This window comes from Suncus etruscus, chromosome 2 (assembly GCF_024139225.1).
Source record: "Suncus etruscus isolate mSunEtr1 chromosome 2, mSunEtr1.pri.cur, whole genome shotgun sequence".
Classification (NCBI taxonomy): Eukaryota; Metazoa; Chordata; class Mammalia; order Eulipotyphla; family Soricidae; genus Suncus; species Suncus etruscus.
The window spans coordinates 155,006,319-155,150,497 of NC_064849.1; the positions used below are offsets into that span (position 1 = coordinate 155,006,319).

At 39.7% G+C, this 144,179-nt stretch overlaps 1 protein-coding gene, 1 non-coding gene and 1 pseudogene across 2 annotated transcripts; 1 reads left to right on the forward strand and 2 right to left on the reverse strand.

The window, feature by feature from the left end:
* Positions 1 to 14,490: 14,490 nt before the first annotated feature.
* On the reverse strand, positions 14,491 to 107,953 carry CHD1 (chromodomain helicase DNA binding protein 1). The gene is made up of 36 exons (XM_049769108.1): positions 107,766 to 107,953; positions 72,105 to 72,312; positions 70,836 to 70,955; positions 68,230 to 68,294; positions 64,698 to 64,847; positions 64,288 to 64,559; positions 62,153 to 62,378; positions 61,133 to 61,233; positions 60,742 to 60,920; positions 58,918 to 59,045; positions 57,010 to 57,226; positions 56,418 to 56,507; positions 54,713 to 54,903; positions 53,316 to 53,504; positions 50,929 to 51,091; positions 49,003 to 49,155; positions 46,144 to 46,215; positions 45,593 to 45,742; positions 42,732 to 42,880; positions 41,808 to 41,904; positions 41,629 to 41,724; positions 39,171 to 39,347; positions 36,893 to 37,053; positions 35,606 to 35,647; positions 33,165 to 33,295; positions 31,815 to 31,953; positions 31,497 to 31,647; positions 29,219 to 29,341; positions 28,479 to 28,607; positions 27,758 to 28,021; positions 27,279 to 27,419; positions 24,960 to 25,138; positions 18,260 to 18,356; positions 17,257 to 17,308; positions 16,696 to 16,906; positions 14,491 to 15,712 (listed from the first exon to the last, which is right to left on the reverse strand). Exons 1-36 carry the CDS (start codon positions 107,816 to 107,818, stop codon positions 15,367 to 15,369), a joined length of 5,412 nt encoding a protein of 1,803 aa, XP_049625065.1. The 5' UTR covers positions 107,819 to 107,953; the 3' UTR covers positions 14,491 to 15,366.
* Positions 107,954 to 115,337: 7,384 nt separating this feature from the next.
* LOC126002526 (small nucleolar RNA SNORA51) lies at positions 115,338 to 115,470 on the reverse strand. Its single transcript, XR_007493216.1, has one exon. It is a non-coding gene; the product is annotated as a small nucleolar RNA SNORA51 (small nucleolar RNA).
* A 24,006-nt stretch (positions 115,471 to 139,476) lies between these two features.
* LOC126001968 (60S ribosomal protein L21-like) lies at positions 139,477 to 140,061 on the forward strand (annotated as a pseudogene).
* Positions 140,062 to 144,179: the final 4,118 nt, after the last annotated feature.

A 144,179-nucleotide genomic window follows, 5' to 3' on the forward strand; every position in this document is an offset into this window, starting at 1 on the left:
ACTAAACTACAGACTGACATATATTCATCTTCACACATTACTACTGTATATTTTTGGGAAGTCTGCAGAAGGGACTATGTAGTATATTATATTAGAGAAGAAGCAGAATAAATATGGTAAAAATATGTATACAAGGTGCCGGGCGGTGGCGCTAAAGGTAAGGTGCCTGCCTTGCCTGCGCTAGCCTTGGACGGACCGCGGTTCGATCCCCCGGTGTCCCATATGGTCCCCCAAGCCAGGAGCAACTTCTGAGCACATAGCCAGGAGTAACCCCTGAGCATTACCGGGTGTGGCCCAAAAATCAAAAAAAAAATATGTATACAAACATGTCTTATCAGGCATCATAAAATAAAATAGCACTCCAAAATTAGCATGATAATGCCTTTCAGGGGTCCTCAAACTTTTTAAACAGGGGGCCAGTTCACTGTCCCTCAGACCATTGGAGGGTCTGACTATAGTAAAAACAAAATTTATGAATGGGCCCAGAGAGATAGCACAGCGGCGTTTGCCTTGCAAGCAGTCAATCCAGGACCAAAGGTGGTTGGTTCGAATCCCGGTGTCCCATATGGTCCCCCGTGCCTGCCAGGAGCCATTTCTGAGCAGACAGCCAGGAGAGGAGTAACCCCTGAGCACTGCCGGGTGTGACCCAAAAACCAAAAAAAAAAAAAAACCAAAACCAAAAAAAACCTTATGAATGAATTCTTATGCACACTGCATATATCTTATTTTGCAATGAAGAAACAAAACAGATACAAATACAATATGTGGCCCGCGGGCCATAGTTTGAGGACCACTGCCTTAGATAAAGTAAGTTAATTAAACAGATAGAGGCCAGAAGTAGATACATGAAAACTTAATATCTGACAGAATTAATCATGCAAATCAATAGATAAAGAGCAAAGTACTAAATCGCATGTACTTGAACTATTGCTTATTCATATTCAAAAATTAATACTCATATTAACAGTATGAGGCCAAAGAAGATATTACAGCAGTATGGCACTTACATGTGATGACCTGATTTGATCTACGTGATTCTTTGAACACTTCATTCTACATGAAAATAAATTCTAGATGGTTCAAAACCATTAATGTCTAAAAACTCCCTTTTAAATATTCAAAGAAAATATGTATTATTGTACTTATGATCTCAAATTAAAGTAACCATTTCTTAAATATGCCAGACCCACCAGAAGCAAACTAGATGAAACAAACTGTTGCTTTAGAGCTAGAGTAAGAGTCTAACATTTGCCTTGAACCCAGGTTATATCTGTAGGATCCCATATAGTGTCCCAAATCCACCAGGACTGATCCCTGAGTGCAGAGCCAAAGTGAGCCATGAGCACATTTAGGTATGGTAAAAATAAAAAAGAGTGTAAACTACTTTGGGGTGGCTACTGTTGTACCAAAAGAATAAACAGGTTTGGACTGGGATTGAATACATTAATTTAAAAAAAATTCCTAAATCAGTCTCCACAAAGATAAGGAAGTAAAGTTAGGATAAAGAAGGGTCCACTATGACAATGATAGTTAGAACTGATCACTTTGGACATGAACTGGGTGATGAAAGGGGATAAAAGTGATATGCATAGCAACCCCTCATTAACAACAGTGCAGACCAGTGTCCAAATAAACAGGAATAAAAGAAAGAGTGAGAGAGATAAAGAAGAGAGGGGAGGGGGAGGAGGAAGGGAAAGAGGAAAGGGAAGAGTGAGAGAGAGAGAGAGAGAAAGAGAGAGAGGGAGAGAGAGGAGAGAGAGAGAGGAGAGAAATAAAATAGCTGCCCCAGAGGCAGCCAGGGGTAGATGGTGGGAAGGAAACTGGGGGCATCTGTGGCAGGAAATGTGCATTGGTGGTATACATTGTATGAGTGAAATGATTTTGTAACTATAGTGCTTAAATTAAAGAAACAACTTGAGTTTCAACAATATCATCCCCCTTTTTTGATTTTGGGGTAATGCCTGGTGGTGCTCAGAAATGCTCAGAAATTACTCCTGGCAGGCCATATGGTATGCTGGGGATCAAACCTGGGTCAGAAGTTTCTTTTTCCTCACCTTTAAGCTAACCATCTTTTAAAAAATTAAGCAGCTTTCTATTCTTGCCACAAAATAGAAGTCAGTCTACTCATCAACTAATAAATAGATCATTTAAACATTTCTGAAGAATAATCCAGATGTGCTCTTTGTCTTATTAACTTGGAAGGAGCTCCCGACATTTTGATATTGCATGAAATGTCTTACCATTTTCATATACTTGTTAATGTGATCAGGTTTGTCTCAAAGTAGCAGAAAACATGGTTGCTGAACTTGGCTCACTTTAAAATAAGTCCCAGGCTGCAGAGATAACTCAGCTTTCTGAGCACAGGCTTTCATGCAGGAGGCCCACAGCTGTTTCCTGTACTACAGGTCCCTCAAGTCCTTCCAGGAGGGAATTAACAGCAAAGAGGCTAGGAATAACTTCTGGAAAATCCTCAAGTCACTCTCCTCCATCTTATTAATATATATATATATATATATATATATATATATATATATATATATATATATATATATATATATATATATATAAATATAAGGGAGTATACCCAGAAGTGCTCAGTGCTTCCTGCAGACTCTGCACTCAGGAAATACTCCAGGGGGTTGGGGGGTTGTTGGACCATATGGCATGCCAGGGACCAAACATGGGTCAGATGCATGTTAGGAAATGTCCTATGTGCATGGAAAATGCTTTGTTTCTGACCTAGTATCTATATTTTAAATAGTGCTACTTTTTGGGTTTAATCATTATCAACATTGACAAAACAATGTTGCTATTATAATGGGCATATATTAATAATAGCTAATAATATGGTATATGAAGTTTTTGAAAACCACACCTGAGGGGCTGGGAAGGTGGCGCTAGAGGTAAGGTGTCTACCTTGCAAGCGCTAGTGTAGGATGGACCGACCGCGGTTCGATCCCCGGGCGTCCCATATGGTCCCCCCAAGCCAGGGGCGATTTCTGAGTGCATAGCCAGGAGTAACCCCTGAGTGTCAAACGGGTGTGGCCCAAAAACCAAAAAAGAAAAGAAAAGAAAAGAAAACCACACCTGAATTTTACTTTGCTATATTTGTTGCAGGGAAAGTGATCCAAAAGAACCTGTCGGTTGAAAAGTTATGCTAGAAGTGGAAAAATGCTAATTTTCCAGTTGCAAAAGGAAGTGTACCCAGCTTCTCTCTATAGTGTTCTCTCATCCTTCTTGGCCAGCCAATTTCCATGTCCATTCCCTATCCAGACTGGGATTGGGTCTCAAACAGAATATGAGGGCTGAGTCAATAGCACAAGGATTCCAGGTAAGACTTCACATATGCATTCCTTGAGCAGCTCAGCAAGCAACTGAAACTGGTGAAAATCTAAGTGCTGGAGTGTACAGAAGGCAAATCCAAGCTTAGAGGGGTTACTGAACTTACCAACTGCAAACCACCTTGTTATCATGAACCTGTGATCAGCAAGAGTCCTACTTCAGAGACCTCCAGTTTGTTGGGAAGCAGAGACCTAGGATTTTATTCAATAAACTTAGCTCTAACTGCTGAGACACTAAAAAAAAAATTTTTTTTTTTTTTTTTTGGTTTTTGGGCCACACCCAGCAGTGCTCAGGGCTTATTCCTGGCTCTACGCCCAAAAACCATCCCTGGATCTGTGCAGATACTGAGATCCCTAGACACAAAGGTCTGATTGTATCACCCAGGACAGAGCAGAAGTCTTCCAAACACCACAAAAGCACCACCATGGGAGAGTAAATGATCCTGAACAGAGTCTATAGTTGATCCCATGACAATACACTCCAAGGGCGGAGAAACCCCATATCTCTTAGGCCAAGTGAATTCCTTTTCGAATGACCCCAATATTTACTGTGCCAGGGCAGGAGGGAAAAAACAAAAAGCACAAAACATTGTTTATTTTTTATATATTATTTTATCTTCATTTATTATTATTATTTTTATTTACCTACCTATTTTTGGTCAATTTCTCTGTTTGGGTGTGATTATTGAAGTTGTTGTCCCCAGTTATACTTATTCTTTCTCTTCCTTTCTGTTCTTTCTTTATATGCTATGCCATGTTTCTTATATCAAGACCATGGCGTTTTTTTGTTTTGTTTTGTTTTGTGTTTTTTGTTTGTTTGTTTGTTTGTTTGTTTGTTTTGTGTTTTTTTTGGTGCTTATCGTTATTGTTGGAGTCCTCACTGGATATTTAACACTTCTTTATGTACTGGTGGAGTGTTTCACCTTTTTTCTCTCCTTCGTCTCTCAAACAGATGATGAGAGCCTCTAGAAGAATTCTGCTTATTTTCGGCATATTAGACTTTTACCCCAGTTTATTACTTTTCTCTCCTTCAAACAAAACCACATAACTTGAACTAGCTAGTCCTGCCCCCCAGTTAGAGGGGGAAATAGGGAGGCACCAGGACCAAACAGGTGCAAGACTACTAAGTAGTAGGCTAGATACAGAGGGGACCACATAGTCTAGCAACCCTGGGGGTGAGGGAAGAGGATATGGGAGGTAGGACAAAAACAGAGGTGTAAGGAGGACAATTTGGTGATGGGAATCCCCCCTGATTTTATGTAAATATGTACCTAAAATATTATTGTCAACAATATGTAAGCCACTATGATCAAAATAAAAATTATATTAAAAAAAAATCATTCCTAAAAAAAAAAAAGGGCCCGAAGAGATAGCACAGCGGCATTTGCCTTGCAAGCAACCAATCCCGGTGTCCCATATAGTCCCCCATGCCTGCCAGGAGCTATTTCTGAGCAGACAGCCAGGAGTAACCCCTGAATAACCCCTGAGCAACGCCTGGTGTGGCCCAAAAAAAGAAAAAAAAAAAAACAGAAATCACTCCTGGCAGGCATGGGGGACCATGTGGGATGCTGGAATTCGAACCACCATCTTTCTGCGTCTAAGGTAAATGCCCAACTGTAGGGCCATCTCTCGGGCCCCAAGACATTCAAAATTGAGACTCTCTCCAACATGAAGAACTGAAAACAAGTCCAGAAACTTACCACTGGTCCCAGAGGAAAACAAAGGGATGGAGGCAAGTTAAACTGGGTGGCCACCTTACAATGTGTGCAAACAAGAGGTGGAATGGAGATGGGCCAAATCATGAAAACTCTTATAGTGATATTGGAAATGACATTATGGAATCAGTGCTGTCACTAACTGAAACAAAAACAAGAACAAAAACAAACAACAACAACTACAAAAAACGGGGGCTGGCGGGAGTGGCTCAAAATGAAAAGAACAATGAAACTTGGTTTGAAATTTGTGTTGAATCCATCATTAGTCAAGTTGTGGATTCTCATTGTGCATAGGGTGGGGTGTGTTCACATAATTATGGGAGTGAATCAATTCATCATATTTAACAATGGGGCAGGGGTCAAGGAGTGTCTCCTGTGCACAAGCCGATGGGGGTCTCCTCACCCAAGCAGCACTATACATTGTAAATGACTGCTAGAAAGATATTTAATAGCCACGGCATATATTCAATTGGATATGTAAAACAGGTCAGGTATTTTACTTCAAAATGTTAATAATTAAAATAGTTAAAATCACATATAAACATCAGATCCTTACCTTGAAAGTTTTAGATTTCATCTTAAAATGTTTGCAGGTTCAGTTGGAATAGGGCTGGCGGTCCAATGTAAAACAGTGGAATTAGAGCGCCACAAAGTGGTCAAAATGGTTAGAAGCCATGAAGCAGTTAAATCCAGACAGACATGTATTGCTTGGCACTTGAAAAATCTTTTTCTTTTCATTGCGTTGAATAAACAGCAACTTCTTGGAGAAATTATAGTAATGTATACATAGTCTTACAAGTTTTTATTATATATGGATATGGAAACAGATTACAAAAATTAATATTTGACAAATCAAGAAAATAAATCACTGTAACTTAGTTTTGACCAGAAAAAAACAAACAAACTCATTAGTTGAGTGTAAACTTTTCTGTTGACTCATTTCTTTAGTAGTAGTAGGGAGCTTGCCATTATAATTTTCCTTGTAGAGTCCCTTGTACAGAAGATTTAACCGTATAATGAAGGATATGTGAGGACAGATTGTGGAAAACAATTACTTAATACCTAAAAAACACTCTGCAACGAATAAATCCTAGCTATATTCAGCAGCATATGATAAAGATAGAATTTAAATATATATATATATATCAGGCCAAAGCAATAGCAGTGGTGAGGTGTTTGACTTGCAAGCGGTCAACACAGGATGGACCCCGGATTGAATCCTGGCATTCCATATGGTCCCCTCAGGTGCCAGGAGCGACTGAGCGCAGAGCCAGGAGTAACCCCTGAGTGCTGCCAGGTGTGACCCAAAAAACAAAACAAACAAAAATAATTTAAAATATATGTAGTTACTATGGATTTTACCAATAATTAGCCTGTAAATGCACTTAGGCTGATCAATTTACTTCTGCTATTTTCTTCTTTATTAAGTAAAATAAATGAATCAACATTTTATAAATGATTCTATGTAAATATATATAATATAAACATATGTAGATAAAATTTCCTAAGTATAACCATAAATAAATTTTAAAATAGTAAATAATTTAGTTCTAGAATAAAATTTATAAATTAGCTTATAATATACTTTTAGTATAAACTTTAAAATATCAAAATACTTCAACCAACTGTTCTGATACTTGATGAATATATCATAACAGTCATTATTCAAAAAATTTGTGTTTCAAATAAATAGACAATGCATAAACAAAATTGTGGCTGTTTAAGCATTAGCCATTTGTAAATGTCCAATTAGTTTTGGAGAACAAAGAGATTTGCTTGACTCCAGATTAAAATTCTTGTGATGTAATAATGAAGAGTTCAAGGGCCAGAGTGATAGTCCAGTGGGTAAAGCATTTGCCTTGCAAGAGATAGACCTGAATTTAGTCCATGACATCCCATATGCTCCCTGAGCACAGAACCAGAACAAATTCCTGAGGGCTGCTGGGTGTGGCCCAAACGGAAACAAAAGAGAACACAATTAGACTCATGCACACAAAAAAAACTTGTTTTAAGTCAAACACTGCAGTGCAAACCTAAAAATTGCAAGAAAGAGTATTTTTTTAAATAATATGAAAAGATACTCAAGATGTTTATTATTTAGTAATTGCAAACTAAAGTAACAATGAAATGCCATTTCACACCTCTGGTCAAAATTCAAAACATTGATACTCCTCAAACTTGGACAAGATACAGACTAATGAAACAAATTCCAGTTTACTGCTAACTGGAATACAAAAAGGTCCAGTCTTTTGAGAGCAGTTTCTTATAAGGACTAAACATGTGGTTAGCATACAATCTACTCAAATGAGTAGGAAATTTATGTTCACAAAAAGACTATACATATGCATGGTTTTGGATGTGTTTATCAAACTGCCCAAACTCAGAAGTAACCAGGATGTTTTTCAGAAGGACATCTTATCCTATTAATGTATAAATTGACTATTATATCTAGACAAGGATTTACGTTCAGTACTTAGGTGACCATGTATACTGAGGACAAAATCTAGGCATTCCATGTATACCGTATTCACTCAGTCATAGTACCTTATTATAATTTATAACAGGCCAGAATATTAAATATGTAAAGATAACTACAAAGATACATACCAGTTCAATTTACTGACTATGGAGAAAAATTACTGGAAACCAAAAATATAAAATTCATGGGTGAGAAAATTCAATTTAAAAATAGCAACTTCATCTATAGATTTAAAAATTTTCAGTGTAAACCCTTACAAGTTCTTGATGGAAATTTATACTTGATTCTATATGTTCATGCATAGAACCAACGAAATTAGAAAATGTACAAAGTTGGAGCACTCTTACTAGGTGACTTTAAGAATTCCTTGGGATGGGGCCCGGAGAGATAGCACAGCGGCATTTGCCTTGCAAGCAGCCGATCCAGGACCAAAGGTGGTTGGTTCGAATCCCGGCGTCCCATATGGTCCCCCGTGCCTGCCAGGAGCTATTTCTGAGCATTCAATCAGGAGTAACCCCTGAGCACTGCCGGGTGTGGCCCAAAAACAAAACAAAACAAAACAAAAAAGCGGTGGGCAAGCATATAGGGCATTTGCTTTGCATGCACTAATCTAGGATGGACCATGGTGGTTCTATCCCCCAGTGTCCCATATGGTCCCCCAAGCCAGGAGCGATTTCTGAGTTCATAGCCAGGAGTAACCCCTGAGCGTCACTGAGTGTAGCCCAAAAGCAAACACACACACACACACACACACACACACACACACACACACACACACACACACACACACACACACACACACTAAGAATTCCAGGATAGACCCTGTTTCGAATCCTGGCATCCATTATGATTCCCCCAAGTCTGCTAGTAGTGATTTCTGAGTGCAGAGCAAGGAGTAGAACACAGCCTGAGCACCTGCCAAGTGTGACCCAAAAAACCAAAAATGGGGAGGGGGAGGGGGAGGAAGACCTAGGGTTATAGGGCTAGAGTGATAACACAGTGGTCAGAACAATAGCACAACAGTGAAGGCACTTGTCTTGCCTGAGACCATTTCAGGTTAAATCCCAGGCATCCCATATGGTCCCCTGAGCATTGCCAGATATGATCAAAAACCAAACAAACAAGCAAAGAATTCCTTGGTGGGATGTAGATCACAAGCTTCCAGTATACATGGCTATTTTGATCCCCAGAACCACAAGAAAAAAAAACCTACTATAAAGTGGTAGTATTCAAGACCATTTTATTGTGGCAAAGTGATATACCATTAATAAAACAGAATAGAATGCTTAGTAAGAAAAATGCGCTAAATCAGCCTTTATAAAGGGGTCAAATAGTAAGGAAAGATCACGTCCTTATTCTAATATTTGATGATGGAAACTAGACATATACATGGGAAAAATACCCAAGCTTACCTTACATGTTCATGCTGATTGAAAAAAGTGTAATATACTCACTGAATACAGAAAACTTAGTTTGAAGGTAAATAAAACTTAAACAGAAGAGCTAAGGCAAGAACCTTTAGAAAAGAAATAAGACCACAAGATCTTTGTGACTACAGAATAGACAAAGATTTGGAAGGTAGAATACAAAATGTATAAAATGATAAAGAAAAATGAAAAATGAACTTCATGAAAGTGCTATGATTGTTAATTCAAAAAATTAGTATCTGAAGTATATATCAATATGCTTAAACATCAATTCAGAAAAAAATCTCATGCTAATTCAGCAAGAATTTTAAAGATTAAACATTTTTCACATTGAACTTTCAGGTGATAATAGAGATCTTAAAAACAACCCATACTTGATATGATATGAGTCATAGCAAGTAGAAAAAAGAAATGAAAGATATTTAGACTGGAAAAGAAAGTAAAATCTATTTGTAGATGACATGATGATACATAGAAAATCCTACTCAAAAATTTAAGAACAGACAATAAAATCATCACACGGAAACAGTGCACTCTCATATGGAAGCACCAAAAGCTAATTTAAAAGCTCATTTACAATTGTGTTAAAAAAATAAAGTACCTTAGAATCAACAAGGGTAGATAATGTATATTTTCAAAACTGAATTGCTATAAACTAAACAACACAATAAAATGAAAAAATATTCCAGGTCCAAGCCTCAAGAGAATTTAATTCTTGATTAATGTTCCTTATCATATCTAATACCTGACATGGCTAAGACGGTCTTTGTTTATAAAAAAAAAATGTATTTGAGGGCCTGGAGTGGTGGTGCAAGCAGTAAGGTCTTGATTGCACTAGCCTAGGACGGACCACAGTTCGATCCCCAGGCGTCCCATATGGTCCCCCATGTCAGGAGCGATTTCTGAGCACATAGCCAGAAGTAGCCCCTGAGCATCACCTGGTGTGGTTCAAAAATCAAAATAATAATAATAATAAATTAAAAAATGTATTTGACATGTCATCTTTCTCAGTACTGTCTTTGAAATGTTTAAACTTACTACATCTAAATTTTTACATTGGTATCAAAAATGAGTCAAAATTAAAAGTAAAAAGCAATGAATAAAAATGTATTATAAAGAATAAAAATGTATTACAAAGTTTAAAAATTAAAAGTAAAAAGCAAAGAATAAAAAAGACTGTACCACGCAAACACCATAGAGGTACAGAGTTAATTCCTATCAAAATTTCCAGGGAACTCTTCAAGGACACAGAACAGATACTACTAAAATTTATCTGGAATCATAAAAATTTCCCCAAACAGTTGAAAAGGCAACTGAGATAAAAGATGAGAAGCACTGCTTTCTCTAACTCCATCTATAATGTTAGAGTTATCAAGGAAGACTTCCTCATCAATGGTTTGGAATTGAGAGATCAAAAGTAAACTTTTATTTATAGGGACAGTTAATTAATGATAATGGAGCTAGTGCATTAAGTGAAGGAAGGGTTGACTCTTCAACAAATGCTGTTCTTGGGGAAAACGGCTAGCCTATTACCAGACATAAAGTAAGTCAAAACGGATTAATGGAGTCTGGAAAACTAATGTAGCAGGTAGGGTTTATCTTACATATAGTCACCTGGGTTCAATCACCACGCCATGTGGTTCCCTCAGCACCATCAATTGTAGTCCCAGCCTCCAAAGAGAAATGGACTAATGACTTCAATAGTAGACCTGAGTCTATAAAATACATTGAGGAAAGTTTAAGTTCTTCTTAATATTGACTTTAGAGGAGTCTTTAAGGATTCTATACATTGGCAAAGAAATCAAAATCAAAAAAAAAAAACTTAAATTGGGCTATATTAGTTACTGCACTATTAAAAGATGCTTTAAAAAAAAAAGACGCCTGGGGCTAGAGCAACAATAGTATAATCCCTGGCATTCCATATGGTCCCTTGGAAACTGCCATGAGTAATTTCTAAATGAAGAGCCAAAGTAACCCCTGAAATATCACTGGGTATGGTCCCAAAACAAAGTGAAACAAAGACACCTACCATGCACTCACAGTCCCTTGAATACTGTCAGGAGTGATTCCCTACTACAATACCAGGAAGCAGGCCTAAGCATTGCTAGGTGTGACTCCAATACGTAAACCCTTAGTACTCATCAAGAAACAAACCCAGGGGCTGGAGAGAGAGCATGGAATTAGGGCATTTGTCTTGCTTGCAGAAGGACAGTGGTTCAAATCCCAGCATCCCATATGGTCCTCTGAGCCTGTCAGGATCGATTTCTGAGCACAGAGCCAGGAGTAACCTGAGCGCCACCGGGTGTGGCCCAAAACCCAAACAAAAACAAACTCAGTTTAAAAAATGGGGAGAGGAGTCAAACAGATTTATTCTTCAAAGGCATACAGATACTTAAGAATTTTATGAAAGCATTTCTCTTCATTGGTTATCAGAGAAACGCAGACCAAGACATTCACTTAATATCAGGGTAAGAGCCTATCAAAAATATCCACAAACAGACTAAAACTATATTACAGTGGAGAGGGCACTTGCCTTGAATGCAGCTGGCCTGGGTCCCATATGGTTGGTTCCTTGAGCAGAGCCCCCGCACTCAGTGTGGCCCCCAAATCAAAAACAAGTCAAGACACAGCCAGTGCTGTACTGGTGGAAAGGAACTTTATTTATTTATTTTAGGAATGCATGTCCCAGCCTCTACAGACAGTATGGAGACTTCTCAAAAAAAATTAAAAATTCAACTACCAGAACTGGAGAGATATTATGGAGGTATGGCATTTGCTTTGCATGCAGAAGGATGGTAGTTCAAATCCCGGCATCCCATATGGTCCCCGAGTCTGCCAGGAGCGATTTGAGCGTAGAGCCGAGTATCCCGAGCACTGCTGGATGTGACAGACACACACACACACACACACACACACACACACACACACACACACACAAACCTTCACCTACCATGTGACCCAACCATTCAATTTCTTAGCATCTACCCCCAAACACAAATGATTGACAATTTTCAAGAAGGGCAGAAGCAATAGCACAGCAGGCATTAGTCTTGCACATGGCCAACCCAATTTTGATCTCTGGCATCCCATATGTTCCCTTGAGCCTGCCAGGAGTGATTTCTGAATAGAACAGAGCCAGGAGTAACCTCTGAGCACAACTGGGTCTGGCCCCCCACCTGAAAAAACAAACAAAAGATATAGGCACACCTGTCTTCATCACAGCATTCAAGCTCTGTAAGCAAGCTAAATGTCCAGAGCTGGCCAAGAAACTTGTATATATGCATACTACTCTGTTCTAAGATGAAAACTTACCTTTTGCTATGGCTTACATGAAACTAGAGGGTATGACATTTAGCAAATTAAATCAGATAAAAGGACATGCACCAGACAAACTCACTCAGATGTAACAGAGAAAATGAAGCAAGGGGTTAAACTGAAATGAAATCACAATCTTGCATTCTGACTACAGAACAGAGGTTTCCAGACTGGACTGACAAGAAGTGATTTAAGGACAGAAGTGAACAGGTTGGGGCACCACTTTGGTGAAAGTAGTGGTGGAGTAACTTCATATGTGATGAACATAAACACTAACACTATAAGCGATGTTACCTCAATAATAATTTTTAAAAACAAATCCAAAGCTTGTTGCATGTCCAAGTCTTTCCTTTAAAAATAACCAATTAGTTACTATTTATGGCCCAAGATAATTTTGTGGTCAGAAATACGGTCATGTACTGCAAATAAAGTTGTGCTGTATATTTTTGCATAATCTTAAAGGTCTCAAAGAAATAGTCTGCATAAATTAGCACATAAGCTAGACAAAATATCCACTATTTAACTACAAAGACAGCAAAAAAAACAAACCAATCACTTGTAACCTATTTTACACAACTGTGAAGATTCTCATTGTCAAACCATTCTCAAATTTTTGAATAAACCCACTCATACTCATTTCCCAGTTTGCAAATACTCTAAGTATGCTAAACAAAGAATATTTTCTTTATAAGCAAACAGGCCATGGCATTTAGTAAGAAATATTTATTGTATATTATTTGAAGTGGAGCGTTAATTGGTACAGTACTATGCATAATTTTTTATCCTTGGAAAATCAAACAAAATGGATAAAAAGTAGAAAAGCAGAATGAACATGTAAAAGACAAAAATTAAACATTTTATAGTGTTCCCTGTTTAAGTACTAATGTTCTCTCCCTTCCTTGTTTTAGGAAGTATATGGCTTGTTCCTTTTCCAACAAATATTGATGGAATCTATTTTCTATCAATAAATGTCAGTTTACATTTTTTTCCAACTGGTTGGCTCAAATAATCAACAAAATGCCCTACTGTTAAGAGATTATTTCCCCCCTCTTTTAAAAATGTAATACTGTCCTTTTATAAAATTTGTATAACAGCATATAATGCAAACATCTCAGTTACAAAGTCTTGAACGGAAATGTCAACCCTGATGGATTTACTGTATTGGCTATGACCTCTCTAAGTGTAATTTTTCATTAAATGTCATTTTATGACATTTGTACTAAACGTGGAGGAGGTGAATAAAACAAACTATAAAATGTGTAGTGACACTGATAATCACTTTTATTACTATGAATCAGAATTTTAAAAATTTGGGTATTTTTATGTGCTATACCAGAAAATAGGATTGTCATCCTTGGGGTAAATAGCTAAGTGAAGAAGCACTGCTTTAGTTACAAGGCTTTGCTTTATAGAGATGGTATAAATTTTAGACTTAGTTGGTGAAAATTATTTAAAAATAACCTTTAAATAAATTTTTGTCGCTTGCACTCACACTCAATGAACTGGGAGATATTTAAGATAAAAATATTATAGGAATAGCAATGTACTTATATATGTCAAAGTAAGTTCAAAATTTGTTCCATCACAGCACACATTCAAGAATAAATGTGGCTTGATTCAAATACTTCCACTGAATATAACAAAATAAAAATCTGTGAATAAATATGACATTCTAAAATAATTATCTGCAGGAATACAGAGTCCAACCAAAAAAATTTAACCTACATTTTACGTTATAGATTCATATAATCCTCAAAATAGAAATTTAGTTGCAAAGCTTTACATGTGAATAATTCAACTGCTTATCAAAGTGTCTGGCAGCTAAATACTATTACTTAAAAAAACGAATAATATTAAGTGCTTAGGAACTAAGAATGCAGCAGAAAATTACAGGAGCCCACATATCCTTTTTTTCTTAAATTTAATTTGTCATATATAAGGTTTTTATATACAATCAATGTGCATTGTAACAGTTTATATTAAAAGTCCATCAGATTTCTCTAAAATGTTACCTGGCTGCATCGCACATTTGACATTATTGCCCACATGAAAAGGGAAAACAAATAAATTGACGTGACTTTTGGCCTTTTTTGGATTCTGAGTGTTATCACACCTACCCTTTTAAACCAAATGCTTCTGAAAAAACGTTTCCAGAGCACGCAGTTTAGATTTTTACATATTATTTCATTTCTTACTGCATATACAATATTGACTAAAAATAAAAAAGAGAATAAAAGGGGAAGAAATAGCATGTATCTAATAAAATAGTCAATATAAAAAGAGGGACTAATGGAATTAAGTGGCCCCTTTCCCCATTTTTTACATTCTAAACATTGATTCCATCAAGACAAATCATTAAAAAGTGTTATTACACATTATCTTTTAATGATAAGAAGGCCTGAGTTGGTAGGGAAAGAAACAGTCAAAAAAAGCCTGAGAAAAGGGAAAAAGTAAGGAAAGCTTATTTAATCCATTTACAATAATTTACAGCTGTATTTTTTCGTGTGTAAAAAGGCATAATAATAGATCACAAACAGGAAATTCCTGGCTATTTTACAGTTTTAAGTACAGAATTTAAATATTCAAGCTTGTGATGAAAAGCGGCAAGGTGGTCGCAGTGTACAATGTAAACAAGTAGCTTTGGAAAGTGAACAAAGTCCTTGAGTGTTTTTCCTTTATTAAGAAAAGAACTCTCTTTCATTCCTTCCTGAAACATGATCACAGGTCAGAGTAAAAGTTCATATACAAACATAATTTAAATGAAGGTCAGTCTAAAATCTGACTTAAAAAGTTTTATCCAGCCTATACGCAAGGGCAGTGTTGAGGTCCCTGTAATAGTAAACATTTTCATTTCTTAAAAAAAGAAAAAAAAAAGTACCACATTTGTAGTACAGTGCAGCATAATCCTTAAATATAAAAAATATTTTCTCTTTTGTTGGGATAATAGACCTTGCATCCTGGAAGAAGTAACAATACTGCTACTGATAGAAGATCTGTTTCTATCTTTCAAGTCATGTAAGGCAATTACCGTGTTGGTTTATGATATATGGCTAAAAGAAAAGTCCAAAGAGACAACACATCAGTCTTTGTTATGTTTTCCGACTACTCCAGGCATGCTCGGGCGTACTTTTGTGTTCGACTGAATGTTCAAACGGAGATCTGGAGCCATAAGGAGACCTCTGATCAAGCGGAGATCTCGGGCCACTACTCGCAGCTCTGTGGTCCATTTGCCGATCCGAGTGATACCTATAATCCCTGGATGACTTATGGTGCGAGTATTCAGAGCCCGATCTATGATCTGAATGTGAACGATGATCAGAATGAGATCGGTGATCAGAGTGAGATCTATCTTTCAAACTTCCTTCCAAATTCGACCGGTGATCTCTACTTCTATGGTCATCCAGTTTTCTGTGTTTTTCTCTATCACCATAATATCTAAGAACAGAGGAATTAAGATTTCCGTTAATAACAGAAGTAGTATATAATAAACCGTTAAAAAATATCTGGAAAAATTTTCTACATGGCTTTGAATCATAAATATTTATATGAGAGCATCTAATTTGAATTAGTGGCTTTAAACACAATACATGATTCAATTTTCTGGAGTTGAAGGAAGGGCTATACAGAAGCTAGTACACAGAGCAAATTTGGAGCATGCACCCACTCCCTGACGACCACACCACAGGGTTCAAGCAGTAATTTATCTTCACCCTGGCATGGAGCAACAGCCCAAGTAGGCCAAGCATTGCAGGAGAGGTCCTAGACATCCAAGCTCACCTCGAAAGCCACCCACCCCTGCAAAAAAAGGGGTATTAAAATACACCACTACAACTCAAGGCTTTTTATTTTAAGTTTTTTGGTCCATACCAGGCAATTCACGGTTCACTCAGGGGATCACATGGGTTTCCTGAGATTAAACATAATTAGTCTTGTACTGTCTCTCAAGTACCAAATCTCATGATCCTTTAGCCAAAGTAATAGTGGTGTGCGGAAGGCACTTGCCCGCACACAATCGGCCTGGGTTTGATCCCAGTAAACCTTAAGATCCCCAAGCCCAGCCAGGAGTAACCATAGTCAAGAATAAGCCCTCAGCTCAGCTGGGTACAGCCTCCCTAAATCAAACAATAGATACTTCAGTTTATTGCTATTTTTGAAAAATATTAAATCAACATTCTCTAAATCTAATGATACTCCATAACTTTCATATCTTATTGAACATGTTAGTACTGAATCTATGCATTAAAAACACCTTCTAGAGAAAAGCTGTTCTTTTAATGAAAAGTACCATATATTGGGTTTTCATAATTTATAAATAACCTTAGACTAACTAAGTCATTTGACTTGTAGACCAAATTGTCAGAAAGTCAAATTCAGCAAATACAAATAAAATCATAATGCAACATTAAAAAAAAAATCACCTGTTATCTTGCTTATAATGGTCCCAATCACGATGATCTTTCCCGTTACTAAAAGACGAGTAAGGTCGTTTCCTAGAGTCATTCTTTTTGTAAGAATCGCCTGGATGCCGATCTTTATGATAATCATGATACTGGGATAAATGTCGGTCGGATGAGTAACTGTCCCTGCTGCTATCATCATGATTTGTGTTTTCCTTTAATCTTTCCAAATCTGTTAGGTAAAATAGCCAATATTTATTAATAACCCAAAACAAAACAAAAATAAAGAGTAAAAGTATTGTGTCAGACAGGAAGCCTTGTTCATTCAATTCTTGCCAAAAGAAAATCAATTCCTAAATATAACATAGTTAAAGTATTTTAAAAAAGGCTTACAAACACAGTGCATACTAAGGGTTATAACAGGTCACCACCTAGAAATATAAAAAACCACAACTTAAAAATATAAAGTCCATTTTCTTATCAGACTGCAACTTTATAACTGTGTGAGAATATACTATTATTATATTTTCTTAAGTGTCCATTTAAAAAATTCTATAATTTCCATATAATAAAAAGACTTACCTGGGTTTCTAATCACATGAGCATTCAAATTGCTGTTCTGGTCATTATTTTGCTAAAATTAAACACACATATGTAAGCATATATTAAGTGACTCTAAATTCCCTTAGAAAACATGAAAAACATTTAAAAATCCTAATATTAAAAGCAGTAGTTACACATAAATTATTAGGATGAATAAATTTATAATATACCCTATGTCTTTAAGCATAAGGTACTTTATAGTTATTCTTTACATTTGACTTTCAAATAAATTTGGTGTTACAGAAAAGTTGTAAAGGTAAGTTTCCAAATGTCCTTTACCCAGATTTTTCTATGAATATCTTAAATAAACATAGAATGATAATAACGTTATTAATATTACTAATTTAGCTACAGACTGGATTCATATTTCATATTTTCCCACTAAGACCCTGTTTTGTTCCAGGATCCTATCTGTAACTATTACACTGACAGAGTTTTCATGTGTTCTTCGCTTTCTCTTACCCATAAGAGCTCCTTCCTTCTTTAAAAAAAAAAAAGAAAAAAAAGAGTATTTGATAGCTATTTTGGCAGAGTTTATTTCAACTATGGCTTGTCTAGGATCACCTACGGAATGTAGGTTGAGGTTAAGGATTTCTGTCAAGCATTTCACTGACATTTTCTCAGGACTTCTGATGTCAAATTGCCTTTCTACTGATAATGTTCACCTGAACTGTGTATGTGAGATAGTGTCAAGAAAGATTTGCCTCTATAAAGTTATTTATTTTTATAACTAATTAACATCCTGGTGAAGATACCTTTATAGGTAACTTTTGATAGGCAACACTAACATTTTCTTTTCTTCTCTTCTAACTTTAGCTTCCTTCAATAATATATTTCACTTAACCTACAGAAACCTTTTATGTAGTACTAATAAAGAATTTCCCATCCCTTCGCTGATTAACCGCATTCTCTAAAAGAATGATGACTCATAGTTTCAATGGTACAAATTAAAAGTAAAAATACAGTCAGTGCATTTATTTACCTGAGATTCCTGCCGCTTTTTAATAGCATGTTTATATAACTTATGTAGTTTTCTTGCATCAAACTCAGTAAATTTAGAAACAAAGATCCACAGGTTTCTGAAAAAGCAAAACAACTGTAATTACCTAGTTCTTATATGAAATCCTGTAATTCTACAAAACTAGGCTGTGAAAAATGCATAGAGTTTAAAGAGTAGTCACTTACATGTTCAATACTTTCAAAAGTCAATTGCATAATGCCACTCGATTTTTAAAACTGGGCTCCCTAAATTACAGTGTATCATCAATGCACACCAAAGTCTATATAAAGACCAGTAGTAGGCAATTTTAAACTAATAGAACATTATTTTTGTTAATTGTGTACTAACACACAAAACATTCAAATATTACTCAAAGATTTAAAAAATAAAACAATGATCACTCTTATTGCTAAATTTATCACATATTTTTGCTGGTTTGTTTTGGAGATACACCACGCAGTGCTTGTGGCTAATTCCCTGCTTTGCACTCAGGGATCACTCTTCACAGGCTTAGGGCACCCAAGATTGGCTGTATCCAAGACAAATGTCCTACCATTTGTCACATCATTCTGGACTACCATCTATAACTTGATTTATTGATTAAATTCACTGTGCTAGTTTTATCACATATCATTTCTACATGTATCTCATTTTGGTCACATTTTGCTGATGCATTTCAAATAAAAAAATAATAGGTATTTTTAATAAAGAATACAAATACTAGGGCCGGAGAGACAGCACAGTGGTAGGGCATTTGCCTTGTAAGCAGCTGATCCAGAATGGACAGTTGTTCGAATTCTGGCATCCCATGTGGTCCCCCAAGCCTGCCAGGAGTGTTTTCTGAGTGCAGAGCCAGGAGAAGCCCTGAGCGCCACCAGGTGTGACCCCCACCCCAGAAAAATAATACAAATACTTAAAGGATATTAGTTAAAATCTGTATAATTTGTCTTTTTTGTTTGTTTTTGGGTCACACCCAGTGGCACTTGGGTTACTCCTGGCTCTGTGTTCAGAAATTGCTCCTGGCAGGCATGAGGGACCATAATATAAATATGCCAGGATTTGAACCACAGTCTGTCCTGAATAGGCTGCATGCAAGGCAAATGCCCTACCACTGTGCACTCTCTCTCCGGCCCTAATTTGTCTTTTAAAATAAGATGCAGATATAAAGAAACGCAAGAGTTTAAATGTAACAGTGAGTTTTGTAAATTTTTATCATGTAGAAACAGGAAACAAAAAGAAAATTTTATTTGCCTCTTTACAAAAATCTAATTCCTTTACTGTGTACTGAGTTTTGAAAAATGGCTAAGACACCACCAACAGAGGAGCAAAGAATCTCTGGTTATAGAGATTAGTTAGTCTAATTTCACAGTCTGATTATATTGTTTCACATCTGTCAATGAAATTGAAGAAGAAACATAATGCCAGGACATCAGAAAGAATTCATTAAACAAATTACTAAAATTTGCTATTCGACAACAAAAAATTACTCATTCAATTTAGATAATAAAAATATTTAATAAAATCTTTAATGCTGGTATCTCACTTTAAAAGTTAAAATGATGCCTATAAAAAGTTTATAGGGTTCAATTAAGACAAAAATAGTTGAAAATTTATTTGTTTGGGGGCCATATCTAGAGGTGCTCAGGACTTAAACTCTGGTTCTGTGTGCAGGGATCATTCCTAGTGAGCTCAGAAGACCCTAGAGGTGCTGGGGCTGGAATCCAGGTTGGCATCATGCAAGGCTAGTGCCCTCCCTACCCAATGTACATCTCTTCAGCTCCAGTTGAATCATTAAAGAACATTTAGCAAAGATAAATACATGTATTCTAGCTTTTGTTTTGTTGTTATAACAAAGAACTAAAAAGAATCGGCCTTTTTTAAATGTTCAAAACACTGTGTGTTAAGGCACTTTAATACAGACATAAATATGCACCTTGAATTAAATTTTCAAGCAAACTTAATTGAGAAAATAAAGCTGAATACTTGACAACCTACAAATGAATTTACGAACTGCCACATATCTTACTATATTTTACAGTAGAGCTCATGAAAGAAAATTAATAAGCAGGGCCGGGCGGTGGCGCTGGAGGTAAGGTGCCTGCCTTGCCTGCGCTAGCCTAGGACGGACCGCGGTTCGATCCCCCGGCGTCCCATATGGTCCCCCAAGAAGCCAGGAGCAACTTCTGAGCGCATAGCCAGGAGTAACCCCTGAGCGTCACAGGGTGTGGCCCAAAAACCAAAAAAAAAAAAAAAAGAAAAAAGAAAATTAATAAGCTTTCATAATTAAAATACTTTTCCTAGTCTGAAATTATTATTATTTTTTGGGGGAATTATTTTAATCCTAATTTTTTCACCTGCTGATTCGTGTGACTAGGTAAAACATCTGGTCGGGACTAACTCGTCTCAGATTCATCTGCTCACCAAAATCCCTACTTCTTTTTAAGAATGGAACAGGGGTGGAGGGATAGCCCTGAACACTATGGCTCAAGCAACCCCTCCGCATTTCAATTTCCATTTCATTGGAAATAATAATAGCTGCTTTGATGTCCAAATTATAATACCATTTAAAGAATCAGAATGGGGTGCCTGCTAAGACAGACATAGTACAGTGTTTGGTCATCTCTTTATTGAAAGTAGCTGTTTTATTCTTTTGGAGGCTTCCTGAGCAAGTAAGTACTTAAGAGGGTCTGCAATGAATATAGGTGTAAGGAAGGGGTTTTTGTATTGTATTTTTGTGTTCCTAGGGTATATTCCTAGGAGTGGTATAGCTGGATCGTATGGGAGCTCGATTTCCAGTTTTTGGAGGAAACAACCAAGATGCCCTTCAACAGATGAATGGCTAAAGAAACTGTGGTACATATACACAATGGAAATATTATGCAGCTGTCAGAAGAGATGAAGTCATGAAATTTTCCTATACATGGATGTACACAGAATCTATTATGCTGAGTGAAATAAGTCAGAGAGAGAGAGAAAAACGCAGAATTGTCTCACTCATCTATGGGTTTTAAGAAAAATGAAAGACATTCTTGCAATAATAATTTTCAGACACAAAAGAGAAAAGAGCTGGAAGTTCCAGCTCACCTCAGGAAGCTCACCACAAAGAGTGATGAGTTTAGTTAGAGAAATAACTACATTTTGAACTGTCCTAATAATGAGAATGTATGAGGGAAATGGAGAGCCTGTTTAGAGTACTGGCGGGGGTCGGGTGGGGAGGAGGGAGACTTGGGACATTGGTGATGGGAATGCTGCACTGGTGATGGGTGTTCTTTACATGACTGAAACCCAAACACAATCATGTATGTAATCAAGGTGTTTAAATATAAAAAAAAAAAAAAAAAAGAAAAAAAGAAAAAAAAAAGAAATATAATGAAATCACAATTAAAAAAAAAAAAAAAAAAGAGGGTCTGGGTAGTCAATTGAGCAGGGCTGGGGATTCAAAACAGGACCTGACAAGGTGGTGCTACTCAGGCCCATAGGCCATAAACCTGAGGGGGGTGGGTCTTAACCCTGGTGCTAACCTCCCTGGCCCCACAACAGAGTTTTTAAATAAAAACATTTATAAATTCCCACCACCACCACCAGCACCAAAACTCTCCCCATTCCTTTCATTGTTGTCACTGCTGCTCAAGGAACCATATGAGATCATAACTGGGATTCCTTCTATAGGCAAAGACTGTGCTCAGCCTCCAAGCCAGCTCCCTGGCACCTGAGTACTCAGATGCTGAGTACTGAGTCATACTTCTTGTCAACATATCTGTATAGAGACATCTATGAACAAGACATAAAAATGATAATCATGGTTATCAGAAAACGTAATGTCAAATCTTTTAAGTCCCTACTTTTATAGTTACACATAAAGACATTATCTTCTTTCATGTGTGTGCCTTTGCATGCGTGCATGTATATACATATATTTTGTTTGGGCAGCCAGGGTAACTCCTTGCTCTGTGATCAGGACTCATTCCTGGTGAACTTGGGGGAACAGGGATCAACCAGGGTCAGATGCTAGCAAGGCAAATGCAGTCTTCACTCTACTATTGCTCTGGCTCCTTTCATATTTGTTTGTTTGTTTTTGGACCACACCTGGCGGCGCTCAGAAGTTATTCCTGGTTTTGAGCTCAGAAATTGCTCCTGGCTTGGGGGACCATATGGAATGCCAGGGATTGAATCTGTGTCCGTCATGGGTCAGCCACGTGCAAGACAAATGCCCTACCACTGTGCTACTGCTCTGGCCTCCTTTCATATTTTTAAGAACATATTGTCCTTGTGTTATGGTATGACAAGGTCAGCAGTTTAATGACAGGCTTTAAAAAATCATGGACCCTAATTTCCCCCTTATCTTTTCCCAAGGTAGCACTTAGATCAAAGAAAGAGTGAATTTACTTTCTGAAGTTATTTCCCAACTGAGAGTCTTTTTCTCTCTTCTTCTTTCTGTTTTTTGGGTCACACCCGGCAGCGCTCAAAGGTTACTCCTGACTCTAGCTCAGAAATGGCTCCTGGCAGGCTTGGGGAACCATACGAGATGCCAGGATTCAAACCACTGACCTTCTGCATGCAAGGCAAACACTTTACCTCCATGCTATCTCTCCGGCCCCTTTCTCTCCTCTTCTACCCTGCCATCAACCTTTAAAAAAAAAACTGGTTTAACCAGAGGTAAAGTGGTTATAGGAATGAACACTAAGAAAAAAAGTCAAGGGAAAATAAGAACTAAAAAGGTAAAAAAAAAAAAAGGAAAGGTATTCTGACCAGCCAGTAAAGAGACAATCAAGTCTTATTAGGTGAAGACAAACATAAGAAATAAATAACTTAGCTATTGGTATCTCTTCTTTTAGAGATTTCTCTCCTCCTTTCCTAAGAACTAAATCTGAAATTATCACCTACTTGAAGAATTGTACTAAGATATTTATTTTTAAATCAGAAAACCTCAAAATTTTACTCTCAGAGTAAGATTTTAAAAAGAGACATGCACTACAAAAATCTTAGAATTCAAACCCCTTTCACTAAAAAAAAAAAAAAAGAAGAAAAGAAAAAGAATCCTAATATTCTTTAGGTTAACTACATAAACTTAACTTTAAAAATCATTTGCTGCACTACAAATGAGTCTCTTTTAATCTAGCTTTATCACAACAAAGAAACAATCAAGAGTGCCTGGAACCTCTCTGGCCATGAAATTTCATTTTGAATGGAGAATTCAGTTATATTCCAACATAAGCCCAATAATATATCTAACTGTATTTCACTGTAATCCTGATACATGGCTTTACACTTTGACGATAGTCATATATTCTGACTCATAAAAGAATGGAATAATTATTTTATGAAACTTAAGGAAAACAGTAAAGATCCAGTTTATATATCTCAACTATATATGAGGATAAGTTAATGTTATGGATAAAATACTATACTGATTTTTATTTCTCAGTTTTCATATTGAAAAACATAGTACCTCTAGTTTATAAAGGGTTTAAGAACAAGTATTTTATAAATTTATAAAAATTTTACAGAAGGTAGTTCCAGTGAATTCAGGGATAACTTACTCAATGTTACGAAGGCAAATTTAGCCAAAATGAGAAATAATGTTAACTCTTAACCATTCCATGGCATTACAGTAACACAAACTCAAGTTATCATTGCTGTCAACATAGGCATAGATTCTTTAAACATAGTCATCAATTTCGCTTGTTTTTAAAAAGCTCTATGGCCAAAGTGACCTTCCAACCTCCCTTCTCTAGGACGTAGGTCTGGTTGAATCTAAAGGTAAGAGCAAACAAGTGAGAAGATGGTACAGAGGGTGGGCTCAACCGAAGCACAGTTCTCCAGCACTGCTCAGTATGAGAGGGACTACCTTGCATGAATGTGTGTAGGAGGCCCTGTATATGTGTATACATGCATACAAACACTACAAACACACACACTATTTTTAAGGGACAATTGGTAATACTAAGACCTAAAGATGTGATCATGGTCAGGCCAGCAATATTGAGATTGGGAGTCTCAGGGGTCTTCAGAGCTGCACCCAGAAGTGGTCAAGGGGTGAATGTGGTGCCAGGCACGGGATAGGGGTCCCACACATATGTGCCCCTGAACCCTGTGAAATCTCTCTAGCTCCAGATTTGTTTCCAAACTTAAAATATAATCATTACTGTATCTTCAGAAATATGTGGTTACTTTTTTGGATCTTGGGTCACACTTACAGTACTGAAAGAAACATGGACAGAGATGGGAATCTTACATAAAAACATACTGTGTGCAATTACCCTACTGAACTATTGCTGTGGCCCTGCTCTGAATTTTTTTGTTTTCATTTTTGTTTTGGGGCCACACCTGGTGAAGCTCAGGGGTTACTTCTGACTCTGTGCTCAGTAATTATTCCTGGAGTCTCAGGGAACCTGAGGAGATACTGGGGATCGTAACAGCTGTACTATCGCTCCAGCCCCCCCACTTTGATTTTTAACCAATGTTCCAGTGTTTGGAGACAGAATGCCACCTATAATTTATCATGATGAATAATTAATGACGAATAAAAAGCTTTCAAGTTAAAGGAAAAATGATGGAAACAATTTATCTTCCAATTACCTCTTTATTTTGCTACCCAAACTTCAGAAGTTAAAGCACAGGTAATGAAAAGATAATTATGCGAAGAATACATTTGAACACTTCTCAAAAGTACATCACTTACTTTCTCCACTGCTTAATCTGGTCAGGATTTGCATACTCTTTCAGACACTCTGTGATATGGTCACCAATCTTTATCAGGCATTGTCTAGTGTGCTCCAGCTGCTCTCTTTCTGAAAGGCCTTTCTCAGGCCTATCAAGTTGCTTCAAGGCTGCTTTGACAGGTCTCATTCTTTCCTTACACTTTAAAATGGAAACATAGAATTCATGTATTAAAAACACTAACTCATAAGAGATCTAGTGCTTTCAATGACATTTAAATGAGCATGGCATCATGCAAATCTAAACTAGAGATTTTTTACCTCATAACTTCACAAAGTTTACAGAGATTACTACTTATTATGGTGAATTTCTATTATCAGATCAAAAATAGAGATAAGTTAGGGAAATATTTTAATATTATGTACCTTTTATAAAAATGATTTTTATCCTATACATACCACTTTGTAAGCATTTGCTATTCTGTATACACAACATTCTAAAGCAGTCTTAAATATAAAATACTAATTAATGTTAAATTCACTATTAAGGAAAAAAAGTCCTGTGAGTTTCTTTAAATATTATAAATGCAGGGGCCGGGTAGGTGGCGCTGGAGGTAAGGTGTCTGCCTTGCAAGCGCTAGCCAAGGAAGGACCACGGTTCGATCCCCTGGCGTCCCATATGGTCCCCCCAAGCCAGGGGCGATTTCTGAGCACATAGCCAGGAGTAACCCCTGAGCATCAAACGGGTGTGGCCCAAAAAACCAAAAAAAAAAAAAAAAATATTATAAATGCAAACTTGAAAATTTATATAGTACTTTGTATTAGACGTCTATTCTTCTAAACTTTGAGACAAAAAACAAAGTTGATACTGATGGGTTTTGTTAACAACACTATTTCAAGTGATCAGGAAATGAGGGGAGACTAATAGAGATCAACATTTTCCTTGATTTATGCTACCTGTGTCATAAAACTTTCACAATAAAAATATTAGGAGCCAGAATAATAGTATACTGGGTAGGGCAATTGCCTTGCACATGGCTGACATGGATTCAATCTCCGGAAACCCATTTGTCCCTTACACCACGCCATGAGTGATTCCTGAGCTCAGAGTTAGAGCTAGGATTAACCTGAGAACCACCAGGTGTGGCCTCAAAACAAACAAAAAAATTACTCACAAAGCCAGAAAGATAGTTGTAAGTCGTAAGTTGGTAAGACAATTGGACAATTGTCTTGAATGAAGCTAACCCTGGTTTAATCCCAGGTACCAGAAACAGTCCCTGAAGCGAAGGTCACTCCCAAGTATAGTCAAAAATCACCTGACCTGGCCCGGAGAGATAGCACAGCGGTGCTTGCCTTGCAAGCAGCTGATCCAGGACCAAAGGTGGTTGGTTCGAATCCCGGTGTCCCATATGGTCCCCCGTGCCTGCCAGGAGCTATTTCTGAGCAGATAGCCAGGAGTATCCCCTGAGCACTGCCGGGTGTGGCCCAAAAACCAAAAAAAAAAAAAAAAATCACCTGACCATGCTACCCCCAATTACTCCAGCAATCTATAGATTATAATAATATACATATATTAATACGAACTAAACCATAAAGAATAAGTAGTTTTTTGTTGTTGTTGCTTTCTTTTTTGGTTTTTGGGTCACACCTGGAAGCACTCAGGGGCTACTCCTGGCTTTGCACTCAGAAATCGCTCATGGCAGGATTGGGGGATCATATGGGATGCTGGGGTTCAAAATGGGGTCCGTCATGTATTGGCCGTGTGCAAGGCAAATGCCTCACTGCTGTGCTATTTATTGCTCCGAATCCAAGAATAAGTAGTTTTATCTCTATGGGTGGCAAGTTGGTTTATTCCTGAATATTTATTTTCTTTGTTTTTATCTTAGCCAAAATTATTTTTAATTACAACAAAGATGCAGTGCCTGCCCACTGCTCTAGTCCATATTGTTATTCTGTCTCATAGAACTATTTGGCCAAATTAGTTGGGGATTTTTCTGCCTTTAGTTAGGAATAACTTCCCCTCCCTAAAAAAAGCTTATCACTTCCCTTCATTCCTATCCAATATAAAAGAGAAAAAAAAACACAAAATGATCAAGAGGTAGAATTAAAATACAGATTATAAAAAGAAACATTAGCTTTAAAAAAGCAGCTAAGGAATCCATCTCTGATATAAATGTGAAGGAGAGACAGTGAAATCCAAGGCTAAGGAGGAGGAAGGTATGCACTCCGGTGAAGCATGAGCAGGGACCCAAGGAGCAAGCCCTGGTGGCCACAGCTCCAAATGTAAGAATGCAATTTAAATAAAATGCCACATTATTAATAACCAAAGATCTATTACTTACAATGCTGAATGTCTTCTGGTCCAGCTCTTCAGATTCTTCAGATATGGGAACTGGTTCACCACTCGCAGTGATATGAACTGGAGCATCCAACACAGATAATTTCTTAGATTTTTCCTTGCTCTCAGACTTGGATTCACTCAACTGAAGAGGGTAGAGGAGAAGGAAGTAACGAGTGCAATTAACACCTTCAGAAAATAATGACTCTCATTTTATTCTATAATTGTTTACTCACATCATTCGTATCTATTTTCTCCTGATTTTGTTTTGGGTAAATAACAATCAAAAGACTATGTTACCCTTTTCATAAGGCAGTTTATAAAAAATATTCAAGCCTACTTTTCTCCTTCACTGAACACGCAATGTGTATTTTTAAAGAACTGAATTAGGCTAATTTGGGCTGGTAAGCAATTTAATCTCCTAATATGTAAAAAACAAAAACGCTATTTTGCTTTCTAAATTTTACAGGGTGGTTGGCATACCTTTTCTTCCTTTATGTCTTTTTCTTTCTGCATAGCTTCTTTAATTTTGTTTTCTCTTTTTTCTTTAAAATCTTTTTCTTTTAAATCTTTCTTATCCTCTTTTTCTTTTATCTCCCTTTTAAGTTCTCTTTTATTCTCTTTTTCTTTTGCTTCCCTCTTTTCTTCTGGTTCCTTCTTTATACAAACATCTGGCTCAGGTCTTTCTTCACTGTCTCTTTCTGTTTTAATTTTTTTATTTGGATGTTTCACAGAAGTGATCTCATCCTGGAAAGTGCAAGTATGGCCAATGTATTACTAACCAAATCCTGAAAAAGACTAATTTCTTTTCTTTGCATGACTTTGGATTGCATGTATGTGGATTCTGAAAGAAATAACACAGAATCCCATTAATAATGATACATGCTATGTTTACCTTCCTGTAAGAATTAAGGTAAACCAGTCCCCTTCAGAATTCATAATAAAGTCAAGAAGATAGAACCTCACTCAATGGGAAAATGTTTGAAAAGAAAAGACCTTTTAGTCTCATTCCTCTAGTGAAGTATGGTTATTATAATATTCTATTAGATGGGTAGAATTCTGTGCTGTAAACAGTTTTTTTTTAATTAAAAATAAAAGTACCTGAATGTACAATTCTAGGTATAAGTTTAAGTTGCAAATGCGTAATAAATCAATCCATGTTCTATTGTCTGTCTAAAGTTGCTTTCCTAAAACATGTTCTTACTTTATCATCATCTTCATCAGACTTTTCTGAGGGTGGAGGAGAAGAATCACTCTTTATTTCTTCTTTTACTTTTATAGATTTCATCGCTTTATTCTTCTTAGCTCTTGCTTTCCTTCTCTTTGATCCTCCCTAAAAATAAGATTTTTAAAATTCTGTTTAAATAGTAAGTCTGAAATAAAAATGTTAAAACAGTATCCATATCCCTACTCAGTCCTTAGCCTATTGATAAGCTATACTGATCTCAGTCTACTGAAGTGATACAATGTAAAGAGTCAAATATAATATTGATATAAATTTGAAATGACTACAATTATCACTTATAAAAGAATCTCAGAGGGGTTGGAGAGATAGTCCTGTAGTAAAAATGTACACGCCTTACATTCAATTGACCCCACAGTCAATCTCTGGCACAACATGGTGTCATGTTGTCCCAAATCCCTCACCAACAAAATAGTAATGAAGACTTAAACTCTGAGACAAAAATTCTACTCTGTAAGTTACCCTCAACCCTCTTGAATAGAAAGGGAATAGATTCCACTTTAGAAACTGATCAGTCACCACTTTGAGTATGAAAGCTGAATAACTTAAGGCAAAGTATGCTCTCACTCAGATACAGCTACTAAATTAAGAGAAATATATACTGAACAAGCTTTATTAACTAGAGGGTTTGAGGTGATTTGTAATCTAGAATAATTTTACTTATAATTAAATTGCTCTTAAATATGTAAATTTTTACTTACTGCACCAGAAAGTCTCTGAGCTTCTTTTTTTGCAAGATCTTTACTAAGTAATTTGATGAGGTAGTCTGCACGTGTCTGCAATTGCTTTGCTTGTGGCTTTTTATCAGGATCATCTGGAAGAATCTGAAATGCAATTTTTTAGAATGTCTTTAATGAGAAATTTACTGCTAAATATGCATACCTATCACAAATACACACACACACACACACACACAAGAATCAGACACGGGTCAGCTGTGTACCACTGTGACCCATATGAAGTATACCATAAGGTACCCTGAGCCCTGCGCATTGTCAAGTTTAGTCTAAAACCCAAAAATAAATAAATGAAAATGAGCAGGTAGTGTGAGGATATATAATAAGGAGCTCTTTGTTATTTTCTATTCTAAACAAAGAAATGATTCTAGTTGGAATGGTACCTTCTAGTCACTAAAAATCCTAAACACTTGAATATAGTTGACTTCAACTTTTTTAATTGGTCAGTAGTGGTCTAATAGATGCAGTTAAAAGCCACTGGGGTTTGCTATTTTAAAAAAAAATAGTATGTTTAAGACCAGGAAAATAAACAATTAGATATTAAATGGCAAATTTCTCCACATGAAAAGAAACCATGAATATATGGAACCGATGACATAGTACAGGGAGTAAGACATCTCCATGCAAACAAATAATCCTAGTTTCATCTCCAGCAAGGTGAACGGTTTCCCAGGACTGAATCATTGGTTGTAGAGTAGGAACCAATACAAACAAAGAAAAGTCAATTGAATGGGAAAAGATATTACCATTTCATAGTCTACAAAGGGTTAATTTTATTCGAGAAAAAGCTGAGTGGATACTTTTGTAGAGACCAAAAAATCATGACCAATAGTTGGGACTGGGGCGATAGCACAGCAGCAGGGCATTTGCCTTGCAGGAGGCCAACCCAGGATGGATTCCCAGCATCCCATTTGGTCCCCCGTGCCTGCCAGGAGCGATTTCTGAGCGCAGAGCCAAAAGTAACTAACCTCCCTCTGAATGTCGCTGCGTGTGACCCAAAAACAAACAAAACAATAGTTATAAAAATATGCTCATAATTGCTGATGATACAGGCAATGCACATTAAGATATATGTGAGGGGCTTGAGTGGTAATACAACAGATAGGGTGCTTATCCGGCATGACGATTCAATCTCCAGCACCCATATGCTCCCTGAGCCAGAACTGATCCTGAGCACTGCAAAGAGTAACTAAGATTGTGGATTCGGGAGTACAGCTTGGGTGTTGATCATTTGGGTCTTTTCCAAGCTACATTGGCTTGTTTTTCTGAGCAGCATTCTGTAAAGAGCAAAGGGCCTTGAGCTCTGAGGGTCTTCCATATTCAGTCTTCTCAAGGGATCTTACTCCCACTGTGATATCTCCTGAAAGAGGTCCAGCCTTTGGTCCTAGGTTGCATTTAGGCTGGCAAAAGGGTAGGTTAAGTTCTTGTCAGACCATATCCTAGTTTTTTCTGAAATTCATTACCAAAGATTCCCTATCTATGGTGCTTTTTATGCACATATATTATTCTCATTCTATTTATTTCATTTTCTCTTGAGAACATAAAACTCAAGCGGTGGTGGGAGATAGGCCCTGGTAGTGCACCAGAACCAATGTCAAGAGGATGTTCTGGAGAAGAGTCCTTAGGCTCTTCCCTGCAGCCATACTCTAGCAACCAAGCCCAAGTGTGGCAGGCGGAGAAAAGTCATGCCTCAAAAACACCCTTGTAGAGGCAGGTGGACACTTTTCTCTATAATCGACTAGATTTGCCCGTGTTGCCTCTCTCATGCTCTCTCCACCTCATTCATTTAAACAAAATTGTATTTAAAAATGCTTAGATTTGGATGAACACAGAGTATGATACTGATATAAATGAGTCAGAGGGAAAAGGATATATACTGAACAATTGCAAAGGAGAAGGAAAAGGTCTGTCAGAGAGCCAGGCAGGAGATATGACAGTCGTACTGGTGAAGGGATGGGTGCTAGACATTGCACAACTGAAGCCAATCACAAACAACTTGGTACCTCACAATTCAATTTAAAAAAAAAATTTAAATTTTTTAAATATTTAAATATTTAAATTATTCAAACCAGAAAGTCAGCTCAAGTGGTGGAGCACATACTAGTCAAGGTTGCACAGAAAAGTGCCTTGGTTTCCTGACTCCAGTGAGCTTGTTTCCAACATTATTTAAACATTAAAGATAAAAATGAGAAAAAAGTTAATCCAGCATTAATGGTAATAGAACCAAGAAATATGTAGGTACCTTGTGTGTTAAACTGAGATCAGGATCCATTTTAATCATTTCCCAGCTTCCATATCCATATTCATAGATACCAATCAACAAGTTGGAATCATCTTCTTTGCCCCAGTCTATATCAAAATGAGCTGCTTTTGTGTGGCATGGTATAGTATACCTGGCATTTAAAGTTACAATAGATAATGTCAATATTACAATTGTCTTGATACTATACTTTAAATTTTTTCTGATTCAAACTAGTCAACGACAAAAAAATAATGAAACATATTCAATATACACATTTTATAACAACAAATAGGTTATAAGAGAAAAAGTGTAACTCACTGCTTTCTTTCTTCTGGATCTGAAGGAATGGATTTGTGTAGTGGTATTAATTCTTCTTCATGGGAAATGACTAGCTTGGCATTCACCTGAACTCCTGATATTCGAAATGTTGGACCCTTCACTTTTCCAAGTCTACCACCTTAATTTTATTTAAAACAAAATAAAGAGTATAAAACACATAATCTTAAAAAATATAAAGCAATCTATGCTTGTGCTTATATTATTTATATTAATTAAAAGAGTCTAACTAGAAAAACCTAAATTTCAGTAGATACATGGGTCACAGTGTTTAACCAATTACAAAAGAAACCATTTATTAAGTTTTTCCCTCTCTAGATCTCATGACCAGATTTTGCTCGACATGTTTCTTTTTCAATAAAATTATGAATTGCAAAATAAACATAGTTGGGCCAGAGCTACACTAGAACGGGTAGGGCATTCACCTTGCATACAGGCGACCCAGGTTCTATCACTGGCATCCCATATAGGTTCCCTGAGCACCACCATAAATGACTCCTCAGTGCAGACCCAGGAGTAACCTCTGAGCACTTCTGGATGTGGCCAAAAAAAAAAAAATGGGGGGGGGGGGTGGCTGGGCATAGTAAAGTATGAATGCTCAAAGACAGATCATTTATGTATAGTGACAATTTCTTCCTATTATATCTGTATACACATTAAAAATAAAAACAGTACTTGGTTGTTGTTGGGGTTTTTTTTTTTTTTTTTTTTTAGAAAAAGCACAATAGGGGCCGGGAAGGTGGCGCTAGAGGTAAGGTATCTGCCTTACAAGCGCTAGCCAAGGAACGGATCCCCCGGCGTCCCATATGGTCCCCCCAAGCCAGGAGTAACCCCTGAGCGTCAAACGGGTGTGGCCCAAAAACCAAAAAAAAAAAAAAAAAAAAAAAAAAAAAAAGAAAAAGCACAATAACTTCTGATGTTACCATGTTAGCTCCTAGCCAGACTATAAATAGCCAAGATATTGCTTCTTCTGCTTTTTTTTTTTTTTTTAAGGTTTTGGGTCACACCCGGCAGTGCTCAGCGGTTCCTCCTGGCTCTATGCTCAGAAATTGCTCCTGGCAGGCTCAGGGGATCATATGGGATGCCAGGCTTTGAACCACCGACCTTCTGCATGCAAGGCAAACGCTTTACCTCCATGCTATCTCTCCAGCCCCGCTTCTTCTGCTTTAAGTCAGCAAACTCTCCCTCATTTTCTATTAACCTGGAATGATCTTGCGCTATTTTTGTAAAGTATTTTCTAAGACCAATAGGCAATTTATGATATGCTCTCCCAACCCAATAAAAGCATATCATGAAATTTTCATTTACCTAAGTCCCTCATTTGGATGTTACCTGTTCGTTCTGTTCCTGAAGAAGTATCCTTTAAAGCTTTGATGCAACCAGTATGTACTAATTCTCCTAGTCGTCTGAGGTCTGTCTCTGATTTATCAACTAACTCAGCATCTCGAGCAATTGCATCTAATCTGGAATGAAGCAGTACAATTTTCAGGTAAATGTGCAGAATAAAATGGAGCCAGTATAAGACTAAATATCACTTTAAATTTTGACAAATCAGTCTACTGAATGCTTTATGAATACCAACTAAATAACTGGCATGAGATTAAAATAAACAAAAAATTTCATGACAAAACAATTTATTTGATATTCAAGGGCGATACAGTTGACTAATTGATTAGACGATACTCTTAAATTTTAAAATTACATTATCATTATATAAAATATTTTCATAACTGAAAGTTCAAATAGTATTATAATTAAAATAAAAAGATGGCTCCTAGTATCAAAAATAAACAGGCAAAAATGTAGTAAATCTATTTAAAAAAAAACAAACATCTATTTCACAGAAGATCTAGGGAGAGAAAAATCAGTCTATTTTGTGCTTTAAGACTCACCTAAACATAGATGCACATAAATTTTAGATGAGGAAAACAAGAAAAAAAATATATACTGGGGTCGAAGAGATAGCATGGAGATAGGGCATTTGCCTTGCATGCAGAAGGACGGTGGTTCGAATCCCGGCATCCCATATGGTCCCCCCGGCCTGCCAGGAGCGATTTCTGAGCACAGAGCCAGGAGGAACCCTGAGCACTGCCAGGAGTGACTCAACAACAACAACAACAACAACAACAACAACACTAAAGCAAATGGTATACTAAAAATTTTAATAAAGTATAAAAGAATATTTCAACCATTTTAAGTGAGCAACAGTCAATGTGACATTAAGAATCATTATGACTGTTATTAACAATTAGAAAGTTTAAGTTTCGAATACCCTTAATAGTTTTCTGGGAACCTCAAGAACCCCTCAGCTCTAGGCAGCATTTGTTCCCTAAGACACACAGATATTTTCCCTCATCTTTGGGAGGGTGCATCTTATGGTACACAAAATACGGTAAATCAATTTGAATTTTTGTAACTCTATTCAGATTTGGCCAGAATAATAGACAATAAAAACAATAAAGTGAATAATAAAATGGAAATGACCAACAATAAGGTTCAATCATAATATTTTAAAAGATGTTCACAGGAACTAAAGAAATAGTATGGGGGTTAAGGCCTTACATTTGGGTGACCCAGGTTCCTGGCATGGCACATAGTCCCCAGAATACAGCAAAGAGTGATCCCTCATCACTGAACCCAGAGTAAGTTCTGATCATCACTGGGCATGGCCCCAATTATCATTCTCTCTCCCCACAATATAATAAGAGTATATATGAAAAAAAAAAAAAAAAAAGAAAACTTCTGTCCCAATTCTCATTCTCTTTCTCTCCTCTCTCTCCCCCCACATTATAAGAGTCTCTCTTTCCACAATAAGAGTATATATATAAAAAAAAAATTAGAAAACTTCAGTCCAATTCTCTCTCTCTCTCCCCTCTCTCCCTCCCCCTCCCTCCCACTCCCTCCCCTCCCTCTTTTCTCTCTCTCTCTCTCTCTCTCTCTCTCTCTCTCTCTCTCTCTCTGTCTTCCCTCTCTCCCTCCCTCCCTAATAAGAATATATAAAAAACATTAGAAAACTTTTGTGGTAAGAGAAAACACAATTTGTCAAGTTGGATTCTTTTAGCAACTCAGCCTCTTGAACAAATATTATTAAACATATGGTAAAAAATAGATGAATGAAAAATATCTTATCATAAATGTGAAAAGTATTTTATAATATACAAAATACCTCCTCTGTAGATTCTACAAAGAAGTAAATACTACAATGAAAAATCTTTTAAAGGGAGATGGGTGGACTCCCATCTGTAAACCCCATAAATCCATCTGTAAACCCCTGGCTCTTCATTCAAGGATGACCCCTAGCAGGGATTGAGGGACTATACAGGACGCTGAGGATAAAATCAGAGTCAGCAGTATGCAAGGTCTTACTCCTGTACTATCGTTTCAGCTCCATAAAAAAAAAAAAAAAAAAAAAAAAAAAAAACAAATACAAAATAAAAACTACTTGAGGGCCCGGAGAGATAGCACAGCGGCGTTTGCCTTGCAAGCAGCCAATCCAGGACCTAAGGTGGTTGGTTTTAATCCCAGTGTCCCATATGGTCCCCATGCCTGCCAGGAGCTATTCCTGAGCAGACAGCCAGGAGTAACCCCTGAGCAACGCCAGGTGTTAAAAAAAAAAAAAAAAAAAAAAACTTTACTTGAAATGTGCTTTCCATAGATTAATTGTGTAAATACCTGCTAAAATAAATTTAGCAAAGAGGACAACTTGAATATTTGTTCAAGTCAAGAGCATATAATATATTCTCTTACTCTATGAAAATGACAAATGTATTTACCTTTCCAGAGGGCCACCAAATTTCTTGTAACTCTTGATGAACCTAACAGAAAATAATTTTTTGGTTTAAATACAGACTTCAGTTCCCATTAAAATATAGAATAATTTCAAATATATAAAAACAAGGAAATACTTGTTAGTACAAATATTAATTCAAAGCACTGTTACTAATAAAAATGAGCCAAAGATGCTAGAAACAAAAAAATGTTAAAACGTTTAAATGATTAAATAAGAAAGACCACATCTTAAGACCAAAGATGATATTTAGAAACCAAAATAAATAAAACAATAGAAGCTAAATTTTATTTTAGAAATTACTTTATTATTTTTACAAGACAAAAAAAAGGGTTATAGGCTACCACAGGAAGTGTCTTCAGGATTATCAAGCATATTACACCTCCTCACATTCCAAATGTTGATAAAAGTTTACTGAAGATAGCTTCAATTGTATGGTAATATACCAACAATGGAAAATAAAAATCTTACTTAAGAACAAAGCTACCTAATGGTTGATGGATGAGGGAAAATATCCAGGGAAAGCTGAAATGCCTCTTCAACTAAAGACAGAAAATCCAGCAAATTAGATGGTCATAAAAGTACCCTGGACAAAATCTAACAATGTATTTGGTTTTCTGGTAGAAAGAATGAGGAAGAACTTGGTCAAGTCTATGATTTAAAAGAAAACAGTTACAATGTCGTGAAGAAACAACATATTGTCAAAATACAGCAATGAATGACCTTTTTACAAATTTCACGTGCAAAAGTATAACAGACAAAAAGTAAGCAGTCCTCCCCACTGCCCTTAAATGAATTCATATACACAAATATATATATACATATATGTATACATATATATATATATTTTAAAACTACAATGTATTTTTATGGCCAATCTTACTCAAATTTCTAACAATATTAACATGGTTACTTTCAAAAAAGCAAATGACCTCACTAGTTTAAAAAAATAAACTAGAAAAATATGAAGCTAAATTATAAAATGAGTAATTCTGGGATTCAGAAATGCAAGGAGGGTGTTTAATAAATAAACCTAACATTAATAATAAAAGCAAAAAAAAAGAAGCTATCTAATCTAACAATAAATGAACAAAAATTAGAGATTAAACTATTTTTTTTAATTATAGACACAAAAAGCAGACCATAACTCAGTCTATTATTTATTTGCCAAATTTTCTGCTGTAATCTTGAAAAATAATGAGACCTTTTTGTTTTGGTTTCATCTTGTAATAAAAAAATCAAGCTGAACTGAAATGGTCTTATGCCATCTTACCGCCGAATTTCTGCATCACTAAATCCTTTAATGTTTTCCCGAGGAATTGTCCGTGGTCGTCCACGTTTCTTTGGCCTCTTCCTTTCGGAGACAGAATCACTATCAGATCCCGAATATCTCCTGCTTCTGCTCCGCCTTCCTTCACTACCATTAAAACTAATCTAGAATTTGGAAATAAAAATTTACCTGAGTTATCAAGAGGAGAGAATACACGATAGATTGACAGAACAAATTTAAATTTTCCATGTACCAAAAATATTCATTAATTCAATTTTTAAAAAAGCAAATAAGAATACAGCACGTTAAACAGAGCCTTAATATTTTAAACATTCTTTTATTGTTGTTGTTATTGTTTTGGATTTTTGGCCACAACTGATAGCACTCAGGGATTACTCCTGGCTCTGCACTCAGAAATTGCTCCTGCTTGGGGAACCATATGGGATACCGGGGATAGAATCTGGGTCTGTCCTGAGTCAGCCATGTGCAAGGCAAACACCCTACTGCTGTGCTACCACTCTAGCCCCATAACATTCTTAAAAGCCAGAAAGAAAATAACCTATTTTTGCAGAACCGATAAAGAGTATCAAAACGCAATTAATCAAGAGCTATCAATATAACATTACACACTTTTGTCACAGGTAGCGTGGCACAACACTACTGCTGTCTAACATTTTGTTCATTTATCCCATAAAATAAGTATCAATACATTTTTAACATTTGAAATCCCACAAAGCATTTTCTTTGACCATACCAGTGTGTGTGAATAGAAATCAATTATTCAAAACCCTCTATAAAAGCTGAAGCGAGAACACAGTAGGTAGGGCCAGATGGCATGCATGTAGCTTCCCAGGTTTCTATTTCTGGAACTGCCTATTTCTCTGAGTGAACCCTGAGAACCTGGAGTAAGACCAAAGCGTTGCCAGCTCTGGCTCAATAAGCCAAAACAAAACAAAACAAACAACAAAATCCTGGAAGATCAGATGTGCTGCACTATGTGCATGTACATACACTTGCCAAGCAAACAGTAGACAGAGTGTACTAGAGCATGGCCCCAAAACAAACCAAAGAAATTTTGAAAGACATTCCTAAGATTTAGAAGATAGTACAGTAGGTAAGATGGTTTTCTTGCATTAAGTTGATCCAGGTTCAGTCATCTGAGTGATTACTGAGTATAGAGCCAAGAGTAAGCCTGAGTGTATCACCAGGTATTGGGGGGGAGGGGGGAACGGGACAAGAAATCACTGATAATCGGAAAATAGATTTTAACTGAATAATGGAAAAACAACAAAAATTCAGGAGAAACACAGGCAGTGAACTCAGAGGAAAATGTACAGATTAAATATTAATTAAACATTCTAATCAATATCAATCATATAAAAATAAATTACTTACATAATATGTTCATGTTTCATTAATATTCACAATTATATAATGTGTAAAAGTGAATGATACATAATACTAATATGTATCAATGGATATTATATGCTGTAATATATTAGCTAGTTATTATATATTAATAAGTCCATATTTATATGATTATAAAACCAGAGCTTATTTTATAATTATAAAATGTGAGTATTTCATAATTAAAAATAAAATTAATAAAAATAATGTTATTGATTCAGTAGTTGGTTTTCTACCTCCCCCCCAAAACATCAAAAAAATAGCCAGAAAATTAAAAGAGGCAAAAGTCAATGAAATTTAAAACAGAAAGTTCAATCAAATGTAAAGATATTTTTGGAAAACAATTAAATTCTGGCTGAGATGATGGAGAAAATATCAATATTAGGAATGAAAAGGAAAATCATTCTATAATTTAGACACTAATGGTTATGAAGCAATATATAAATAACTTTATACATACAAATTCAACAACTTAGATCAAATGAACAAATTCCTGGAAATTACCAAACTCAAGAAATACTTTGCTGCATGTCAAAGTTAAAAAATCTTCCAACAGAAAAATTACAGGTCGGTATGGTTTCCCTGGCAGATACTATCAACATTTATAGTGAAGAAGTAATGACATTTCTGCAAACTCTTCCATAGAACAGACAAAGGAAGACTCACTTTTGAATTCATTTTGAGGTGACAAGCATTATCCAGACAGATATTTAAAAATTACTATTTTCAACGATACATGCCTAAATGTTATCATTATACAATTTCATAAACATTTTAAAAAGAAAATTATGAATAAACAAATCTCAAACAAAAAAGAGCAATTCAAATGTATTATTGAATTATAGAAATATTTTGAGGTAAGAATAAAAATCACCTGTTTTGCACAGTTCCTCATTCTTGGGAGCATATAAATTTCTTCAAGCTCTTTTTGTCTTTCTTCCTCTTCTAAACGTCTTCTTTGATCTTCTGGAATGATTTCCTCCCAATTCTTTGAATTTCTTTCAGGTTCCAAGTCAATGTCATCCTCATCCATATTTGAAAAGTTGGCAACCTGATATAAATTACAAATTTGAGCAGGTAATTATTTAAAATATCATACTTGATTTGTTTCTCTTTCTTTGAGAAATGAAATGCATACTAGAAAAATAAAAATTAAATAGGGTAATCAGAATGACTATAAGCTAAATCAAGTATGCCAGCTAAACTAAATTTATTTCTTCATTGCGTCAAAACAAAAAACCAAGTAATTTCCAAATTATCTTCCAGAAATGATTCATTTCACCATGCTACTCAAATACTTTGATAGAACTAGAGAAAATGTACAGTAAGTACTTTGTAGTATAACATAATAAATCATCTTCTAAGTCATTACCAAACCAGAACTGTCTTATTTTTTTACCATGTACCTGAAGAAACTATAACTCAGGTTCCTTAACGTCATCTTAAAAAAATTAGTATAGTAGGGCTGTTGAGTTAGGAGTAAGGTGCCTGCCTTGAACATAGCCAGCACCAATTCAATTCCCAGAACAGCATAAGATCCCCCAAAGACCAGCAAGGGTGATGGATCCCTAAGCACTGCCAAGTGTGGCTCGAACCCCCATCTACCACCCGCACAACGTCTTTCATAATAAAGCAATGGTAACAGCACAGTAACTTTTGTGAGGACTAAATAGATGAAAGGCTATACAGGCTGGTATTTCCGTACATTCAAACTTACAAATAAAGAAAATTAAAATAAGAGAACTATGCTTATTTTCTCCTATCAGTAATAGTGAAGTGATGACAAACAAGGCCAACTGTGGATAAGTACTGGTATAAATGTGACTGTGCACTGCCATAAAGATCATCTAACTTGTTCTAGGCATTTTATAAATTTTAAATTTAATTTTAATTTACTGCTCTAATGAAAGCAAATAGTTTAACTTAGTAGCTAGAAGAGGTTAATAAGATCAGCAGCTGAAAATGGAAACTTTTTCTATTTTAGCTGGTCTATGAAAACAGTTCATTCTTGGGGCTGGTTCAGTGGGCAAGGTTCTTGCCTTGCATACAGCCAATCTGAGTTCTATACCTGGCATCCCATACAGTCCTCCAGTCACACCTGAGTAACTCCATGAGTAATGCCATGAGTAACTCCTGGGTACTGTTGGGTATGTCTCCCCTCTCCCCCCCCCCCCCAAAAAAAAGAAGTTAATCACTGACTTTCCCAAGGTGAATGATCACCACACCAGGAAAATTTGGAACAACCCCGGAGCTTCAAGTACACAAGAAGCGCTCTGCTCGTTCACCTACAGAAGAGAGCTGCTAGGACAAAGAGTGGTTACTGTGCCAATTCTTTCTGAAAAGAATGTAAGTAAAGCAGTATGTCTACACATAATCCAAGTGTGCCATGTGTGAAAACTTTTTCATGAAAGGTCAACAACATCTGCGGACAAGAGGTTAAAAACCACTCATCAGATCAACCCATAGTGCGTATCAGCTCTAGATATGTTAGTCTCACCAACATAACTAAACTAGTATTCTAGCTAGTAATACTGCTTTAATTCTTGTCCTGCTTGTTCACCCTCCACAAAGCTGTAGTTACAACTTTTTGTTCACTGTTTTGTCCCTATACAGATGTTCACTGAATATGACAAATTCCATCCACTAAAAAGCCTCTCTTCATGGGGGCTGAAGCAATAGCACAGAGGTAGGGCACTTGCCTTGCCTGTGGCTGACACAGAACAGACCTGAGTTCGATCCCTGGCATCCCAAAAGGTCCTCCTCGCTTGGAGTGATTTCTGAGCACATAGCCAGGAGTAACTCCTGAGCGTCACGGGGTGTGCACAAAAAGGGGGAAAAAAACAAAAAACTCACCTCTCTTCATGTAAAAGAGGATATACAGGAACCTGTTTCTTTCCATTAAATACATGATACATGTTATGATACTAGATGATTCACAGTGCTTTGGGATGCTTACAACATTGGGGTCCTCACCAAAACAGGGATATTTTAACTATCAGTTGATTCTCACTGCTAACTTTGCATTACTCGAGCAGTTCTTTGTAGTGGTAAAGTTTAAGTGTTCCGCAGATTTTAAGGATTTAATTAAGGGGCCATACAAACCTTCCAGAGTTAAGGTGTTTACTATGCTTGCAGCTAACCCTGGTTTGGTTCCTGGCACTGCATTGACTTCCCCTGAACACCACCAAAATTACAGTTAAAACCTAAACAAGAAAATTTGTGATAAAAATTTAGTAATTACTGTGCAGACTGTGTTTTTCAAGAGACTACAACCCTCAGTACCTCTCAGTCACTTTATCTGTTACACCAGGATAAAGGAACACAGAAGCTACCTTGAACTGAGAGAGCAGTTCATCACCCACAGTTAAAGGACCTGGTTCATTTTCATGCGTCTCTGCCCTCTTTAAGATTTCATCTATGTCCATTTCCTAGAATGAGAAAGAAACCTTCTTAAAATCCTTTAAGGTAAATATACTTTGCACTTTAATATAGTCTCAATTATTCTTTTCACCTGGGGCTCCTGTTCTTCTCCTTCAGGTTCCTTAAATAGTTCTTCTGCACCAAACTTCAAAATGGCTGACAATTCTTCTTTATTGAAAGGAGTAGAACTAAAATCAAGAAAATAAAGACACAGACAGTCCATTTACCAATCACTGATACAATCTTCTTTAATGTGACATGGCTGGTAAATGAAGGACTAATTAGTAAACTATTTGCGTAGTACCAGGAGTCAAACCCAAAGTCTTAAACATTTTAAACTGCACAAATTTCAGGCCTTGTTTGTGCTTCAGAATTAAAGAACCTTGTGCCTGACCAAGAGTACAGCATATAGGTGGTTCCCTTGCACTTGGCCACCATAAGTTCAATCTCCAGCCCCATATATAGTTCCCCAAGCCCTATCAAGAGTGATCCCTAAGAGCAGAAGCAGAGTAAAACCTGAGAACTGCTGGGTATGCTTTCCCACATTAAAAGGACTCAAAAAGTAAATAAAGAAAACAAGGAACCAGAAGGTTAGATGCAGTTTAGTGACTGATTACGTGCTTCAAATGTATGAAGTCTGGGTTCAATGCCTGTCACCAACCTCCTTAAATAAAACTAAACCCTTACAAAGGATATCTCTAAGATTTATAAAACAGAAAGGCAAGAAGGAGGAAGTAGCAAACAAGCAGGAAGATAAACTGCCTTGCGTATGTGAGGCCCTGGTCAGTCTCTAGCATCTCAATGTACAAAGCCAGAGCCCAAAGAATTAGACCAGTAGAAACCATATACTAAATGTACACCACTGATTTACCCTAATGTTTTATTTAATGTGTATATTTCTCTCTGTGTTTGTGTGTTTAAAACACGACAGACTTCAATGATGGATGTGTTCACAGCATATGATAGAAACATAGCACAAAAATGATGGGGACATTTTTAATAACGAAGTAACTACCTTGAGGGGGCAGAACCTGTGTGTAGCACTGTCTTCCCCGTTGTGTCCATTCTTTGAATTACAAGATGATCTAAAACCATCTTCTTTTTGGCCCTTTCGAGAATATCCTCTTCAACTGATCCCTTTGTAACCAGACGATAAATATTCACCTGTACATGATAAAATAAAGCACAGTAAAAGGTTTTCGCTGATTGGAAGTCCCCAAATATTAGTACATAGACAAGCTAAGGTTATTTCTGGCCAAGAGCAGTTCACAAGTCAAAGTGATTCACAGGAGCCCATTTTCCTTTTTACAGAAGCAAAAGTCTTACATAGCAGTTTCAGGGAGCATGTGACTAACCTCACAGTCCAGAATACAGACCTAATGCCTGGGCCTCAGTGCAACAATGCCAACAGTACCCCAAAACAATACCCTGCAGTACAGAGAGAGCCATGAGATACCAATGATTAAATTAGACAGGAGCTCTATGACAAGCACTATTTTCCTAGACCTAGCAATAAGTTCCTTTGATTTAATATTTGAGAGTAGATCTTTTTTTTTTTTTAACTTTTTCTTTAGAAAAGTTCATTTGCTAATATATATTTTTAAGGAATGACACGAAATTTTTTCGGGGTGGTAGGGGAGGGAGACAGAACTAGCAGTGCTCAGGTGTTACTCCTACTCTGTGCTCTGAAATCACTCCTGGTGGAGATCTTGGGGGCCATGATGATTCCAGGTTGACCACATTCAAGCCAAGAACCTTACCTGCTTTACTAGAACTCCAGCCAAATAGCAGTAATTTTGTTTGTTTTGGGGCCACACCTGGTGATGCTCAGGTTACTCCTGGATCTGTGCTCAGAAATTACTCCTGGCTAGGGGAAACCATATGGGATGCCGGGAATCAAACCTAGGTCTGTCCTGGGTCAGCCACATGCAAGGCAAATGACCTACCGCTGAGCTAATGCTCCGGCCCCCAATAATAGTAAATTTTAAATTACCTCTCCCTCTGGGGAAAAAGGGTTAACTTTTGTTGTTTTATTGTTATTTTGGGATCACCTCTGGTGATAATCAGGGCTCACTCTTGGCTCTGCATTCAGGAATTACTCCTGATGGTGCTAGGGGACGAAATGGCATACAGAGGACTGAACCTGGGTTGGGAGCATGCAAGGCAGGGACTCACCTGCTGCACTCTGTCCAGCCCCAAAATAGTTAAATTTAAATAGTCCTACACCAGACCCCTTCATTTTAATGTGCTTCATGTAATCTAAAATTGGATGAACTGCTCCTAAGTGAATGATGAAGGACTATGATAGGTGGTTTTCAAAAAGGTAATTTTTCGAGGTCAATGGCACTATATATGTCAGGCCCTCACAGGGCCAATCTGAGAACTGGGGCTCTGTAAGACACCTCACAATGATCAAATGGGCTCATTATAGCTAAGTCAGGAGGTCCCAGAGCAAATAATACAAACACCCCCCCCCCAACTCCCCACACAGAGGGTTTGAAAGCACTTACAGGTCACTTTCTCTTTGATGCTTTCTATAATGTAATTTGCCAGGGCGCTAACTAAGTTTTCTCTGAAGAGTGAACCGTAGGCCAAATAAATTGGGGAACCTCTGGTTTAGAGCAAAGAATAGAGATAGGACTTCTTTTTTGTGAGTTTTGGTGCTTAATCACATGCTTAAACCAGGTGCTTGATCCTCGTTCTGCACTCAGGTTCACGCGTGGTGTGCTCTGGGAACCAAACAGGAGACCAGAGATGGAACTCTGGTTGGCCAAATGCAAGATAAGCACCCACCTGCTATACTAGCTCTCTGGCCCTATAGATGGGAGGGTTCTCATCCTTCTTCACTTGTAACTTCATCTGAGAAACTCTTTAATTGGTTCCAAATATACAGGTATGTAAAATGGGTTTTACATATGAAAATGAAACACTTAAATCAAAAGATTTTATTTTTTATTTATTTATTTATTTATTTATTTTGGTTTTTGGGCCACACTTGGCATTGCTCAGGGGTTACTCCTGGCTGTCTGCTCAGAAATAGCTCCTGGAAGGCACAGGGGACCATATGCGGCACCGGGATTCGAACCAACCACCTTTGGTCCTGGATCGGCTGCTTGCAAGGCAAACACTGCTGTGCTATCTCTCCGGGCCCAAATCAAAAGATTTTAAACCAAAATTTTAAGACCTCTTGCAATCTCCACATCCAATTATTGGACAGTGACCCACACTTTAATAAACTAGAATTTAAAATATAGGAACCTGGGATACTAGCATTCTGCAATAAACTGATGCTGATATATATATATTGGGGGGGCAGAAAACAGCACAGCGGGTAGGGCATTTGCCTTGCACACAGTCAGCCTGGGTTCATCTCTGGCATCTCATTCAGTCCCCAGAGCACTCCAAGGAATGACCCCTAACCACAGGACCCCTGACTCCACACACACAAAAAAAAACTATTAGAATGGTTTTTACAATAAATGTGAAAAACAAAACAAAACAAAAAAAACCTCAAACAAACCACTTGATTAGTCAAAATTTGTTTCAATTATTAAAATAAGCAGATAAAGGTATTTTAAAGGTCACATATTGACTTTAATACATGCTCTACTGCTATAAACAGTGTGAATGATGGAGAGAGAGCATACAACTCGGACACAGTTATCTCATTTCTATTAGACGTCCACGATGACTCTTGTAAACATGAACATGGTAAACATGATTTTGGTAAACATGGGTCCTTATTATCCAATTTGCTTATCAGAAATAAAATATAACTACTCCAATGAGTTTACCAATGGACAAGCCAAAATCACTACCCAACAGTGATCGTTAAAGAGATAATAAAAGTAAAGGGAAAATAATTTAAAGAAAAACCTGTTTCTTTTGTCCAATTCGATGAGCTCGAGCCTGTGCCTGAAGATCATTTTGTGGATTCCAATCAGAATCGAATATAACAACAGTATCAGCAGATGCTAAATTAATCCCTAGACCTCCAGCTCTTGTGGAAAGTAAAAAGCAGAAATCCTGTAACAAAGTATTGATATGCACAATTTAAATCTTTCTGACATGTGACTGTGTGCTGGTATAATTATTTTAAAACTGATGTTCTGACATTAAGAAGTATTAGTAATGAAAGGTATTTAGAAATTAATAAATCCAGCAAACCCAAACCCACCACCACACACATATACAGATACCAACAAAAATTACATATGGGAATAAGATATCAAGTTCTAACTGAATTCAAAACTCTTGTTTTGAAACTAATTATCTTAAGCTGCAGCAGTATTGATATTGATGAAAATGTTCAATCTTTAACATAAAATGACAGAAATCTTTCACAAATTTAAACTCTGACTTTCTTTTAACAAACCCAACCATGATTACTAATGACTAAAAATTTACAATTTTAAAAGCATTCATACCTCTGATCCTTCAGCATTAAAATGATCTAGAGCTTGTTTCCGCAGCTCCCCTTTTATTGATCCATCTAATCTCTAAAATAAGATAGAACAGATGTTACAATTAAATGTTAAAGTCAATTATTAAATCAATCATGAATAAATACCATTTCTACTATATCATATACTATTCTTATTAGTGGCTTGACAATGCCCTAGAAATCTATGCTATAAAATGCTTCCCAAGAACATAAAAACAAAGCTCCAGAGAACCTATGGTAAGAAATATTTTACTTGTATATGATCAATGATAACACAGATGTATGTCCAAAGCAAATTCTATGATTTACTCTCAAATTTTATGAATTTTTCAATTTTGTTTTGTTTACTGTGGGTTGGGAGTCATTCCTAGTAGACAGGGCTTACTCCTGGCAGTGCTCAGGAAATTATGGGGTGCCAGGGAATCTAACCTGGGCCAGCCATGAGAAAGGCAAACATCCTACTTCACTCTACTACATCTATCTTGTAGGCTCTATCATATTCATTTTTAAATACTGGGACACTCATTAAACTGATTCCCAAATTCATTAACAGGTTAAATCTCAGTTTTAAATGCAGTGATTAATCCCAGAATGGTCACGGAAGTAACAGTATCCAAGTTACCTGAGAATTTAAAATTGCAAAGTACTGTGTCCCATCCAAGATGAGCTGAATCAGAAACTCAACTAGTTGGGTGGGGGTGATGATGGCTAAAAGATGGAAAAGAGATTCAGCAGGTGCTGGAGAGGTAGTACAGGAATGGGGGGGTGTTCCCAGCAGAGCATATGGTCCCTGATTACTGCTGGGAGTGATGCCCAAGTACAGTTAGAAATAAGCTCTGAGAACAACCCAGTATAACCCCCAATCAATTATAAATTAATTAAGCCAAGTATTTCTTTTTCACAAGTATTAGCAAAAACTTTTCTAAAGAGTGGCATGACTATAACTGTGACAGAACTAAACACATTATTTAAAATGGTTCTCCCCCTGGGGCTAGATAGATAGCATAGTTGTAGGGCATTTGCCTTGCATGAGGCTGACAGAGGGTTGATTCCTGGCATCCCATATGGTCCCCTGAGCTTTCCAGGAGTGATTTCTGAGTGCAGAGCCAAAAGTCACCAGGTGTGGCTCCAAAACCAAAAACAAAGAAAAAAATGTTCTCCCTAGGTAGTGGTGTAGAAAAATGAGGCTGTGAAGATAATTGGGCTTTATAAGCACTTCTGCATGGTATTTTGAGTGAGTGAGGGCAGCAGTGAACCCCAAGTTAGGGCAGGGGTGGGGAGCTGAGTGAAAGACAAAGGATAATGAGCAGAGAGTACAACTTTTCTTCAAAAAAAAAAAAAAAAAAAAAAAGCACTAAAATTATTCTGGCAATAGCGTACTGAAATTGCATATATCTGTGACTCTATGAAAACCACCAAACATTGTGAAATATGTGGCATGGGAGGTACATCTCAATAAAACTGCATTTTTTTTTTAAGTAAGAAAATATAAATCATAGGGCCAGGAAATGACCACAAGGGGCTTGGTGTGCACATTGTGCAACATCTTGGTTTGATCCCTGGGACTGCATGTTCCCATGGAGGGTCAGAAGTGACACCTTGGCCAATGAAGTCCATGAGCACCACCAGGTATATAATGCTTCCTTCTCTTTTTTTTTTTTTTCCCAACCGCCACGCCCCCAAGATAATGATTCCTTTTCCCTCCAAATGACTCTATAGTACTTACTAGAATCGCAATTCTGTTTGTAATTATAGCTTCATGTCTATGACAAATGTCAGGTTGTAAGGCCCAAAAAGAACAGAAACATATCGAGCTGCACATTAGAAGCCTATGCTTGTATTATTGTCTGCACTACAAACAGTGTATTTTGAGTATGTTCCAGGTACTCCATAATAGTACTTTAAATAGGACTAGATTCAAAGTACTAAGATAAGGGCTACGGTGGAGAGACACTTTTGCCTTGCACACAGCGAACCCAGGACCAACTCAGGCTCAATCCCCAGCATCCCATATGGTCCCCCGAGTCTGCCAGATAAGATTTCTGAGCACAGAGCCAGGAATAACTCCTGAGCATGGCCGGGTGTGGCCCCTCTAAAAAAACCTAAAGTACTGAGATTAGCATCTGATTCCGACATTAAAACATGCTTCAGTATTCTATTTATCATACACGAATTTTAAAATAAATATTGAACAGATGAACATAAGAACTATCCTGTCTTTTGATACCTTCCAGAGTAGTCAAGTTCTACCCAACAAACTATGCATTAGATTATTTACAAGCACCTGGATTCTCAGACCCCACAACAGTAACATTCACAAAAATTGCTCTCTTTTTACCCCTATAGCCTCATCTGTCTCTTTAGCTTTAAGCATAGAAAATACTAAATAAGGAAAACAAAAAAATTAGAGATGTTCTTTATGTCTATATGTGGCGTTAAATTAAGCAAACAAAAAACTTTAAATTCCCTGGAGCCGGAGTGGGGGCGCAAGCAGCAGGGCATTTGCCTTGCACGTGCTAACACAGGACAAACCACGGTTTGGTCCCCCGGTGTCCAAGCCAGGATTTCTGAGGGTCACCAGGTGTGGCCAAAAATCCAAAAACCAAAAAAAAAAAAAAAAAAAAAAAAAGCCAAATGCTCAGGATTAAATAAATTCTATATCCCAACCAAGTCAGGTGCCTGGCATCCCATATGGTCCTGTGAGCAGTCAGAAGTAATTCCTAGGAGCAGTGCCAGGAGTGGCCCTTGAGCATGGAAGTGTTGCCTAAATCTCCCACCCCACCCCCCAAAAAGAAAAAAAAAAAAAACCTACATTAACATAATGGTAAGATAAAATGCTTACCTGAAAGGGGAACTGACGATATTTCAAATATTCTGCAAGAATATCTAACATCCGCACCATTTGAGAAAAAATAAGAACTCGGTTTCCTCGTTCTCTTAGGCGAATTAACAGCTTGTCAAGAAGAATTAATTTTCCACTACTACGGATTAAGTGCTTAAGAAAACAATAAAGTACAACTGTTATAATATGTTAAAGAACCAATAAAATGAAAAAAAAAAGGTCTACTTAAGACTTCAGTAGATTTTTTTATATTTTCATCTTTAAAAAATAGCTTATTTTGTGAACTGTACCAGGACCAAACAGCCAGATGAAAATTGAGTGAAATTAAAAAAATAATCCCACTTAAACATCAAACCTAAAGTCAACAACAGAATCAATACCCCATCTACAACAAGCTATACCCAGAGGGGAACAGCTACACTAGCATTCTGAGGGACAAAGGGGAGATACCGGACACTTGCTAGGAAAGGGGGTGGAGGGAGGAGGACAAGCCTGGTGGTGAAAATGGCCCTGATTCATTGTCACTATATACCTTAAATACTACTGTGAAAGATTTGTTATTCACTCTTTGGCCACAATAAAAATTACTGTATTAAAAATATAGCTTATTTTGGTTTTCAAACTTTTCTGACTTATGGCTTACATCTATAAAACAAAATTTTTCTTGCCCTTCAGCATTTGCTTAAGTTAAAAAATAAACTGAAAGCATTAACAAAGTTAAAAAAAAAAGTAAAATGTATTCTAATTTGGGGCCAAAGATGGCATGGAAGTAGGGGGTTTGCCTTGCATGCAGAAGGACAGTAGTTCAGATCCTGGCATTCCATATGGTCCACTGAGCATGTGCCAGGGGTGATTTCTGAGTGTAGAGCCAGGAGTAACCCCCGAGCACTGCCAGGTGTGACCCAAAAACCAAAACAACAAAAAAACTGTATTCTAATTTACACATAACTAATCTCTGATCCTAGATCCTAGCATTCAAAGCACCAGTATAACAGGATATTAAACAGGCCACTGTCACCATTCAAACGTGTCCCAGAAATGACTGGTAAAAAGCTGAGGTCAAGATAACCTTAGACTGCCACTTGCTGCTAGGGCAAAGACAGGAATTCAGTAAAATCACTACTGGTAGGACCTTTCCCCCTCACAACTATGAATGCACTAAGAAAGCTGAGGAGAGAGATCAAAGAGTTCCAAGTAGATTCAAGAGGCTTAAGTTAAATCTCTGGCACCATGTGGTCCTAAGGACTGCCAGGAATAAACGTTGAGCATTGAGCAAGAAATAACACTAGATACCACTGGAATTGATCCCAAAAGTCAAAAAACGTAATTAAATTAAAAATAGACCAAGAATTTAATTTAATCTGCTGAGTAGATTAAAATGACTCATGGCTAGGTATTTATCTCTTTAAAAATGATGAAAATAATTAGATAAATTGTAGCTCAAAAACCTCTTTAAGAGTTAAACGTGGAGCTGGTGAGGTGGCGCTAGAGGTAAGGTATCTGCCTTGCAAGCGCTAGCCAAGGAAGGACTGCAGTTCGATCCCCCAGTGTCCCATATGGTCCCCCCAAGTCAGGGGCGATTTCTGAGCACTTAACCAGGAGTAACAACCCCTGAACATCAAACAGGTGTGGCCCAAAAAACAAAACAAAAAAAACACACACAAAAAAAGAGTTAAACGTGTAGCTCAGTGGTAGAGCTACCTATGGTTTGTGTATGCGGCCCAGTGTATAATCCCCAAGAAAACAAAACTAAAATAAATTTATATTGCAAAGATTTCCTTAAGACTTTTATTAATGACCATTATTTAATATATCGGTAAGCCAAGTTAATTTTAACCAATATATTAACATATTGTACTTTTTTATTCATAGATAAAATAAAGTTATAGAATTTTGCTTGACCAAGTAATATTTCAAAACTCTTACTTGTAAGGCCTCCTGCTTGTTATAGAATTCATTATTATCCGGTGGTTTAATGAGGTAGCAATGGTTACAACATTTCTTTAGCTCCATCATAATGTTCAAAAAGCCTGAGGTACTGCCCTTGGAGCCTTTGCTGAGGGCTTTGTAATTCCTAGTTAATATCCATCTGTTAAAATAAAATGAAAATAATGTTAAATAGCATACTTGACAGAGTGAATTCTAAAAGCTTAACAAAATAAGATAAAGTATTAAAGCAATAACTGGACCTAAAAAGTTCACGACTGAACAAACATCACTCACAAGAAGTAAGAACCATATTTACAAGACTAACAAGGAGGAACGGCCAGTATCTAAATCATTAAATATAATAAAAAAAGCCTTGATATATAAGAGTTGGTACAAGTGGAATGTGATAACCCTCCCACCTCAAATTCAATTTAAAAGCAGTCCACAGTATTCTATACCTTAACTTCCTGTAGGTTTTATATTAGACAGTTAGATGCCTGACTAGGCACTGTGTACAATAAACATAATTCTAAAATACAAATTAAGAAATTGTAAGGGAGCTGGAGAGATAGCATGGAGGTAAGGTGTTTGCCTTGCATGCAGAAGGATGGTGGTTCAAATCCTGGCATCCCATACAGTCCCCCTGCCTGCCAGGGGCGATTTCTGAGCACAGAGCCAGGAGTAACCCCTAAGTGCTACAAGGTGTGAACCAAAAACCAAAACCAAAACCAAAACCAAAAAAAAAAAAAAAAGAAAGAAATTGTAAGAAAGATGGACTTTCTATTATGCTTTATCAGATTTGGGGAGTATGAGGGTGAGGGGAAGGTAGCTTTGGCCCACACCCAATTGTACTCAGCAATCACTGCTGGCCAGACTCAGGGAAACCTAGGCTGCTCTGGGATCAAACTATCCAGTGTTATCGCCTGTGTACTTTCTCTGGCCCCTTCCTTTTTAGCTTTGAACATTTTTATAACAAGATCCTGTAATTTAGGGCCGGGAAGGTGGCGCTAGAGATAAGGTGTCTGCCTTGTAAGTGCTAGCCAAGGAACGGACCGCGGTTCGATCCCCCGGCGTCCCATATGGTCCCCCCAAGCCAGGGGCAATTTCTGAGCACTTAGCCAGGAGTAACCCCTGAGCATCAAACGGGTGTGGCCCAAAAACCAAAAAAAAAAAAAAAAAAAAAAAAAAGATCCTGTAATTTAAATAGTAAATATATTTGTGTTGGCACTGATGAGTGACTCTGTTCTTACACATGTGAAACGTGCAAATATACCACTAAGGTAGATTCTGGGCCTTAAATGTATTTTTAGAGCACTTACAAATTTCAACATAAAAATACTTGGGAATTCAAATGCCTGTAGCAATAATTTTTTTTTTGTTTTGTTTTTTTGTTTTTGGGCCACACCTGGCGGTGCTCAGGGGTTACTCCTGGCTGTCTGCTCAGAAATAGCGCCTGGCAGGCACGGGGACCATATGGGACGCTGGGATTCGAACCAACCACCTTAGGTCCTGGATCAGCTGCTTGCAAGACAAACACCGGCCCCAGCAATAAATGTTGTGCAAATTAAACGGTTGAACAGATAGCAGGAGATCTTCCCTTTTGTTTCTTGACAATTTACCACACAAACCACTAACAATTTTGGTTTTTTTGTTTTGTTTTGTTTTGTTTTTTGTGAGGTGGGGGATCACACCCAGAGATGCTATAGAATTGCTCTGCACTCAAGATTACTCCTGTCAATGTGCAGGTATGCCAAACCCAGATCAGCACACAGAAGGCAAGTGTACTGACATGTACTGTCTCTCCATTCCCTAGAATAATATAACAAACAAATATATCAAATGTTCTTGAAAAAGAAAATAAGCCCCAATTTTTTTTTATTTTTATTTATTTATTTATTTTTTTTTTTTTGCTTTTTGGGCCACACCAGATGATACTCAGGATTTACTCCTGACTATTCGCTCAAAAATTGCTCCTGGCAAGGGGGACCATATGGGATGCCATGTTTTGAACCAAGGTGTGTCCTGGATCAGCAGTGTGCAAGGCAAACATCCTACTACTGTGCTATTGCTCCAGCCCCTTGTCCAATATTTTTAATTACTTTTAATTTTTAATCTACTTCTAGTAACTTTACAATGATCAGAATTAGATATATAATATCACAGAATACTAAAATTTTCTTTAAAATAGACTTAATGTGCATAGAAATAATTTAGTCTATGTCCCCACCCATATCCTTAAATTTAAATCTCCTTGTCTCACAGTGTCATGAATTCTAAGTTTATAATTTTACTGCACAAAGATGCTTTTTAAGAGGCAAACAAGTTGAGGAGAAAGACTTCAAACAAATTTTAAAGCATGAACATGAGTCCTGTTTATAGCTTACTTGTAATATTGTTTCTGTAAAGCACTCATTTCCATTCTTAAAATCTGTTCCACCTTGGCAGGAAGAGATTTCTCCACATCTTTCTTAACTCTGCGTAACAGAAATGGCTCCAGTTCTTTGTGGAGGCTTGCATAGCCATATTCTCTACCTTTGCCATGCTCTTCCTCAAAATCTTCCCAGGAAGAAAACCTTTAAAAAGCAAAGATAATAGTTAAAACATTGCTGTACATAAGATTTACCAAATTTGTCATATATAAATAAGAATCAAACTGTTTTGAGAAAAAATAGCTAAAATGAGTCAGATCTAAAAAAATCATTCCTAAGAAATCCATGATACTGATATATGAGTTGCTTATAAAAACTATGGTTTTCCTTGATGAAATAAACATTTTAAGTATTTTTTATTTTTTTGTTTGTTTTGTTTGTTTGTTTTTTGGGTCCCATCTGGCAGTGCTCAGGGGTTACTCCTGGCTATTATGCTCAGAAATCACCCGATAGGCTCAGGGGACCCTATGGAATACTGGGATTTGAACCACCGTCCTTGTGCATGCAAGGCAAACGCGCTACCTCCATGCTATCTCTCCGGCCCCCATTTTAAATATTTTTAAGTTCTGGGGATAATTATCAAAAAATATCAATTTAAAGAATTAAATCAACTAGAAGTTGTATGTATGTTAGTGACTTGAAAAAGTTAATTATCTCAGTCAGCACTATAACAATAATACATGGAAATGATCATTGGATGAGAATTGGGTACTGGAAGAAGGTAAAGTGAAATTTCTGATAATCAAAACCATATTGCAAGTGTGTGTGTGGGGGGGAGAGAGAGGGAGGGAGGGAGGGAGGGAGGGAGGGAGGGAGGGAGGGAGGGAGGGAGGGAGGGAGAGAAAGAAGGAGGGACGGAGGGAGGGACGGAGGGAGGGAGGGAGGGAGGGAGGGAGGGAGGGAGGGAGGGAGGGAGAGAAAGAGGGAGGGACGGAGGGAGGGAGGGAGGGAAAGAAATCTACCACAGAGGCAGTCAGTGGGGGACAGGAGGAAAAGTAAAGACATTGGCCAAAGGAAATTGGTGTAGGACATTGTATAACTAAAAATCATAAACAACTTTGTAACTATTTCACAGTAATTTAATTAAAAAGTTATTAAGAATTTAATTATCCCAACTTATTCTTTTCCTCATTTAAAAAATTGGATTTGTTGTAATTACATAGCTTAAACATTCTTATAAAAACTGTAGAAAGTGTTTTTACAAGTTAAAATGGTTTCCTCCGCCTCTAAATATCTACTGCCCAATTATTTTCAGGTAATAAATTATTTTACTGCACATATCCACACTGGTTAATTTACTGCTATCCAGCCTACAAAACTAAAATCAGAACTGTACTGCCCATGCTTCTTACTTTTCTGGCATGATGAAATGGAGCAAAGACCAGAGCTCTTTAAGGGAGTTCTGCAAAGGTGTTCCAGTGATGAGGAGACGGTGATTGGACTTGAAGTCTATTAAGGTTTTATACAGAAGAGAGTCGTCATTCTTTAATCGGTGTGCTTCATCAACACCTATAAATGCCCAGTTGAGACCTCCAAGGAATGCCTTAATGAGACAGAGCATAGTTAATTCTGAGAACAAACATAAAATTTATCGAGTGGGGAAAATTAAGATGAAAAAGAAAATGCATAACTTTAAAGATTACTTGGAATTCTCAAAGTTAACTCGACATGAAAGAAAAAAAATCTTCCATGGTTAATTAGCCATTAACAAAAAGTAAAATATCAAATAAGTTTTTACTAGCTTACATATTTTTTTTTTTTTTTTTTTTTTTTTTTTTTTTTTTTTGGTTTTTGGGCCACACCCTGTGATGCTCAGGGGTTACTCCTGGCTATGCGCTCAGAAGTTGCTCCTGGCTTCTTGGGGGACCATATGGGACGCCGGGGGATCGAACCGCGGTCCGTCCTAGGCTAGCGCAGGCAAGGCAGGCACCTTACCTCCAGCGCCACCGCCCGGCCCCTACTAGCTTACATATTAAAAGTAAAGGAAGATTAAGTTCAAAAAATATTTTTATCCTAAGGCCAATAAAGCCTTCCTTTATATACTCAACAGAGAAAATGTGACACAAATTTAGAATGATGTATTCTGTATAATCTGTATTCCAAATACAGATATAATTAACACAGTGCATAATTTTTATGAACTATATATCAGAAATCACTCCTGGCAGGCTCAGGGGACTATATGGGATGCCAGGATTTGAACCACCATCCTTCTGCATTCAAGGCAAATGCCCTACCTCCATGCTATCTCTCTGGCCACAACGAACTATTTATCTTTTTTGTTTTTTCTTTTTGGTTTTTGGGTTACACCCACAGCGCTCAGGGGTTACTCCTGGCTCTATGCTCAGAAATCGCTCCTGGCAGACTCGCGGGACCACATGGGATGCTGGGATTCGAACCACTGACCTTCTGCATGCAAGGCATGCTTTACCTCCATGCTACCTCTCCGGTCCATAGCTTAAACATTTTTTTTTTTTTGTCTCTGACTTAAAGCAGGTACCAGGTTCTGCACTTTAATAACTGTTATCTTGAACAAGATCATTAATGTCTCTGAGACTTGATCTTTTTTTCCTCAGTAACGTTAGCATTGTAAGTAAACAATTAACAGAGATCAGTAGCTATAAAAAATAATAGCTAGCCATGAAACATATAGCAAATAAAGATATTATTAAAAATAAAAAAGTTAAAACAACATATAGCACAGTATGGCAAGTAGGGTAGGTAAATTCCTCCTCTATTAAATACCCATCAATCAATAACTATAGGTAGCAGGTTTCACAAAATCAGAAGCCAGCAACTTTTTAATTCAAAGTGCCAGATATAAACATTTTACTCTTTGTAGATCAATATTCAGTGGTCTCTTTCAGATACACTTTGTGTTTACAATCCTCTAGAAATATAAAGCCAATTAACTCAATGGTCACTAAAAAAAAAATTAAACCATATTTGACCCATAGGCTGCAATTTCCCTACTCTCTAATTGTCTTTTCATTCTGTCCACAAATTATGATATAAGAACTAAAATGCATCAAAAAGAAAAACATTATTAATACATACCTTATCCTTCAATAAAATTTCATAAGTTGTTAACAAGATATTGAATTTTAACCTTTTGGTCTGGGGATGCATCCATTCATGAGTTCTTATCTGTCAAGAAATTTTAAAGACAATTCAAAACCAAAAATTAAGAAAAGCAATTTTTACTTAAATACTTAAAATCCATAAGCTGCATGCTTTTTGTAAAAAAAAATATTAATTATTACTCATAGTCCAAGATGCTACAAAGATGTTATAAATCAAAGCAGAGAGGATCATAATAAAGAACCTTCATTTAAGATTAAAAATAATTATCTTAGCAGTATTTATGGATAAAATATGGCATCTGGGGTTTGTGCCATAATTGAGAGAATAACGTGCATAGACAAAAGTTAAACAAAACTGACAATGAGTTAAATTTTATGTTGGGGACACTGGGGAGTACAGCTGTAAGGTGCTTGTCTTGCAAGCAGCTGACCCTAGTTTGATCACCCATGGGGGCCACTCCTGAGCCAAGCCACTACCCTAATGTAGATCAGAGCACATCCTACACCAAACCTAACAGAATAACAAGACTTGACTACATCTCTAAATATGTGATCGAATGACTTACCATGTTTCTGCTGTTAATATCACCTAGATAAACAACAGCATTCATTTGAGAAGCCCAGGTCTGAATTTCCCGTTGCCAAGAAGTGAGAGTGGAAAGTGGAACCACTAATAGGAAAGGTCCATATAACTGATGTTCATGAAACAAATAGTTCAGGAATGAGATGGTCTGTATTGTTTTCCCAAGGCCCATTTCATCAGCAAGTATGCAACTATTTCCCCTAAAATGTTAAAAACAAAAATATTAGTTCAAAAATTATACTTCTATGTCTTGGTCACCTCAGCATTCATTATTTACTACAGCCAAGACAATAGTCCATAAACAAATATAATATAAAGACGTAGCACATGTAAGTACAGACAGAAGGCTCATACATACAAATACAATAAAGTCATTAAAAAAAAATGAATAAGGAACCAGAGAAATAGCTCACTAGCTCTGCATTCAGGAGGCCCAATTTTGATTTCAGGTCCAATCCAAGGCACAGCAGGGCCACCTCCCCAAAAAAGGAATAAAATCTTAACCATTTTAACAACATGGATGGATCATAAGGGTATGATGACAACTAAAACAAGTCAGAGGAGAAGACAAACTAATACTGTAACAAGTTGATATTGTAGATTCAGATCAGAGGGACTTAAGAGTATAGTTGAAATTATTAAAGGGGATTAAGACTTTGATTCCCAGTTATAAAATCAGTCACAGAGCACAAATGCACAAAGATCTTAAAGATGTTAAGAGGCTGTCTATAGCATTATAAATTAGAAAGCTGCTAATAGTAGACAAGAAATAAGATGTATGATCGTTCTGCATTATATAAAATGTCACATGATGAGGCAGAGTGGTGGCGTAGGGCATAAGGCATCTGCCTTGCTCGCGTTAACCTAGGATGGACCATGGTTCAATACCCTGGCATCTCATATAGTCCCCCAAGCCAGGGGAAATTTCTGAGCATATAACCAGGAGTAACCACTGTGCATTACCGGATGTGGGCCCAAAAAAAGTCACATCATTATGTCGTGCAACTTAAACTGACAGAATATTGCATATCAATCAATAATAAATGTTAACTAATACACAATAATCAAATTACAAAGATTTTTTATATAACCCATGAACAAGTTTATATGAACCATAGGAAAATTAATCTGACAGAAAACATATACAGTTATTACTTTCTAAGAGTCCTCATATACGGAAGGTGAGAGGATAAAGCCTGGGGCTTGTGCATAAAGCTGTGAGTTGGGTCCCCAGCAACCCACTCATATGGGTGAATGGAGGAGCTCCTGAATTTCTGGGCTTGAGAGCTGAACCATATGCCCATACGCCCAGGAGTAGCCTCAGGCCCACTGACACTCTCAGGAACACCCCTACCAACAATAGGGGAAGAAGTTGATCATCTCAAAAAAAGAGGCTTACTAGCTACTTTTAATCATTAGCCAAGAATACAGTTCATCTACTCACAGGAGAGTAAAGATTAAGTAAAACGTAAAGTAACAAGAGCAGGGAATAAAAGTTGTTTTTTTTTTCTTTCAAGTAGTTACCCATCTTGAGGGAAGGAAAGAGTATGTAAGCAGTAGGAAGTGAAACAGTCCAGGATGAATGTTGGATAAAGCTTATACAAGATCTGTTATTCAAGTTCGATAACCTTTTTATTTTTGATAACCTTTTTTTAAGTAATACAAATAGGTTAAACTCCAAGTCCACTAATTTTCTTAGTATACAATAAGGAATAGTGTGTGTGAATAAGGGTGGGAGGATATAGGGGTATGCAGGCACATAGCATCAGGACATTCAGAGACCAGCATAGCAACAGAAAAGTATGATCTTCTTTATGTTGGTGAATATCTCTCCCAAATCCACTATTTTTACATTTTCCCTCTCAAACTATAAAGTTCCAAAAATACTTACTTGCACCAAGAGTGAGCAAGCCAATTTAAGCCATTTAGCTGATAATCTCTTAATTCTAAACCTTCATGCCCTCCAATATAAGATGGCTGTTTCTTCAGGGCTACAAATCTTGGCCTTTGTTTTAACACCTTTAAATATAATGTTAATATGTAAAATTATTAAATGATATTGTTAAGTTAGCAAATTTTTAATTATAAATATTATATCATTTAAACTTAAAGTGTTTTGTTTGTTTTGGGATCATACCCAGCAGTGCTCAGGGGTTATTCCTTCCTGGCAGGCTTGGAGGACCATATGGGATGTCTGGATTCGAACCGCGGTCCATCCAGTTTTGGCTGAGTGCAAGGCAAATGCCTTACCACTATGCTATCACTCCAGCCCCTTAATCAAAGTTTTATTAAAACTTATCATTAAAAATTTTTTATTAAAAAGTTTATTAAAAAGCAGGAACGACAGCACAATAAGTTGGGCATTTGTCTTGCATGCAGAAGACGTGGCTTCAATCCCCAGCATCCCATATGGTCCCCCAAGCCTGCCAGAAGTTATTTCTGAGTGCAGAGCCAGAAATCTGAGGTTAACATCTGAGCGCCGCTGGGTGTGTCACCCTCCAAATCAATAAAAGTGATAGTTTTAGCTTTACCATAATTTTTCTCCATCTTAATTCACAAAACCCAGAAATTTCATCATGAAAATATCAGAGGAATCAAATACTCTTTGCTTTATAAAAATAATGTACGCTGAAATATTCTGCCCATTTCTCCAAAATATGACAAGAAACAAGCTCTTGTTGAAACACATGTCCCTTATGTATTGCTCAAGAAAAAGCTAAGCTAAATTCTTCCAAAAGGATGGGGTCAGCGAGGTGGCGCTAGAGGTAAGGTGTCTGCCTTGCAAACGCTAGCCAAGGGAGGACCGCGGTTTGATCCCCCGGTATCCCATATGGTCCCCCCAAGCCAGGGGCAATTTCTGAGCGCTTAGCCAGGAGTGACCCCTGAGCATCAAACAGGTGTGGCCCGAAAAACAAAAACAAAAAACAAAAAAAATTTCTTCCAAAAGGGCCAGAGGGCTAAAACAGGGGTTTAAGGCATTTTTGCCTAGTATGTGCTGATCCCAATTCGATCCCCAGCACTGCATATGGTCTGGTCCTCTGAGAGAATTCCCAGGAGAGACCTTACCTAATCAAAGAGTGAGCAGTAAGCCCTGAGCTAATAATACAGGTGTGACGTTCACCTCAAAAAATAGGATAATTTAATAATTTTTATTTTTAAACTTCACTAACTATTCAGCCTCAAAATAAACCATAAAACACTTCTTATTTGATTTCTGATTTCCAATTACCAGTCTGAATTTAGTTCAGCCTTACAATAAGAAATTCTATTAAAAAAATTCCGTTACTACATAAGGCTCCAAATTATAACTACAATATAGAGATCACTTATTAGAAAAGGTAGCCCTGTAATACCCATCTCTTCTAGTTACATACAATCATTCTCATCTGTACATCCTATTCTTTCCTTTCTTCAAAGTAAAAAGCAAGCTAATATTTGAACCATGAGAAGTATGTTTTGTTTCCAAGAAATTTTCCCTATTTGCCCACAACATCCACCAAATTACCTTTCCGACATTTTGACTATCTATGGCTAAAGGATGAGGACACATCTAAGATTACATAGCAATTACAGAAACATAATTTTATGTCGAATTTACCGATGAAGCAGTTCACCTCTCCTCCCTCCTTTAGCCTATTTGAAATCAGGATCCAAATCTACTTCAGTTCAAGCATAGATGTATTTTTAAAAGTAAAAACTGTTTAACTGTACTCACTTTACAATCTTTAAAAGGAGTGGTTTTTGATTGATTCCTGCTAAAATACTCATCGATGCAGGGCTGAAACTTTTTGGAAATGAGAGCTCCATCCTCCCAGCTGCACTCTGAATATGGAAGTCCCTGCCATTTGCAATAATAATCAGGATAACCAGCTGCTGATTTTTGATTGGAATGAGCTGCGAAACAAATTGGGTTATTTTAATTTTGCACTTTATCTTGGTTGAGGCAAAATTCTTATTCAAAGCCATTTAAGTACAAAAGTGTCACTTGGCTTAAAGTACTCTATAAAGCGTATTACTGTACTCAACATAAAAGCAGTATACCCAAGATTTTTCCAATGATTTAAAATGGTGAAAAGATTGCACATTTCACTAGAATCATTACTAACCAATTATCCGCTCCACTATTTGATATTGCTTATGTAGATCATCTGTCAGTTCCTGCTGACAATTATAGTATTCCACATCTTCTGGAGAAGCATTTTTCAACCTGAAAGAATGAATTAAAAGTTAAGCTAAAATCATTTTGCTAACCAATTATTTACTACATTATTTGAACTTGCTTATTCAGATTTTCTGCAAGTTCTTCCCAATTACATACGTTTTCTCATCATCTGAGAAAACATTTTCAATCTGAAGAATTCAAAGCTCTAAACAGAACTCAACCTTCCCTAACACTAACTGTGACAAATGCCCTGCAATTTTGCCACTTATCATATGAGTTATCTTTGAATTAAGAATTAAAACTAAGTATCATTAACTTTTCACTTTAATATCCTTAACTCAAGCCATAGTTGAAGCTTAGTAGCAGAGTGCTGGCTTTGCAGGTCTGAGGCCCTGGGTTTGATCCCCGGTACAACAAATAAATATAATTTATGAATACACTTATGTTCTGGCTAAGAATGTATTAGATGACTGTGAATGTACTAGACATGACTACTTCTAAGTTCTCCTCTACCTTATCATTTGCATTTTTATCAACAAAAATACGAAATAGTGATCTTTAAAACTATTTTAAAAAATAAGTATGGAAGAAGCCTGAGCAGAAGTAGGGAGCACGGAGAGATGGCAGATTCAAGATTAAATTCAGAGCAGTTTAAGGGGCTGCTTAAAAGGTTAGCCTAGAAGCTACCCATGGTGGCTAGGGTGTTTTATTATTAATAAAGCTTCATGTCTCCTGAAAAAAAAAAAAGTAAGTATGAAGCTGGAATTCTACAATGTATACTTTCCTCACATATGTCCAACCAGGGTTCGAAACCTGAAACCCAATATGGTCCCACAACCTCTGCCAGGATTATTCCTAAGTACAGAACCAGGACTAAGCCTTAAGTACTACCAGGTGAGCCCCCCCACCCTAAAAAAAAAAGTGGGAGATAAAAAGAAAAATAAAGGCTGATGCAAACACATACCATCTTTTTGTTTCCTGATCTTTTTTCTTATAATTATCCAGTTTCTTCATTCCTCTGACATTCTGCTGCTTAAGAGTTTCTTCTGTCTCCCAAGTATTATGAATATGGGACCATCCTTTCCACTTAATTAGATACTGAGTCTCTCCTTGTTCTTTATTTTTTTCAAATCCTGCATTTGGGTCACCATCTGCTTCAACTGCATAGATGGTTGTAGTAGCACCAGTAGCTGAAATAAGAAATCACATGAAATGTTACTTACTCCTTTAAACTAAGCAACTTACAGACATAAACAGAATAACATATAATCTGCTAAGTATCAAAGTATAAAAGGTTATGGAAATCTCATTTCCTAACAGTAACATTTTCAACTTTAATCTCCTTTATTTTAAAACCCAGTGATGCACCTGTGCCCTCTAATGCTGACACTGTACAGCACTTGACAACAATCGATGGTTAGGAGGACGGAAGACTTTTATCATTATCTTCACAAACTACATGTCCACAAGAAATTCATACTCCTATGTCCAATGCAGCATCATTACTTATAATAAGGAACTATCCATAAGTAATGAGGGACATATATACATAAAGCCACATATATTCATATACAGAAACTAATCCATCCAATCTCTGAACGCTGGTCCACCTTTTGTCGTCCCCCCCTGCCCAGTTCAAAAAAACCTAGAGCCACTTGTAACAACCCGATAGACTTCTAAGGGTATTATACTAAGTAAATTAAACAAAACCGAAAGTCACTAAAATTGTAGAAATAAAGATCAGTTTTGTAGCTATAGGAATGTGGTAAATTTAAGGAGTTAAAGCTGCTCAGAAGGACAAATTCTGAGTTGAAGTAACTGATATGAAGTACAATGTCATGACTATAGTCAATGCTGCTATGGAGTATATTTCTAAGATGCTAAGAGTAGTTAATTTTCACAAAAAAAAAACATGTTTACTTTGATTGCACGAGGTGAAAGATATTAACTTATTATAGTAATCATTATGTTATATGCTGTAAGTTTACACATTCTGAACATAAATTATTTCCCAATAAAAGAATACTCTTGCACATCAAGATAACTAAAACAGACCTACATATCTCAGATAAGAGAAGTATATATATATAAAAGTTGAAGTACTTCTGGAATTCAAAAGAAAATTATACTACTTGTATGACAACTAATACTTAAACACAGCAATAGAAAGTCTAAAATACATGTTAAAATTTTTCTGATGTTGAAAAAATAAGACAGTGGATTAGGTGCTTGTCTTGCATAGCTTCTTTTATCAGCATCCATTATGGGCCTCAGCCCAGAGACATAAAAATTTTCCTTTGATTATTTTAAATATTTAAAGTGAGCTTATTTGTTTTCAAGGAAGAAAATACACAGACCTAGCAAAGCCTTCCCATTTCTGCAGGTCACTGCACTTGGTGTTGGGGCGGAGTCTGAGGTCACTTTGGTCAAGTGCCATCAGAAATATACCTAATGCTGCTGAGAGCCAAAGTGGGGAATGTAGAATGGGATGTAGAAAGTGAGAAAAGTGGTAGACAGTACCAAGGGCGTATTTAAGCCCTCATACAAGCTAAGCATGTATTTACACTATATTCATCTCCCTTGCCCTAAAGAACACCTTACATTTTTTAAAAATAGGAGAGGGTGGGGCTGAAGACATAGTATGAAGGTAAGGCATTTGCCTTTCATGCAAGAGGTCATCGGTTTGAATCCCGGTGTCCCATATGGTCCCCCGTGCCTGCCAGGAGCAATTTCTGAGCCTGAAGCCAGGAATAACCCCTGAGCACTGCCGGGTGTGACCCAAAAAACCACAAAAAAAAAAAAAAAAAAAAAAATAGGAGAGGGTGTGTGGGGTCATACCAGCAGTACAGAGAGTTGATTCCTGGTTCTGTGGTCATATGAAATCTAGGAATTCCAACCAGGGCTGTAGCCAATATGTGGCCGTTGGTCAGAAGTACCTTACTTTTTGGACTGTTTCTCTGGGCTGGCCAAAGAATACTTATATAAAAGCAACAGAAATTCACCTTTTTGTCTTTTAAAATTAAAAAAAAAATCTTCAAGGAATAAAATTTACCTTAAGTAAATATTAGTCCAACAACTAAACAACGTAATTCTAAATACCTCCTTTCCTTCCAATCCGACAATCCATGAACCTTTCTATGGTCTCAAACTCTTCTTCCTCAGGTTGAGGGACATCCTCGCCACAAACTTCCAGGAGGTCATCAGAATCTGTTTTCATCTCCTCATCTTCCTTATAGCTAACATTGACTGTTGCTTGGCGGCGAGAACTTCTTTTATCATTATCATAATCTTCATCGTCATCCTCTTCCTCAGACGAATCAAGTTGTCTCTTTTTTTGACCAAGAAGTTTTTTCCCATTTTTTGACTTCAATCTAGAAAGGGCAGGGGAGAAATGTGTTACACGAAGATTGACATAAAACAAGTCATCTGTAATAAATTGCAAACACAAAAAGCCAATGCTTCCTGTAATCACTCACTTTGTGATTAAAATGAGAAAACACCTTACTTACCTGTTTTGAGGTTTTCTGCTTTTAACTTTGTTTTTTGGCTCATAATCAGATTCTGTCTCATCACAGCTGCTTTTTTCTCCTTCTTCTTCAGATCCAGAATCTGAGCCAGACTGTGATGGAGACCCAGACCCAGACATCTGCCAGTCTTCACTGTACATAAAAAAAGACCAAATATCTTTATGGTTAAATCATGTCTTTGTAAAAATAAACAGCTAACATAAAACAAGGTTGAGGTTCAAACTTGACCCCTAATACCTCACAGTCCTCTTAAGCACAGAGCTGGAATGGAGGTAGCCTTTGAATGCTGTGCCAAGTGTTACCCTCCTCATTAAAAAAAGATGCTTTTTATGAATACCAAAAATACATAAATGTAGACAGAAGAGAACACTGAAAATATTATTCATTGATTTCTCTCACAATTTGCATTTTGCGATCATTTAGTTATACGTCAATGAATGGCAAGTAAATCCTATTTTGATTCTAATTATGGATAAAAATATATCATGCCATTTTTAAATCATGGACTTTAATTTTGAAAAATTATAAACTGACTAATTTGTTCTCTCAAAAGTTTTTAATCCCTTCCATTCCTAGTTCACAGAGCCTCCTAGGGCAGATGCAGTGGGCAAGTAGGTATGCATATCCACTAATGTTTGGGAGTTCCTCAAGAAGGATCAAGTCAGGGGCTTTCCATGTGTTCCAACCCTTTTAATACCTTCATGGGCCCAGTCTAGAGATGGATTTTAAAAAGCATTTCCTTCAAAACTATTTTTTATGGTTCCTAGAAAGCTTAAAATACAATAACAAAACATATCAAACAAATAAATCCACTCAACCAGCATTAACTTTTACTATTTTGTGGCTAGTGTGTTTAAAGAAAAATTTTTCAGATGCAAGTGTTAGTGTTTTGCTCTATAGTAGACTTCAAATAAAGAGGCTCAAGCCGGGCTGAAGCGCTAGCACAATGGTAGGGCATTTGCCTTGCAAGCAGCCAATCCAGGATAAACCTTGGTTCATCCCTAGCATCCCAAATGGTGTTCCAAGCCCGGAGCAATTTCTGAGTGCATAGCCAGGAGCCATCCCTGAGTGCCACTGGGTGTGAACCAAAATAAACAAAACAAAACAAAACAAAAAGGCTCAAGCACTCACAAACTCAGAAACACATTCCCTATCAGTTTTTTGTTGCACTTCTCTTTCTCATATTAATTATGACTATACTATGAGTTACAAAGACAAGATGTTATATCTGAATATAATAAAAACATATTAGAAAAAAATATATTTTGAGTTCAGGGGCAATGTTCAGGGCTTACTGACTTTGTGCTCAGTGATCACTCCAGGAGGACTTAGGGGAACAATGGTGGTGCCGATGAATCAAACCTAGGTTTGATTCACTTGCAAGGCAATATCCTGCCCACTGTACTATTTTTCCAGCCCAAGTAAACAAATTCTCTTTTGGGGGGGTTTTGAGTGTGTGTGTGGGGGGGGATACTAAAATATGTTTGTTCTGGGAATACACCCTCGATGCTTCGGGATTATTCCTGACTCTACACTCGGGAATTACTCTTGACGGTGCTTGGGAAACCATCTGATATGCCAGGATCAAACTTGTGTCAGCCACCTGCAAGGCTAATGTCCTAACACTATATTATCACTTTGACCCAGGAAAAACAAATTCATTTTGGACAGAGCCACACCCAGCAGCCACACTGGGCCTACTCCTGACACTGTGCTTAGGGGACATTTGAGCAATGATCAGGAAGGTATGTGGTACCAAGGATAAAACCCAAGTATCACCTCAGACCTCTGAGAGCTATTTCCCTGACCCACAATTTAATGTCTTTTTTTGGTTTACGGGCCACATCTGATCATGTTCAGGGTTTATTCTTGGCTCTGTACTCAGGGATCAAGCCAGGCAGGCTCATGGAACCATATCTGGTACCAAGAATCAAATCCAGGTCAGCCAAGTACAAGGTCAATGACCCACTAATTATGTCTCTAAACCAAACTACAAATAGTTTTTAATCTGATCATCTTTGTATAGTATTCCCTTCTACAATATATGAAGTCTCAATTTTAAAATTTATGATAGAAATCAGAAATTTTACAATTTATATCTTATCACCCCCAAATTTCTTATCTAAAAAGCTTACTTTAGCCATTCTAAGTTTAGAAACTGCTAATTCAGTGGAGCTATCAGTGATGAAATGCAACAGGTGAAAACATACTCTGAAAATTTAGCTATAATGCGAAATTATAGCAGCAAAGACATAAAAATCCTGACAGTAATAAAAGGCATCTTGCACGTGGCCAACCCCATTGAAGCCCCTAACAGCACATTATCATTCCCTGAGTACTACCAAATGTGTGAGCCTGCGAGGTGTTGCTATCTACCTCCCCACCCAAAAAAAAAAAAAAAAAAAAAAATCCCAAACCCAAAACATCCCAAACAAAATCCAAAACAAAAAAAAATTATCTAGATTGTATTTGGATAAAGTGCTGAACATCAAAGACAAATAAATGTGCACTGCTATTTTTGAAGAAATGAGAGGGAAAGGCCTAATTGGTTGGACATATAAAGGACTTTGAGCAGGCTAGGTCCAGAATCTTCAGGAATTGACTGGGTTTACTGTGGTAGTATAGAGTACAGTGTCCAAAGGCTCCAGAGCTCCTGTCAAACAGGCAGTGGAATACTCAGTGATCCTCCACGGATAAACATAATGGTGCTGAAAGGGGGCCTGGTGCTAGAAATGGAATTTGGGCTCTGCACATGAGCCAAGTAGCTCCTGGCCCCTATAGTAAGTCTCTTTTCTTTTTCTTTCTTTTTTTTTTCTTTTTGGTTTTTGGGCCACACCCAGTGGCACTCAAGGGATTACTCTTGGCTATGCGCTCAGAAATCACTCCTGGCTTGGGGGACCATATGAGATGCCAGGGGATCGAACCTCGTGCTGTCCTAGGTTAGTGTGTGCAAGGCAAATGCCCTACCTACTGCTTTCGCCACTGCTCCAGTCCCTTTAGTAAGTTTCTAAGTGAGCCCTAAAGAGAAATAAATTTTACACAAATGTATAAAATAGTAGGGATAATTATTACCAAATATTAATGATCAACCTGAGATCAATTGTCTTCTGGTTCTTACATTCTACATTCTTGTTTTTAAAGATTTTTGTCTAAGTTGATCTTTAAAATCTTTGAAATTAAAAATATGAAAAGGGCTGGATCGATAGGAGTAGAAGGGTGCTTGCCTCGCACATGACCAATGATGGTTCCTACCCCAGAAATCACATACAGTCCTTTGAGTTTGCCAGTAGTAAGCCCAAAAAATAAACCAAAAATGGAAAGGAAAAAAGGCATAAAGGAAGAGTGACACAAAAATCCCATGCCTTCTGAGAAAGAGAAATAAGGACTGATGTTAACTTGACCTAACAAAACGTCCGCAACTAATAAGGTACGAAAGTCTACTCTGAGCAACCTTTTATTCCATAAATATAAAACCATTTCCCTGGTAGAAAAGTAATTAAACAAAATGACATACTCTTTATGTTTTTTCCTTTTAACCTCATTTGATGAGTCATCAGAATCTTCACTGCTAGAAGAGTCCTAGAGAAAAAAAAAAAAAGGTAAAAACGTTAATAACACGACAAACTTTTGCCTGTCATGCTATTATTGATCACTTTAATAACAAAAGTCTCTATTCAGGCTTAATAGTCTTTTTTGGGGGAATATAGGGGTCACACCGGCAGCACTCAGGGGTTACTCCTGGCTCTATGCTCAGAAATCACTCCTGGCAAACTCGGGGGACCATGTGGGATGTCGGGATTCAAACCACTGTCCTTCAACTAAGGCAAACGCCCTACCACTATGCTCTCTCTCTCCGGCCCCAGGCTTAATAGTCTTTAATCAGGAAACCAAATCATTCTTCAATGTAAATCCAAATAAATACCACAACGTCAATATTTTGTATAAAATTTTAATATCTACCATTCTCACTGCTTAGTAGGTCTAAAACACTCTTAATTACTGGCATATCAAAATCTAATTTGGTATTTTTCCTTTCCTTACTCCAAGTTTTTTTTTTTAATAAACTTCTTCCTCAATGTTTTGTGCCGTTTGTGTGTGTGTGTGTGTGTGTGTGTGTGTGTGTGTGCTCGCGCGCGCGCAATCCTCTACACAAAATACTGTTATTTGGCAACAAAGGCAATTTTTTTGTTTGTTTGTTTGTTTGTTTTTTGGGCCACAACCAGTGATGCTCACGGGTTACTCCTGGCTATGTGCTCAGAAATCGCTCCTGGCTTGAGGACCATTTGGGATGCCAGGGGATCAAACCGCGGTCCATCTTAGGAAAGTGGCTACAAGGCAGAATTCTTACCACTCCATGCCACCGCTCTGGCTCCAACAAAGACAATATTTCTATCAAGAATTATTATTGGGCCCGAAGAGAAAGCACAGCGGCGTTTGCCTTGCAAGCAGCCGATCCAGGACCAAAGGTGGTTGGTTCAAATCCCGGTGTCCCATATGGTCCCCCGTGCCTGCCAGGAGCTATTTCTGAGCACACAGCCAGGAGTAACGCCTGAGCACCGCTAGGTGTGACCCAGAAAACCAAAAAAAAAAAAAAAAAAAAAAAAAAGAATTATTATTAAGAGGCTGGAGAAATAGTACAGTGGGTAGGATGTTTGCTTTGCATGTAGTCGACCCAGGTTCAATTCCACATCCCATTATGGTCCCCCAAGCCTGCCAGGAGTTATTTTAGAGTGCAGAGCCAGGAGTAATCCCTGAGCATAACCAGGTGTGGACCAATAACCAAAGAGGGAATAAAAAAAAAAGATTGTTATCAATGTTTCAAACAGCTGACAAATGTTATAACTGTTTATAAGTATTTGTGTTTTTAGTAATTACATAACTTATTAGCAAATGCACAAATTTTCATTTTCTTTTATATTACTTCCGAAAATGAAATCATTGGATCAAAGTATATCTGTATTTCAAGATCCTTAATAGCTGTATTAAAATGCAGTTAAGTATCTTGCAGTAGTTGTTTCTAATAATTACCTTTTGGGTGGGGGGTGGGGGTGTTAGGTCACACCTGGCTGCTCTCAGGGGTTACTCCTGGCTCTACGCTCAGAAATCGCTCCTGGCAGGCTCAGGGGACCATAAGGGATGCTGGGATTCAAACCACCATCCTTCTGCATGTAAGGCAAACACCCTAGCTCCACACTATCTCTCTGGTCCATTTATTTTCTTTTTACCTACCTAATTTCTTTTGTTTGTTTTTTTTGGGGGTCACACCCGGCAGCGCTCAGGGGTTACTCCTGGCTCCATGCTCAGAAATCGCTCCTGGCAAGAGGCACGGGGGACCATATTGGATGCTAGGATTCGAACCAATAACCTTCTAAATAAAAGGCAAACGCCTTACCTCCATGCTATCTCTCCGACCCCTACCTACATAATTTTTAAAAACTATATACATACTTTAAATGACCAGACATAACCAATTTTATTTGTTTTATTTTTGGTTTGGGGGGGGTCACACCTGGCGGCGGTCAGGGGTTACTCCTGGCAGGCTCAGGTGACCATTTTGGATGCTGGGATTCAAATTGGGGTCCAACCTATGTTGGCCACGTACAAGGCAAACCCTACCGCTGTGTTATCATCACTCTGGCCCATTTTTATTCTTGAGGAACACACTTTGAGATACTGAAGAACTACTTTTGACTGTTTGCTCAGAAGATCATGTAGCGCTGGGAAAGGGATCATGAAAAGCATGAACTCAATCTAGGATTAAGTATCTCTGACACTATTCTTCAAGCAATAATATTGGGATGGAAGAAGGACTGGGAGATAGTTCAACGATTAGAACAGTGGCACTGATGGTCATGGTCCCGAGTACTGCAAAGTACAGCCCTAGAGGTTGCCAAGCACATCAAGGTCTGAGCAGTACCATGTATCAGGTCCTACCAGGTGACTGAATGAGAAAAGGCAGGAGGTCACCCCCTAAAAAGTAAATTAAATGGGGATAGGGAGACAGTACAGGAGGCAAGACATTGCCTTGCATGTGGCAGACCTCATTCCAATCACTGGTGCTGCAAATGGTCCCTCAAGTGTCACCAGGTACTGGCCAAAACCCAAATGTAGAAAACTTACCTCTTCTGATGCGCTATTTGATGAAGTTTGTTGCTGTTGCTGCTGCTGCTGCTGCTGCTGTTGCTTCTTGAGCATTGCAGATCTCTGAACAGCCAGAATACTGGGGCTAGACTTCCAAAACTAGAACAAATATAAAGTCCAAAGAATAAGGTACAAGACAACCGATGAGGGTTAATTTACTGAAAAAGATCCCAAGATTCTTACTGTCTCCATATTCAAATATTATGTGCAAAGTCACTGCTGCAACCCAAAATAAAATGAACTTTCACTAGACATAAATATTTCATGTTATGCTGTTTCACAAGCAGACAACATTAATATCTTCTTCACTGTTAAGAATAAGTTTTCTCGGGGCCGGGCAGTGGCACCAGAGATAAGGTGCCTGCCTTGCCAGCGCTAGCCTAGGGCGGACCGCGGTTCGATCCCCCCGGCGTCCCATATGGTCCCCCAAGCCAGGAGCGACTTCTGAGTGCATAGCCCGGAGTTACCCCTAAGCAACACTGGGTGTGGCCCAAAAACCAAAAAAAAAAAAAAAATAATAATAATAATAAGTTTCCTCCTAAAAAAATAAAAGAATAATTCAAAAAAATCAAGTTAAAAAATATAACTAGCACTAAGTGAAGTGAGGCTGATTCAACCCAACAACAAAAAAGTGACTCTACTTTTCAATTAGTCTATTCAACATTAGCAAAACAAACCCCCCCAAAAACGAAAAAGCTAACAAAGCTTCCATGAAGAGATTAAAAAAAAAATCATCTACTATAAGTAACCAAAGATCGTACAGTCTTGTTATCCACAAGATAGTATCAAAAAAAAAATTCCTGGGGCCGGGAAGGTGGCGCTAGAGATAAGGTGTCTGCCTTGTAAGCGCTACCAAGGAACGGACCGCGGTTCGATCCCCCGGCGTCCCATATGGTCCCCCCAAGCCAGGGGCGATTTCTGAGCACATAGCCAGGAGTAACCCCTGAGCGTCAAACGGGTGTGGCCCAAAAAAAAACCAAAAAAAAAAAAAAAAAAAAAAAAAAAAAAAAAAAATTCCTTAGAATAAAATTTGATTTCTTTTTATTCTGTACTTTCTAATTTATAATTAAAAACTGCATCTCTACCAATCCAACCAGTTCAAAAATACTTAGCTACAAATTTGAGAAGCACTACACTTCAATTTCCAGGTATAAAGCAGCCCCCTAAAAAGGCCGGAAAGTAGTATTTCAGACTTTTCCCCAGGCAAGGGGAGAAATCTGCCCTCTTGGGGCACTCCCCATTACGGACCTCAGCTCCATCAACTCTGGGGGGCTTGGCTTGGACTTTGTTCTCCCGAGATGTGTCCGACTCCGACTCCGACTCCGAAGGGCTGCCAGACTCCGAGCCTGAGTCAGAGTCGCTGCTCCCGGACCGGCTGCTGCTCCCATCACTGCTGCTTGCAGAACTCGACGCAGACCCAGAGCATGAAGCTGACCCGGAATCATCATCCGACTGGCTGGGATTTGAAAAGAAATAAAATGTGTTACACATTTAGTTTTAAAGTCATTCAGGTCCCAAACCACTGAACCTATTTGTTTCATTCTTCAATCATACAGGGCCAAACAAATTATAAAAGGAGTTCATCAGAAGTCTTGTGCCAAGAACACTAGGGCAGTGATGGCTAACCATTTTGAGCCCGCATGCCCAAACTGCGCACAAAACCAAGTAATTTCCTCAAAAGTGCCAGCATGTCAATTAAACCTTAATACCAAGATTTTAGTATCTAAAAACTATGCGACATGTGCCGCATATCTTAATTGTGAACCTTCCTGGGTGCCAGCTGCAAGGCCTTGGCGTGCCACCGCTGGCACGTATGCCATAGGTTTGCCATCGCGGCACTAGGGTAAGTAGGGTGCTTGCCTCCCATGTAGCCAGCACAGGTTTGATCCCTGGTTTGATCCCTGGCATCCTATATAGTTCCCCAAGCCCACCAAGAGCATTTCCGGAGAGCAGAGCCAGGAGTAACTCCACAGCACCACCAGCTGTGGCCCCAAAACAAACAAACAAAATTGGTAAAATTTATAAGTCAAAGAATCTTGAACTAGAGTCTTGTCAAAGTCTCCTAGAAGCACTGTGAATGGACAGCTGACTAAATAAATGATTGTTTCCTCTACATCATTAGTTATTGGGGTGTCTAAGTTGAAATTAACGACTGGAGCCAGAGAGATGGTACAGCAAGATAGGTGCTTGCTTTCTACACAAGTGACCCTTGTTACATCCCCGTTACCATGCTCAGTCTCCTAAGCACTACATGCAGGAGGAACCAAAACAAATAAATAAAATTATTAAAAACAAAAATTGCTCAGGGGTTACTCCCAGCTCTAAATTCTAAGGTTACTCCCATGTAGTGACCAGAAGTGCTGCGGTGTGGGGGCTGCTACCTAGTAACCATACAATACTACAGATCAAACCCAGGTCTCTGCATGCAAAACATAAGCTCCAGCTTTTTTCCAGCCTTGCCTCTGCCTCCTTTTGGGTTCCAGCGCTATCACTGATCGTCTGCCCTTTGGAGTCGGTCAGGAAAGGAACTTGAATGCTCAAGACTAGACAATTCTTCAGGTGTAAACTCATCTTACAGTGTTCGTTACCATATCAATTAGTTTTCTAGACTTTAAATTATGATTGTGTTTAAGAATGCTCTACACACAATCTAACAAACAAGGCCTTTCTTCAGTAAAGTTTACCCTCCCCAATGATATGCCAATGATAACTGGCATAGAAAATGGAAAGCTTTTACATCTGACTTGTCAGCTTTATATTTTTTAAGCATTCTGACATATTTCACCTACGTCAGCTTTTCAAGTATAACCCAAAAGTCTTAAAAGGAAGCTCCTTTAAGTATTTCTTTAGATGTATTTTCGTAATAGGTATAGCTCTTATTGTTTACCCCATATTTTTTTGGGGGGGGGGACTATTTAGTAGGAAATTCTACTGTTCAGAGTTCATGTTAGAACCAGGTTATCGGGATTGTTTAGCTTGTTATTTTTAACCCCATATGCAGTAATACTATGTGGCATTATTCCTTTTTGCATAGGAACATTAAAATGGGGAGATCGTATGTGTGCAAACAAGTTCTTATCTTATAAAAAACACATAAATTTTATATTATGGGGGGGCCCGGAGAGATAGCACAGCGGCGTTTGCCTTGCAAGCAGCCGATCCAGGACCAAAGGTGGTTGGTTCGAATCCCGGTGTCCCATATGGTCCCCCGTGCCTGCCTGCCAGGAGCTATTTCTGAGCAGACAGCCAGGAGTCACCCCTGAGCAACGCTGGGTGTGGCTCAAAAACAAAAACAAAACAAAAAAAAAATTCATATTATGGGGGGACTTACACTCTGAACACTTGTCATAGTGACTTGGCTTCAGAAGATCAGACACTGGCAATTCACCCCTGACCTCGGATCCCATCTATGGAACAAGCATGGTTTTTGTACACCAGCACCAGGAATCAGGCTTCCATTAGAGATGGCCCTAACGCTGCCCTGGCATCAACTTGCTCCAGAGTGGACTCACATGACACCTTGAGGACCTGCTTTCAGGACAGGGTTCTCTGAATTGCCACGTTATGGTGACATGAAGACGCTGTGTGTCACCCTGGCTTCAACAGAGGATCTGTACCAAAACCAGGCTCTAGAATTACAGAAACCTGACCACATCAACTGTGATTGTGAAGAACTTTTACTGGGACCACAGAGAAAGACTTTGGTGTTAGACAACTTAGTATGCCTGAAGCCTGTAGTTGGTCTTATTGCAGGATGCTTCATGGGTAAGGTCTTCCTGTTCTTAGGCCAAAGGTTTTCCTTCCTATTTTCTCCCATTATTTTACTGTGCCTATGCAAAACTAACAAACAAAAGCCTGTCACATGCACACCTTTTTATTATTTATTGTATTGTTTTATCTCTTATCTTTTAAATCAGGGCCTTTTTTTATATAACCTTGGGACACGAATTACTTTAATCCCACATTTTTCTATAAAACTACAAAGAAAGAAAAGAAGGAAGGAAGGAAGGAAGGAAGGAAGGAAGGAAGGAAGGAAGGAAGGAAGGAAGGAAGGAAGGAAGGAAGGAAGGAAGGAAGGAAGGAAGGAAGGGAGGAAGGAAGGAAGGAAGGAAGGAAGGAAGAAAGAAAGAGAGAGAGAGAGAGAGAGAGAGAGAGAGAGAGAGAGAGAAAGAAAGAAAGAAAGAAAGAAAGAAAGAAAGAAAGAAAGAAAGAAAGAAAGAAAGAAAGAAAGAAAGAAAGAAAGAAAGAAAGAAAGAAAGAAAGAAAGAAAGAAAGAAAGAAAGAAAGAAAGAAAGAAAGGCAGAATGGGAGCCAGGGGTCAAGTGGTCATAGGTCCATTGGTGAGGAAATAAATAAGGCAGAACTAAATATCCAAGCCAAAGTCAATGATAACAGAATCAAGGGACCTAAACTTTTAACAATCTAAATCCAAAGGGGTCTCTTACACTGCCAGGCCATGGGGCAAAAGGCAGTGGTATAGGATGCACTCTGGGTTCATTGGTGGAGGGTGGTTGATACTGGTGGTAGTAAGGCCCTGACTCATTGTAGATCTGAAATTCAACTATGAAGAACTCTGTAGATCACAATTGTTTCAATAACATAAAATTAAAAAGAAAAACATATGCTCCAATTGACTACCTACTCCAGCATTAAACTTTGATCTGTGGCATTAAACTTTAATGCATCAGTTTCTGATGAGAAACACACTGGCTTTATAAGAAACAAACATAAAGGCAAATTCAAGCTTCCTGTCCTCGTCTGTAATTTTAAGAAACACCACCAGGTGGAGGCATTACTCTTTAAAAAAAAAAAAAAAAGACTACACTGTATTAGTTCCAAGATGAAAACAGACATAAAAGTTGTCTGGACCTCTCTTACCATGCATAAAGGTCAAATCAAAATGGATTCAATACCTTAATTATCAGACCAGAAACTATAAGGTATATACAAGAAAACGTAGTCAAAATATTCCATGACATTGAGACTAAAGGCATCTATCTTCAAGGAGGAAACAGCACTGTCCAAACAAGTGGAAGCAGAGATCAACAAAAAGGGACTACATTCAACTGAGTAGCTTCTGCACTTCAAAGGAAACAGTAACTAAGATATAAAGGCCACCCACAGAATGAGAGAAACTATTCACTCAATGCCCATTTCATATGGGGCTAATATTTAAAAATACAAGGTACTGACAACTTCAAAAAGAGAGAAAGAAAAAGAAACATCTAACCCCATCAAAAAATGGGGAGAAGAAATGAACATCTTTTCAAAGAAGAAATACAGATGGCTAAAAGGCACATCACTAATCACCAGGGAAATGCAAATCAAAACAACAATGAGGTATCTATCATCTATCATAGCACACAACAGACTGGCACACATCACAAAGAACAAAAACAAACAATGCTGGTGTGAATGAGGGGAGAAAGAACTCTCTCGTTCACTGCTGATGGAAATGCTGTCTAGTCCAGTCTTCTGGAAAACAATATGGATATTTCTTTAAAAAATTGAAAACTGGGCCCGGAGAGATAGCACAGTGGCGTTTGCCTTGCAAGCAGCCGGTCCAGGACCAAAGGTGGTTGGTTCGAATCCCGGTGTCCCATATGGTCCCCCCTGCCTGCCAGGAGCTATTTCTGAGCAGACAGCCAGGAGTCACCCCTGAGCACTGCCAGGTGTGGCCCAAAAAAACAAAACAAAAAAAATTGAAAACTGAGCTCCCATATGATCCAGCAATACCACTACAAATACACCCTAGGAACACAAGAGCACAATACAAAAATGCCCTCTGCACTCCTATGTTCATAACAGTTTTATTTACAATAGCCAGAATCTGGAAACAACCCAGGTGCCCAACAACAAATGAGTACCTAAATAAGTTGTGGTACATCTAACACAATGGAATACTACACAGCTGATAGGGAAACTGAAGTCATGAAATTTGCCTATACATGGATGGACATGCAGACCATTATGCTGAGTGAAATAAGTCAGAGGGAGAGAGATATGACACAAATAACCTGTCACCTGTGGGATATAAGAAAAATAAAATACAATATGGTGATATTACCTGTAGACAATAGAAATGAGGGCTAAAGGACCAGCTCATGATCTGAAGCTTACCACAAGAGTGGTGAGAACCGTAGAGAAATAATTGCACTGACAACTACCATGACAATGATACTAAGAGAAATAGAAATAGAAAGTCTATCCCAAGAAAAGCAGGGATAGGTGAAGAGGAAAATGAAGGACATTAGTGGCAGTAAAGTCGCACTGACTGAAACCCAACTATGAACATGTTTGCAATGATGGTGCCTAAATAAAGAAATCTTTTTTTTGGAGGGGACTGAGGAGGGTATCACACCCAGCAGCGCTCAGGGGTTACTCCTAGCTCTACACTCAGAAATTGCTCCTGGCAGGTTCGGGGGACCTCATGGGATGCTGGGATTCGAGCCACAGTTCTGCATGCAAGGCAAATGCCCTACCTCCATGCTATCTCTTTGGCCCCAAAGAAATTTTCTTTTAAGGAATTTGATTTACAATTTAGGTAAGTCAAAATATATTGTGCTTTGTTTTAAACCTGAAAGCTACTGAAATAAATATTTTTTATGAAACAGTAAATAAAGTTTGCCTCATAAAGTTATAAAGATCATTTTGGATACAAATTCTATGCTCTTACAACTCAAAAATCCCTTCCTCACAGACCTATATTCATTACAACGCTATTTACAATAGCCAGGCTCTGGAAGCAACCAAGATGCCCTTGAACAAATGAATGGCTAAAGAAACTGTGGTTCATATACACAATGGAATATTATGCAACCGTCAGGAGAGATCAGTCATGTAATTTTCCTACACGTGGATGTACAGGGAATCTATTATACTGAATGAAGTAAGTCAAAGGGAGAGAGATAGACAAAGAATAATCTCTCTCATTTATGGGTTTTAAGAAAAACCCATTAAAAAGGACATTATTGCAATAATGCCTAAAGACAATAGAGGACCAGAAGGACCAATCTGAAACTCAACACAAAGAATAATGAGCACAGTTAGGGAAGTAACTACACTAACAACTATCAAACTATCTTAATGAGTGAGAGAAGTAAAATGCCTGTCTTGAATACAGGCAAGGATTGGGAAGGAGGGAGGTGGGGCATTGGTGGTGGGAATGTTGCACTGGTGAAGGGGGGTGTTCTGTTAATGACTGAAACCGAACTACAACCGTACTTGTAATCATGGTGCTTAAATAACTATTTTATAGAGAAAAAAAATTCTATGCTCAAACAACACAGTATAAATTACCTTTTATTATTTTTGTTGTTGTTACTGTTCTGGGCCACGCCTGGCTATGTTCAGGGGTTATTCTTGGCTCTGTGCTCAGGAATTTCTCTTGGCAGGCTCGGGGGACCATATGAAATGTCAATGCCAATGCCAAGGAGAGAACCAGGATAGGCCACATGCAAGGCAAACACCCTTATAAACTTTGTTGTTGCCTGTTTTGGGGAGGGAGGGAATCACACCTGATGGCACTCAGGAGTTACTCCCAGTTCTATGCTCAGAAATCACTCCTGTCTGGCATAGGGGACCAAATGGGATAGAAATCGAACTACTGTCTGTCCTGGGTCAGTTGTGAGCAAGGCCAATGCCCTACTGTTGTGCTATCTCTCTGGCCCCATGGCCTCTTTTATTTTATTTTCAATGGGGATCTTAAGATAGCACTAAGAGTAGAAAATGTGCTCTGCACCAAAAGACCAGGTTCTTTCATGGTCCCTAACTGGTCCCTCAGCAACGGGGAGTCGATTCCAAGCAATGAACACCCTTCCAAAAATTGGAAATTCACAGATACGACTCAACATAAGGATACCTGGTATGCAAGTGATCTTCTGACAGATTCATTTAAGAAACAAAAATAACCACATTCCAAGAGTGAGTACAATGCTTGCTTTGTGCCTGGTCATTTTGGCTTTGCTCCAACATACAGTCCCCGTCACTGCCAGGAGTGATCCCATTCAATACGATACCTGTGCAGGGCCAGGAGTAAGCCCTGAGCACAAGCTGGGTGTGGGCTTAAAAGTAAAAAATATAAAATGTGTTTTAAACGATCAAAAGAAATTTTAGTAAGCATAAAGAACTAGAGCCAGAAAAGGTCAACAGAAGTGCAGCTTTGCAATGCTGCAGACCTTGTTTTTGGACTCTCCAGGCAGGCTGCCAGGATTGAGCCAGGAGCTGTATCCATATCCCCCTCCAGCAAACTGCATGCAATACTTCGTGCTGGGTCTGTGATCTGAACACAGAATATGAGTCCTAGCTTGGGCAAGCCAAATATCGCCTGGAGCAGTCCTCAGGACTCCGGTGCATTCTGAGGAAAAGGAGTAGTCCCACCCAGAACAAACACATGACCAAAGTTTATGGAAGAAAGCACTAAAGATCATGTTTGGGATGTTTGGGGAACCACTAAAATAATGCAGCTGAGCTAATTCTTTAGGAAAAAATTAAGCATGGGGCCAGAGAGATAGCATGGAGGTAGAGCATTTGCCTTGCATGCAGAAGGACCATGGTTCGGATCCCGGCATCCCATATGGTCCCCCGAGCCTGCCAGGAGTGATTTCTGAGCATAGAGCCAGGAGTAACGCCTGAGCACTGCTGGGTGTGACCCAAAAACCAAAAAAAGAAGAAGAAAAAAAAAGAGAGAAAAGGAAAAGAATTAAGCAGGAAAAACTTTTTCCAAATTTTCATAAACTTATGAAGGGACTTGTTTACTGTTTCCAGAGCCTATGGTGAAGCACTGTATGCAATTAGATTGTTCAGTAAGTATCTGAATAGCAGGAGACAAAGAAAAAGCTCAAAGAGCAGGAGTGTATCTTTTACATGTGAGGGCCCTAGTTTGATTCATGGTCCCCAGAGCTCTACAAAAACAATACAAAAGCACCTAGCTATAAATAGTATCTGAACAGTTCTGGGTATGGAACCCAAACCAAACATAAAATATATGTAAGTAGACGGTGAATGATGGAATTGGGAAGTCCCAAGTCACAAGCCAATACTCTTAAAGAGTTTGGGTTATAGACTGGATTGTTCATTCCAAATATATAACTAGTCAATTTCCTTATCTTGCATCAAATTATTAAACATAGAAATCTTTTATTTTCTTCAGACAGAAGCAACTGTGGCCAGAGGAAAAGACAAACCATATAAATTGTAATTAAAAAAAAAAAAAGCCAAATCCAAATATATCCAATCTCTGATGTTTTAATGAAATGGGTGTTTTGTTAGACTTCATTTACTTAAGGTATTTTAACTATTTATTTAGTTCTTAGTAATATTAAGGTTAGACAAAGGAACATACTTGGTTGTTGATTCACAATCTGTGACATGATAATAGTCTCCTTATATTTTTCTAAATAAAATTATTTTACTTCAGAAATAAAGTGATTAGAGTTTAAAAGTGAAGGAATAGCTTATCTGTACTGCTACAGAACAAACTCCAGGATACAGCTCAGGTTGGAAAAAAGCCAGAGCATTCAATGGGCTAAGCATATGCAAAGCAGGCTCTGCTTGCAGAAGGCCAAAGTCCAATTCCCAACCCACAAGGTCTTCAGATCATCCCCAGAAGTCACCCCAGCTCAGAGGACAGAACATACTAGGGAGTATGCCCTTAAGCACCACAGGGTGTAAGATCCCTCCCTCAAAATGTTCATAGTTACAGTTTGCTTCCTTTGTACAAGAGGAAACATTTGCTTGAATATATTTTAAAAGCAAAGAAATGGGAGGGATAGGTAGTACGGTATATAGCATATAGATCATATTGCCTCTTTAACATATAGTGTATCTATATACATGTGTTTATATACATACATATATATATACCTAGCATATATATAGTATTGCCTATCTAGCATATACATAGTATAGCATGTAGACAGTATTGCCTTACATGCTTCTGGCGCACCATTTAATGTCCAGCACCACACATGCATCACCCCACTCCCAGTGGTCACTCTTGAGTAGAGTCCTAGAGTACTGCTGGGTATGCCCCAACTCCCACCTCCCAAAATGAAAAATAAAACATAGTGTAATTAATTTCAGAGAAAATATAATGCAACTAAATTATATGTTTGCTTCCACTTTCCTCCTCTTGTAAGTAGTCTGCTTCATCTGTGTGTCTGTCCCCTGTGAATCTGGCAGTTTCCTATTTCTCCCTGAAGGAGACAGGTGACTTCAACCTTGCATCTTACTGTAATAATAAACTTCCCTACAGACCTTCCTGCCTCTCATGTTCTACTGATTCCTCCAGCCTATGGTGTTCAACCCATTTTTCTGTCATTTGTATACCCTGTAAACTGCTACTATTTATTTAACAGGTTCCATTTTCTTGGTAAGAACAGTCCAAAGCCAGTGGGTACTTAGTGTCTGCCTCTCTGTGATATTTAGCTTGAAGTTAGGCTTGGGTACTTTCAGCCTGGTTCATTTATTATAGATACCCATAAGTTCTCTAATAAATGTTTCTAGCAGCCATTATTATCTTTGTCTATTATCTCTATAGAGGCAGTACAATTATGGCATTTTATTATTTCATTTCCCTCTTCATAATTTTTCACCGTTAAGTAAAATACTTTTATAAACAGGAACATTATTACTACATCATATTTGCTAACCCTCAAGCACACAGTAAGGGCATTTTTCATTTCATTTCCTTCCTTGTTAGTTTTCAAAACAAGCCTAATTGCTAGTATCCTTCAAACCAAATCACTAAATTTTGTACTGAGTTTTGTTTGGGTTTGGAGGCCACACCCTGTGCTGCACAGAACTATTCCTGGCTCTTTGCTTAAGAATGACCCCTCAAAGTGATCAAAGGACCAGATGATACTGGGGACTGAAAAACTGGGAGTCAACTGCACCTCACCTCCTATACTCTAACAATTCCAGCTCCAAAATTCTTGAGTTTAAAACTATTAAATGTGGGGCCGGAGAGATAGCATGGAGGTAAGGCGTTTACCTTTCATGCAGGAGGTCATCGGTTCGAATCCCGGCATCCCATATGGTCCCCCGTGCCTGCCAGGAGCAATTTCTGAGCACGGAGCCAGGAAAAACCCCTGAGCACTGCCGGGTGTGACCCAAAAACCACAAAAAAAAAAAAAACAAAAAAAAACTATTAAATGAGTTTTCATCATCAATATCATTGCTTTGCCAAAAGTATTCCATCTTTAGACAACTTAAAAACCTTCCTAATTCATTTCTGAAGAAAAGAAGAGACCTCAAGCTTTCTTTAGTAACTATGGCAAGGGACTTCAAGATGCTCTTTGGTAATTGTGTATGTCTTGCTCCAAATTGTAATTTAACCATTTCATTAAAAGCCCAGTTTCCAAGGTCAGGGAGAGTACAGTGAGTAGGGTACTTACTATGCACACAGCTGACCCTGACATCCCACAAGGTCCCCTGACTACTACTGACAGGGGTGCCACTCTCCCAAAATGAAAAAATAAAAGATTCCTTCAACTACAAAGCAAAAGCCTAAGTTCCATCAAAATTGGAATAAATTATAATCCAATTACTGAATGAGTATACTATTACTCTAGACTACTCATTACTGTAAGGTTTTTTTTTGCTTGTTTGTTTGCTTGGTTGTTTGGTTTTGCCTTTTTATTTTTTTTGTTTTTGGTGTTTGAACCACACCCGGTGATGCTTAGGGGTTACTCCTGGCTATGCGCTCAGAAATCGCTCCTGACTTGGGGTCCATATGGGACGCTGGGGGATCAAACCATGGTCCATTCTAGGTTAGTGCAGGCAAAGCAGATGCCTTACTATTTGTGCCACTACTCCAGCCCTGGTTTTGCCCGTTTTTTGGGGGGTGGGGGGTCATACCCAGCAGCGCTCAGGGATTACTCCTGGCTCTATGCTCAGAAATCGCTCCTGGCAGGTTCAGGGAACCATATGGGATGCCGGGATTCAAATCACCATCCTTCTGCATGCAAGGCAAACACCCTACTTCAATGCTATTTCTCTGGCCCCTGGTTTTGCCTTTTTAAGGGCCATACCAAGCAAGCTATGTGCTACATTAACAGAGGACCTCTAAAATGCAAAGAAAGCAAGCACTCAGTTCTTTCAGCCATCTGTTCCGTCCCTAATTAATATAGGTCATCTTAAGACAAAAAGAAATTAATTTAGGAGCCGGAGAGATAGCATGGAGGTGGGGCATTTGCCTTGTATGCAGAAGGACGGTGGTTTGAATCCCCGCATCCCGTATGGACCCCCGAGCCTGCAGGAGCAATTTCTGAGTGTAGAACCAGGAGTAAACCCTGAGCACTGCTGGATGTGACCCAAAAACAAAATAAACAACAACAACAAAAAGAAATTACTTTACCCTAGTAATAATTCAAGTTCTTAATTTTTATCTCTTTGCTTTTATACTTACAGCACCACTTGGGTTGAATTTCTTGGCTCCAAATAACACTGATAGAATTATAAGCTTTATCATAGCAGATAAATATATAATATATAAGATATAATACAGGCTAGATAGTACTGCCAAAAAGACCCCCAAAATACCATAAAATAGTTTTAAAATAATACCATTAGCAAAATGATTGCTAAGTGTATATTTTCCTTGCAATTCTTTTTATCCTTCAATAATAATTATTTCCACCCACCGACCAGTTTTAAAGACAAATGAATAAATTATTTTGGGAGTCAACACTATAGTTGGATAACAATCATCTGCTTTCCCCTTACATTTAGGTACGGTCTATCTTGAAGATGTTTGACTTTGGTTCGCTTCCTAACATGAACTTCATTCTTTATCAGCACTAAGGCCTACCTGTGCACTTGGAATAAAATTACTACAATGTGATTTCTGTCTGCCTCTTGAACTTAAATCTTAAAAATAATTTACCGGGTCTGGAGAGATAGCACAGCGGTGTTTGCCTTGCAAGCAGCCTATCTAGGACCTAAAGTGGTTGGTTCAAATCCCAGTGTCCCATATGGTCCCCCGTGCCTGCCAGAAGCTATTTCTGAGCAGCCAGCCAGGAGTAACTCTTGAGCATCACCGGATGTGGCCCAAAAACCAAAAAAAAAAAAAATTACCTCTGTCCTGCTGCCTAGCCTGCCTTCAGCCCTTGCATTTCCCACTTTCTCACGTCAGAGTCTCAATTATACCAGTTTACCCTGACCAACATAGTTTATTAATATCTTTCCATTGTCTTTTCTGGTATTCATTCTATTCATCCTTCACTTCTCAGATTGAGTTTTTCCTAGATTTCCTTCCCCAATCTACATCTAGCACTGACTTGAAAAAAAGCCAGTATGAGTATAAAGATGTCAGCTATATCTCTACTCTTCTGACTCAAAAAATACACTGTATCTTAATATCAGAAAATATTTCCTGAGAGATTGTTTTTTTGTTTTGTTTTGGTTTGGTTTTTTGTTTTTGTTTTTGTTTTTTGGGTCATACCCGGCAGCACTCAGGGGCTACTCCTGGCTCCACGCTCAGAAGTCACTCGTGGCAGGCATGGGGACCATATGGGATGCCGGGATTCGAACCAATGACCTTCTGCATGAAAGGCAAACGCCTTACCTCCATGCTATCTCTTTGGCCCTGAAAGACATGACTAAAGCATGCTGGAAAAAGATGTAAAGACAGCAGCACTGACAAAAATTTAAAAAATACTATTTAGGGGCCGGGCGGTGGCGCTGGAGGTAAGGTGCCTGCCTTACCTGCGCTAGCCTAGGAGACGGACCGCGGTTCGATCCCCCGGCATCCCATATGGTCCCCCAAGCCAGGAGCGACTTCTGAGCGCATAGCCAGGAGTAACCCCTGAGCGTTACCGGGTGTGGCCCAAAAACCAAAAAAAAAAAAAAAAAAAAAAAAAAATACTATTTAAAGATTAGATGCAGATTCGCCTACCTGTAGCATAGGTTTAAGTTAATTATTCCACTTAAATTTAAATTTTCTGAAATGTATTTACTGTCTCTACTTAGTAAAGATTTTCTTTCCAGTATATCCCATTTCCCCACTCTTCCTTTGTTTTTTTTTAAACAATAGTAATATTTCTGTGGTTCAGAGTCCAGAAAGAGGAAAGGAGGCAGTGTTAAGACTCAAACACATCATTTGCTAAGAAAGGTCCAGGTTCCATCCCCATAACACTACACTAAGGTGTGCTGAAAACCAAGGGGAAAATGAAGCCTTGGTATAGATATATTAATGAGATGCATTTTCACAGAAATGAAGGCTTGAACATAGAGTGGAATAGAGGCTTTTATGTCTGACATAAGCACAAACCAAACAAATAACTACCGTACTTTCTGGCGTATAAGACAATCCCCTAATTTTACAGTTAAAACATAGGTTTAGGCCTATATTTGCTGTATAAGACAAAATGTTCCTGTGCTGCAACTGTATCTTCCACAGTGAGCCAATTACAACAAGCAAAGGTTCAAAGGTTCTACTGTAATAGACGTCCTCTCTGACTCTGGCCAATCTGAGCAGGCTTTTGACAGTGTAGATTCGGTACAGAACATTGTCTAATTTGCATACATCAAAAGCCTGCTTGGCTTGGCTGAGTTAGAGAGGTGGTCCGAGCAGCCTGGCAGTGATTGGTGCAGGATCGAGTTGGAAAATTCATTTTGTGGCAATATTCAGACAATTTTCGTTTAGCGGCATATTGAAACATTTTCGGGATATACTTGGCGTATATGACGACCCCCGATTTTCGGTTGCCTTTTTTTGTTTCAAAAGTCGTCTTATACACTGGAAAATATGGTATCATATACTATTTTGAAGGACAAGCATACTGGACCAAATACTAACATTGTGCCTAGTTCCTTTCCTAATTCACTAATACTTAAGTAACAATGCCACTCAAAAGAATGAGGGATTAGGGGAGCTTTTTAAAAACTATTATAGTGAGGCTAGCTCTAGCTGGCGTGAGGTTTGGGGAGACCCCATGTGGAAGGCCTTCTCCCTAACTTGGGTGCGCTGGGAGCCTTGATAGGCCCCCAGCCTTCCCCTCTTCTGCCCCCGGCCTCCAGGCCTTCTGGGGTGGCAGCCCAGGCGGCCGGACAAGGTGGGTGTCGGGAGGTCCCTCCTGGATGGGGTCCCAAGCTTACCCCGCCCTTCCCCCCAGCTCTAGGGTAGGAAGGACACAAGGTGTAGGGCGGGGGCAGATCCTGGCTTCAGGCTCTCTATCCATCCTCTCTTGAGCTGGAGGCTAGCTCTAGCCAGCATAAGGTTTCGGGAGACCCCATGTGGAAGGCCTTCTCCCTAACGTGGGTGCGCTGAGAGCCTTGATAGGCCCCCAGCCTTCCCCTCTTCTGCCCCCGGCCTCCAGGCCTTTTAGGGTGGCAGCCCAGGAGGCTAGAAATGGTGGGTCCTAACTTGGGGTGTGCTGAGTTTTGCTCGGTTGCACTAAGTTTGTCACAGGCAATTTCTGACCAGTCTACATATGGAAAACCGCGCACTGCATGTATTAAGAGCATTCCTTATGTTAAGTTTTGCGTATCCAGAATGTCCATTTTGTATTTTGACCTTTCCCACACCCCTACAAAGCTCATTTTTACTCCTTAACTCTCTCATCCACCAAACATCACTAACCCACATTACTCTTTTTTTGTTTTGTTTTGTTTTTTTGGGGGGGCCACACCCGGCGGCACTCAGGGGTTACTCCTGGCTGTCTGCTCAGAAATAGCTCCTGGCAGGCACGGGGGACCATATGGGACACCGGGATTTGAACCAACCACCTTAGGTCCTGGATCAGCTGCTTACAAGACAAACGCCGCTGTGCTATCTCTCCAGGCCCACATTACTCTTTTTAACTTCAGTACTGCACAATCCTAATCACAGACCAAAGTTGTGCATTGTGGGCAACAACCCCAAACTGTTTCAAAAGATGTAAAATGGACCAGTAGTTCTTTCGAATATTTTGTATTTTTTCTCTGACAGCTATAAGTCTTACTAAATATTCCCTTATACAGTGATGATTCTAACCACTTTTTATCTTCTCTTTATGAGCTGTTCAACAAGGAATTTTGGTGAAAGAGTCCCCCAGGTTAATGCTTATGATTGAACCATGTCATGGGGATTGTTGGACTTGTTCTTTTGGCCCCCATATGCGCCAATAACACCACTTGGCATTGCTCCTTTTTTGCATAGGCACATTAAAATGGGAAAATACTATACATACAAATAAGATCCTATCTAATAGAGATTGGAACACACAAATCTTGTAGTGCAAAGGGACCTTACACCCTGAACATTGACATAATGACCTGGCACAGGCCTCAGAAGAAAGGGCATTTTCCATTCACCACTGAACCAGGGAAGTCATCCACGAAACATCCAGGTTTGTCTATAACATCACCTGAAAGCAATCCTCTACCACGGAAGACCCTACCACTGCTCAGACATCAACCTGCTCAAGAGACTTCCCTTAACACTGAGAAGACTTAACAACAACAATGACCTGCTTACAGTACAGGGCTCCCTGCATTGCCCTTTAATGGTGAGGTGAAACGAGAGGACGCTCCACATCCTGACTTCAATGTAGGATATGCAGATTCCAGGATCTTTAATACAGAAACATGATACCAACAACAGAGACTATGTGAAAAATAAAAGTGTGTTGGCACTACAGACAATGTCTTGGATTGGATGATCTAGCTTGTCTGGAGCCTAGAGTTGGTCTTATGTCAGGAAACTTCAGGGGTCGGATCTCTTTGTATTTAGGCCAAGGTTATTCCTTTCCATGCCCCTTATATTTTGGTGGGCCTATGCAAACAACAATTGCCACTCTAACACCATTTTTACTGTGCTCCTTTGACTCTAATCCTTAAAAAAAAAAAACAAAACACTGAAATTTGAGGTTAACTTAAGCTAATATGCATGTACATGGAAATGTAAAAAATACTATGCCTCTAATGTTTAAGGAGTTACGTAAGTTTTATGGCGTTAGATTGCCTTGTGTGCTGTTAAGAAATATTATAATGTGTTACAATCTGGGGACTTGAGGGACAAAGTAATTGTACATGGATTCTGTTTTATTTATCTTAATGTTCTTTGGCTGAAAGTTCAAAGTTAAGATATCAACAAGGGGACTTCTTCTGAGAATTATGTTATGGGTGATTGTCCTTCCACTATAATTTTACCTTGTCCTCTTTCTTTACATCTCTGTTCTCATAATTAAAAATAAAAATAAATCAGCATACAAAGATAAAAAAAAACTATTATAGCATAATTGTGAGGGAAATTCAAAACTAAGAGAATAGTGCTTTGAAGTTCAATACTGAATTATCTTCTAGCTTTCCAACTCTTTTCTGTACAATTATATTTGTATTTGTATGATCACTATGTCAACCACACAGAATAACATAGCATTGGATTACTGTGAAAAATAAAACATAAAAACATTGGCATATACTTAACATATCCAAACCTGGGGCTGGAGTGGTGGTGCAGCAGAAAGGCATTTGCTTTGCAAGCAGCTGACCTAGGATGTTACTTGGTTCGACCTTCTGGCATCCCATAAGGTCCCTAAGCCAGGAGCGATTTCTGAACATACAGCCAGGAGTAACCCCTGAGCGAGCGTCACCAGGTGCGCCCCCTCCCTCTCAAAAAAACCCCAAACCCACAAAGATATCCAATCCTAGAGAAATAGATAGTAGAAACAAACTCAGAGGCAGGATATAGTTCAACAGGTTAGGCACATGTTCTGCATGCAAAAAGCTTAGGCTCAATCTCTGACACTAGCATATTAGGCACTGTGAGAAGTGACCCCAAGTAACCTACTTGTTTTCTTTTTATTGGCCACACGTGGTGACATCCTAAGCTAGAGAGGGCAAGGCAGATGTCTTACTGCTTGCACCACCCTCTGGCCCCAGAAAGATTCATTTTTAAAAACTAAAAACATATTGATTTTACTTGATACAAGAGCAGTGCTTGGGGGACCATTTGGGATGCCAGAAATGGGACCTAGATCAGCAATGTGCAAACAAGTACCTTACCCACTGTACTATCTCTTCAGCACATTTCTGATTATGGCAAAACAAAACTCCCTTCTCCGTTCGGTATCTATTTCCTTTGCTTACTATTAGTATAATTTAGATATCCCTCCAGTTTTCACTGGCACAGATCAAATTTCTCAGTCTCGCGATTATTATGAAAAGTTTTGGTCAATGACATATGGCTAGAAGTAATAAGGAATCTTGACATGTAGACTCAAAAATATACTGCCAAGATGGATCAATAGTATAGCACAACAAAGTCAGCCAAGTCCTGCCAGGATTCTGAGCAAAGTAGAGTGTGACCCTCCCACACTTTTTTTTAATGGAGTAGCTTACTTGAATCCTTCCCATTTGAACTTTCTGTGGAGTGAAAAATGGAAACCATTAGAATAGAATAGCAAAACTATTCCACTCTTCATAAGACCTCATTAACCTGGAGTTACCTAACAGTGAAATCAATGTATTAAAACCTATGTTTTCAGTAAGATTAAAGTACTTAATCTGATACCTCTTTAGTATAGCCTTTAAGGGAAAGCGTACGTGCATCATATCCACAGGATTAAAGGAGCTATACCAGGCTCTGTTTTTAGGAGAGACCACACCTATGAGGTCCCAGGCAGTGGGCCTCATTTTGTAGGGAAATAGGTGCCTTACCTTCTGACTATGTCTCTGGCCCTCCAGCATACCTCATAATTGATTCATCACTTAAAGTGCTATAGTAGTGTTCATGCAATAGAATTTTTGAAACAACAGGTCTTATAAACATGAAATTTAAAATTCAGTTCCTTATTAACAGGCACTAAAAAGGGTTTCTACTCAGGCAACATGTTATGGAAAATTGAAAATTTAAAAAAAAAAAAAAAAAAAACAACGGAATCAATTGCTGATTCATGAGAAATGAAAAGAAGCAAGGATTCCAGGATGAGGAAACTATAGAGCTCAATATCGAAGTAGCCGTATACTTTGCCTCCTGGAGAATGTGTCCTCTTTACATCAACTGATAATGATTCTTGATCTTTTTAACATTACTCAAAATCATGTCCTGTGGGTTGGAGCAACAGTACAGCATGTGGGGTGGTTGTCTTATATGTAGCCGATCTGGGTTCAATCCTCAGCATTCAATATGGTTCTCCTAGCACCCCCAGAAGTGATTTGTAAGTGCAGAGCCAGAAGTAATGCTGGGTCCATACAAACTACATATATATTATATATATACATATGTATGTATATACATATATATACACATATATACATATATATTCCCCAATATTATCAGTACATAGTATCTATATATAGCTATATCTATATAGCTATAACTTCAGATTTTTAAATTTAAGGCTGAGCCCTCAGTTACTTGTGGAGGAATAAGAAAATTGGACCTCATTGGTCAGTGTTTAGAGTTTACTCCTGGCTTTGTGTTCAAGGGTAAGTCCTTATGCTAAGAGTGATATCAGGGGTCCAGTCCTAATCAATAAAGTGGAAAGCAAATGCCAGACCCACTGTCTGTCTCTCTGACCCAACTTTTACAGACCATTACCTAGATCAACAAAACAAGAGAAAATGTCTGAAATTTACAATTACTGAGCAAATTACTTAGGCCAAACATCACATTTGTTGAACCGTGACCTATTAGTTTACATCATGTTGAGCAAAAACTCCTGTGCTCACTCACACACGTGTATGTACACACAGTGCAACTAAAGAAATGCAAGACTTTACGATGAACCTCAGCATTCCAGTTTACAATATTCTTTCGTTAAAAAAAGAAAAAAAAAAAAACTCAAACAAACTTGAGTGGGTTAGTTCATGAATGTCTTTCTGTGAGGCCCCTGGTTCCAATTCCCACCACCATCCCAACATCACCAAGGACATTTCCTCATGCTTTTAAAACAAGTACCTCTTCCGGCACCACCACAACAAAATCCTGTTCCCCCAATACAACTAAAAATGCAGTCTGCCCAGAATAAGTTGTTTATAAAACAAGGGCTCAGTTAAATAATAAGACCAATAAAACCCCATTTTGGGGGGAGGGGGTCACACTCGGCAACACTCAGGGGTAACTCCTGGCTCTACATTCAGAAATCGCTCCTGGCAGGCTTCGGGGACCATATGGGATGCTGGGATTTGAACCATTGTCCTTCTGCATGCAAAGCAAACGCTTTACCTCCATGCTATCTCTCCAGCCCAAGACCCACTTTTTAAATTCTATTTTTTGGGGGGTGGAGGAGTGTTTGTGCCACACCTAGCATGTTCTAGGATTACTCCTGGCTCTGGACTCAGGAATAACCCGACAGGCTGACAGGACCATATGGGATACTGGGGATCAAACCCAAGCCTGCAGAACGCAAGGTAAGTGCCTTCTTACCCACTGTACTATCTTCTCTGCCCCTTATTCCTTTTAAGTTTAAAATCACATCATATTAAAAAGTATTATCCAGCAGCTGGTGTGATAGCACTGTGATAGCAACAGCGGGTAGGTGTTTGCCTACCAAGCTTGATCCCCAGCAACTCATAAGGTCCCTGAGCCTGCCAGGAGCAATTTCTGAGTGAAAAGCCACTGGGTGTGGCCCAAAAACCTAAAATAAAATGTCATCCACCTTATCTTCTACAGCAAGGGCAAAATAACTATCAAAAGTTTGAGAAAATCCAGTAAATATTTTTTCACTATGGACTGCTTTTCACATGCTAAATGGCCAGTGCCAACACACATATCTATTATAAAATAAGTTGTTCTTGGGTAGAGGTTAAGGTACACGTAGGCAATCATTAAGGCAAATTAAGGCAAAATGTAAGGCAATTGCCTTGCATGTAGGCAATCCTGTTTCAGTCTGTCATCCCGACACATACACCCAGCACTGAGTGTGGCCCCAAAACAAAAGGTTTAAATGAGTTTTATTAAAATTTACTTTAAAAATAGTTGTTATGGGCCCGGAGAGATAGCACAGCGGTGTTTGCCTTGCAAGCAGCCGATCCAGAACCTAAGGTGGTTGGTTCGATTCCCGGTGTCCCATATGGTCCCCCGTGCCTGCCAGGAGCTATTTCTGAGCAGACAGCCAGGAGTAACCCCTAAGCACCGCTGGGTGTGACCCAAAAACAAAAACAAAAAACAAACAAACAAAAAAAATAGTTGTTATACCACTACTTGTAAAAAGCAGGCAAGCTTGCTAGTACTACCTTTGTTCTATTATTGTTAACTACAAAGCAGATAATAGCAAACATAGAAATTAATTTTCATACTAAACAAAATTTAGCTTGTGCATTTAAATTACTTTAATGAATACGCAAACAATTCACATCACTATATGCTTTACTTGATAACAAAATTTCTTTCATCAGTCTGTAAATATCCATAGAGGTTGTGTTGGTCATCGCACTGAATCATTTAGTTGGAGAGTAAAATAACCAAGATAGCATAATATGGCTACAATAATCTATTGTACACTGATTCAATCCTTTAAAATATAATGCACAATAGCATAATCCTGCATATACAATGGATTGCTAAACCACAGATGTAGTTCAGCTGTAACCTGAGACAAGAGACTAGACTAGTCTGGTCGCTGGCAAGATGGAGGGCTAAAAATTGAATAAAATATTTTTGTCTTAGTAGTCACACATGCAATTCTCACAAAATTTTTGCAGATTAAACTTCTCCCTTCTATTGATATATTTTGGGGCTTAATCATTTAGAACTAGGAAAAAGAAAGGATCAAATAGTAATTATATCTATTTCAGACACAGAGAAACAAGTTGGATGGAAGAATGTAATGGCTTCTCCAACAATGGCTCTAATTCACATTAAAATTCTTCATTATTTATTACCTTTCTAGCCTTTTGCTTAATTTAAAATCAATTTTCTACATAAATGTCACAATATTTCACTCCCTAAAAATACCTCATTAGCAGGGCTTTTTGTTTTGGTTTTTTTTGTTTTGTTTTTTGTTTTTTTTGGGGGGGGGAGGATCCACCCAGCAGTACTCGGGTTACTCCTGCCTCTGCACTTAGAAATCACTCCTGAGAGGCTCAGGCGACCCTATGGGATGCTGAGGATTGAACCCAGGCCTGTCCAGGGTTTGTCGCATGCAAGGCAAACACCCTACCACCGTGCTATTGCTTCAGCCCCAGATAATCAAAATTTTAAATAATCTTTTTCCAGAATACCAAAACTTCACCCCAATATAGGGGCTCATATAGAAAGTAATCAACTAATCATTCTTACAAAACTTTTTATCAAGCTTAGCTCTCTCTCCTACAAGTTATCCCCCCCACCCCGTGTTTACCATATCTACCTCATACCACAAATATTTAGCTTTTATCTCCTCCTTAAAAAAGCTTTGTTTGAGAAGAATCTCAAATTCGGTTTTTCATGCTACCTATCAATTAGCAGTTGCTAAATCATCGAGGACAGAGAAGGCTCTTTCTAAGTACCACCTGGAGAATTCTTAAAGAAAGGAATTCTGGGAACCTTGAAGACAGAATGAGAGAGGGTGATAGGTGGACAGAGAACATCGGTGTAAGCAAGCAGGTTCTCTGAAGGTAGGTGTGAAGTGGAATGACATGTGCATGAAACTATCATTTAAGAATATAAAACAGGGCCCGGAGAGATAGCACAGCGGTGTTTGCCTTGCAAGCAGCTGATCCAGGATCAACGGTGGTTGGTTCAAATCCCAGTGTCCCATATAGTCAGTCCCCCGTGCCTGCCAGGAGCTATTTCTGAGCAGACAGCCAGGAGTAGCCCCTGAGCACCGCCGGGTGTGGCCCAAACACCAAAAAAAAAAAAAAATATATATATATATATATATATATATATATATATATATATATATAAAGCAACTTGATAAAAGGCAAAGATTTAAAAACTAAAACTGCCACCTCTTCACTGGTGAAGGGATGTGTGCTGTACAAGGTATGACTGAAAATCATGAACTTGATAACCATGTGTCTCATGGAATTCATTTAAAATTTTTATTAATTAAAAAAAATAAAAACAACTGCTGACTCTTAAAAGAAAGGGAATGAGGTCTGGAGGGACCAGAGCAATAAATAGTACAGATAGGTACAGAGCCTGCCTTCCACAGGCTTTCCATGGCACCTCATACGGTCTTCCCATGCAGAGCCAGAAGTAAGCCCTGAACACTGCTGGGTGAGGGAAAAATAAATAAATAAAAAATCAAGAAAGAGAAGATAATTCCTGAGACTAGGGATGTAGCTAGTAAGAAATATTTGCCTTGCAAATATGTGACGCCCTGGGTTCAATCCTTGTAATAACAACAACAATAACCAACAACAATAACAAAAACAGCAGTAGTTTTTTCATGCCTTTTGCTTCAACTATCACTGCAGACCAGGAATCTCAGAAGTGTATACTGTCTAGTTTGAACTGCGTATTTGTGTATTTTAATCTGACACGTTAGATCTCATTTGATCAACACTAAAGAAAATCTCATACAGTGTGACTGTTGTTGTTTTTAGCTACAACCACCATGCTCAAGGGTTACTTCAGGCTCTGCACTCAGGAATTACTCCTAGTGGTGTTTGGAAAACTATCTGAGATTCTGAGGAATAAACCCATGCCTGCTGCACACAAGGTTAAGTGTCCTCCAGCTATACAACAGACCAGTCCAGTGATACTGAAGCTAGAGCAATGGTTCAAAGGAAGGGTTCTTGCCTTGTATGTGGCTGATCCAAGCTCAGACACCAGAGTAAATTACCTAGAGTAATTTCTGAGTGTAGAGCCAGAAGAAAACCCTGAGCATTGGCACTGAAGGGCAGAAAAGAGGGGAGAAGGATGGAAAAAGGGTGAGAGGAAGGGAGAGACAGAGGGAAGAGGAAGGGAAGAGGAAGAATGCTAAGCCAGTCACTCAGATCACAACTTTCCTAGTTGCTCATATCAAAAACTAGATTCTGGGTTGAGGAGAGAGCAAAATAACACAAAGGGTGGGGGAGAGAAGGTTTAAGACAATTGTCCTGAATAGGGTCAACCAGTTCAATCCATTTCTGGCACTGTATATGGTCCCCTAAGCACCTCTAGAAGTGATATCCTAAGAAGGTCCTAGGATGGCCCAAATCCCATCTCCCCACCTAAAAAAAAAAAAAAAAAAAAAAAAAGAGAGAGAGAGTCTGATAGGTGCGTTAGATCCTTAAGGTCTCCCCTCAAAACAGTGGCCTGGTTCATTTCTGAGCCCCCATGCATATCAGAAAGGCCACAGGCATCTCCCACATACTGCATTTTTGTTGCCTCCCTCCACCTAGGACTAAATCAAAAAGTAAAGCTTAGCACAATACTAAACAAACCCCATGTTCAGAACTAAAGAACAAGGAAGGGGCTGGGAAGGTGGCGCTAGAGGTAAGGTGTCTGCCTTACAAGCGCTAGCATAGGATGGACCACGGTTCGATCCCCCGGCGTCCCATATGGTCTCCCCAAGCCAGGGGCGATTTCTGAGCTCATAGCTAGGAGTAACCCCTGAGCGTCAAACGGGTGTGGCCCAAAAAAAAAAAAAAAAAAAAAGAACAAGGAAACTCAACAGATACTTCATTAAGGGATCTGTAGATCTATGCTTCTTTATATATTCTCATACTTGGAAGTTTTGGATCACGCCCAGGCAATGCTCTAGGGATCTCTCCTGGCTCTGCAATAAGGAATTAGTACAGAATCTGGTGGTGCTTGGGAAGACAAAATGGAATGCCAGGGATTGAACTCAAGTCAAGTGCATACAAGAAAAATGCCTTACCTGTTTTATTATATCTCTCCTGCCTCTCATTTTCCTACAAATAGAACTATTTTACTTTCTCTCCCCCATTCACACTCTTGAATGCATACCATTTGCCATTCCTTTCTTCCAAACATCATTGATCATCAAGATTTTTATAAAAGTCAAAAAAGTGCCCTAACTCCCTCATTAGCCCATTATATTACCCACCAATCTGCTCTATTTCATTTTCTTTCACCTGACTTCACATTCAGTATACAAGACTTTGTGAATGAGTATATTTATTTCTACAACTGCATGTGTAAACTTGCCTATTCCTTTATCAATTTTAGATTATTCATGTTTATTTTTATTTATTTACTTATTTTTGTGGTTTTTGGGTCACACCCGGCAGTGCTCAGGAGTTACTCCTGGCTCCATGCTCAGAAATTGCTCCTGGCAGGCATGGGGGACCATATGGGATGCTGGGATTCGAACCGATGACCTCCTGCATGAAAGGCAAATGCCTTACCTCCATGCTATCTCTCCAGCCCCTCATGTTTATTTATAATTCTAAAACCTGGCATGATACTCAATCACTCCAGGAGACTAGCTTCACATAAGTGTACACAAGTCTCCTGAGATCTTTATGTTAAAATGTAAAATGAACATTCTATTTATTCACTAGATCTGAAAAACACAGGGGAGCTTTTAGGATATAGGTTTTTTCATAATATCAGGTTTGTGAATAAATGTTATGTGCACTTTACTATGTCAAAATAATGTACACAGAAGTCAAATGTATTATAGAGAAATTTTCTTAAATGACCTAGTGTCACTGATGACCCCAAATGAAATGCAACTTAACTAACAGATCTTACTTTATTATAAATTTATAGCATAACCACACTAAATGAACTTTGGAAAGTAATATTGACTATTAACCATAAAGCTAAATATGTACAACTGTAGTAAAAATGTATTTCACTAGTAAACTGGACTCTTACAAAAAGCATGATCTAAAAAATCTGAAATTATATTTTATGCATAAGTTCATGAAATGTAATGATGAAGTCAGTTTTCTCACTGCTAAAAAAATTGAATGTATAAAGAAAAAGAGATATAGATAAGTTTGTATGTAGTTAGGGACTCAGTTGGGACACCAATATGAACTCCTATTTGCCTAAAACATCACTAGATGGATACAGAGATTAGGAGATAGTCATGGCTTAGTAAACATGTCAACTGCCTCTGTCTGCCAAGGAACTGGCAGCAGTAACACCTGAGAATCAATAAGCATGGCCAAGGGGCCAGAGAGATGGCACAGCAGTAGGGCATTTGCCTTGCAGGCAGCAGACCCAGGAGGGACCTGTTTAGATTCCTGGCATCCCATATAGTCCCCAGCCTGCCAGGGGCGAATTCTGAGTGCAGAGCCAGGAGTAACCGAAGTGCTGCTGGGTGTGGCCCCAAAACCAATCAATAAACAAATAAAGTTATTAAAAAAAAAAAAAGCATAGCCAGAACCCAAATCTTTGTCTGTAATATCCTTCCTATAACAAAATATACCAAGGACCATTAAAGAACTGGCTGATAAATATAGGGCAAAATATAGAAGTATGTAAGAGACAACAAAATTAACTTAAAAGCACATTCCCAATAGGCAAAGCAGAATATGATGAGCCAAAGTATAAATCATTTACTGGATTTAATCATTTACTTATGTAGAAACTACACATACATAAATCCACGTTTACACACAAACAAGTGAAGGGACAGGAAAGAGATAAGTCAATTGTAGTCGAATGTAGAGATGCAGCAGCAGACAATTCCCAGCTCTGGCCTTTCCAAAGACTTGCTTATAGATTGAAAAGAGAAAAACTGGGGGCCGGAGAGATAGCATGGAGGTAAGGCGTTTGCCTTTCATGCAGGAGGTCATCAGTTCAAATCCCGGCGCCCCATATGGTCCTCTGTGCCTGCCAGGAGCAATTTCTGAGCGTGGAGCCAGAAATAACCCCTGAGCACTGCCGGGTGTGACCCAAAAACCACAAAAAAAAAAAAAAAAAAAAAGAAAAGAGAAAAACTTGGAAGTGAGAGAACCTGGCAAATGCTACCAAGTGATGGAGGTTATTTACCATCATCAGCCAGGCCCTGTGGACATTGGCTCCCCACTACACGAACAGATGAGATCCTCCCCTTTGGAATAAAAACACCCCTCATTTAGCCTTAAAAAACGAGGAAGACACTTCATAGGATACCTGGCCTTCTTGATTATGTTCTTCTCAATTATAGTTAAAAAAATGTAAGGATGCAGACGGGTCAGTCAGTCAAATGGGTGTGGGTGTGGGACATGGGGAGAGTGGAGAGAAGTGAAGGGATAGATGTTGAAGCACTGGATGCCTGAATCCCAATCATGAATAACTTTGTAAATTCACAGTGACTCAGTTTAAAAAAAAGAAAGACAGACATAGAAACTCCCAGACCACAGAAGAGGAGCAAGAAAACTTAATAAAGGAATGTAATGGCACATGGGCACCTTGAAACAGAAAGACAATAATGCAAAAAAATAACATCTAATCAAAATCTAGAATGTGATCATTTACAAAATGCTTTATAGAATGGCTATTGCTCTAACTTCTTCTGGAAAGAAGGGCTCCATATGCTGCACATATATGCAGTAATCGGTGAGGATAAGTTCTGACAATTCAGGCAAACCCCATGTGCACAAGGAGCACCTCACAGATGTTAGTGAAAGTGCTATAATTACTGGGGGGTTGCCATTAGAACTCTAACTAGAAAAACAAAATATACCAAAGCTCTCCCCGGCATGGTGTGGTCAATGACTACTCTAACAAGTTCTCAGATGTGCTGGTCCTAGACTCAAAAATGGAACTACAGGCCGGATAGATAGCACAGCGGTGGGGCATTTGCCTTGCATGCAGAAGGATGGTCGTTAGAATCCCGGCATACCATATGGTTCCCCGAGCCTGCTGGGGGCGATTTCTGAGCGAAGGGGCAGGAGTAATCCCTAAGGGCTGCTGGGTGTGACCCAAAAATAAAACCAAAACAAAAAAATGGAACTACAACTTTTCTATATCTGTATGTTTTACATTGTATCTTTTTTAAAACATTATATATATATATAAATTAAATATATATTAAATATATTAAATTAAAAGCTTGCCATGTTTTAAATGACACAATGTGTTATTTAAAATATAAAATTATACCAGATATAACCCAGCAGGCATCAAATCTTAAAGAAGCTAATATTTAACAATATAAAAAAAAATGAACTTTAGGTGCCTGGGATATAGCACAGTGAGTAGTGCGTTTGCCTTGATGTGACTGGACCCAATCCCCAAGCATCTTTCGTGGTCCCCAAAGCCTGCCAGAAGTGATTTCTTAGGGTACAGCCAGGAGTAATACCTGAACACTGGTGGCCCAAATGCCTCTCTTCTGCAAAAAAAAAAAAAAAAAAGAACTTTATAGGGCTACACAGAGATAGTATAGTAATTAAAGTGTTTACTTGTACATGCTAGCTAACCTGCACTCAATCCCTCACTCAGGCACATGACCTTGCAGCACTGCCATTAAGAATGCCAAGGGAGGAATAAGCCTTATGGACTACTGGGTGTGGACCAAAACCTAACCCAAACAAAAAAAAAATGTTTAGATGAACTTCAGAGTAATGTTTGTCCACAGTTATACTTATCCTATGCATACCAAAGTAAACACTTCAGAAGTGTTTACCTACCACAATCTTAAAATACTGCAAAAATTTTAATTTGGTAAACTGATTTGAAGAATTTTGACTTACAATGCACTAAGTTTCTAAAAAGAATTTGGTATTTTCTTTGGATTTAATAGCACATTCGGGATATTTGAAGAGGAATCAGTAGGAAAAGATAAAGAGTGCATATACAGAACTGAGAAATAGGGATGAACAAAATGAAAGAGTCAAACTTTTCTACAGTTAATGACACCACAGGAAATTTAAAATTTTAAACTTCAGTGTTTCCTTAACTTAAATTTTATCAGCCAATCTGGTTTTGTGCTTTCCATTTTCCTCCCTTGAAATGTTTCTTAGCAGAAATTTTTAAATCATAATAGTAAACAGACATTAAAAATTGGGAAAGGGGTGCTCGGAGAGATAGCACAGCGGTGCTTGCCTTGCAAGCAGCTGATCCAGAACCTAAGGTGGTTGGTTCGAATCCCGGTGTCCCATATGGTCCCCCATGCCTGCCAGGAGCTATTTCTGAGCAGACAGCCAGGAGTAACCCCTGAGCACCGCTGGGTGTGACCCAAAACCCATAAGAAAAAAATAAATAATTGGGAAAGGAAGAGATTAAAAGGCTGAGTGGTGCATGCTTTGATTCAGGAGGCCCAGGTTAGAGACCACTGCACGGTCTTCCAACTCCACAGAAATGACACACACACCCCCCAGAAAAGAGTTAGGAGTTGCCCAAAACACTACAGGATGTGGTGGTTTAATATGTGTTTTGTTTACAAATACAAAATAAAACCTGACTTGAGGACCAAGGAGGAGACTACGTGGTGATGACTGCCTTGAATAAGTCCAAAAAACCTAGATTCAATTCCTTACAGCTTACACCATTAACAAAACAAGAACACCTGAATAAAGAAGTGGAGTCAGCAAGGAAAGCCTCTTCAAAACAGTGTCTCTAAACAAGTCACATACATACATACATACATACATACATACATACATACATACATACATACATACATAAATAAATAAATTGGGGCCGTCGAGATAGCATGGAGGTAAGGCATTTGGCCTTACATGCAGAAGGTCGGTGGTTCAAATCCCGGCATCCCATATGGTGGTCCCTTAAACCTGCCATGAGTGACCCCTGAATGCTACTAGGTGTGACCCAAAAACCAACAATAAATTAAATCAGAGGTCTCAAATTCAATTTACCTGGGGGTCGCAGGAGACAAAGTCGGGGTGATCCTTGAGTGCAAAGTCAGTAGTAAGCCTTGAACATTGGGGGGTGTGACCCAAACAACTAAAACAAAACAAAACAAAAAGATTCCTCTAGGGCAGGGCCACAAAATGTTGTACGGAGGGCCGCGAGTTTGAGACCCTTGAAATAAATAAATAAATAAATAAATAAATAAATAAATAAATAAATAAATAAATAAAAAGAGCAACTAGAATTTATCTCACACCATGCACAAAAGTCAATTTAAAGTGGAGCAAAGACCTCAGGTTAGACCAAATCCATCAGATAAACTGAGGAAAACTCTGAGGACATGACCTCAGTCAGAGAGGGGGGCTTGATAGAGGGGTCCCCAGTGGTTCTACTCTACAAGCGAGGCTAAAAAGCAAACAAGCAAAAACAAAAAACTGTTTTGCAACCTATGTGTTGCCCCAAGTACATGGTGTGTGAGCACATGTCTACCACAGCCCCCTCTTGAGATGTGTACCTTCATTCTTTCATGATGGGCTGTGCACCAGGGCTGTCTAGGTCTTTGAAGAATTCACCTTCTCTATACCTTCTTTTTCTCATCCTCACCCTTCCTTTTCTCAGTACCTCCAAATAAAATCTGTTTTATACTTCAAAAAAAGTATTTGCAGAGCAAAAACCATGCAAGAGGTAAAACAGACACTCTACTCAATGGAAGGAAATATTTACACACCAAACATATTGAATAAGGGCTAATATAATCCAAATTATATAAAACTCAACAACAAAAATCCCATAAAAAATGAAAAACAAAAAAGAAATAGGGGCCCAAGCAACAGCACAGTGGTAGAGCGTTTGCCTTGCATGGGGCAGACTTGGAGCAGACCTGGGTTGGATTCCCGGCATCCCATATAGTTCCTGGAGCCTGCCAGGAGTGATTTCTGAATGCAGAGCCATGAATGATCCCTGAGCACCATAGGGTGTGGCTCAAAAACAAACAAAAAAAGAAAGTAAACTAGACATTTCCCAACAATTAAAGAAACACACACACACACACACACACTTCATGAAAGAAAAAAAGGGATATAAACAGGACATAAAAAAGGCATATGAATGGCTAATAAACATATTAAAAGCTGCTCACTGTCCCTTGTTTCTCAGGTGACAAAACAATGAGGTATCATCTTGCACCAGTAAGAAAAGCATCCATACAGCTACACATAATCACTGTTGGTAAGGATGCAGAGAATAAGGTACATTCATTTTGCTGTTTCTAGAAATGTCCTCTGATGTAGCCGCTATAAAATATGGTTTTCAAACTTCTTAAAAACTAAGAATAAACAGACCAGAAATGCAGTATAAGAGCTAAGTACTTGCCTTGCATACATTCAATCTGATGTAATCCCTGCAACGATATGATTTCCAAACCTCCTGCTCCCCCCAATCACTGCAAAGGAGTGATCCTTGCAAGGGGGTTACTGGAAAAAGTATTCATAGCACAGAGCTAAGAGTCAGCCCCAAAATACAGAGCTTAGGAGCATACTACATAGGGTTCTGAGCCCTCTATCAGTGGGGGCTAACGTATTATCTGTTCACAACCCCCCCAAAAAATTAGAACAGAGTTGTGGCTTAATCTTGAAATCACAGTTCTAGGTATCAATGCCCAAAATACAAGACAACGCAAGAAGACGTTTGCATACTTATATCACTGTAGCACTGGGTATCACAGACTATGTTCAGAGTATGACAAGTAACTGGGTTAAGAGTTTGGACAGACATGGGGCCGGGAAGGTGGCGCTAGAGATAAGGTGTCTGCCTTGTAAGCTCTACCAAAGAACGGACCTTGGTTCGATCCCCCGGCGTCCCATATGGTCCCCCCAAGCCAGGGGCGATTTCTGAGCACATAGCCAGGAGTAACCCCTGAGCGTCAAACAGGTGTGGCCCAAAAAAAAAAAAAAAGAGTTTGGACAGAAGAACAATGGAACACAAAGTTACAAGGAAAGATGAGCATCATGGCTAAGGGAGATCGGAGGGGGACAAATAAATACCTACAGACCTCACTCATCTGTAATAGAAAGAAAACGCATTATATCTAGTGAGATATTATAATGATATATAACCAGTGATATATAATATACATTATGATATGCTGGGGCCGGAAAGATAGCACATTTGCCTTGCACGCAGCCAACCCGAGACAGACTTGGGTTCAATACCGGGCATCCCATATGGTCCCCTGAGCCTGCCAGGAGTGATTTCTGAGTGTAGAGCCAGGAGTAACCCCTGAGTGTTTCCAGGTGTAGCCCAAAAACCAATATATATGTATGTATGTATGCATGCATATATATAGTGATATTATATGATATAATGATATATATCTAGTGAGATAACCCTGAGCCTTTGGTTGAAAATCTGAGATTTGCAAAAGAAGGGAGGGGTGGTAGGTCTGCGTTAGGAAGCATTAAACTAAAGATAGCATAACAAAATAATAAAGGTAACACATCAACAGTGATAGTCTTCAGGTGAAGGTGTAGTAACTTTGTTCAGCAAAATCATAATGATGAACATTTTGTGAGCATGTTACCTAACTACTGATGAACCAGCTTTAACCCCTTCCCCTTACAGGTCCCCTGAGGCCAGCCTGGAGTGATCTCTGAGAATTAGAGCAGGATTAAGCCCAGAGCACAGCTGGGTGAGACACATGCGGGGGTGTGGCCCAAGCTCTAACATCAGGAGGGTCCTAGGTTCAGTAACCAGTTTGGGCTACAGTTCCCTAATCACAGCTGGGAACAGCCTTATCTTAACCCCTAACCCCATACCCTAGCAACAAGCCAGAATTGGCCCTGAGTGCACCATGGCCCAAATAAAATAAAATAAGATAAAATAAGATAAAATAAAATAAAATAAAATAAATAAAAAATAGGGGTCAAAGAGACAGCATGGAGGTAAGGCGCTTGCCTTGCCTGCAGAAGGACGTTGGTTTGAATCCCATATGGTCCCCCCAAGCTGCCAGGTGCGATTTCTGAGCATAGAGCCAGGAGGAACCCGTGAGCGCTGCCAGATATGATCCAAAAACCAAAAATAAATTAAAAAAAAATTTTTTTAATTAAAAAATAAAAAAGACTGCATACTGCTCACACCAAAAATGCATCTGTAACACGACATTACTAAGAAAACATGGCCTGTGTCCAAGTACCTGAAATGACGTTCCTGACATTTAACAGATACCCTAGACCAGTGTTTTCGATTGTTGGTGCTCAGAAAGGCATCAGCCTCGGGTTTTACAGAAAAGCTGTAAACTGGGGCCAGAGAGGCAGCACATCGATGATGGGACGTGGCTCGCATAGCGTATGGTCATCTAGACTAGAGCACAGTCAAGCAGTGATTCCCTCAGCATACATTAAGAAAGCCCCAAGTACCAGATGGGATTCCAAACTACATTAAAAACTAAAAATGCTTTAAAAAAAAAAAAAAAACCACTAAATTTAGACTACAGACCTCAAAAGTCTTTCAAGTTTCTACATTTCCTAACAGGAAATTTTAAATTAAAATATTCTCAGTGTAATAACTTCTCAATGCTGACCCTCCCCCCCACTGCCTTCACCTAATACCTTGAGACCCAAGGACTATCATGGCAGAAAACTAACTAATGCTAGATAAGCCAATTAAAAGAACTTATAGTCTAGATCCCCTCCATAGGTGCTCAGGGGAGCCAGGGTCAGTCTCAGTTATTGTGGGTCAAATGGGCCTGCTGAGGTCTTGAAAGGCCAACAGGTCCAACTGGAATTGCTCAGGGCCTGCAAAGCTCTGCAAAGCTGAACTACATCCAAGAATCACATGGAGGGACCCCAGGGAATTAACGCAGGTCGGCTGCATGCAAGGCAAATGCCTTACCCCACAGCGCTATCGCTCCAGCCCGGAAAAATCTTTTTTAATTAGAAAACAGAGTTCTAAGTAAATATAGTGAGAATATACAAATGCATTAGAAACATGTTAATATATCCATGCAGTTATGACTTAAAAGATATAATAAAATAGGAGCTGTAGCGATAGCACAATGGTAAGGCGTTTGCCTTGCACACAGCTGACGTGGGACGGATCCAGGTTTGATCCCCGGCATCCCAAATGGTCCCCTGAACCAGCCAGGAGCAATTTCTGAGAGCAGAGCCACGAGTAATCCCTGAGGGCCCCAAAACAAAAAGATAGAATAAAATAATTCTAAGAATCATGGAAACAAAGTTCAATAGCCAGTTCAATATTAATTCTATAATATTTCAATAGTACTGAATTTATTATTATTCAATATTATTTAATAAAATCCAATAATAATCCTAATAATGAATTTTGATCTAGAGTATTGTATGATCACCAATACCAAATGGTCTTCCTACTACTACTGAGAACAGACTCTCAACACTACTGTATATGCCCCCAAAAACAAAAATGGGGAGCATGTGAAAATAATAAGTATATAAAAAGTATGAAAACGGCCTCAAATTCATATATGCTGCCATTACTGAATACTGCCTACAAGGGGTTGGAAAAACTCTTCGTATATCAATAAAATATACAAAAATGACCATTTCTAGCTCTTCACTTGCCTTATAAGCAACTGACCTAGCTCCAATTCCACCAGGAGTGCTACCCGAGTCCCTTAGAGAGGCAAAACTCTGAGCACTGCCAGGTGTGGCCAAAACAAACAAACAAACAACAAGAATCTGGGACTAAAGCAGGTAAGCCTGTCTGTTTTGTACACAAACAACCCAGGATCAATCATCAGCACCCCATAAGGTCCCCAAGAGCACTGCCAGGAGTGATCTCTAAGTGTAGAGCTGAAAGTAAACCAGAACAACCAGGTGTGGCCCAGAAACAACAACGTCTACCCAGGACTGAAAAACTTGCTTACAATAGATGAACGTAAATCCATGCAGCTGGGGACTGAAACTTTAAAATCTTCCAAGAGAAACTTCAGAGAGCTACAAATTCTGTTACAGAATCAACTTTCTACTGAACTGAAACTGTGTTACAGGTGCTTCCTGACCCACATTTGCCAGTAACTAAGTTTCAAGCACTAGCGCACTGTTGGTTACGTGACTGGACATTTTCTTGTGTATTCCTCTGTATCTTTTAAAAAAAAATGTAAGAAAAGTTAATGGCATAAAAAACTTGGAATGTGGGGCCGGAGTGGTGGTGCAGGATAGGGAGTTTGCCTTGCACGCGGCTGATCTAGGACAGACTGGGGTTCGATCCCCTGGCGTCCAGATAGTCCCCCAAGCCAGGAGCGATATCTGAGCTCACAGCCAGGAGTAACCCCTGAGCGTCACTGGATGTGGCTCAACACAAAATAAAACAACAATAACAAAAAACTTTTAGCATGAAAAGAATTTTTTACGGAGAAATAGCACAGTGGCGTTTGCCTTGCAAGCAGCCGATCCAGGACCAAAGGTGGTTGGTTCGAATCCCGGTGTCCCATATGGTCCCCCGTGCCTGCCAGGAGCTGTTTCTGAGCAGACAGCCAGGAGTTACCCCTGAGCACCGCTGGGTGTGGCCCGAAAACCAAAAAAAAAAGAAAAAAAAATTTTTAAATAAGCATTTCGGCAGAAATCATACTATAAACCGTAAATGTCTTAATTTCACTTCATACTTCCAAGAGTCCCAAATAGTATACAATTCAAACATTCAAACATTGTATTTGTAAGAATACAAAATTATAATGAAAGAGTCTAACAAAATTAAGCTTTGATTTAAACATATTTGTAATGCAAATCCGTTAAAAGAGCTTTAAAAAATCTTAAGTATCACTATAATCATGTTCATAGTTGAATGTGTTTAATGTGATAAAATCATTTACTTCTTCTCACTCTAATTGCTTTCCTTATTAACCAGCATTTTTCCTAAAACCAACCTAACAACCAAAACTTTCCTTTTGAGGCCAGAGGAGAACACAGCGGAAGGCCTTTTGCCTATCACGAGGCTTAACCCAGGATGGACCTGGGTTCGATCCCTGGTGTCCCATATGGTCCCCTGAGCCAGGAGCGATTTCTGAGTGCATAGCCAGGAATAACCCCCAAGCGCCACCGGGTGTGGCCCCAAAAAACAAAACAAACAAAAACCCTTTCCTTTTGTCTGTTTTAGTTCTATATCTCCAGAATTCATGTTTTAGCTGTGCAGTATCCTAAATTACATCAATCCCAATGTTAATGATATCCCTCAAATATGGACTGCGCATTTTATCAGAAATCCTAAACCCCTTTCATGGAAGATCTCACTCAATTCTCAACTTTAAACACATAACACTGTATTTTAGTATGTTGTTCATACATCATATAATATATTTTATACGTGAAAACATTAGAGTCTCAAAGATTCTGATCATTGTCCTAATTCACACGGCTATTAAGAAGCACACTTGGCTAAGAAATCAAAAGTCTAGCTCTAATCCATATTATTCATCTCTCTATAACTACACGTACAAAACTACATACTTGTGTTTAACATGAATGAACTTAATCTTTAAGAACCTAATAAAATACTGTCAGAGTTTTTACTCTTTACCTCAAAACACAAGAGCTCAAGAAGAATTGAAATAGTCTGTATTTGAAAAGTTTTGTTAATATATCAAAATGGCCATAAAACACATGTTCTCGTGACCTACTCCAAATTCCAGGGAAGCAAAAGGTCTTCTCCTTCATATAGAATTAAAACATTAAAAATAGAAGGGAAAGGAATACTCTGAAGTCTCATCAACTAGGTTCACTAAAACATTTGCAGAGATAGTGATGCTGCAACCAGCACTGTCCATCCAATCTTGAATGCCCACTAACCACGCGTGCCTCTGATCAAAATTTGAAAATGTGGATCAGGGCCGAATAACTACATCCTATTGTTTTTCCAATTTTAAGGAGCCGCTTGTGGCATAGTACAAGGCAATAAAATAAATAAATAAATAAGCAAGAAAATAAAAAAAAAACCCGTACTGCCTTTATTTGGAAAATTAACAGCCAAATCAATTTCCATATTTAAACTGCTTTGGCTTTTAATAACCAAATATAAAGCAAAAAAAAATAAAGTTCATTCAACCAAAATTTGCTACATTTAAGCTCTGTGTACAATCTTAAGGGAAAACAAATGTTCATTAGTATTTATAAAGCTTAAGATATGAGAAGCCCTTATACTCTCATGAGCCAGCGAAAAAGAACTTAAAATCTAAAAAAAAAAAATAAAAATAAAAAACCAAGCCACCTATCAGGTAAACAGAAGTCAATGAAGCATGAACCAATTCTCTTCCGGGATGAGTTTACCTGGATTCTCCACTACTGTTCCTGGCACTTTCTTCATCGCTGTGTCCATTCATTGTAGATACCAAGACGTTTCAATAATAATAAAATATAAATCTTCCCAGTTCCAGAGCTGAATATAAATACTGACGCCCCTTGAATATCAAAAATTCACAATGAATTCTCTTCAACATTCAGAGGAGTTTCCAGGGAATTTTTTTTAATCCACCTAAAGAAAAAGAGAGTAAAAGAAAGAAATAAAAAAAAAGTCAAGTTTTCTGCAGAGAAAAGATGGGTTGCCGGTCGCTGTGGATCTCCCTGGGCCGGATAGATCGGGGAGGCAGGAGCGGGCGAGCGGTTGTCAGGCAGCCAGGTAGGTGTCGGGGTGACGACATGGCCCTGGGCTCGCGGGGGTCTGTCCGGGCAAACCGTTGCCGGGCGGCGTTAACTGTGCCGGCGGGGCTGGGCAACTTGCGCCAAGCCGGAGGCTGCGCGCAACTTTGGGCAACTCTGTAGCAACTTCGTGACAACTTCGTGACAACTGGTGGCAACTTCGTAGCAACTTTGTAAGGCAGCCACGCGCGCAGGGAGCGAGCTAGCTACCTTGTGATCAGACCCGCCAAGCCGGGCAACTCTAACTTAAGCCTGGGGCCCCTGGACCAGGTAGAACTCGGGGTCTTGAGTGGATGCTCCCTGAACAAGAGAAGGGAAAGGAAAGGGGCCGCCGCCTGGAACCCAGCCCCGAAAACCTGTGAGCTAGCTAGTCAGAGAAGGCATTTTTGGGGAGATGGCAGAGCCAGCAGCACCCGGAAAGGACAGTCAATCCTGCAGGGCACCTGCATTGCAAAACGCCCAGGCATTACCGGGGTGAGAGTGAGCGTGCGCGCCAGGCCAGGCCAGCCAGCCGGCTGACCACCAGCGCCAGGGGTGAGCATGCATGCACGCCGCATGCACCCGACCTTCCGAGAAGGCTCTGCAGGCAGGCACCGCACACACTGGAGGGGGTTCGTACACGAACCAGCCCGTGCACGCTGGGGATCTCCAGCAAGGATCAGCAGCGCACAGGGGGGATCCCCTAGCATGGGGCCGGCTCAAGGTCCTGAGCCGTGGGCCACGCTCCGCTCGCGCCTCTTCTTGGGTTTCCGCCCGCCCGGCTCCGAGCTGAGCTGAGCGTCACCTCCGAGCCCGAGCCCGGCACGAATAAACAAAGGAGACTCTCGCCGGGCAGGGGAGGGAGAGGAAGAAGCGGGGGACGGAGACGTCAGATCCTTCCCCGGCCAGAAAGTCCCGAGCCCTGCCGAGCCTGCTTCGATGCGCGCGCGGCACTCGCCCCATCGGCTACTCCTACCGGGCTCCCTAAAAAAAATAGGGGTGCGGGGGGCCGGTGGAGCGGCACCCGAGCAAGAAGTAACTGTCCCGGCCAGCAGCGTTGCAGCCAGACGCTTGCATGCTCGACAACAAAGTGGGCTCAGATGCCCCGGGGTCCCCTGGTCGCGCCCCTCCAGAGGGCCTGGCCGGCCAGGGGCGGGGGCTTGGGGGCGCGGGAACGGGGATCCCCGGCCGTCCGTCCAAGTTTCCGCCGCGGCTCCCCGACAGGAGGCGGGCGCGGCGCCGCTCCGCCTCCCCGCGGCCTCCAGCCAGCCAGCCAGGCAGCCGGCCCGGCCCCGGCCCTGCGCTTCCCGCCTCAAACTTCCCGGGCCGCCGCCCCGGCCCCGGCTCCGGCCCCGGCCCCCTCCGGCTCCCACGTGCTGGGGGCCCCGGCCCGGCGCCCCGATCCCGCCTGCACGCCCCCAGGCCCGGCCACGCACGCCCCCGGCCTGCACCCCGCGAGTGGCCGAGCCGGGCCGAGCAGAGCCAAGCCGGGCCGGGCCGAGGCCCTGCGCCGCTGCCGCAGCCGAAGCCGCAGCCGCCTCCGCGCGGGCCTGGCCCGGCCCGGCCGCTGCCCCGTCGCCCCCTTGGGCTTACCGGCGCGCGCGATCGCGCTCGCGGGCTTCTCGGAGCCGCGGTGCGCGGCCTGCCCCGCGCCCGCTTCTCCGCCGCCGCACGCGCGAGTCCTCGTCGGGCTCCGGGGACGGGACGGGACGGGACGGGAAGGAAGGCGGGCAGGGCGCAAGGCAAGCCCGGCCCCGCCGCCCCGGCCGCGGCGCCGCGCGATCCCCGAGCGAGCGAGCGAGCGAGCGAGCTGGTCCGACGCGTGTGCAATTAATTCATTCTCGGGCCGAGGAGCCCAAGCAACGAGCCACCGCCGCGCGCTCCCGCCCCCGCCGCTTATCGGCCGCCGGCAGCCGCCATGACGGCCCAGCGAGCGAGCGAGCGAGCGAGCGCAAGCAAAAGCGACCGTTTCCGCCGGAGCCGCCGCGGCCGCCGAGGTCGCCTCCGCCCCCGCCTCCCGCGCGACGTCAGCGGTTCCGCGCACCCGGAGCCGCTGGGTGGGTGGCGGGTGGGTGGGGAAGCGGGCGCGCGCGCGCAGGCCGTAGGGCGGGGCGAGCTGGGCCGGGCTCGCGCGCGCAGGCGAAAGGAAGGCGGCGATTGGCGGAGCGCCGCGGGGCGGGGCGGCGGGCGCGCGCACGCACGGGCGCACCGAGAGCCCTAGCGCTAGCGGGAGCGCGTGCCGGGCCCGCGCCCCGGCCGCTGCGGATCCCGGCGAGGTGTTTGCGCGGCAGCTCCTGACACTCGGGACGGGTGGCGCGAGGACCGTCGCGGCGGCGGGGCGGAGAGACGGAGCCGTGGTGGCGGGGTTGGGGTGGGGGCTGCTGATGGCAGGCTGGCTGGCTGGCTGTGCGTGGGGGGACTCGGGGAGCCGCATTAGGGGCGTCCTCTTTGCACCGGCCGTGCAGCATCGCCTTTGGGCTTTGCTACGCTGCGGGCGACCCGCGGCCCGGGTCTCTCCCAGCGAGGTGGGCGGACGCCCTGGGAAGCCCCCGCAGCTGGAAGCGGCAGTCGATCCGGGCCCGGGGCGGTGCGGACGCCCGGAGCGGTGAATGCGGGGTGGGGGGCGCAGAGTGCTTCGTTTCTTCCTTCAGCCTCCCTCGCCCCCCCCCCCCTTTCCCCATTCCGGGATCTGATGCCAAGGCCGGACGGGCAGAGCATTGGCATTGGCATGAGCTTTTCACGACCCAACTGCGTCTCCGCTCGCCCCAGCCCCAGCACTTTTGGGGACGTACAAATCTGGCTCTGCCCGGCGCCTGGAACTCTGCTCCCCAACTTGCCCAGGGGCCAGGCAGGTAGCCCCAGATCCTTGGAGTCTTCCTGTTGCCTCAAGGGCAACAGGACCGGCTGAACGGGGAAGTCTGTCCGCACTCTGGATTGCAGAACCATCTCAGCTCTTCCATTTTCCTCTCCTTCTCCCCCCACCCCCGCCTAGTCGTCTTAAAGCTGGGATGTGAGATCTAACATTCGCCCTAAGTGTATGATTCTTATTGCCCAAGAGGTAGGAGATATGAGCAGATTGTTGTTTTTTTTTTTTCTTTTTTTGGAAGGTTATTTTTTTGGGGTGGGGGGAGTTGAGTCACACCCGGTAGCGCTCTGGGGTTACTCCCGACTCTGCGCTCAGAAGTCACCCCAGGCAGGCTCGGGGGAACCATATGAGATGTCGGGATTTGAACCACCGTCCTTCTGCATGCAAGGCAAACGCGCTATCTCCATGCTCTCTCTCCGGCCCGGAGCAGATTGTTTTTAAGGAAGTGTGGTGAACCCGGAGCAATAATGTAGAGCTTCTTAGGGCGCACTGATAATGATGACCCGGATTTAGTCCCCTGGCACAACATAGAATCCCCCCCCCCCCCATTGCTGCCTGAACGCAGAGACTAGAATAAACCCTGAGCACCGTCTGGTGCGGCTCAGCTTCCCCACCTACTCAAAATAAAGTAAGATGAAAGGGTGCCTTCCTGGTGAGAGTGTTTTGCCCCTGCGACAAATGTTGCTTGGGGTACCTGAACGGTAAGTACCAAGTAAAGGCCTGAGAGCTGTGACTTGGATTATAAAAGCTTCCGTTGTAGCCAGTGCCATTGTCCTATCGAGGAGATTTGCTGTACAGATTTTGCTTTATTGTGTTTCACTTTTGTATGACTTCCTTTTGTGTTTGGTGTGGGGGCCACACCCGGCGGTGCTGGGGATAATCTTGCCTCTGCACTCGGGATTACTCATGGTAGTGCCGGAGGACCTTAGGGGAGGCTTAGAATGAACCGGGTTGACCTTGTGCTAGGCCCTCTGTACTATCTCTGCGGCTGCACATTCATTCTGGGCACGTTGTAGAAAAGGTTTTGCTAAATTATTATAATTTTTGTGTAATGTAGGGTACCTAAATGATGTGTATTTCTAATAAAATTATACTTCAGAACCACAGAATTTAAAAATGACTTGTGAGCTTGGAGAAATGCACCAGAAGTAGAAAATGGAAACAGTCTTTCTAGTACAGCTTTTTAAAAATCCATTGGTAAGCATTTGTGGTCTGCATAGTTCTGTGTCACATTTCAAGTTTCTGTTGTGGATAATAAAAACAGTTGACCAGGTGGTTTTGATTACACCCTGTGTCTAACAGTTGTCCTTGAGATTGTCATCAGGAGCTTTTTTTTTTTTTAATTATGATAGCTAGTTTTGTTTTAATTTGGGAAATTTCTTTCATATTCATTGGAAAGACTTTGCTTTTTGTGAAATATTGAACAGCACTTTGTGCGTTATTTCTGGTAGGTGCTATTGAAGTAGTTATTGGAGAGTCTCTCGTGGATAGATAAATTGAGAGTTAAGAGGTGTAACAAATCCTTGATAATCTTGCTTTTCAGTTAACACTTTAGATAGCGATAGGATGCTAGTGTCGATTAGTGCTCTTAATTGCATGCAGTATTTGCTTATGGAAAGTGCCTAAAACAATTAGGACAGTTAAGTACTCTGAAATCTCAGTCTGACAGCAGCCTCTCTAGGTAGGTCCTTGGCAAACGGAAGACTTCTGCAAATACAATACTTCTATGTGTAAAGTTCTCGATCAGTAGCACTCATGAGAACAGTCACCTTACAGTGGAAGCTTGTACCTAAGTGTTGTGTTCATAATGAGAAGTGGAGGCTATGTGATCTGGGGGCAAACAGGGATGGGAACCAATCACCCGACTAGCCTAGATTGTTTTGAGATCAGTCACTCCAATTTTCTTCTGTTGTTTTTGACTTTGGGTGGTGTAGAGGGAGGGCTTCTTCCTATTTCTGGGAGGGTCTCCTGCTGTTCTCCGGGATTTAAGATTTAGGATTTAGCATAACCCCTATGCTTTTGACTTGAAGAGCCCAAGCTCTAACCTGCTGAGCTGTCTGTCTCTTCTAAGCCCATCATTCTGAGATCTTAACCACTTTTTGACTCAGGTATTTGGGGAAGGCGGGGTTCCTACTGAATATTTGAATATTTGAAGCAAAGTTTTATTTCAGGTAGTGCTTAGGAATGTTACTAAGAGACCATATAACATCTAATGGGCACTGAAGTGGATACATAGGTGCTTCTTTCTTTCTCTGCTTATGAAAGTAAGTGGGCACAGAGGAAAAGAAAGTTAAATCTCATTGTATCAAAAAGGTGAATGATACTGTATTCTTTCATTCTTTCCCCCCAAAATCCTTTGTTGTTTATTTTAGTTAGTATATGTTATCTTCAGCCCTCTTAATTACTTTGTTTTAGCTAGCAGCCATACCCAGCTGTGTTCAGTCACTCGAGGAAGGGACAGTACCAGAAATACCACCCAGAGTTCTGCATATAAAGTACGCTCTGGCCCATTGGATATCTTCCCAGAGCCCAACACTTTGTTTACATATCTGCTTTCTCTGCATCTATCTCCAATAACTTGCCTAAAGCGTTCCTTCTACAACTAATGAAATCATTTCCTCTTTTAAGTCACATACATATATATATCTAATATCAAAAAACAATTTTTAAGAGGGGAGGCGGAGAGATAGCATGGAGGTAAGGCAGGGGTCTCAAACTCGCAGCCTATGGGCCGCAAACATTTTGTGGCCCCGCCCTAGAGGAATCTTTTTTTTGTTTTGTTTTGTTTTAGTTGTTTGGGTCACACCTCCCAATGTTCAAGGCTTACTACTGACTTTGCACTCAAGGATTACCCTGACTTTGCCTCCTGCGGCTCGCAGGTAAATTGAGTTTGAGACCCCTGAGTAAGGTGTTTGCCTAGCGTGCAGAAGGACGGTGGTTCAAATTCCGGCATCCCATATAGTCCCGGAGACTGCCAGGAGCGATTTCTGAGCGTAGAGCCAGGAGTAACCCCTGAGCACTGCCGTGTGTGATCCAAAGCCCCCCCCCCTCCAATTATAAATATATATCATGTATTTGTCTTTCCCCAGACTGACTCCAGCATCACTTCTGGTTATGCCTACTACTTGAGACTAGTCACTTGCAGTCATCAAAAAGGTGTGTGTCTTTCGTGGTAAAAGGAGATAGTTTATCGACATCTTTCAGCAGGGCGTATGTGAGCGCCAGGATTATTTCCAAGGGGGCCATAGATGAAAATCTTAACCGGGAAAGAGTAGCATCAGAAGGAAATGGGTCTGGGAAAAGTTGAGAAACACTGTTGAGTCTAATGAATCAAACTCTCAGAGGTTGTTTTTAGTCTTTAGGAAATGTTTAGAGGCCTAACTTATGTCACTGTTAGGCCACACTCTTATCTCCTTCTTAGATATCCAGTTGTGTATTCTGAAAATGCCATATGCTGTTCTATAATAAAGCATGAGTTTCGAGGCTACAGTAGGAACTCCTTGAACATAAGGTCTATGCTCCTAACGCATGTAATTGTCCTTCAGTAAATTGCATGCCAGACATTTGTGGGTATGGAAGAAAGGGGATTCTAATAGCACAAAATACCAGGAATTGAGATATACTGCAAAAATGATCACACTACAACTAGCAGAAATGTACACAATGAGAATTTATAATAAAGACAACTCTGAGAGGAGTCTTTCTAAGGTCACTTTCTAAGGAGTTTCGAAGAACTGAAAATCTAGCATAAGAGGCCAAACGGAAGGATGTTTCTATGTCAAACCTGGACAAAAATTAAGAGGACAAAGTGATGCCAATAAACACACTCCTTTGTCAAGGGTAAAACTCCCAAGTGTTTTTGTTTGGGTGATTGATTATATTGTCACCCCATCTGTAGGATATAAATGCCAAACTAGCGAAATAGAACTGAGGAAGATGAGGCTGCATGTATCAGGCTAGTTGGAGCCCAAAGATTCTTTTCTTGCAACAATGGATGATCTTTGAGAGTCTGTAGCTGGTAAGGATGGGATCTGCAAATTGAATTTTTACTTTAGCTGACAATTCCTGAAAAGGGATTACAGATGGGTCAAAGGAGGCTCCATATTCTTAAAGCAATTAGGTGGATATGGCAGGTGATGGATTAGAAATCACTTGATGGACCAGAGTAGGGTAATGGGAGTGAACAAAATTAGATTTGCCTGGAAGTCGCTAGGATTTATTGATGCTGTTGGATTTAGAGGTAGAAGTAGGAGGGAAGCTAGATCTTTACTACTGAATGGTGATGATCCTACTTGAAAGTCAAGATGTTTGGTAAACCTGGGCTTAGTATAGGAGTTTCTTTTCTTTTCTTTTTTTCTTTTTGTCCCCCAATTCACAATACAGACCAGGCAAAGGGCCTGGGTTGAGATGTATATGGGGTGCATTTACTGTACCTTCTCTTTCTATACAGTCAGTGTAAAGAACACAGCCTGTGGTAAGAATTGGGAGGCCTTACCTTTTTATTTTGATTTTTAATATATAGATAATCCTTCACCAGTGCAACATTCCCATGACCAATATCCCAAGTGTCCTTCCTCCCCACCACACACCGGCCTGTACTCTAGGCAGGTTTTTACTTCCCTCATTCAGTCACATTTTGTTATGATAGTTCTCAGTGTAATTATTTCTGTGATTGCACTAAACAGTCCCTGTGATGAGTTTCATGTCAGGAGCTGGACCCTCCAGTCCTCTATTTTGTCTCTGAGAATCATTACACAAATATTTTTCATTTTTTTCAAAACCCATAGATGAGGGAGACCATTATGTGTTTATCTCTCTCCCTCTGACTTATTTCACTCAGCATAATAGATTCCATATACATCCATGTATAGGAAAATTTCATGACTTCATCTCTTCTGACGGCTGCATAATATTCTATTGTGTATATGTACCATAGTTTCTTTAACCATTCATCTATTGAGGGCCATCTAGGCTATTTCAAGAGTTTGGCTGACTCTGACAGAACTGTATATGAAAAAAAAATCTAACCCCATCAAAAATTGGGGAGAAGAAATGAATAGACACTTTGACAAAAAAGAAATACAAATGGCTAAAAGGGACATGAAAAAAATGCTCCACATCACTAATCATAAGGGAGAGCAAATCAAAACAGCTATGAGGTACCATCTCACGCCACAGAGATTGGCACACATCAGAAAGAATGAGAACAATCAGTGCTGGCAGGGATGTGGAGAGAAAGGAACTCTTATTTACTACTGATGGGAATGCTGTCTGGTGCAACCTTTGTGGAAAGTGAAATGGAGATTTCTCCAAAAGCTGGAAGTTGAGCTCCCTTATGATCCAGCTATACCACTCCTGGGGATATATCCTAAGAACACAAAAATACAATACAAAAATCCCTTTCTCACACCTATATTCATTGCAGCATTGTTTATAATAGTATAGGAGTTTCTGATGTCTTAATAATAGCTTAGAGGAGTTGGAGAGATAGCATGGAGGTGGGGCATTTGCCTTGCATGCGGATGGTGGTTCGAATTCCGGGGTCCTATATGGTCCCCCGAGCCTGCCAGGAGCGATTTCTGAAAATGGAGCTAGGAGTGACCCCTGAGCGCTGCTGGGTGTGACCCAAAAACCATAAATAATAATGATAATAGCTTAGAGGCATTTGAATAAAAGTCTGAGATTGATCTTGATGAAAATTAAAAGCTATTCCAGGTGTATAGGGAAATTAAAATATGGTATGCATGAGGGGCCAGAAGGATAGCATGGAGGTAGGGCATTTGCCTTGCATGTAGAAGGACGGTGGTTCAAATCCCAGCATCCCATATGGTCTCCGGAACCTTTCAGGAGCAATTTCTGAGCATAGAGCCAGGAGTAACCCCTGAGTGCTGCCAGGTGTGACCCAAAAACAAAAGTATATATTTATGGTATACATGAGAACAAATTGGAAGGATCCTAAGGGTATTTAAAAAAGTTTTGGGTGACATAAAAGAAGATGAGCTGTATAAAAGGTTACAGATATTGTCATGCAAAGGGATTAAACAGGAGTATTTCCTGAATGAAGAGTGCCCAGTAAGTTTAAAAGTTGCACAATATTAGGGCCTGAGAGATAGCACAGCCGTAGCAGCCAATCCAGGAGGGACAGCTAGTTGAATCCCAGAATTCCCTATGGTTCCTAGAGCCTGCCAGGAGCGATTTCTGAGTCTAGAGCCAGGTGTTAACCCTGAGTGCTGCTGGTAGCACCAAAAACCAATAAATAAATAAACAGTCAAAAATTGCACAATATCAGCTTGAATGAAACATTGGTTGTAATTTGGTGACTTGGTAAGGACTTTTTGTTGCAACAATAGGTCCAGAAGCCAATTAGCATATGTAAATTATGAGAAATGAAAAGGTGAAAATGTGAATTGTCTTTAAAACAAGGTTGGGCTGGGGTCAGAGTGGTGGCGCAAACGGTAGGGCATTTGACTTGCACGTACTAGCCTAGGACTGACCACAGTTCCTTAAAGTCCCCCAATCCAGGAGCGATTTCTGAGCGCACAGCCAGGAATGACCCCTGAGTGTCACCAGGTGGGCCCCCCCAAATAAAAAAAACCAAACCCACAGGTTGGATTATGATAAGGAAATAGCATCTTAAGGGTTTATAAGTTTTTGTAGGATTTTGTTTATTTGTCTTTTGGGGATCCAAGTCAAGCAATCTTCGGGGGCTTGTTCCAGCTCTAGGTTCACAGTCTCTCCAGAGAGAAAGGTTGAGATATAGAAAGAGTTCTAAGGATTAGCTTAATTTGTGCAAGGAAATACAATTTTAAAACGTAAGACTGGTTAGGGAGGAATTTTTTTTTTCAATCAACAAGAGAAAGGTAGACTACAATGTCCTCTTTGTAGCTAGGGTTAGTGGTCATTTCATTGGTATTTGATTCATTGGTATTGATCTGAGAGATTCTGTGCACTGTCTACTCAAATATATGCCTCGTGCTCTATAGTCTGAAAGTCATTATTGTATATTTTAAAGCATATATTCCTAGAATAGTGATATATTGAAATGAAGGCAGTTCTGAATAGGCCAAAATTTAGAATTACCTGAGCAGTTTTTTGATACAAATCGAACTAGAAATAGGATTAACACATAGGTTGCACGTGTTATTTTTTTTCCTGTTTTAATAAAATCACAATGCAGAGGAAAGTTATTGGTGTATTACCACTTCAGAAAAAATGTCCATTATAGATAAATGTATGTCTTCCCTATAATTAAAATCTGAATGTCTATTAAAGAAAAATGAATGTTAGTGTCTATTAGAAGTATTGTGTAAGAGTCTTTATAGTAGTTTCAACGTATTCATTATAACCTCTAATTGGAACAGGTTCCCCTCGTCCAGTGAAAAACTATCCAGTATTAAAAAAGAAGAATAAACTTTTGTATACAAGAACATGGATACGATTCATTGACATTTCATTGAGTGAAATAAATGCAAAAAAACTCATGAATTTCTTTTTAAAATAGTTTTTATGTAGTTTCGTTTTAGTTTGGGGGTCACAATCAGTTAATCAGTGGCTCAGACATTACTCCTGGCTCTGCCCTCAGGAGTTAATCACTCTTGGCGAGGTGCTCAGGAGACCATGTGGGATGCAGGGAATATCCCCAAATCAAGGTTGGCTACTTGTTATGCAAGTGTGTCCCCTGTTGTATTCTCTCTTCAGCCTCTCATAACTCCATATTTATGGATTTCAACAATACAAAGAATTGATTTCAGCTACTGGAAGTCGAAATACTATTTATCACAATGAACATAGCTATTGACATGGAAATGGTTTATGACATGATAGACCTGTTTTACACCAGTGTAGATGGTGGTTGTATGAGTGTATACATATCCAAGCTTCATCAAGTGGCCAATTACATTTTGTGACTTTTGGATATATCAGGTATTAGCTTTTAAAACTTGGATGAAAGTGGGAACCCAGTTTTGAACTACTTGAAGTCTTGTATCTCAGTGATTAAGTGCAGGTCAGCTATATAATCTATTCTCAAGAAACAATTTTGGAGGCATACATTTGGTGTGGGTTAGAGTCACAGCTGCATCCACACAAGCTTTATAACAAAGTATATCACTTCGTTAAAGATTTACTGTCACTGTGGGAGGAAAGAACAGTGAGCCAACAGAAATTTAAAATTACTTTTAGAAAGTCTGGTGGGGACCAGAGTGGTGTTGCAGCGGGAGGTCATTTGCCTTGCACGAGGCTGACTTAGGACAGACCGCAGTTCAATCCCCGGCATCCCATATGGTCCCTCAAGAGTAATTTCTGAGCACGTAGCCAGGAGTAACCCCTGAGCATTACCAGGTGTGGCCCAAAAATCAAAAAGAAGAAAGGAAGGAAGGCAGTCAGTCATTCGTGGGTGGTCCAAGAACACAAGGGGTAGGGCACTTGCCTTGCACACAGCCAACCCAGTTTTGATTCCCAGCACCCCATATCGTCCCTTGAATACCTCCAATTTTTCCTGAGTACAGAGCCAGGAGTAATCCCTGGCAATCAGCAGGCATGCCCAGAAACAAAACAACAACAACAACAACAACAAAAAGTAAGCCCTTAGGGGCCGGGCGGTGGCGCTAAAGGTAAGGTGCCTGCCTTACGTGCGCTAGCCTAGGACGGACCGTGGTTCGATCCCCCGGCGTCCCATATGGTCCCCCAAGCCAGGAGCGACTTCTGAGTGCATAGCCAGGAGTAACCCCTGAGCGTCACCGGGTGTGGCCCAAAAACCAAAAAAAAAAAAAAAAAAGTAAGCCCTTAGAGACCAGAGTAATAGTAAGCTGGTAGATCATTAACCTTATATGCATCTGACCTGAGCTCAATCCCCATACCTGGAGCCCCACCTGGAGTAATACCTGAGCATAGACCTAGGAGTAAGCCCTAAACTACTAGGGGTAAAAATCTTAGTCTTGTTTTCTGACTCATGAGAAATAAGGTACATAATACACCTTTGTTCAGGGTTATGCCTCAGCAGTGTGTGTTAGCTAGTGACACCACTGGCTTTAGCCAAGATGTACACAGAGCCCTGTCTTGACTAATTCATTTGTCTTATGAATTTAAAACTGGAATTGAAAAGACTGCTCATCTACTCTGAAAAACTCAGGTAAGTCAGACCTCTTGCCTTTCTTGGTACTGTACAGAGAACCAGAGTCTCTGACAGAACAAGAATATCAGTTGACTTAATATGTCCTTTGCTGTTCAAAGTATTTTATGTGCCATTTATTTGGTTCAATTATTCTTTTTTTAACATAAGAAAACTAAGAAGTTTGACTAAAAGCAAATACATATCAGAGGGCTTACATCCAGGTAGATAATAGGTATGTTGATTACTCATTTCTTCTTCCTAAACTCAATCCTTTGAGGAGGGCACATCTGCATCTTATTTTTGAATCATTTATCACAAATTACCTTTTTAATAAAATGTCATGTCATATACTGGTTTAAATAAATTCAACCAATTAAGTCTGAAAGAGCCCTGTTTCTGTTTTAATGATAAATGGGGCGACAGATAACAAACATCAAAATCAAACTACATGCATCTTGAAAGGGAAGCTGACTCAGAAGATTTCTATAGTGGGAATTTATGGCTTGTGTTTTATATTAGTGAATATTTTTACATAGATTTCTCCAATAATGTCAAAAAAATCTATATAGTCACTAAAAATTAAAGGACTTAGTCACCAAACATAAATGTCAAGTATATTAGTTACTGTATGTGGAGCTGTGAAAAGAATATCAAGAAGGAGAAACTAAACAGATGAAAATCAAAGCTGCTAATGGAAATGAGTGAGGCCATTAAAAATAAAACTATCTACAGCGGTGAAGTGTTTACCTTGCAAGCAGAAGGATGGTGGTTCGAATCCCAGCATCCCATATGATCCCCCAAGTCTGCCGGGGGTGATTTCTGAGTGTAGAGCCAGGAGTGACCCCTGAGTGCCTCTGGTTGTAACACAAAAACCAAAAAAATAAACAAATAGAGCTATTTTATAATCCAGCAACACCGCTTCCATATAACAAAGAATATGAGAATATTAACATGGAATTATGGCCAACCTAGTATGTTTTGCAGCACTTTTGCAGTCAAGAGTAGAAATAACTAAAGTGCTTGTTAGTAGATGATTGAATAAAGAAAACGTAGTGCATCTTACACAGTGGAACATTACACGGCTATTTTAAAAACAGACAAGCTGTTAGCCATTATATAAAAGAAGAAAATTATGCAATTTTCTCCTACACTTAGGATTCAAAGAGATCATGCTTAATGAAGTCAGTCAAAAGGAGAGAAAAAGATACAGAATGAATTTAAAGAAACAGGAGGGGATAACAAATGGCCAAAGGCAATAGAACCTGGGAACTAGTTTACAGGACTGAGCTTATGGTGGGGGGAAAAAGAAGGATGAAATGGAGGCACTGGTGAAGGGTGTGTTTCTGGAATGTTGTTTACACAAAACACTATCATTAAGAGTATTATGGTGCTTAAAATAAAAATGATTTTTGCAATTAACAAAATGAAAGGGAAGTGAGCATGGGGGTTATGGAAAGCATAATAAGTCAGAAAAAAGACACATGCAGATGATTTCACCCATGTATGCAATAGAAGAATATAAAATTGATGCTTAGACATAATGAAACAAAAGTACTGGATATTGACATGGACAGAATAAAAGTAAATAATAGGTTACTCAATGGAAAAGAGGGTGGGCTTGGAAAAGGTTGAAGTGTAAGAAAGGGAGGTGAACTTTATTTAATTTTTAGAAATAGAAAATTTTAAATTTAAGCAAATATGTAAATGGTTGGGAATAATTATCTGATATAAATACATAGCCAGGTCAATAAATTGGGTTTCTTTACATTACTGAAATAGTTTATCTACCATCTTATTTCTAGCACAAAGATTTTTACATTGACTATCAGGAAGATTTTAGTAATCTGAGTAAGAAACTTGAAAGTAGGGACAAATGATACAATTGGAGGAAAGTTCAATGCCTAAATTTCCTCCAAAGTATTTCACACTATGCATCTCCTTCCATTCTGCAGAAAATCAGGGCTGTCCTTTACCCTATCAATCACTGAGGATTCGGCATGCATTATGCTGGAAATATTACTAAATGGAAACTGAAAGCTGCCAAGTAGGCCTTTTTTTCTTGTTTGTTTTGAGGCTAAAGAGGAGAACAATGAAAGGAGTCAGAAAGACCCAGCAGTTGCTAAGAAACTGAAGTACAAAAGAATTGAAGACTTGAGAAACCAGGTTCACTCAGATCTTCAGCATCACTGAAATACAAAAGTAATATCAAGAAGACAAAATTGCCAGGCAGGGGCCAGAGAGATAATACAATGGTTTTGCCTTGCATGTGTGAAATGATCCAGGATGCCTGACGAGAGTAATCCCTGAGCACAGAGCCAGAGAGAAACCTGGGCACCACTAGGTGTGACCCCCTCCCCCAAAAAAAGAAAAGAAAATTGTCAGGCAGTTCTCCACAGTGAGCAGTTGTTGTATGCCATAAAACCCCTAATAACTCCAATAGACTAAGGCTTCTATCATCAAACATTTCTCGTGCTCCTTTATTTAAGAATCCATAGTAGCCTCCACTGGTACCCTGAAGGCAGATGAAGAATTGGGTGGTTTCCAAGACTGAGAATAATAGTGTTCCTACTCAGAACCTGAGGTCTCTGAGAATTCAAACTCGATACAACCAAATTACAGACTAGGAAGTGACTCTGGTAAGACTTGACATCCGACAAATTATGCCTTGTCCACTTTCAAGGGCTTATTTCTTTTTTGTTTTTGTTTTGTTTTGGGCCACACCCAGTGATGCTCAGGGGTTACTCCTGGCTATGCGCTCAGAAATCACTCCTGGCTTGAGGGACCATAGGCCAGGGGATCAAACCATGGTCCATCCTGGGTCAGTTGTGTTCAAGGCAAACGTCTTACAGCTGTGCTGGCGCCCCACCCCCTCAAGGGCTTATTTCTTTTTTTACTAATATATTTTTATTTTAAACATAATAGCTTACATATCGTTGACAATAATATTTTAGGTACATATTAACATAAAATCGGGAGTTCCCATCACCGAATTGTCCTCCCTCCACCTCCGTTCCCATCCTGCCTCCCATAACCTCTTCCCTCATCCCTGGGGCTGCTAGCATGAGTGGTCCTCTCTGTGCCTAGCTTACTACTTAGTGATCTTTGGTCTTGGCACCTCCCTTATTTCTCCCTCTAATTGGGAGGCGGGACTAGATAGTTTAAGTTATGTGGTTTTGTTTGAAGAAAGAAAAAGTAATAAACTGGGGTAAAAATCAAAAACCTCGAAAATGGGCGGAGTCCTTCTAGAGGCTCTCATCCTCGGTTTGAGAGACAAAGGGGAAAAAGAAGGTGAAACACCTCAACAGTACAAAAAAGAAGTGTCAAATAAAATATTCAGTGAGCACTCCAACAATAAAGATAAGCACCACATAAAAGCCATGGTCTTGAGATGAAAAACATGGCAAAGCACATAAAGGAAGAAGAGAAAAGAAGAAAAAAAATAAATAAAAATGGAGACAACAGGTTCAATATCCACACCAAAACAAAGAAATCGACAAAAACTAGATAAATAAATACATAAAAAATTATAATAAAAATGTTTTGTGCTTTTTGCCTTTTTTCCCCCTTCTGCACAGGCACAGTAAATTTTGGGGTCATTCGAAAAGGAATTCCCTTGGCCTAAGAGATACAGGGCTTCTCCACCCTTGAAGTATATTGTCATGGGATTAACTATAAACTCCTTTCAAGTTCATTTACTCTCCCCTTGGTGCTTTTGTGGTGTATGGAAGACTTCTGCTCCATCCTGGGTGATAAAGTCAGACCTCTGTATCTAGAGATCTCGGTCTCTGCACAGGTCAAGGAGTGGAACTTATGATGAAGTCTTTCTTTGTGATTCTAGAAGTTCTGTTCCCTCAGTGTCATTTTAATCTGTCTTCTGTGCTTGGTGATCTTGGTCTTTGCGCTGATTTTAGGATGGAGCCTGGATGGGGTAGCCTCTTTCATTATGTTATCAGAAGACCCATTCAGTTGCTATTGTCTCAGTCAGACCTCTGGAATTAGAGATCATGGTTGTTGTGCAGATCGTAAATCAAATCCTAGACTAGGGCTTTTTTTTTTTTTTTAATTGGTCCCAGGATACTTACTGTCAAGGGCTTATATCTATCCCACTCCTGCTGGATCCAAATATGCTGCAATAGTCAAAGCAGTAAAATTTACATCCAATTCACAGATCACAGAATTAATCATCTGGGTGGTCTTTTATTCCTATTTGGGGTGGTTACTTGGTAAATTGTTAAAAATGAACAAGAGGGCTTATTTTGGGGGGTGGGCTTATTTTGTTGTTATTGTTTTTTCTTTTGGAGATCAGGGGTTGGCCCACACCAAGCAGCACTCACTTAGAGCTTATTCCTGCCTGGAACTATGCTCAGATCAATCCTGGCAAGACTCGGAAGAACATATGCAGTGCTAGGGAATGAATCCGTGTTGGCCACATGCAAGACAAGCATCTTGGTCACTGTATTATCTTTCCATTGCTGAGCTAGAGTTTTTGTTGCAAAGTTCACGTACCTGTATTCAGGAAGGAAAACAGACAGGGAATGATGACAAAGAGATGAAGTTATGATGCAGGGTGAGCTGTAAAGGAAAAGAGTCTGATGTCAGAAAATAAGGAGAAATAAGTGGGTAGAATGGTAAGTCAAGGTCTTGGAGCTGTAATTGAGAAGAAAGAGGAGAAGCTTGTTGTAGGAAGAGCTTGTGGACAAAGAGGGAGAGAAGATTCTTAGATTGGAATCTTGTTAAATGCAAAGCACTGAAGATCAATGTGTGAGAAGTTGCTACTAGTTTGAAAGGACAGTCAAGAAACTGTCTTTGGTAATTTGTCTCCTAAGATATGGAGCACCTTTGGGATTGAATTCCAAACACAGTAGCACACCATCAAGGACTTTACATAAAAAATATATGGGGCTGATTTTTATAGTCTTTAAGGACTCCTCCCTTTTTTTGCTTGTTTGATTTTTTTTGGTTTTTGGGCCACACCTGGCTGTGCTCAGAGGTTACTCCTGGCTATCTGCTCAGAAATAGCTCCTGGCAGGCACAGGGGACCATACGGGGACGCCGGGATTTGTACCAACCACCTTGGGCCCTGCATTGGCTGCTTGCAAGGCAAACACCACTGTGCTATATCTCCGGCACCGCTTGTTTGAATTTTTGCCCCCCCTTTTTTTCTTTTTTTTTTTTTTTCTTCTAACCTTCAAACAGAACCACCTAACTTGAACCATCTTGTTCTGCCTCACAAATTGAGGGGGAAATAATGGAGGACACCAAGACCAAACAGTTGTATGAACATTGAGTAGAAATAAAAAATGATCAGACCTGAACACCAAATCCAAAGCCAACGACAACAGAATCAATACACAATCTACAACAAGCTAGACACAGAAGGGGCCACTTATACTATCAGCCTGGGGGGTGTGTAAAGAAGGGGGATATGAGATGCATGCTGGAAACAGGGGTGGAGGGAGGACAACATTGGTGATAGGAATGCCCCAGATTCAATGTCACTATGTACCTAAAATACTACTGTAAATACTACTGTAAATTATTTGTAATTCACTTTGGTCAAAATAAAAATTATTAATAAAAAAATAAAATTAAAAAAATATGGGGCTGGACAGAGAGTGTAATGGGCAAGGAACTTTCCTTGCCTGAACTTACCCAGGTTAAATGTCCAGCACACTATATGGTCCAAAAGAGAAGGGCATAATACATTGACATTTTTGAAGATTTTTCTAGCTAATCACTACATCAGAGATGTACATAGCAGCAAGAGTTGCAGTGGCTCTCCACTCTCTTGCTCTCTACTTAGTTACTCTAGACCTGAGGGGTACATGGGCCTTAAAAGGCCTAGGAATCGGATTGGAGAGATAGCATGGAGGTAAGGCATTTGCCTTACATGCAGAAGGATGGTGGTTTGAATCCCGGCATCCCATGTGGTCCCCCAAGCCTGCCAGGAGCGATTTCTTTCTTTTTTTTGGGGGGGGGGTCACACCCGGTGGTGCTCAGGGGTTACTCCCGGCTGTCTGCTTAGAAATAGCTCCTGGCAGGCACTGGGGGACCATATGGGACACCGGGATTCGAACCAACCACCTTTGATCCTGGATCGGCTGCTTGCAAGGCAAACGCCGCTGTGCTATCTCTCTGGGCCCCAGGAGTGATTTCTGAGCATAGAGCCAGGAATAACCCCTGAGCGCTGCCAGGTATGACCCCCCCCACCAAAGTGGCACTTAGGTGCAGAGTGATAGCATAACAGTAGGGTGTTTGCCTTGCACGTAGCTGACCCAGCTTTGATCCCCCAGTGTTCCATATAGTCCCCCAAGCCTGCCAGGTGTGATTTCTGAGTGCAGAGCCAGGAGTAACCTCTGAGCACCACCGGGTGCGACCCAAAAACAAACAAACAAAAAAAGTGGCACTTGGAAGCATACACTTTGAAAATACAGTTATCAAAAATGCTGAAAATGGGCCAGAGATAGCACAGTGGTAGGGCATTTGCCTTTCATTCAGTCAATCCAGGACAAACCTAAGTTTGATTCCCAGCATCCCATATGGTCCTCCAAGCCTGCCAGGAGCAATTTCTGAGTGCAGATCTAGGAGTAACCCCTAAGCACCTCTGGGAGTATTCCAAAAACAAAAAGCTGAAAATGATGATACTAGTGGTTGGCCTTGCATGTGGTAGACTTGGGTTTCATCTCCTCTATCCCTTTGATCCTATGAGCACCACCAGAAGTGATCCCTGAGAACAGAGCAAGGAGTAAACCTTAAGCACTGCCAGGGGTGACCATCACACCACCAATAAACTGCTAGATATATTAGCAGTAGTTGAAGAGAAGTGGTTGCCTTCTACTTTATTTATCTTTCTCTCTCTCTTTTTTTGTCTTGAGAGCCAGATCTGGCACTCCTTGACGTTGTCCCCAGTTCTGATCTCAGAGGTCACTCCTAATTGTGCTTGAGGGACCATCCAGTGCCAGGGACAAAACCTGAGCCTCCAGAATAGAAAGCATGTGCTCAGCCTATTGTTCTATCAGTCCCCAACTTCTATTTTTCTTACAAACATAGGATGTAATTTTCTTTGTGTATTTTGGGTCAAAATGATAGTTCAAAGGATAGCAGAGGGTAAGATGTTTGCCCTGCACATGACTGAGTTGGATTCAATCCCCAACATGCCAAATGGTCCCCTGAGCCCACCTGATCACTGCCCAGTATGACCCCAAAAGACAAAAACTAAACAAAAAAATTGTGCATTATATGCATATGGGTAAATGTGTATCATTTAATTTTTCTAATAAAATACCATGAAGTGATAAAAGATGTCAAAGAAGAATTTTTAAAATGAGAAATACTAGTTTATGCTATTGTACTAGTGTATACTGGTGGACTGGCAGAATAGTAAATTGAAAATGAAAACCTGGGCCCGGAGAGATAGCACAGCAGCGTTTGCCTTGCAAGCAGCCGATCCAGGACCAAAGGTAGTTGGTTCGAATCCCGGTGTCCCATATGGTCCCCCGTGCCTGCCAGGAACTATTTCTGAGCAGACAGCCAGGAGTAACCCCTGAGCACTGCTGGGTGTGGCCCAAAAACAAAAAACAAAAAAACAAAAAGAATGAAAACCTGATGATTTTGGAGTATAAAAAATGCAATAATTGAAGAAGCAAAACACTGAGAAAAGAAAATTTCCCACAATATAATTTTGGTTTTTTTGGGGGGGGGGCTTGAATTTTGGATCACACCCAGCAGCGCTCAGGGGTTACTCCTGGCTCTATGCTCAGAAATCGCTCCTGGCAGGCTCGGGGACCATATGAGATGTCGGGATTCGAACCACTATCCTTCTGCATCTAAGGTAAATGCCCTACCGCTGTGCTATCTCTCCGCCCCCCACAATATAATTTTCACACTCAATTTTAACAACAAAAGATTGTAAATGGCCCCAAAGAGGCTGTAAAAAAGTTGTGAAGGTAAACAGTACATGTAGAGATTTGGATATTTAATAGAATGAAAATAAAGAAAATCCTCTATGATAGCTTCTGCATTTGTAATGAATTGTGAGGTAGATTATCTGCTGAAGTGGCTAGCGTGAGTCCATTTGAGATATCGGAAAATACAATTTTGCTGCAGAAAACTGAAAGTGGTGCAGCACTTTTAATCTCCAGCACCACATGGTGCACTGAACATGGTCAGCAATAAGCACCTAGGTGGGAGTAGACCACCCTTCCCCCCAAATTAACCTGTAATGGGAGAGAAATATGAGGTCCTGCAAAATGCAAATGAGCTGAGTGGATAGGAAGTGGTAGGCTGAATAGGATGCTCAACACTGATATTCAAACACCAGAGAAAAATATCTGAAATTCTGCAGATAAGTGGTTAAAGTGCCTGCCTTGCATCTGCCAACCCCAGTTTTAATCCCTAGCACCTTACATTGTCCTCTCACCATAGCCAGGGCTCACATCTGAGCACAGAACTAGAATAGTAACCTCTGAGCACTGCCAGGTATGTTCCAAATATTTCGGTCCCCAGAATTCAACCAGGATCTGAACTTCAGAGGGGATGAAACAAGCTTATCAGCAACTCTTGTTGAGTCCATAGAAAAGTGAGGACAAAAGACTTTCTTCAAAACTGGAAAGTCAAACCAGAATAGGAATTGATCACTGCATTGAAGAGAGGAGCAGAAACCACAAGGTTAGCCCACCAATCATATGAAAATCAGAACTTTATAGATTGCTGGAGGGTTAACAGCTCTGGGAAACCAGTCCTGGAAGACTTCTTACAACACTGCTATTTACTTCCAGTAGCTAAATCAGAACCCCACAGTAAACTGCTGCATAACAATCTTTCTGCTTCCACGGAACCTCAGAGAGATAGTACACCTAAATACAGATAGTACAGATGAAGCACTTGTCTTGCACAAAGTGACAAAGTGGTTCCATTCCTGTCCCATCAGGAGTGGTCACTGAATGCAGAGCCAAAAGTCAGAGGTCAGTCACAAAGCACTGTTAGGTGTCATCCCAAAACCAAAACAAGCATACATAAAGCCAAAGAATCATTCTGTTTCTAACAAGTGGAAGGGAACAGAAAAATTGTGAGCAATGTCATAATACCCTACTATCAAATAGAAACCTGCTGCCCTGGCCCCAACTTACTCCAGAGTGGATTCATATGACACCCTGGTGACTTGGTAACAGCAACAACTTGCTTTCAGGGCAAAACAACATTCTTTCAAAAAAAAAAAAGGCACAAAGCACAAAACAATTTTCTTATTTATCTAGTCTTTGTTGATCTCTTTGTTTTGGTGTGGATATTGAAGTTGTTGTCTCCATTTATATTTATTTTTTTCTTCTTTTCTTCCTTTAAGTGCTCTGCCATGTTTTTTTTTTTTTATCTCAAAACCATGGCTTTTATGTGGTGCTCATCTTTATTGTTGGAGTGCTCACTGGACATTTTATTTGACACTTCTTTTTGTACTGTTGTGGTGTTTCACCTTCTTTTTCCCCTTCACTTCTCAAACCTAGAATGAGAGTCTCCAGAAGGACTCTGCCCATTCTTGGCGTATTTGATTTTTCCCCCCAGTTTATTACTTTTCTCTTCTTCAAACAAAACCACATAACTTGAACTATCTAGTCCTGCCTCCCAACTAGAGCGGGAAGTAAGGGAGGTACCAAGACCAAACAGTTATAGGACCACTAAGTAGTTAGCTAGGCACAGAGGGGACCACTTATTCTGGCAGCCCCGGGGGTGAGGGAGGAGGATATGGGAGGTAGGACGGGAATGGAGATGGAGGGAGGGCAATTCAGTGATGGGAATTCCCCTGATTTTATGTTAATATGTACCTAAAATATTATTGTCAATGATATGTAAGCCACTATGATTAAAATAAAAATCATATTTATTAAAAAATTTGTTACAAGTGGCTGAGATCCAAAATTTGTAAAAAAAAAAAAACAAAAACAAAAACAACAACAACAACAACAAAAAACAAAAAAACAACTTTCTTTTCCTGCTTTGCCACCTACCAATGAAATGAAACCAGAAGACGGTCTGTGTTACCCTGACTTCAACATAGGATTTGTACATAAACCACCATCTCTAACTACAGAAACCTGACTGTGACAACTGTAACTGAGAAGAACTTTTACTGATCACAAAGGAAGACTTTGAGGTTAGACAATTTAGTATGTATGGAGCCTGTAGTTGATCTTATGGCAGGATACTTCATGGGAAAGGTCAACTTGTTTTTAGGCCAAAGGTTTTTTCTTTCTATTTTTCCTGGGCTTTCTGTGCCGGTGCAAAAAAAAAAAAAAAATGCCATGCACACACTTTTTTTTTTTTAATTTCTTATCTTTTAAACAGGGGCTCCTGCATTTTTCAAGAATCTTAGGACATGGAGAATAAAGAAAGGCTGGGGGCCAGGAGCCAAGTGGTCTCAAATGCATTGGTGGGGAAAAATAAAGACAGAACTAAATATCCAAGACAGTGTCAATGACAATAGAATCAAAAGACCTAAACTTTAACAATCTAAACTTAGATGGACCTGTTATACTGTCAGGCCAAGGGGCAAAGGATTGTGGTATAAGATGCATTCTTTGTTCATTGGTGGAAGGAGGTTGACACTGGTGTGGGAATGGCCCTGACTCACTGTATATCTGAAATTCAACTATAAAAGACTCCGTAGACCATAATTGTTTCAATAAAATAAAATTTAAAAATAAACAGAAACTTGCACTCAGGAGAAATTAGCTATCAGAGTCTGCATCATGGCTGCAGTAAAGGCTGTAATTGATGGAGAATCCAACTTCTTAGACTGTGGATGATAAATTTTATTTTATTTTGGTTGTGGTTATACCCAGCTATTCTCAGGGGCAATTCCTGGATATTTGCTCAGGAATCACTCCTGGCAGTACTTTGGGGGTCATATAGGATACCAGGAATTGAACCTCAGTCAGCCTCAGACAAGCAAATGTCTTACCATGCTGAGCTATTGTTTTGGGCCCTAAGAGTCATAATTTTTGAAGACTTGTTTAGAAATATATATCTTTATTTTGTTAGTTCATTCTTTTTTGTTTTGGTTTGTTTTGGTTTGGGGTCACACCCAGCAGCACTCAGGGGTTATTCTGGCTCTGCATTCAGAAATCGCTCCTGGCAGGCACGAGAGACCATATGGGATGCCAGGATTCAAACCACATCTGACCTGGATCAGCTGCCTACAAGGCAAACACCCTACCGCTGTGCTATCACTCTGGCCCCTGTTAGTTTATTCTTGGGCCACACCCAGTGATGCTCATGGGTAACTCCTGGCTCTGTATTCAAAAATTACTCCTGGCACTCCTCAAGGGATGATATGGGATGCCAGGGATTGAACCCAGGTGAGCTGTGTGCAAGGCAAGTACCCTACCCATTTTACTATAGCTCCAGCCCCTTGAAATGTATATAAATATATTTACCACTTATTATCAGTAAATATTTGATTTGTAAATCTGTTTTATATAGCTTTCTGCCTAGTGTCATGTAAAAATGTTTTACGTGAAAAAGGATCATGAGTGAAAAATGTAAGTAGCTCTGATGTAGTTGAGGAGCAATGTCAAATTCTACCCTGTGGCTTCTACCAGACAGGCCAGAAAATAAACTCAAAGACACTTGTAAGATCCACAGGCTGTAGAAACATACTCATGATGTAAAAGGCTTTCCCTATCACTGCCCATTTTATAACTAAAATCTTTTTTCAGCTGTTCATGTTCACCTATCAAGAAAAGATGATGAGGGGCAGGAGAGATAGCATGGAGGTATGGCGTTTGCCTTGCATGCAATCTTTCTCTCTGTTTTTGTCTGTCTGTCTAATGGTGTTTCGAATCCTGGCACCCCATATGGTCCCCCAGCCTGCCAGAAGTTATTTCTGAGCAGAGAGCCAGGAGTAACCCCTGAGCACTGCTGCGTGTGACTCAAAAACCAAATAAAAAAAAAAAAGAAAGAAAGAAAAGATGACGAGACCTATCAAAAAGCAAAGCCCACGTGTAAGCAGTCACAACAACAGCAGAACCAGACATGATCAAGTTGTTAGAGTTATCTACCAATAATTTTAAAATATTGTGTTAAGGGGCAAGAGAGATAGAAGAGAAATGAGGGCATTTGTCTTGTATGCAGACAACTTGAGTTAGATCCTCAGCATCCCATGTGGTCCCTGGAGCCTTCTAGGGGAGAGAAAGACTGACAAGTTAAAATTTGCTTTTGGAGAAACTGAACAGTGGATAAAAAAAACTATGGTACATCCACACAATGAAATATTATGCAGCTGTTAGAAAAACATGAAGTCATGAAATTTGCTTATACATGGATATACATGGGTAGTATTATGGTGAGTGACATTAGAGAAAGAGGGACAGACATAGAATCATCACACTCATCTGTGGGGTATAAGAAAAACCCATAGTATGAAAATAATCCTCAAAAACAATAGAAACAATGACAGGGAGAAGTGAGGTTAAGACAGACGGGACCACTCTAACAGTAATAGTTAGAAATGATCACACTTGATGACAAGAACTAAGAATTGAAAGGAAGAAAAGTGATATGTATGATACCCCTTCACTAACAGCATTGCAAACTATGGTGCTTGAGATGGGAGGAGGGAGGGAAGGAGGAGGGGGGAAGAGGGAGAGGAAGTGGAGGAGGAGAAGAAATCGGCGGCATAGAGGCAGGCTGGGGGTGGAGGTGGGGGGTAGGGACAAAAGGGTAACTGGGAAAATAGCAGCGCTCAAGGGATACTTTGTGCCCAAGAGTAGATTCTGGCAGTGCTCAGAAATCATGTAGTGCTAAACTCAAATCCAGGCCTCTTGCATGCAAATAAATGCTCTCCAGGGGCCAGAGCGGTGGCACAGCTGTAGGGTGTTTGCCTTGCACGTGGCTGACCTAGGTCAGACAGCGGCTCTATTCCCCAACATCCCATATGGTCCCCCAAGCCAGGAATGATTTCTGAGCGCATAGCCTGAAGTAATCCCTGAGTGTTACCGGGTGTGGCTCAAAAACAAACAAACAAAAAATGCTCTCCAGCCCATTGAGTTATCACTTAAGCCCTAAACTTTTGTTTTTGTTTTGGAATCACATGTGGCAATACTTACATGTTACTTTTGTACTTCAGAATTACTCCTGACACTACTTGGAGGACCAAATGGGACTAGAAATCAAGCCCAGCTCAATCTCCCCAAATCCTGACCCATAATAGAGGAACAAAGGTAATTTTCACTTGAAGAGAATATAGTTTAGTGATTATGAGTGTGGCAGCCTAGATTCAATTATGCTAAGAATAAGGGTCTTCATGTATTACATAGTTTCTCATACTACATTTCTTCCAACCAATCCAAGCACCAATGTAAAATTACTTCCACCATTGTATCTTGAATTCCCACCCATATCCAAGCCAATTCCCTTGGTGGTCATGAAATAACATATTTTATGTCAAAAAAAATAATAAGGGTCTTAATTTGATAAGGACATATTTTATCCAGGACCTATACATGGAATGTGAAAGCATCGTGTCATTTCCTTTAGATTTTTGAGATATAGTTATCAACAGAAGAGTGACCACACCACATTTTTGTTTGTTTGCTTGTTTTTATTTTGGGCCACACCCATTTGACACTCAGGGATTACTCCTGGCTATGTGCTCAGAAATCGCCCCTGGCTTGGGGGGACCATATAGGATACTGGGGGATCGAACCGAGGTCTGTCCTAGGCTAGCTCTTGCAAGGCAGACAGATGCCTTACCTCTAACACCACCTCTCCAGCCCTGTGACCACAATTTTTAAACTTACAGTTCTGTTCGGGGAGCCAGAAAATAAGCATTGTATTGATAAGTACTATAATGAATGTATGTGTGTATATATTATATATATAAAGAAAGAGAGGTTTTTTCACATATAGTTTCTTCAGGCCTACCTAGCTCTGAGTACAGATCTAGGAGTTAAGTCCTGAGCACCACCAAAAGGAAGGTAGAGAGAGAGAGTGAGATTTTCAGCAGAAAACCTCATTGAGAAGGCCAGAGCTATAATGCAGTAGGTAGGGCAAATGCCTGATCTGAGTTTGATTCCTGGCACCTCAGGTGGTCCCTCGAGTTCCGCCAGAGTAATCTTTTAGTGCAGAGCCAGGAGTAACTATTGAGCATCACTCAAGATGCTCAAGGTGTGAGTTAAAACCAAACCAAACCAAACATACAAACAAAAAGCCTCCACAAAGTTATATGTGTGAGCCACATCATGAATATACTGCTAAGGAACCTGCAAGCGTGGAAAATAGTGAGACTTTCTCAGTAGAAAGAAGAGTAAAGGCAAAAGCCATTAGGCTAATGAATACTTATTAATGTTTGTGGAACATTAAGGATTTTAATGTGCCTTAAGTAAAATAAGCATTTTTGTATTCACATGTATTTAAAGAAAGAAAGAAGTGTGTTCTGGAGAGATAGCACAGCGGTAGGGTGTTTGCCTTGTACGCGGCCAACCCAGTACAGATAGTTATTCAATTTCCGGCATCCTACATATCCCCCAAGCCTACCAGGGTGATTTCTGAGTACAGAGCCAGGAGTAACCCCTGAGCACTGCTGGGTGTGACCCAAAACAAAACAAAACAAAAAATAGAAGTGTGTTCATTTGGTACGAGTTTCTCTAACTCTTCATGGATCTAATTTTTAATCTGACCAGAAATTTGAAGGATTGAAATTTCCATTTGTTATACATATTAATTTACTACAGTGATTGCATTCAAGACTTCACACTAAAAAGACAAGTTTTCTACTGCTGAGCTATATCTCCAGCTCATATAAATGCCACCTTTAAGAAATATATAAGGGCCAAAGCAATAGCACAGTGATAGGGCATTTGCCTTGCATGTGACTGACCTGGGAGGGACCAGGGTTTGATCCTCAGCATCCCATATGGTTCCCCGAGCTTCCTGCCAGGAGCGATTTCTGAGTGCAGAGAGAAGGATAACCCCAGAGCAGTGGCCCAATTACCAAAAATAAATAAATAAATAAATAAATAAATAATAAATAAATAAATAAATAAATAAATAAATAAATGAAATAAAATAAAATAAAATTCAAAAAAGAAATATATATGCGTTTGATGCCTATTACTGCATATAGTACCCCGAGCACTGCCAGAAGTGGCAGAAAATGCTCCCTGAGAATAGAACTAGGCAAAAACCTTGATCGTAACCCTTAAAATATTTTTATTGCTTACCTTGCTATGAACTATCTATATTTTTTCGGATTAGTGAATTTTAATGATAGAAATTTTAGTTTAAGAAATATAAATAAAATTACATTTTATTAATTAAAATGAAATAAAATTAATCAAAATTCCAGGAAACTGTTGTTTCAAATATGTACAAACCCCCAACAGTCTCAAAGCAGAGCAGAGGAGAGCCCATGTAATTTGTTTAACTTAATAATTATCCAGAGTAAATAGACATAATTGATGGGAAGGGAGAATAAATGTCCATATTTTGTCTAAGTTTGACATTCTATGGTTTTTAAGAAATAAATTAGCATATAATTTTCAACAATAATACATTAATAAAGGTAACTAGATGTTTTCAAGATTGAAAATCACCTTACTGGCACAAGCAATCGAGCCCTGTTGAATTACTGTGACAAAGTTTGGCAATATTATCTCGCTATCCATTTTCCCTATTACCTCCCTACACGTCCTACCATTAAATCTAGTGCAGAAACCAGAAAAGGTCTTTAAAAACATAAAGCAAATCTTAAAATTCCACCATATAATGCTGTTTCAGACAGCTCCAGTCTTTTTTTCCAGGGTCTTCCAAGAGGCTGCAATCTCTTCCAAATCCACATCCTCAGGGTGTTTCCCAGTATTCACTATATTCGTTTCGTGGTCTCCCTTCTTTTTTTGGGGGGGGGGGTTTGGTTTTTGGGCCACACCCAGCGGTGCTCAGGGGTTACTCCTGGCTGTCTGCTCAGAAATAGCTCCTGGCAGGCACGGGGGACCATATGGGACACAGGGATTCGAACCAACCACCTTTGGTCCTGGATCGGCTGCTTGCAAGGCAAACGCCGTTGTGCTATCTCTCCGGGCCCGTGGTCTCCCTTCTTTCATTGAGTCTGACCAATCCTTTGCCATTCGTAGGTTTTTATTCTGGTGGTTTCTGTTCCTAAAACATTTCAGTTGTCTCCTCTCAGGCAGGCAATTTGTCATCTCTCAGGCTTCAGGCCAGATGTCACTTCCTCTGAGTAAACTTTGCAACATGCTTTATTTTACTTTCATGCATCAATTTTTATTTTTTTTTTTGCAACAAGCAAACCTATAAATGTTTAACAATTTTACTCAACAATAAAGAATTTAAGGAATATGAGTACATAATAAGTTAAAAGAAATTCTTTTCTGTGTGTGGAGGAAGCATTTTGTCAGCAAAAGTGACTTCTTAATATACACATTGGTAAATTTGTACCTATTCCAGCTTACAAAAAGTAATACCTGTGTCCTGCTGAAATAAATATAACATGTTTTTACTACTCTACTAATATAAAGTCATTTATTTTTAAGATTGTAAAAAGCTCACCGAAAGAACATCCCACCAAGTTATTTCAAGTCTATTTAGAATTGTTTTGCAACATGCTTTAAAGTGCCTCTCCCTTTGTTCTTTTTTCTAGTCACCTTGCTTGCTTTCTTCCATGGTAGTGGTTTACAGTGACCTCACTGTACTTGTTCTGACTTGTCTACTGTCTTCTCCCCTCTTAGAAAGCTCCCTGAGGAACTGATGGCTCCGTTTCCACACTAGAAAAGGGAAGAAGACCTTGCTCAAAGAAAGCTTGATAGATTTTTGTTTTACAAAATTACTAGAAGTGCTAATCAAGCGTGAAAGTTCTAAAAAGAGAAAAGATCATCATGTCCTTTGCTCACTATTTCTCATGAAGTTGACACTGTTGTTGTTTAAATGCAGGTGCTATAGTTCGATTGGAGTGGTAGAGTGGGTGTGAAGTGTAAGTGGGGAATGCCAATTGGTAGTTGATATTGTCAATTCATCCCTCCTTCCTAGAGGAGTCATGGAGTCCAGCTTTCGGATCAGCTGGATTCTTTCCAGTTGTGAGGCCATTCATTTCCTTGCCGCCCTCATCAATGTGTAGATGGGCAGGTCTAAGACAATTAGCTCTGGGCCAGGAGAGAGCGCACAGCGGCGTTTGCCTTGCAAGCAGCCGATCCAGGACCAAAGGTGGTTGGTTCGAATCCCGGTGTCCCATATGGTCCCCCGTGCCTGCCAGGAGCTATTTCTGAGCAGACAGCCAGGAGTAACCCCTGAGCACTGCCGGGTGTGGCCCCAAAACAAAAACAAAACAAAACAAAAAAGACAATTAGCTCTGGCATTTCCTAGGTCCTACATCGCCTAGTTGTATTAGGAGCCTCTCGAGGAGCTCAGAAAAAGATTCCATGTTATCATGAGAAAGAGCAGATTGAGAACCTTTTGACCTGAGTACTTCTATGTAAAACCAGGAGCTGTGACAGTTTCTCTGACTCCAGAGGGACACAGTCTTCAGGTATAACTGGAGAAAGAATTGAATAAAATGATGGAAGCTACAGGTGAATGAAGGTATAGAGTCATAAAAAAAAGTGAATGATGGAGGGGTGGGGTAAAAGAAAAAAGTTGATGGAGGCATATCACATCATAAACTCAGTTCCTATTGTCTTTTTTTTTTAAGAGAAGCAAAATAAACACATTTAAACAGAGTTAAATAGTTATTTAAGAAAATGCATTTAAGCACAGTTATTTAAGGAAATGTGAAAGAAGAGAAATAGAGGGCTGGAGAAATAGCACAGTGGTAGGGTGTTTGCCTTGCACGCAGCCAATTTCAGACGGATGATGGTTCAAATCACAGCATCCCATATGTTCCCCGAGCCTGCCAGGAGTGATTTCTGAGCACAGAGCCAGCACCACCAGGTGTGACCCCAAAAACAAAAATAGCAGGGGCCGGGAAGGTGGCGCTAGAGGTAAGGTGTCTGCCTTGCAAGCGCTAGTGTAGGAAGAACCGCGGTTCGATCCGCTGGCGTCCCATATGGTCACCCCCCCCCAAGCCAGGGGCTATTTCTGAGTGCATAGCCAGGAGTAACCCCTGAGCGTCAAATGGGTGGGGTCCAAACCCCCCCAAAAATAGCAAAAGAAGGAAGAAAAGAAGGAAGGGAGGGAGGAAGGAAGAACAGAAGGAAAGAAGGAAGGAAGGGAGAGAGGGAGGGAAGAACGAAGGAAGGACGGAAGGAAGGAAGGAAGAGAGGGAGGGAGGGAGGGAGGGAGGGAGGAAGGAAGGGAGGGAGGGAGGGGGGAGGGAGGGAGGGAGAGAGGGAGGAAGGAAGGGAGGGAGGGAGGGGGGAGGGAGGGAGGGAGGGAGGAAAGAAGGGAGGAAGGAAGGAAGGAAAGAAGGAAGGAAGGAAGGAAGGAAGGAAGGAAGGAAGGAAGGAAGGAAGGAAGGAAGGAAGGAAGGAAGGAAGGAAGGAAGGAAGGGAGGGAGGGAGGGAGGGGGGAGGGAGGGAGGGAGGAAGGAAGGGAGGGAGGGAGGGAGGAAGGGAGGGAGGGAGGGAGGAAGGAAGGAAGGAAGGAAATGGAGAGAGAGGGAGAATAGGAGAGTGAGGGAGACAGAGAGACAGACAAATTGAAAATTGACAGACAGAGAGATGTGGCCAAGCTTCCCAGAAGGAGAAAGGCCAATAACACACACCTCAGATCAGGTTGAGACACGTCTCCAAACTACAGATGAAACGCTCAGCTTCCTGAAGTAGAAATCAATGCTAACTTCTTTTTGTTTTGTTTTGGTTTTGGTTTTTGGGCCACACCCGTTTGACGCTCAGGGGTTACCCCTGGTTATACGCTCAGAAATCACCCCTGGCTTGGGGGGACCATATGGGACGCCGGGGGATCGAACCGCGGTCTGTCCTATGCTAGCGCTTGCAAGGCAGACACCTTACCTCTAGAGCCACCTTCCCGGCCCCAAGAAATCAATGCTAACTTCTTATTTCTCATTCCATGCAGAAGTAATTCTAAAAGTTGAGGCATATTAATTGACAAGATTCTCTCAATACAAAATCAGTATATTTAATATAAAGTAATCAAATAAAGAAGTAGCTATTCATAGAACTTGTTTAGAAAAGACAACTTTTCTTTCAGCAGGAACCGCTATCTTCCAGTTTTTTTTGGGGGGGGGGCCCCACACCCGTTTGACGCTCAGGGGTTACTCCTGGCTATGTGCTCAGAAGTCGCTCCTAGCTTGGGGGGGGGACCATATAGGACGCTGGGGGATCGAACCGCGGTCCATCCTACGCTAGCACTTGCAAGGCAAACACCTTACCTCTAGCTCCACCTTCCCAGCCCCTATCTTCCAGTTTTTTTTCCAGTAAATTACAGTCATGACCAACACAAAGGGAAAGAGCAGGGGCACCCGCTATATGTTTTCTCGACCCTTTAGAAAACATGGAGCTGTTTGGCCTTTGTTCACATACATGCAGATTTACAAGAAAGATGAGACTGTAGCATAAAGGGAATGGACACTTTTCAAAAGGAATACCCCATAAATGTTACCATGGAAAAACTGAAAGAGTCTACAATGTTACCCAGCATGCTGTTGGTATTGTTGTAAACAGACAAGTAAAGGACAAGATTCTTGCCAAGAGAATTAATGTTCATATTGAGCATATTAAGCACTCTAAAAGTCGAGACAGCTTTCTGAAGTGGGTGAAAGAAAATGATCAGAAAAAGAAGGTAGCCAAAGAGAAAGGGACCTTGGTTCAGTTGAGGCTCCAGCCTGCTCAGCCAGAGAAGTACACTTTGTGAGAACCAATGGAAAGGAGCCTGAGATGCTGGAACCCATTCCTTCTGAATTCATGACATGAGAGGCATTTTTCTTTGAAAGAGAGAGAGGGCGGGAGGGAGTCAAAAGAAAGGAGGGAGAGAGTGGGAGAGAGGGAGGGAGAGAGGAGAAAGGGGAGAGAGAGGAGAGAAGAAGGGAGAGAGAATAAGAGAAAGGGGAGAAAGGATAGATCGAGAGACATTTTTTAAATAAAAAAATCTCTGAACTATAAAAAAAACAGGAAACTTTCCTACACATAACATAATCTCTGCAGGGGTCCTCAAACTTTTTAAACAGGGGGCCAGTTCACTGTCCCTCAGACCATTGGAGGGTCTGACTATAGTAAAAACAAAACTTATGAACGAATTCTTATGCACATTGCATATATCTTATTTTGCAATGAAGAAACAAAACAGATACAAATACAATATGTGGCCTGCGGGCCATAGTTTGAGGACCACTGCGAGATATATGAAGAGTTTTCATATCTGAGAAATAGAGAAGAGATGGAGAAAACAGAACGAGGCAGAGGCTAATGTTTGACATTGTTACCCTTTCAGAAACTAATTGATAGTCTAAGCACATGCTTTAATTATGCAGAATTAAATTTTTAGTTGTTGGGGTTTATTCGTAATACTGCACTCAGGAATCTCTCCTGGCAGTATTCAGAGGACCATCTAGGGTGTCACGGATTGAACCCCAGGTAGGCCACATGCAAGGCAAATGGCATACCTGTTTTACTATTACTCTGGCACTTTATTGTTCAGAATTAAAGAAAATAGTAAAAATTAAAATTTTAAATTCAATCCACTTGCAATCCATTCTTGCAATAATAAATTTCAGACACAAAAGAAAAAAGAGCTGGAAGTTCCAGCTCACCTCAGGAAGCTCACCACAAAGAGTGATGAGTTTAGTTTGAGAAATAACTACATTTTGAACTGTCCTAATATTGAGAATGTATGAGGGAAATGCAGAGCCTGTTTAGAGTACAGGCAGGGGTCGGGTGGGGAGGAGGGAGATTTGGGACATGGGTGATGGGAATGTTGCACTGGTGATGGGTGGTGTTCCTTTTATGACTGAAACCCAAACACAATCATGTATGTAATCAAGGTGTTTAAATAAAAAAAAAATTCAATCCACTTAAAACCGTTCTTTAGTTGCTGTTAATTCATGTCACTTAAAGTTAAGATGTTTACTCACCAAATGGCACCAAGTAGCACAAATGGAATACAGAAGTACTAGGAAGAAAACACATAAGTCAGCTCTGAGCTGCTCCAAAGGCTGGGGCACATGCTTTGCTGAGAGGACCAGATGTGAATCCTAACACAGTGTGGTTCCTTGAGCACTTCTGTCCTCCCAAAACCAGCCTCCCACCCCCCAAAATTTTAAGTTATTTTTTTTGTTTTTCCAAGAGTTTTCATAGGTACTTGGTTCTTTTTCAGAGATTTGCGCGTATGATTTTGCTGCTCAAACATGTACAGAAGTAGAGGAGGCATGCATTTATGATTGAAATTTCTGTTTATGCATAAATGTTCCAATCCCATCCAAAGTGTCCATTCCTCCTCATTTTTGTTTCAGTGTCCCTCTACCTTGTCTCTGGTTCACCACTACCACCACCACCACTAGCCTACTTACACAGGAAGATGACCCAGGTAGTATTTATCCTCCCACTATTCCTTTTGGTCAGTACCCCTATACTCCTAAACATGTCTCACTTTAAAATGTTAGGTAGTCACTTTCAAAAGGGAAAATTCATTCTAGAATTGAAAAACAAGGTTCGAGGTCAAAGCAGCCTGATCTTAAGACTGGAAAGAGAGTATTGTGGGTAGGGCATTTGCCTTGAATCCCATTTGGTACCCCAAGCACTTCCAGGGGCAATTCATGAGTGCAGAACCAGGAGTAATCATTGAACATTGCTATGTGTGTCCCCCCAGAACCCAACCTCCCCAAAATATAAAACTGAAATGAAAGGGAGTGATTGAAGAATCATCCGCTGCATTAAGTAGTTCTTATTTGTCTTAAAGGAAATGGATGAGAGCTGATAGTAGTTTGGGAAAAGAACTACAAGATCAAATTTATTATTGTCGGAAATAACGAAAATACATTTTCCTACCTACATCCCTATTTGTCCTTCTCCTACCTCTCCCCCAACACACATGGACAAATGGAGAAGGGGGGAACCATGTCCTTTCTGAGTATGAACATTCTCATAACTGAGATAAATTCCATCTTAAATTTTCTGTTACACCTTGGAATGAATAACTGATCTTATTCATCCCATCTGAAGCCATAGAAATAAAAGATCACCGCTGTAAGTGATCAGGTCTGTTCTAATAACACTCAGTTTTCAGTTGATTATTGCTTTGTGAAAAGAACTTGGGAGCATTTAGTGTTCTCACTGCTTTTTCAGCAACTTTCAATCAATTTTTTACATTTCAGCTTTCTCATTACCCAAAAATTTGCCCTGCTATTGGCCTCCCATACCTCCTGAACTCCACATTGTACTGGCAGAACTTTTGTCAGATCTGTACTAAAGTCTGAAATTTCTCTCCCCAGTTTTTTCCATTACTCTTTTTTTTTTTTTTTTTTTTTTTTTTTGGTTTTTTTGTCACACCGGGCAGCGCTCAGGGGTTACTCTTGGCTCTACGCTCAAAAATTGCTCCTGGCAGGCTCAGGGGACCATATGGGATGCCAGGATTTGAACCACCGTCCTTCTGCATGGAAGGCAACCGCTCTACCTCCATGCTATCTCTCGGGCCCCCCATTACTTTTTATCTTTACTTAAATACACCTCTTGTGCTTCTAGCTCCTTGTCATCTTCTCTTTTTTTGAAAACCCAAGTGACACAGCTGGTAAAGAAGTAGTCAGAGAGAGTAGACAGTAAGGTAAAAGTTAGGAACCTAGACCAGAACAGCCCCCTATGACTGAACGTAGTGTCTGAATTTCCAAGAGTTACTAAATAACATAACCCAGCTACTAAAACTTGTCATTGTGGATTAGGAGTGTTCTGGTACAGAAGAATACTGTGGCTTAGATACATCGATTGCAATCCAATAGAGTTTACATGTATATGAACAAAGGCTACAAACCCTCATTAGCCAGTTTAGGTTGCATTGAGACCTACAGAACATTTCAGAAAAGAAAACCTCAGCACTTATAAAACAAGTGACAATTCAATTGGCTTCTTTTCTTTTCTTTTCTATTTGGGTCATCGCTGGAGGTGCTGATGCTCAAGGGACCATGTGAGGTGCCAGAAATCTAATCCATTTTTGTTGCATGCAAGGCAAATGCTCTATCCACTGTACTATCTCTCCTTTAGCTTCTTTAGGAGCTTACAAAGAAATCCTTATTTCCTGTCGTGGGAAAACAGAAAAGGCTTGAGAAATACTTCAGAACTTAAGAGTCAGGGCCAGAGAGATAGTGCATAGAGGTAAGTCGTTTGTCTTGCATGCAAAGGATGGTGGTTCGAATCCTGGCATCCTATATGGTCCCCTGAGCCTGCCAGGAGCAATTTCTGAGCGTTGAGCCAGGAGTAACCCCTGAGCGCCGCCGGGTGTGACCCAAAAACCAAAACCAACAAACAAAAAAACCAACCAACCAAAAAAAAAAAAAAAAAAACAGAAACAAAAACAAAAAACTTAAGAGTCCAGAAGCTTCAAAAATAATTGAAGCAGACTAATTGAAAGACAGATTCCTAATACACTTAGGTAGATGGCCTCAGAGGTTTCCATTTGACACCCCAACACGGCCTACAATGGTTGCCTATCTTATTGAAAACTAATGCATACTCCCAACAGAAAGCTAGTTCAGTAAGTGCTTTGGGGGTAAGGCAAGAGTAATCAAGGTGTTTAAATAAATAAAAAAATATATATACTTAAAAAAAAAAACGAAGTGGGAGATTCCCCCCCCCCCCAAAAAAATAAATAAAATTCTTAATATTTCTGCCCGTAGTAGAAAAAAAAAAAGGACAAGATATACAAACACACACACACACACACACACACAAAGAGTCCTCTTAGAAGTTTAATAAATGGGACCGGAGAGATAGCATGGAGGTAGAGCATTTGCCTTCCATGCAGAAGGACGGGGGTTCGAATTCCAGCATCCCATATGGTCCCCCGAGCCTGCCAGGAGCGATTTCTGAGCTTAGAGCCAGGAGTCACCCCTGAGCGCTGCCAGGTGTGACCCAAAAACAAACAAACAAACACATAAAAAAAAACTTGTCTTGTTTAGCCACTAGCAGATCCACATGGTAGTGCAAGG

Excerpts from the sequence above, each read along its gene's own strand:
- CHD1 (XM_049769108.1), bottom strand. The coding sequence starts at position 107,818 with ATGAATGGACACAGCGATGAAGAAAGTGCCAGGAACAGTAGTGGAGAA. Across the intron at positions 64,848-68,229 it reads AAAAGGAAAAAACATAAAGA|TGAAGACTGGCAGATGTCTG; the intron begins GTATGTCATTTT and ends TTTTATGTACAG. Across the intron at positions 49,156-50,928 it reads ACAAGCAGGAGGCCTTACAA|CACTTAATCCGTAGTAGTGG; the intron begins GTAAGAGTTTTG and ends TGTTTTCTTAAG.